The 104355-nt window shown below is 47.5% G+C and overlaps 1 protein-coding gene across 2 annotated transcripts; it reads right to left on the reverse strand.

Moving 5' to 3' along the window:
* Positions 1-7812: 7812 nt before the first annotated feature.
* On the reverse strand, positions 7813-103590 carry Prmt8 (protein arginine methyltransferase 8). 2 transcript variants are annotated; one of them, XM_046423356.2, is made up of 10 exons: positions 102830-103590; positions 60693-60878; positions 49464-49619; positions 45591-45654; positions 33404-33546; positions 32774-32861; positions 24495-24610; positions 19107-19257; positions 9450-9571; positions 7814-8720 (listed from the first exon to the last, which is right to left on the reverse strand). In XM_046423356.2, the coding sequence occupies exons 1-10, from the start codon at positions 102902-102904 to the stop codon at positions 8637-8639; spliced, it is 1185 nt and encodes a 394-aa protein (XP_046279312.1). In that variant the 5' UTR covers positions 102905-103590; the 3' UTR covers positions 7814-8636. The 2 variants fall into 2 exon arrangements, with proteins under 2 accessions (XP_058428336.1, XP_046279312.1); XM_058572353.1 differs by lacking the exons at positions 60693-60878; positions 102830-103590 and adding an exon at positions 56297-57234 and having other exon boundaries at positions 7813-8720.
* Between the last annotated feature and the right edge of the window lie 765 nt (positions 103591-104355).

Raw genomic sequence — 104355 nt, forward strand, 5'->3', positions numbered from 1 at the left:
TCACAGTCCTATGGGGTTGACAATATGATTGCCACCAGTTTACCAGAATGGAAGTGGAGGCAGAGATTATGACTTGCTCGAGGTTACACAGGCTCAAGTGGGGGAATCAGGCTTTGATTCCTCAGTCCTCCAGCTCTACACTCCTAACCACTGTCCTGTCCTTCCTTTTATCTCGGGGGCCTCTGGGTCCTTCATGGAAGATGCCATGGGAAACCTCCTGCCCTTTGGCCAGTTGGTACCTGGTACCCGATTCTGCACTAAACCTCTGGCCCTGAATTGCATGACCTCAGGTCTCCACAATTCCTGGCCCTGCTGTGAATTCCCACAGCATCTCTAATCCAGGCATCTCCAAGGCCACCTTCAAAATTGTTTCCAGGCAACAGAGGTCATGTGCCTTCTCTTTGGCCACATGAAACAAGCACTCTGCCCCACTGTGGGGAGAGTTTGGAGCTGTTTCTCCCTCTCTCCCAGGGCTTGCCCCAGAGCATCTGTGTGTTGTCATTTGGGGCTCTCATTCCAAGAACAGCGAGAGCCAACAGTTCTAAGCAGCCCCCATGTGCCACTCGCCATGCAGGGCACATCACTGTGCAACTTCATGTTATCTCATTTGACACTTGCAACAACCATAGGAGGAAAGTGTTATTATCATTCCCATTTTGTAAGGAAAGAATTCACAGGGGAGCAGGCAAGAGATTCAAGAATCTCACTGCAGGTCTCACAGTCATTCTCTGGAAGAGTCAGGCTCCACCTCAGGACTATGCTTTTCCAAGGCTGGCTGGGGTTCAAGGCATCATCCATGACCATGAAACCATGCCGCGAGTCTGTGAAGCCTGTGCCTTTGGCTTCGAGCACGATGCTCTATCCAACTAAGCCAACCAACCGTGGCCAGAAAGCAATTGTCATCATAACAGAAACCCATTATGACCCACAGAGCCCCCGAAAGGTGCTTCGAGAATACGTTCTGTGAGTTGAAAGCAAGCCAAGCATTATGCTTCCCTGGAAACAGCTGCCCAGGGCTTGAAGACAGCAGAACAATCCTGAAAGGCAGATCCAGTCTTACACAGACCCTACCAACCACCTTCTGCCTTCCAGACAATGACATCCTCTGAGCCCAGAAGAGCCTATCCTTGTAGGAAGAACAGGATGACATGGCACCAGAAAGGATAATGCAAATGATCTCAGAGTCGCACAAATCGGCAGGTGGCAGATTCCCTACTGGCGAACAAGGCAATCCTAAAACGAAGCGATCTGTATTCAAGCCATTTTCTAACAACAGCAACCCAGAGAAGCTTCGATCTAATATCCTCCACTCTTGGCCCCTAGAGCTTCTGCCGCCTTTCCATGTACATTTTCTGTGGTTAATTTTCTGAAGTAGACAATGGGTTAAGTCTATTACCAATTTCCAGGGGAAGCTACTGCCAAATTGAACTCATTAAATGGTGAGCATGTGTGGCATGCAAATCTTGTCCTGTCACTTCCCTGATTAAACTCCTTCAGCGTCTTCTCATTGCTAAGGAAAAAGTGTCCTTGACATGGTTTACAAGGCCCTTGACCGTGGAGTTCAGGCTGCCCTTCCCGGCTCTCTTCATGCTGCCCCCGGCCCCCGCCGCCCCCTACTCATGCCTCTTTTTCCATTGTGCCGACCCCTCTGAGCTGTTGTGAGCTGGGCCTTGGTGCATGCTGTTTCCACCGGATGCTCTGCATCTCCCGCCACCTTCCAGCTCTCCCCTCCTCTCCCAATAGTTCCAGTCTCTTGCTTCCTCAGCCTCTGTGCTTCTCTTTTCATGATTTTTATCCCTCGTGTTTTGCGCCTGGTTTTCCAGCAGCCTGGAAATCCCAGGAGGGCAGGATGGTGTCTGTTCTGTTCACTGGTTTATTCCCCGAGCTTAGCATAGAGTCCGCCATGCACGAGGAGAAATATTTACAAACTGGAGGATGTTGGGAGAGACCGCTCACTCAGCGCTCCTGGTTCCAACTGGGACCTTAACAGGAACCACCGTTCTGAATGAAACAGTACCCCGTGCTTATCTGAGAACCTTGCCCTGCATCCAGATGACAGGCAGCAAGTATATCTCTCCCTCCTTCTTCCAAATAGATCTTCCATGTTTCACGGTGACGCACTGTTCGCAGACCGTCTAACTTGTATGCAGCATGGCTGTGGTTTAGATCTTAAATGTCCCCCAAAGGCCCAAATGTTGTAGGCTTGGTCTCCCCAACCTGTCACTACTGGGAGGTTGTGGAACCTTTAGGAGGTGGGGCCTAGTGGGAGAAGGTTAGGTCTTTGGGGGTGTGCCCTCGAAGGAGCTTTTGGATTTTAGCCATTTCCTGTCTCGGTCTTTGCTTCCCAAGTGCCCTAAGGGGAACAGTTTCCTCTGCCCATGCTTCCTGCCATGATATATTTCCTCACCACAGACCCACTAGGCAATAGGGCAAAGTGACCCTCTGAAACTGTGAGCAAAAATATGTTTTCCTTATTAAGTTGCTTATCTCAGGTATCTTGTCACAGTGATGGAAAGCTGACTAACACAAGTACTATTTTCATATCTCTGGGCTTTGTTCTGCCTTTTCTGCACAAATGCTTTCAGGAAGCTCTACCCTTTTCTGGGCAAGAAGAAGGAGCTCCATAGTTCTATTCTTCTAGTGTCTCTGACTCACAAAGCCATATGGGCACATGCCTCCGTCATATTAGTATCACTTTATGACAGTGGAGAATTGGCTGGCTATTTGCTATTAAATGCAGCCAAACAACTCTCAAGTCTTGATGTACAGACCCAGTTTTTAGCCTGGTTCCCACTCTGTTCCCCTTTCCAGTTCTTAGAATCTGTCTCTGAACCACTAACTCTGGCCATCAAAGGGAATAAGTACTTCAAGTATACAAACTCAATATGTTATTAACGAAAACTAAGTGTGACTAGAGGAGTAAGTCTCCTGGGAAAAGCAGCATATATTGAATCCCCAAGTAAAACAAATGCTTGGGTTGTCTCCCCTTCTTCTCCAGGTAGCACAAAGCAGGCACTAAATCAAAGGCCCTTGGCTCTGCCTCAAGGTCACCAGGAAGTTCCAGTGATTGGAAATGGGTGTGGGGACAGCCAGAAGGTGAGCCCCTGCCCAGCATACTAGGTGGGACTGTGGCAGAACTGTAATTGATGACTTTTCATACTAAGGACACATATCTACTGATGCCAGCTAGTAGTCACTCCCTGCCAGAGGGATTTTAAGACCTCCTCAGGACTTTTAAAGCCTCTAAAGAGCTAATGAAGCAGAACCATAAAGCAGGGCCACCACTGTCCAGGGCTTCAGGCAAATTTCATGTGCTTGTCACTGCAGTGCTGTTCCTAAACTCTGGGCCAGTGCCTGCGGCCCTGGGGCCTGGCCTGGGGCTGCTCTGGTCTCTGACTACAGCATCTGCTGCCTCTTGGGATCTGCTGAGCCCATGGGACCCAGGCCCTGGCACCCAGCAGTGCTTCGCAGTAACAGAACTGTAATTCAGGGCAGTATTATTATGACGACATGACTATGACTGGATGTTCCACAGTGCTGTGCAGTTTCCAAACCTGTTTTATGTCTATTTCATTTTGTTCTGAGTCATGTCCTTTTTGGCACATGAACATGTTGAGTCTCCTGGGTGGACAGTGACTTGCCCCAAAGTCGCACCATCCGTCATATGGCTCCAGATCTCATGTCCTGTGGCAGAGCTGTCCAGTGACTGCCGGTCACCTTTGGAATCGGCAGGAGGGGATTGGGCCAGGTTGAGCCAAAGACCCAGCCGGCCAGGAGTTTTCTCGGCCCAGTTTGCTCTGGCTGCCTTTGAGACTGAGATATTAGCTAACGGTCAATGAAGTCCCTTCGGCACTTCTGTTGTGAGAAATGACCTACTGTCAGCAAGAAAAAGGGTCCTAGGCTCCCTTGAGGACTAGCATTCACTTAAAATGGCAGGTTGGGCCTTCCTGTGGAATTTAGATAGCAGAGAAATTTTTAAGTGTTCCCTGTTTCCAGAGCCTAGATGAAGGAAGAAAGAGTCCTCACCACTTCTAGAGGACCTATGGATGGCCCACAGCTGGGAAGGGCCGAGCTGGAGCTGGTTAGGAGGATGGCTATGGGACCCTCTCTCTCAGGATTTAGGTAAGAGCTAGCCCAGCCCACTCAGAGGTTAACACAGTGAGTTCCGTGAAGATGGAGATGGTGTCTGCTGCCTCAGCTGTTTGCTGGTGCCCAGTTCTGTGCCTGGAACTTATGAATTACCCAGTGGAAGTTAGTTGCGGATCTCCTGATTCTGGGATGCGTTGTGTCTGAGCTTTTGCTGAATATGGGATGATTAATTCCATGAGACAGGGACCTTAGGGGCTCTAGACCCAGAGCTGAGTATACAGGTTGTAGCTGAGCAAGTCACGAGGAGACCACTCATTCTCAGGGAGTCAGACTTGTTCCTGGAAGTCATAAGATAACAGGTCAAGGATTGCATACAACACATGACAGTCCAAGTGTCTAAGGCAAGATAGGCTACCCACCCCCCCCCACCCCTGTAGAGCTACACACATAAACAAGGTATCCAGGGAGGTGCCATTCAAGATCCAAGGCAGGCAGATTATGGGGATCAGGAAACATGTTTGTTCACAAATAGAGCTCCAGGAATCAGGCTAGGGTCCCTCAGCAGGGAGGGGGATTTGCAAGAACAAGATGTTGCTTGCATTCTATGTGAGGATCTGGTTATGACAAGGAGTCAAGGTAGGGCAGGTACCCAGTGATCCCAATATAGAAATGCCATCTTAGTCCATTTTCTGTTGCTATAACAAAATACCTGAGTCTGGGTAATTTATAAGGAAAGAAGTTTATTTTCATTCATGGTTCTAGAGGTTGTGAAGTCCAGGAACAAGGTGACAGTGATGGCCTCAAACTACTCCAATTCACAGCAGAAAACAGAAAGGCAAGCAGGTGTGTAGAGAAGAGACAAAATACAATCGGCACCCTCACTCTACAACAACAGGCTCCCGCAATAACTAAACAAGAGCAGGAATGCACTCGTAAGAGAAAGGCATGAATCCCTTTACCCCCAGGACCCCAAACCTCCCATCAGGCTCCACCTCCCAACACTGCCACACTGGGAACCAAGCTCAATGTGGGTTTTATTGAAGAGAAACCCTATTCAAAGAACAGCAGATGGACTGAGCTATCTGGCTGCATCCCATGCTACTACTGAGATCTGGGGTCAGGCTGGGCTTCCACATGTGAAGCTGGGTGCAATTCCAAGAAGAGAGGGAGGCTGCAGAGATGGGGAGGAGTAGGGTCCTGTGAAGTCCTCTTTTCTGCTGATGGAGCTTATGGAGTCTCATGTCTCACTGGGGAGACAGCCTGCAAGTGGCGGCTTTTATGAAAGCAAAGAAAATTTCGGCATCTCCTGGGGAGCACAGACAGAGGGACTGGAGCCTGGTGGTCCGGCAGAAGCTATGGGCTCATTGCATGGGAGTCCAGCTAGTGCTGGGATATGCTGCTGCCCTGTCACCAGTTCCTGCAGCTCACCCTGTTTAGGCAGGTTCCATTCTTGGAGCTTGAGGTCTAGTTAGGCAGAGAGATCACCCCTGCAATGGACTAAGGAACATGGCCACAGCAGCCCAGGTATAAACCAACCCAATGCCATCACAATAGAGGCCCCCTGGCTGCAAGCTTGAGAGATGTGAGTGGACACTGGAAGGAAGTTCTCCAGAGGGGAGAGAGCCACTGATGAGTTGGTACAGTCTCAGAAAAAAAAAAAGGCAATGGATTGGGGACAAAAAAAACCAGACTTCACACGTGAAGTCATCTTTATAGCATCCCTATTGTCACCCTGGGAGCTCGTTTTATGCACTGACTTCCACTCAGAACAGGCTCCTAACAGATATTTTCCACTGAAACAGAGGGAAGTTACAATTCCCAGTGGAGCATCCCCAGGAGCAGGCGGGAGGAGGCAGCTGTGGACTTGCTCTTCCGTGGCTTCCTAGCAGGGACTAGTGCACCTCCAGAAGCTAAAGACCCTCACCTCTGAGGACCTGAGAGATGGAGTGGCACCAGGGATGTCTTCAGGCTCCAAATCCTGGAGGTCCTGAAATTGGTCATCCTGTCACCTCCCCTGGGCTCCGACAATGTGGGATTTGGCCCTGTTGGATGGAATCCTCCAGGAGGTGGGAGGAACTCCCTGTCGGAGGCTGGGCTTGTTGCAATAGGCAGAATGCAGAGGCCCCAGTTCCTACGACAATGGAGGCTCCTACAATGGAAACTCTAATGAGAGAGCCCCACCTTGATCTCCTTCTTCAAGGTCCTTTCTAATATATGTGCCTTTGTCCCCTTTTAAGTTTCTCTATTTTTCTCGTGTGATACAGATGAATAGAAAGGATCAGATAATTTTCACTGTAGGTACCATAAACATCTTACTCTCTGGTTCTGTGGCTCAGAAGAATCAACAAGGGGCAGCAAAGAGCATGTGAAACTGGGTTTGAGGTTCTGGCCCACCTCCACCACAGACTCTACTTTTCTCCCTGGGTCTTAATATGCCTCAGCTATAAAATGGGCCATAATGTCTCTGTGCCTAACTCCCAAGCTTTTGGCAGAAGTTGATAAAAATGCATTGGTATCAGAAGGTTCTGGAAGCATAAGGTCCTTTGCAATTGGATTCAGTTATTATTTTTTTTAAATATTTTTTAGTTGTAGATGACACTATATCCTTACTTTATTATTTTCATGTGGTGCTGAGGATGGAACCCAGTGCCTCACACATGCAAGGCAAACGCTCTACCACTGAGCTACAGCCCATGACCCAAGATTCAGTTATTATCATGGAAATGCCATAGAGTTTATGGAAGCTTGTGTCTATCTAGTGTGACAGCTTCCAAGAGGTGGCTTTATGAAAGTAAAGGGTGAATTCACACAACACTAACTTACAAAAAAAAATAGTAAATAGTAGAAAGATCAGCAGAGTTGAAGGAAAGGAACAGGGGGAGGATGAGGCGGGGAAAGGGGAAACACTGGGGACTGAGCTAGAGCAAATTCCATTCCATATCTTTATAATTATGTCCAAATAATCCTGATGTTATGTATAACTAAAAAGAACCAATAAAAGAAGAAGAAAAATAAGGAGAAAATGTTGGCATCTCCTGGGGAGTTCAGAGGGACTGCAGCCTTGGTGGTCCTGGAGAGGCTCCAGGGTATACGGCATGGGAGTCGAGCTAGTGCTAGGATGTGCTGCCTGTCACCAGCCCCTGTGCTCCACCCTGTCAGCAGATCATCCTGAACAGTTCCTTGACAAGACTTCCCAGCCCTCTCGGCTCCTCCCACCGTTTCTAAATGACCCTCTTTCCTCCCCAGCACCAGGAATGACTCTCCCAGGGGAAATGACATAGATGAGACCAATGGTCTAGGAAATTAATGAATAACCTAAAAAGAAACCAAATCCGAATATTCCACCACACCTGGCAAAGTATGGGATCCGTCCATCTCCTATGGAGATTCTGATTCCACACTCAGGCCAAGGCTGGCAGTTTTCCCAACAGGTCTTTAGGCCACACATAGCTCCCAGACTATCGGTAGCTTCCCATTGGGGAGCACTCTCAGTCAGCTCCTGTTCCCCCAACCCTGGCCTCCCAGCCCTCTTCTCCCCCGGGGCAGGACCTTGCAGTATGCAGGAAAGATGCTCTCAGACCTGGCTCTGACTTCTGGGCTGCTACTGCTGTGGCACTTTCCTTCGGAGGGTAAACACAGTCACTTGTGGAGGAGGCTGTCATCTTTAATTTTCCCCATCCACTGTGACTTCTGGCTCCCCACACCCAGCCCTCCCCACCCCTCCAGAGCACCAGGAACACAGACATCCCATCATTTCGTTCTCATGTGTGTTTATTGAGTGCCCACGGGGCCCGTGGTACTGTGCTCAGGGTTCGGAGCCACTGTCTAGTCCAAAGGAGACCAGAGCTAGTACAGAGAATTTTTCATAGCTGCATAACATCTGTTAAAGGGTGGGGAAGGGGAGAACTAATCACAAAACAAATTCCTATTCGAAAGCAACAGAATCTCCTCTGAGAGTAATATATATGGTACGCGCACGCACACACGCACGCACACACCCCTCTGGATGAACACGGAAGTATACCCACTTGGTTGTATATGCATGCATATACAACAGTGTTTGTGGGCAAATAAACTAATATATATGCTGTGCACACACACGCACGCGCACACACACACCACCGCACAGACAGATAATCTGGCTTATGCTATCAAAGACACTAGTCTCCAGGTTCTAGTGGAAGCAATCTGTCCTAGATGCCTGCAGCATGCAAAACTTGGAAGATCCAGAGTCACAGTTTAGGAGGACGATGGGGAGACACAGGGGCTTTTCCATCCTCAGGGCCCAGCCACAGCGCATGAGGTTGCTCTTTGTTGGCGACGACAAAGCCTTTGTGGCAGGCTCCCAGGGCAGAGCGGAGGAGCTGGAGGCCTTCCGTCCATGGCGGGGCCCACGGGAGCCCTGGTGAGTCCACCAATCTTCAAGGCAGAATTGAAAGCTCTGGTTTTAGAGTGTGTAGTCCTGCGAACAGTGTTCCTTGGGACAGCGCGGCAGATCGAGGTGAGAGTTCCTTTTCCCGCTCGTTCTCTGGGCTTTCCCACATGTGCTAACGCATTTTGTAGTCATTAGATACAGATGTTTCACACAGCTGTCCCTTAAAATCCAAGTCCACTGTGAAATCGAGGTCTCGCTGCAAAGAAAGAGCAAAGGGTTGCCGCGTTAGTTTGGGTAGGGAAGTTGAGCCCTCCTCCTGGTGCCAGGCGGGTGGGCAGTCTCGGGCTTCTTAAGGGTTTCTAGCTAGGGCCTCTCTATGAACCGTCCTCAGGATCTATTCTGGTGCCTCATTATTCTCACAGGAAGTTCTTTGATTTCTAACCTAAATCCTTTCTGTTCTAATGTAAAAATGTTCTCTCAGATTTCATCCTGGGAAAAAATGGGGCGGGGGGAGTGCTTGAATGTTCTATGCCATAACCCTCCAAGTATTCTGTACACTTGGGGTTACTCAAGAAGAACTGGTGTCCAATCTACCAAGCAAGGTGAAGAAATATAAACCAAATGTCTTTCAGGCACCAGAAACTGTTATTTTGTGGCCTAGCTCATCCTAACCGAGGTAGAACCCAGTCATTCGACAGAGTCCATCCTCAAAGCACCTCATGTGAAGGTTGGGAGCTGCCTCAAGGCTGAGAGTCCAGGGGGAACCTAGAGAAGGCTCCCAGTTGCCAGATTTTGAAGAGTGAAGGTGGGAGTCCTTCCATTATGCCTAATCACATGTCACCCCCAAATGTAGCCAGCTACTGCCTCCCTTGGGAACTTTTCCAGTTGTACACACGACGTTTGATCCTGGGAGAGTGAGTCCTGGGGGCTCCCTAGGACCTTTCTCCTTGGTGACCCTGGCCACACCAGGCTCCTCAGCACTCACCACGTTTTTGGCATTTGGCTTCATGGATATGGTTCCATAGATTTCCTCCCCCCTCCGGACAGTGAGGTAATCTTCCAAATAGAAGACGGTCTGCTTCCAGTGGGTGTAGGGAGCATCAGGGGCTGAGGGGTGAAGATCAGAGGAGGTGAGAAGGAGGAGTCAGAGGTTATGTCTGTAGAAGGGCGAGGCTTCCCATGGGACTCACTGACAATCTTGTGGAGTCAGATGCCCAGTCTGAGCCCCCACCAGAACTCCCCACTCAGCCCCAATGCCCTCTCTTCCCTTCAAGTCCCCACCCCTGCAGGGCTGTTATTCACAACCATGGATCAGCCGAGAAAGAAGCTGATATTACAAGTTCATACCAAGGGTGCATGATGAATGCCCTCTCACCAACGAACCTCATTAGTGCCAATGAACTCACCATGCTGCTGTTTCAACTAGTTCAACAGAGTTAAGACTTTCAAATAGTGTGGGGGGAAAATTTGTGTAGTAGGCCCCCCATCTCCCCTCAAATGGCATCATTTATGCAAACTCCATGGCTAAACCAGCTTCCTGATTCCTTTGACATCCCATGTACTTGATCCTCAGTCCTCAAAACTTTCCCTGCCTGTGACTCTGTGTCCTGGAACTGAGCCCAGCACCTTGGTCCAGGGCTACTATGGGGTCCCAGCTGTGCCTTCCTTACTGGACTAGAAAGAAACGAGGGATGATTCTCACTCCACAGCTGCCACCCTCTGGTGCATAGCTCATATATCCCACATGCTCCACAGCCACCATGATGCCCACAGCACCCCAATATTATCCACTGAACCCCCTAGCACATGGCATATTCTCCAGCTAAGCATGAGGGTCCTGCCTTTGGGGACATCATCATCTTTTTGCAGCAGCTGTCTCTGGAACATTCTTCTCCTCCTTTTCCCTCATTCCTTGTGGTCAGCCTTCTCTGGACACTCACCCCTGGATCAAGGGCTACAACAGCATCCTGAGCTGAAGTCATCACAGTCTAAAGGCCTCCCCCTCCACCACTCATTTGCCTCTTCCACAAGACTTAAGTCTCCATGAAGGTAGGGACATACCAGCCCTGCTGATGATCATATCCTCAGTGCCTGCCACGATATTCAGTCTGTAAGTTTTAAATAAATGGACGATGGCAGGAACCCAAAGAGCAGATCCCTGTGATGCTTCGACGTACCCTGAGATGGTCAATGATGCTGGGAGTCTATGGATTGTAGAAGAACTCGCTTTACAGCGAGGTCCTTGTCCAAGGCTATTGCTTTCCTCTGCCAGCTTCCTCTTTGTCATCTTGTGCCAGAGATGACAAGACTTGGGGAGACCCAATGAAGGCCTTTCAAACTTGTCGAAAGATGCCACATAGAGAGACTTATATGTGGCATTCTATATGGCCTTGGGGCAGAACAAAGGCTAGTCACCAGGAATTACTAGAAGGCAGATTTTCAGTTCACCAGGAAGAATCAGAGCTGTCTCACAATCACACCAGCTACCTGAGGCCCAGCCCGGGCAGGGCTCACAGGACCACCCCGAGTGAGTGTAGTCATCACATACCAGCTCAGACCAGGTGACCTCTATGATCTTTCCAAACCCGGAGATCTCTGTTAATGGTGGTGAAGAGTCTCTCTTTGCCCTCTGCAGTGAACTGGCTTGATCAAATGTCAGTGGTTTGGATAGACTCCCGCAGCCTTCAAAGTGCTCATTTGGAAATCAATGTAAACTCAAGGTCATGGGGAGAAAGCACAGTCTGTGCACTTGGAAGGAGAAGGAGTACCTTAAATGTGCAACCTGTGCGTCTCAGACCCTGGGTCCTCACACGCATCCAGCCTGCCCAGCCTCCCACATACTGCTGCCGTGGACAAGTCCACCTGCTCCCGGCACACTTCCCTGCCAACTACCTCTAAATAAATTGTCAAAAGATGGTTTCTGGTTGTCTGTGGAGCATGTCAGTGTATGACTGACAGCACTCTCGCCCCCACTCCCACCTACACCAGCTCAGACAGGTGTCTCTTTTTCCTAAAGACCTTCAGGCAAGGGGACTCAAGCAGCCTCTTTCTGTCACCCAATCAGATACTTTCTGAGAAACCAAGACGTCACTGCCTCAGAATTGCTGGCCAGTGAACCCAGAAGTCTGAATCGGAAGGTGGCCTAAAAAAAAACACACCAGCTCCAGATTGGAAGAAAATTATTTTTCTATCAACATCAACACCAAAAGGTTAGAAATTTCCCCAAATATCTATTTCCACGGTGGGTCCCTTAGCCATGGGCTAATTGTCTAAACCAGTTTTCTCAATCCTATTTCTCCATCAAAGTATTCAGTAAAATTTAGAATCTGGATGTTTGAATCTCTTCCAAGAGATGGCAATACAGTAACTCTAGGGAGGAGGGTGAGGGGACAGCTTGCCAAGACATGAAACCTCCCCCCTGGTAGTGTGGACACACAGCCAGGACTGAATCACTGTAGAAAAGACATTTAATTAGGCGACCATCAGCCCTGTTTCCAGTCTTTACTTTGCCACAGACCTGCCACAGACTGGGGCTCATGTTCTACATCTGTGGAATATGGGACATGATACTTGTTCCCTGAGGCAGTGTGAGGATAAGATGAGAGGAGAAGGGGGAAGCGTCATATGCTGAGGGTGACCCAGTCTCCTGCAGTGCCGAGGACAGTCCCAGTTTATGTCTGTTTTCCTGGCATAATTATTAATAGCTCTCCCTTTTATTTGCAGAGCGTCCTTAATTGAAAGATAAATTATAAAGTTAGCCTACCTATAACATATTAGGCTTGTATTTAGGGTATCACTAAGCCATTGCATCTGGTAATTATTTAATCACTACATAAAGTGGTATGTAATTTTGTTCGTCCATCAACTGTGGCTCTGGTCTGCAAAGGTAAGCTCCCTCATTCGAGCAGCCTAGAATATCCTGGGAAAGGATCTGGAATGCTGCTGCACAGCAAAAGGATAAGCACCCAGCACAGGGCTGTGAATAACATCTAGAGCTCTCCATGTGAGTGACAAACCTTCCCTCTCTCCCCTACCCCAACTGCAACTCTGGAGATGGTACTGGCTTTCAGCTTTCCCTAGCGTGGCAAAGCCTTCCTCTTGGAAATATTCTGGCCCCACCTGCCTGCCTCCACTTTTCTCCCTTTCTCGAGCCTCCTCCCCCTCAGTCTCTCTGGGTTCTAGATTCTGGACAATGTGTGTTCTATATTTTGAAGCAAATGTGATCAGTACTGTCCATAGCACCCCAAGTGCGAATGCACAGATTCGTTCACTCAGTAGATCTTTGTTTAGGAAACTTATGTGCCAGGTCCCCACCCCCTTGGACACATCCTCAGTGGGGCGGGGGAACAGCAACCAAAATGAACAGAGCTTTGCATGCCCCTCGCCCCTGCAGGCCCTACAGCCTGACAAGACAGTCAGGTGGACAGTGAGAGACACAGCATGAAGGACAGAGTTGGAAATAGAGGAAGCTGTGGCAGGGGGCTCTCATTAGATTTTTCCTGGTGCTTTTGGAAAGGGAAACTTGATTCCTAATGACAAAGTGGCTAAAACTTCTTTCTGAAATATAATAACTTTCCTAGTTGTAAATTTGGAATTATATTCCCTAGGGAATTCACCTAGTTTTAAAAGAATTACCATGTACCAAGAGGTTTCTTTGACCTGAGAAAATAACCCAGTGTCACAGGATGGCAAAGCTGGAGCAGGGCTGCCTAAGTCCAAGAGCCAGAAAGTAACTAATTGAAGGACATCTCCAATGAATGGCCACCCCATCTTGAAGATTTTTCCAGAAAAAGCAGGTCTTGAAACCAAGCCTGCTTTCACCTGGCCTACCGCCTTCCACCTACTACACAGTTTTCCTGGATTGAACAGAAGCCCCAAGGGTTCCCAGTGCCCATTTCCTACCCCCGCCCCACTGAAGATGTGTCCAAGTGGGTGGGGAGAGCTCTGCCTGCTGGCTGGCAGAGTCTGGAAGCCTGGGTGCCTGTGCCTATTTGTGACAGCTTCTGCCAGAGCTGCAGAGATGCCAGAGCCATTAACAGGGATCATTTTCAGGCTGCACAATATGTGATGTGCTTTGGAGTGGGCCCCCCAGAGTCAGCTGCGCGCCTGGGCTGGGATGAACAACTCAGTCAGCCGTTGTGGGGGAGGGGTCCCATCAGCAGGTTCTGATTTACATGAAATTCAAAAACAACGGAGACCCAAAAAATACTTTGTTTAGGCATATTCATACTTGTGATAAAACATTAAAAATAGCAAGGGAATAAGGAACACAAAATGTAGGATAATGTTCAACTGAAGGCCATATAAAGGAGAAGAGGATAGAAGTGAAGCATACCAGGTAGGTGCAGAGTTGTTGATACAGCATTTAAGTCACTGAGTTCTGTGGGCTCACAGGGAGTTAGATAACTATTATTATTATTAATATTATTATTACTATTATTATTATTAATAGTATTATATTATCATAACAAGATGGCTATTAATTAACACTGATTATAAATATGATCATATTTATTAACAATGTATTTCTATTTGATATTTATAGTTTAGTAATTATTTATTGTTTAATCACTAACAGAGTTACATTCTGATAGAAATAATAAATTTATTGCTAGTTACTGCTTACATTCTAGTTAACACTACTTTATTGACATCCTAGCTTTTTAGTTAGGCGGTGAATTCATGAGAGTTGGTGATATTAAAAAATAAATAAGCAAAAAGTGACCCAGGTGGGCTGGGATTGTGGCTCAGTGGTAGAGCGCTCGCCTAGCATGTGTGAAGCCCTGGGTTCCATCCTCAGCATCACATAAAAATAAAATAAGGATACTGTGTCCACCTACAACTAAAAAAATAATAATAAATATTTTTTAAAAAGTGACCCAGGCATGGTCCAATGATGGCTGTGTGTCATAAACCAAGAACAGGGTTAATCTAATTCTGTGCATCTGGGATCCTCAAAAACAAAAAGGAATTTCTTGGTCAGTGGTTAGAGCGCAGATGTCTGAGTAGAGCCCACTGTCCAACACAGATGATCCAGTACAGAATCCAGCTGCGTGCTGGATACAAACCCCACACTCTCACCCCAAGGTGGCTGAGAAAGCAGCCAAACAAATATTCCCCCTGACATCTACTTACTCCAGATTGCTGTAGGCAAAAGTAAACTGTGTCTATTCCAAAAGCACAAAGTCTCAATGAGCGCAGAGGAGACAGAATCGCCTTTCCAGAGGGGCTCCACATTGGTCTAATTCTCAACCACATTATTGAGGACAGTCTTTCACAATGACAGTGGTTCCCAAACTTGAGCAGACACTGCAACTAACTAGAAGTCTTGTTAAGAGCAAGATTGCTGGAGCCCACCCCCAGAGTTTCTGAGTGAGTGGGTCTGAAGTGAGGCCTTACACGCTCTCTGGTGATGATGAGGCTGCTGATCCATGGGCCACACTACACCAAGGCACAGGGAGCAGAGGACTTGCAGGGGTTCCAAATGTCTTACAGCCTAACTTTATGAAATTCTGTGCAAAGGGGATGGCATATGACCCTATTACCACCAAAAGACAGACACTGGAGCAGGCTTTCACCTGGATTTAGACCACAGTCCGTGAGATTGTGTGGGAGGGTGGTAGGGGTGTGGCTAACAAATAGGAAGGAAATGAGCCATGGGTTAGACACTCATCTTTGGGACAAATCCTCACTAGCAGGAAGCCCAGATTCTGAACTCCAGTTTCACCAAGCCTCCACCACATGGGCCACTAGGAATGTTATCCCTGCCACCCACAGAGCCAAGAGACTGCTTGGATTGGAGAAAAGATCATTTCAAAGGGAGACAAACCTTGCTGAGTGCTGCAGAGCTAGAGCCAGGCTTTAGAAACCCACACCTTTTTCCAGAGTGACCTCATCTACTGACTTTCTCATCACCCGCAGCAGGGCAGGCCCTGGGCAGATCGCAACACTGTGTCCCTGACCACAGCCATGGTCCTCAAGCACGCTCATCTTTAGCTCTCTCACTATCTCCACTCCCTCACCATCACTGGGACTGAGCTTTATGTATCCTTCAAGGTCAAGTAAAATCTTCCTTCTCTGTCCTGGCTCTCCACCGAGAAGGTGAACTCCCCTAGTCCCTCTCTAAGGAGGGTAGCAACTGATAGTCTCTTAGACCAGTGGGGGTTCTGGCTTTCCCCAGGGCAGGAGGGCACCAGCACAGACAAGCTGATACAGACAAGAATACCTTGACCATGGTTGTCAGGGGACACTGGTTCTGGGAAAAGCATTTCTAGGAAAGACCAGGGAAGCCTCTTGGCTTCTCTATCCACAGGTAAACAAAGAATCTTCATCATCCTGATTTCAGAAAGTTCAAATCATATCCTCCAATCAACTCCCCTTCCTCTTTCCCTGATGCACACACACCCACCCATCCTCTTAGGATGGGCTTCTAGTCCCAGGAAGACTTCCGTCCCCTTATGAACACAAAGGCAGAGGCATAGCATCCCAGACTCATGTAACAGAGATGCATTTACAACTGTGTTGTAGAAGCCAGAGATGAATGAAATGTGATTCCTACTCCGGGGAGACAGGTAGTTTCAAGAAGAATGGAAATGTTGAATTAAGAATGGCTTCCCCTATGGAATCCCATGTAGTTGCTTAAAGGGAAAGAAAGTAAACATTCCTGTGAGGCTATGGAAATATCTCCAAGATATGTTGTTGAATAACAAAAAGGTTCAAAGGGCAGGGTGGGTAGGATGACTCAACCAGTGATTTCTCAAGGATGTAGTTTTCATATTGTGTTACGGTTAAATAAAATGCCACAAGTGGGGAAAACTGGTGAAGAGCTCACAGAACTCTGTGGGCTATTTTTACAATTTCCTGTGAGTCTAATAACTATTTCAAAATAAAACACAAAAGCAGTATGTATAAATACTTACATGCTTGAGCACCCACTGAAGTATTTTGGAAGGACATGAAAGAAATCATTAATCACATATGCCTCTGAGGAGGGGCCCGGGACACATGGGGCAAAGAATTTGTTCCTTGATGTGTTATCTTGTTTTGAACCAATTTCTTAATGTTACTGTGCATATGTATCACTCTTAACAGAGGCATAACAGGCATTTACAGGGGACGTTAGGGGCCCTGAGAAGGACTCCTAAAGTTGACCTGAAGGAAAGGCGAGGACCAAGTAACACCTGAGCTGTCAAGAGGTGAAACCTGTGGTGGAGTTGACCAGGAAAGGAGGTGGGGACCAGGAAGGTACTGTGAGCTGAACTGTAGCCACTCATGTTCATATTGAAGTCCTAACACCCAGAACCTCAGACTGTGACTCTATTTAGAGATATGACCTTTAAGGAGGTGATTGAATTAAAACGGGCCCTTAGCATGGACCCTAACATAGTCTATTGTCCTTATAAGAAGAGATTAGGAACATAAAGAGAGAGCCTACAGAATGGGAGAAAATTTTTGTCACCTGCACCTCAGATAGAGCAATAACCTCCTGGATACATAAAGAACTCAAAAAACCTCACACCAGAAAAACAAATAATCCAATCAACAAACAGGCAGATACTTCACAGAAGAAATACAATCAGTCAACAAATATATGAAAAAATGTTCAACATCACTAGCAATTAGAGAAATGCAAATTAAAACTACACTGAGATTTCATCTCAGTCAGAATGGCCATTATCAAGAATAAAAGTAACAATAAATGTTGGTGAGGATGTTGGGGAAAAGGCACACTCATACATTGCTGGTGGGACTGCAAATTGGTGCAATCACTCTATAAAGCAGTATGGAGATTCCTCAGAAAACCTAGAATGGACTCACCATTTGACCTAGTTACCCAACTCCTGGGCATATACCCAAAGGACTTCAAATCAGCATACTATAGTGACACATCCACATCCGTGTTTATAGGAGCTCAAACCACAATAGCTAAGCTATGGAACCAACTAGGTGGACTTCAACAGATGAATGGGTAAAGAAAATGTGGTATATATACACAATGGAATATTACTCAGCCATAAAGAAAAATGAAATTATGGCATTTTTCAGTAAATGGATGGAACTGGAGACTATCATGCTAAGTGAAATAAGCCAGTCCCCCCAAACCAAAGTTCAAATGTTTTCTCCCATATGCAGATGCTGACATCTGTGGTGAAGGGGCAGAAGGGGAGGTTCACTGGATTGGACAGGGCAGAGTGCGGGGAAGGGAGAATGGTGGAAATGGGAAAGACAGTAGAATGAATCAGACATAACTTTCCTGTGTTCATATAGGAACTCACAACCTGTGAAAGCCCTCATCATGCACAACCACAAGAATGGGATGTTCTAGTCCATGTATGTATAGTATGCCAAAACACACTCTACTGTCATGTATAACTAAAGAGAACAAATAAAGATTTAAAAAAGCAAAACAAAACAAAGACAGAATAAGAAGAAGAGGAGAAGATTGGGATGCACAAACAAAACCCCAGGGTGCATGAGGAACCACCATGTGGGATACAGTCAGAAGACAGGCATCTGCAAGCCAAGGAGAGAGGGCTCAGGAGGAGCCAAACCTGCTAACACCTGGGTCTTGGAGTTCTAGTTTCCAGAATGTGAGAAAATAAACGTCTGCTGTCTAATCCCCACACCCCAGGGTCTATGGCACCTCATTTTGACAGCCCAACATGGGAGGAAAGGAGATCGCAAAGCCTTGGGATCTGGGACCCTCCCACCCCCGGGACACACGCTGGATGCACAAGGGAGTGGTGTCTGCAGAGGCAACAGCCCAGAGACACAAGAAGCCTCCTTGAATTTTTGTCCCCCAAAAGTTGTTGTGTTGGAAATGTAGTGTCCGATGCAGCACTGTTGGGGGGGGGCCTTGGGAAGTGATTGGGCCAGGAGGGTTCTACCCTCACAAATGGATTAATCCATGCATAGTTGGATGGATTCATGGGCTTTGGGGGGTAGCAGCTTGTCATAAAAGCAAGCTCCCCCGGCACACTGGCTCACTCACCACGTGCTGCCTCTACCATGTTGTGATGTAGCACAAGGCCCTCATCAGAGCCCAGCAGATGCCAGCACCGTATTGTTGAAATGCCCAGCAGCCTCCAGAATCAAATAAATTTCTAGTCTTTATAAATTGTCCAGTCTCAAGTATGTTGTGATAGCAACAGACCACAGACTAAGACAGTGCGGGTGATCTTTGGGGAACTTAACCAGGGACTCAATGAAGGATGGATTGGGGTAGATGTACGGAGAGAAGAAGAGATCCATTTGTAGTCTAGTGAGAGATTGGTAGAGTTCCGACAGAGGTATCGCAGGGGAGCTGGAGGAGTCTAATTCAACCCTGGGTCCTTACCTCTCATACAGAATATGCTCAGTAAATGCAAATGGAATAGATTGATTTGAAGAGTCTCTCAGGGTCCTCAGTAGTTTCCCCCTGCCTCCTCCTTACCCAGTACTTGCTCTCAGCTCTGGAAGCATCAACTACATTTGGTTTACCTTCTCCTTGGGGAGCCAATGTGTGGGACATGCCGTTTCTTCCCTGGCTGAACCCCAAGCACCTTCTCCATCAGTTGAGGCCAGACTTGGTCTCGCCCACAAAGCTTCAGGGAAGCCCCAAGGAGGAGAGGAGGATGGTCCAGAGAACCAAAAAACAGCTCACCTGTGGAAAACCCCATTTTCTTGTGGCACTTGGTAAATTCAATATTAAAATAGGTGACCAGGGCGTGGACGTAGTCATTGCGCTGTATCTGCAGGCAGAATGCAGATGTGAACGATAACTCCTCTGTCTTCACCGTGTAGATGTCCACTTCCTGTAGTCCAGACAGGAGAGAATGCTGGAAACGTGTGGCCTCCACCAGGTCCAGGGCCTCGTCAGTAGACTCACTCCAAGAGAGACTGTGGGCAGTGGCCTCTCTGGGGGTGTCATTATTCTTAGAGTGAATCCAGGCCCACCCTCCACCCTCCCGATTACCTCCTCCATCCATTCTGGGGTGGAGGGTGCTCAGGGAATGGTACAAATGGACTTGAATTAAAAACTGGAAACAGAATGAGGGAGGTAAATCTGCTGGGGATAGGCCCTGGAGGGGGCTGGCAGGGAAGAGAAGGGTCCATTAGACAATGAATCCCTGAACTGAGTCATGGTCCAGACACTACCTCCATCCAGTTATCCTCAAAGTGTGGACCCCAGATGGTCAGCATCCATATCACCTGGGAGCAAATTCTGAGTGGGGCAGGGAGGGGTCCCAGACCTATTTAATCAAAACAGCAGTCTGGGTTTGTCAGGCTCTCCCAGGGATTTGCATGAACCAGACCATTTATTTCCTGTTTTTTTTTTTTTCTTCCTTTCTTTCTTTTCTATTCAAGCTCCCAGTAATAGGAGACACTGAGCATTGTCTCAGGAATCAAAGCCTCAGCTCACAAAGTCACAGACTGAACTGAAGGAAGTTCTCTCAACCATTTATAACAAGGTTGGACAGTTTTTCAAAAATAAATAAAAGGGAGAAATAAGAGCGAGAATCTTCAGGTCTGGCCGGGGAATGTGGAACACAAAGAACTAATAATTCTCACAATTTCAGCCCGAAAGTGACTGTAAATCAATCTTGCGTGAGCAAGGGTAATAGAGAGACGGGTCTACAATGTGCTGTTCTTTTGAGTGTGAAGGACACAAACCTGTTGTTTGCTGGTTGCCATGAGACAGGGAGACCCCCACCAGGAGCCCAAGAAGCATTCAGAAGATTCCAAGGAGGCCCAAGGAAGAACTCCCCACAGGTCATGTTTGTGTAGCAAGAACCACTGTCCTGATAATTCTCTAAGAGCCAGAAAGACACCTGTGTGCTTCCTGGTTCTAGGGATGCTCCTGAGACCCAGAAGCAGGATGGATGAAGAAACAAAGTAGCATTGAGAAAATAGCTTTTATCTCTCTATATTTCTAGGATAAATAAAGAAAAAAAGAGATCCATAGTTGCCTGGGACCTGCAAAGAGAAGTCCTGGCTCCACAGAGATGGAGAGAGGAGGGAGAAGAGCAGTCATGGCTGATCATATGAGTCCTGCTGTGGCCTGGGTTGAGCAGCCGTGAAGGCCTCTGGGAAACTGAAGCTCTCTGACAGTTGTGAAGAGGGTGGGATTGCAGGGCTCAGGAAGGTGGTAGCCCCTCATTGAGTTGACTTTCCAGCGCAAGTTGCACTGTGTTTTCTGGGTTCTGATAAAACTATTGAAGGGTGAGCCCTGGCCAGGCATGCAAAAGTTGATGGGATTGTACGCCACGACCCCTGGAGTGGAGTCCTTTATTCAACGTAAGAATCCAAAATCCCTCTGCAGCATTCCCAGCCAGTGTCCCTCTAGTGTTTGCGGAACCCTTTAGGGTGCTGCACTCCCCACGGGGCAGCTCACACCACATCCAGACATCTCCAACCACTAGGTCCCTCTTCAGAACCAGACAGCCCACTCTGTCTCTGCAACTTCCACCCACAGAAAAGGCCAGTGGCTCTTCCCACTCACACAGGCCCCCTAAACCTTTTCTTCTGTAACATCGATTGTCCCTGGTTGGCCAATTTCTCCTAAGTCATGGTTTTGGACCCCTTGTCATCCTGGCCTTTCTACTCTGTTGAGTTCCACCACTTTCAAAGCTGACCATGATGCTGACCCACATCAGCCCTTCCTTTTCCAGTTGGAACATACTTCTAGATGCCCCCCCACCCACCCATGCCATCCTGTTGGTACAGGCCAGGGCCCAGTCTGGGAAACCCTCATAGACTCAGCACCCATGGGCCTTCATAGTGCTAACTGTTCCTCCAGCCACACGTGATCCACAAGTTCCCTCCAGCTCCTGAGCACTAGAGTGAGCCTGGGTGACCCTCATGGTTATTAATGCCATCATCATGGTCTACCTGGCTTGCAGTGTCCACATGCAGTGATTTTTCTATCTCCTTCTCAGCCAGGGACAGCCAGGCTCTAGGTCCTCTCCAGGGTCCTGGGCATCTTTTTGTTTAGGTCCCTCTGCTACCAGCCCAGCGTGGCTTTTGGCTCATCTCCGAAGCCTCATCACCTCTACCCTTATTCCTATACTTGAGATGCAGAAGCTGCCCCTCATTGTCCTGTGCATCCTTGTTGAGTGACACAGCACGCCAAACACAGTAATGTTTGTTGGACCCATCTTCTCAGAACAGATCTCCCTGTTGAAGTCTTTGCTTCCTTCCCCAGATCTCTCATAACCATGAACCGGCTAAACTCCTTAAGGTTCATTCAGAGGATGTTACTCCCTGGATCCACAATCTGCAATGACTCCCTGTGGCTTATCAGCTAGACTTAGTTACTTTCTCCTTCTAGACTCCCCTCACTTCTTAATTGCTTTTAGGACACACACACACACACACACACACACACATACACACTCTCACACACACCATATCACCCCATCCAGTAGGAACTCTACCTCTAGCCAGTCTTGCAGTCAAATGTCCATCAACCAAATGTCAGCTGTCAAAATCTTTAGCTGACTGTGTTCACTGAGTCCTGGAGACATTTGCATTTGAATAGCCCCCCTCCTCAGAACAAAAGCCTTCAAGGGGACAATAGTAGAGCTATACATTAAACTGGCAACTACAGAGGCAGCTGGTCCTCTGGAGTGAGGGTCCTGCTGCATGTAAAAGTGGGAACAGTCACAGCTGGGCTTTGCAGACAAAGGCCCCTGGTTCATGCCCATCCCCCTTCAGATCCAAAGGTTTCAGATCAGCCCCCTTATTCTGAACCCCAGAGCCCTTTGCTGGAAGGTTTCTTTCTTTCCACAGATGCAGCAGTCTCTTGGAGACCCCAGGGAGACCCACTGCCTTGGCCTCAGGCAACCCCAGCAAGCAGAGCGTTTCTCTGGAGTAAATTACTCAGAAGAGCCCCTGGCTGGCTGTCCTGCCTCTAAATCATGTTACAAATGGATGTCTCCAAGCAGAAGTCTGGTCAAAACAGAGTCTTAATTATAATAAAGTGTCACACTAGGCAATGTTAATAACGATGAAAATAGCAATTAAGTGTGTGAAGAAGGGCAAGCGTCTTCCCAAAAGGTGGGGCCAGCTGCTTAGCACATTAGCAAGAGAGCTGATGGAAGGGCTCCCCTGGCCGCAGGAGCAGACACAGCCAGCCAGTCCCTCTCAGAAAACAGGAAGGGAGGCTGGGGCGGGGGGGAGGGGCAGGATGGCATCACAGATGTCCCCTCCTGAGACACCATCAGTGCCCCTTAGTTTCATGAAGAGTGTGTGAGAGACACCACCCTCCCTCCTGTCCCTCCTTGATCAGTCTGGCTGCTTTGTCCCTGGATGCATGCAGGGGCAACCACAAGAGACGCCCTTGCTGGTACTGGGCTGAGAGATGGGAGGAGGGAAGAAGGACACAGGCCCCTGTGGGAAGAAGCAGGCCAGTCCATGAGGAAACCAACAGGACCCAAAAGCATAGGGGCCACGCCTGCAATGGGCCTGGAGTCAAGTGTAGAAATCCATCAGATGTCCAAGAACATCAAAGGAGTTTCATCCTCAAGCTGAAACCATTGCCTGCAGATGCCTAAAGGTGGCTCTAGTTGCCATGTGTCATTTTGACCAATTTGATGGCGTGGGTGGACTTCCACCTGTTCTACAATATTGACAGAAATGTTTTACACTGTGGGTGAGCTTCTTTTTGTATGTGTGTGTGTTGGGGGGTGCCTTCCTTTTCTTGTTTGGGTACCAAGTGAAGAGGCTTCAGGGTAGATGGGCTGGTCGGAAGAAATGGCTCACAGTTAATCCTGCCTGCCACAGGAAGAGGCTGCTTCAGAAAGTAGTGGGAACCCTAAAAGCAGAGTCCCAGGCTTAGACTCGAAGCCAAACCTCTGAAGCAGGATGTCACCAATGGAGGGCATCTGATGAGGTCTGCATGAGGCTCTGCTATTTTATTTGCCCCTGAGATTCCAAGGGATAGTCCAGATCATGGACTATAGTTCTGCAAAGGCCCATGCTCAGCAGGAGAGAACACTTCTCAAAGGGACAAAGCAGCAGTTTGCATCAATCTTTCAGAAACTTCAACTCACCCTTCTCGGCCCTGGACCCACCCTCCACCCCCATCTCACTGTGAATGCTCCAGTCCCTCCTTTCACTTTCAGGAAAAAAAAAAAAGTCATCAGAGCAGGCAAGTATGTTTTAGCAAGACAAGAGTCAGGTGTCTGATGAATACTTACAGAAGGAACCCATATGTTTAAATTAAAGATTAATTTCAGCCATGTGAAATTGATGTCTTCTACATAAAAAATTCAGATATCGGTAGTTTTATACAGTTCAACATAATATATCAGCACGTATAAATGCAAACACATAGAATGAGAACTGGAAGAGTCAATCCAGCCTCGAAGAGCTGTCACCCCGGGAGGAGTGTGGGATTGGAAGGGAGGGGAGGCAAAGAGAGCTTTTATCTGTGCTCTAATTGGGTGTGTTTGAGTAGCTAATAATAAGCATGCATTGAGGACGGCTATGGAGAGGATACTGACCAGCTAGTTGTTCATCTGCACTACGAAAGAAGGCCTTGGAAGAAAAGATATTAAAAGCAGAAATGAGTAAGCAGGACTAGGAAGGGTCCAGAAGCTCTGGCTGGGTCAGATGAGAGCTATTGGAAGTGGAGACAACTGCATGGTAGACTGAGCCGGGGGGAGCTCTTTCCTAAGATGCACAGCCAGCTCTGAATGGACTCGCTTTCTCAAGCCTGCACATACCCTCCTGGCTCCACAGCATCCTATCCTTTGATGGCTGTCCCCCATCTATCCCTCCTCACACCACCATGGCCCTGATCTGGACCCTCTTCCTTCAGCTGTGCCACCATGGAGTCCCCTCAGGGGATCTGCTCAGTGAGAACCCCAGCTTTTGACTTGTCACCGCAGAGCACCCTGAGCTCTGGCCAAGGTGGCCTTGCATCACTAGGATGGGGCAGCACAGGAGCTGGTTCTGCCCACACTCCAGGCCCACCCCATGCCTGGCTTTCCAAGGTGGCTCAGCTGGGTTCCCAGCATGCCCAGGCCCAACCAGGATGTCTCCAGACCTTTATTAAACAGGCATTGGTCACCACTTGCTTTGGATCCACGATGTCCACCAGGGGCTCCTTCATGGCAACGTCCCGGATACAGGTCATGTCAAAGCCATAGACGTTCTCCCACCCTGTGGGAACAGAGTGAGATGTCAAGGCAGGCTTCAGGACCCCCGAAGCTCACGTGGTCTCCTCAGTGCTAGAGCACAGCATGCTTTAGAAGGTGGGGGCAGCCCACGTCCCCAGCATCAAATGGAGTGAGCACTGCTTACCTGCATGGGGAGCTTACCAATGTACCAATTTTCTCATTTTTATCTCTAGAAAAGGCAGGGCCCACTTTATAATTCAGTAAACTAGAGTTCAGAGAGGCTGGGAAACTAATTTCTCTAAGTTCACACAGGTAGAATAGAGCTAGGATAAAACCAAAACCCAAATTCCTCTTCCTGGTGTCTACTTTTGTGTCCCCTTGCTAAGCCAGCGAGTGTCCTATGAACTCCCTCATATGCCAGCTGCTTTCCTATTTCTGTGCTCAAGCTGTTGTCTTCCCCAAAAGACCCCTCTCTCGTCTTTCTCCCAGCCCCACCCAGTGACCCTTTAATGCAACCTAAGGAAGCATGGGCTCTTCAAGTGAAAGAGACTAGATGTAAATCCCAGCACCGTCACTGACAAGTCAGGCCCCGTGCAGACTCCCCAACCCTCTGAACCTCAATTTTCTCCACTAAGTGAGTCCAAGAGAGCCTTTCTGTCTCCACAGGCCATGAAGCACTAAGGATCCATCCGATAAGGAATGGCCCGCAGGTGGGGTACAAGCCATCCCAGCCTTGTTCGTTGGCCTTGTTCTTCAGACTACTCATAAGATGCTTCTTTCAGAGGGAGAAAGATTTGAGGTCTCAGAGTTGGTGAGTAAATGGAATTAAATCACATGGCTCAAGGTCATCAATGATGGTCATAACTGTTACCACTGATTAACCACCTTCATTGAATGTACCCAGCAACTCCTTGAGAATATCTCTGCACTAGAGATAAGAAATTTGTGGCTGGGAGAATTTGGCATCTGGCTCATACAAAAAATCTGGCCCCTGTCACTCGTTGGGGAAATCATGAAGGTAGGCATGGAGCCAAACTTGTCCCCCTAATCCTTGAGCAGCAGAGACCCAACTGAGGCCGCAACAGCTGTGTCACGTTCTCACCCCACAGTGCAGAGAGGCTGATTCCTGGGCAGCTGAATCTCATTTATCTGTTTATTCAACCGGGTTTATAAATGCCTTGAAGTAGAAGTGTTTTTCTCTAAAATCTTATGAAGTTTAATTTTTTTAGAGCATTCATTAGGAAAAAATAAAAAGTACCTTGGGGAACCCATGGCCCTGTGTACATGGAGCAGAGTGGGGGGGGGGTGAGGAGGGGGGGTGAGAGTGGTCAATGAAAGACTTGCTCCTTTGATTCAGATTCTTTTCTAAGGTACATAAAGACCTTTCTCAGGGGGGAAAGAAAGCAGGAAAAGTTATCGTCTCCCAAAGGGTAAGCACTTGTGAAATTTCAGCTTGAGGATAAGATGCCAAATCCCATTCAATCACCCAAGGTTTGTGCCAAACTCCCACTTGAAACCTACATTATGGAGAGGAAGCTGCCCGGTTGGCAATAGGACAGGCTACAGAGAAGTCCCCCTCCCAGAACCTGGAAATAGCCATTCATCCACTCCCCAGATGAAAACGCATACTAAAACACACTGCTTTCAGTTTAAACCCTCCCCTAAGAGACCAGCAGCCACACCCCTGCTCTGTCTCTCCTGGATCCCACCATGACGTTAGAGTTCAATGGAAGTGTTGGGCAAATCCTGAGGGTTGCTGAAGGTTGTTGGGCTTTGGAGTTCAAATCTGAGCTCTGCCATTTATTTGCTATGTCATCTTGAGCAAGAATGAATCCTCTCCAAGCCTGTGGAAGTTTCTTTCTCTTTAAAATAGAGGTGAGGAACCCATTTCCAGAAAAAAAAAAATCTCCAGAATGATCTCCTGGGTTGTGCCTTATGCCAGCAGTTCCAACTAAAGAGTATTCCTAAGAAAGTCTTCAAATACTCCCAGGGACAGGGATACTTTAAGCAAATCCATTTCCAGCTCTTCCATTTCCATATGTACTCTTTCCTGAAATTGATTTGTCTAAGGTGTCTACTGCTGAGATGTGAATCAGTTCTTGTTTCTCATATTTCTTTTCCTTGTCCATGTCACCCACCCATATCTTACTACGTCCATCCCTCATGATGCTTAAAAAAAGACTCCAAATAAAAGTACAATTTGAAAAATAAATAAATAAAATAAAGATGATGATGATGATGATGATGGTGATGGCAGCTGCCATCAGGATCATTATGAGGATTAAATGTGATAGCAGTTGTAAAGTGCATAAGATAGTGCTCGGCACATAGAACTTGATACACAGCAGACATTATCATCTTTTGGTTTGTGCTCTGGCTTTGCTGCCTTCTGAGCTGTATGACACTGAGTTTATTTGTAAAATGAGAAATTTGATTTAGAGGTTCTGTGAGTTCATCTGGAACACAGTCTCAAATGCAGACTCCTGGGCCCATACAGATCTGCTGTATCAATAGAAAATTAAAAGACATGTAGAAAAGGGGGAAAAAAGACTTAATATCAAAAGAAAAAAGAGTCATGGGACCAGATTCAGACATGACTCACATGTTGGAATTACCCACAGAGACTTTAAAGTAATTATAATAAGTATGTTCAAATACCCAGTGAAAAGGTTGACAACATGCATGGACAGATGGAGAATTTTACCAGTGAGATGGAAACAACTTTTGAAGTCAATGAAAATGCAGATTATGCTTAGTGAAGCTAGCCAATCCCTAAAAAACAAATACCAAATGTCTTCTTTGATATAATGAGAGCAACTAAGAACAGAGCAGGGAGGAAGAGCAGGAAGAAAAGATTAACATTAAACAGATACATGAGGTGGGAGGGAAAGGGAGAGAAAAGGGAAATTGCATGGTAATGGAGGGAGACCCTCATTGTTATACAAAATTACATATAAGAGGTTGTGAGGGGAATGGGAAAATAAACAAGGAGAGAAATGAATTACAGTGGATGGGGTAGAGAGAGAAGATGGGAGGGGAGGGAGGGGGGATAGTAGAGGATAGGAAAGGTAGCAGAATACAACAGTTACTAATAGGGCATTATGTAAAAATGTGGATGTGTAACCGATGTGATTCTGCAATCTGTATTTGGGGAAAAATTGGGAGTTCATAACCAAGTTGAATCTAATGTATGAAATATGATATGTCAATAGCTTTATAATGTTTTGAACAACCAATAAAAAAATAAATAAAAAAAAGAAAAATAAATAAACAGTGAATATTGCTATCCAAAAAAAAAAAAGAAAATGCTAGAAAGCAAAAATTACAGGAAGCTGGATTTTTAAAATAAAATCTATATAGGCAATTCCAACCAGAGTTTGGAAATCTTTGGAGTATATGATCTTTAAAGTCTTTTTTCAAGTCCTGAAGTGATGAACCTCGTGACACTTTCTCCAGCTACTCCTGACCATGGGCCTCTTCTTCTGCATCCTTAGCACCTAGTCAGAGCCCTTGGCATGGTACAGGTCCGCAGGTAACATAGTACTTTTCATGTTGCAATCCATTCCCCAACATTTAATGCTATACCCCTTTGCAATGCCTGGTGTTTTCATTACCTTTCTAGGGCTTAACTGATGTCTTATCTCCCAGCTAGACTGCCCCACCTTCAGCTAGTCAGGAAACAGATTAGCCAGAGTAGACATTTTTTCTCCTTTCTGTTGACTGTTCACTCCCACTAGGCTCTTTTACCAGAAGTGGATCAGGGATGGGTTATGTTTCAAATCAAATGCATTAACTTTTTTATTGCAATTATGTATTATCTGTTGAATGAAGGAACGTGAAGTAATGGCTACTGGACACCAAGAAATATTGTTAACTATCTAGTTATTAAAAAGTAACATCAAAGGAACCTGTGAATCTTTTGTTTATGGATTAAAATTAGCTCCTGAAAAGAACTGCACTGTGGTGTAATGAATGTAACTACAGCGAACAACAAAGTCCTCAACTACAGATTATACTAACTCAAACCCCCATTCTAATAGCCTGACAGAGGAAAAGCCTCTTTTCTGAGCAAAAATATTATCCATCTGTCTCTACTATTCTTTTACCCACAATGTCTAGCATGAATGGAAAATTATAAGACACATGAAAAAGTAACTATGCTAATTATGATAAAAGATCTAGAAAAAAGGTAGACAACATACAGGAACGTACATAGATTTTCATCACTGAGATGGAAAGAATTTTCTTAAAGCCTATGGAAATGCTAGAAATCAAATTCACAATATCAGAGAGGAAGAATTATTTTAATGAGCTCATTAGCAGAATGGATACATCAGAGGCAATAATCAACAAACTAGAAATCAGGTCAAAAAAAGGACAAACTTAAATAAAATGAGAAAAAAAATTAAAAAATAAACAAAGCATCCAAGAGCTATGGTACAACAACAAACAATACATAACATATCTTTAATGGGAGTTTCTGATCAAAAAGAGAAAGAGATCAGACAGGAAAACACACATACACACACAGAAACACACACACACATATATGTTTACACACCCAAGTATTGTGTAAGACTGCAATTAGGATAATACGAAGAAAAATACCCAGGTAAATCTATGTGAAACTGCTTAAAATCAAAATATAGAGAGAAATAATTTTTTAAAAAGCCAGAGAAACAGAAATATGGAACAAATTTGACTTCTTATTGGAGTGAGACCTAGCTATATCCTCTCTCCAATTGTTGGCTCCAGAGATCTGAGTTTCTCTGCTGGGGCTAATGGCACTGCCTGAGAATGATGTCAGAGAAAACCAGCAGGGCCTTCTAGGTACTAATGCAATTTCTCCTGTATGCACAAGGGAAGATGTTCAGAATATTGGTTCGCATCTTAGGCTCTCACCATCAACTCCTTGCATAAAAGCGGGTGGACCCAAGAATAGCACTCTAAGTGCTAGGAGTAGAAATAAAGGAGAAACCCAGGGATAGCCACTAGCCCTCCAAGAGAAGCTGCCTTTCCGCCCTTCAACTGAGGGTGAGCTGCTTCTGCACAAAGTCTCCCTCTCAGTCTTCTCATCATTGAGAAAGCTGGTGCCCATCTCTCCAAATCTCAGTGGCTGTAGAGAGTCATGTGTTGGGAATAAAATTGAATAGATAACCCACCACATTGCCTTCCAACTTGGAGATTCTATAAATGTGTTCTATAGTAGGATTTTTTTTCCATTGCTCCTCTCTCAGAGATAAGCACTACACCGTGCACATCCCTCTGCTGCCTTACTTTTTTTTTTTATTCCTTTATCCAACAAACTATGTATATGCCAATCACTCGTCTCTGTCTTTCTATGGGTTCTCTATGGGTGGTGAACGAATCAAGGGCAGATTCTGCATTTCACTCGTTCTTGTGTTCCCCCTGTTGCATGTGGTTGAGAAAGGAAAGGGGAGGGATCGAGGGGAGGGGAGAGAAAGGAAGGAAAAGGCGAGAAGAGGAAAAGAAAGCACGTCTTTCCCCTAACAGTTTACTTTCTGAAGGGGCTGGGCACATCTCATCCTCCTGCCCCACTTTAAGACTTTTCCTTGACAGCTGGTTCTTGAGCCAATTGAAATTTGCTTATAATTGTTCCCTTAGCAACCAGCAGCCTTTATGCTATTCTTTTGATTTAGAACTCAGAGTAACTAAACCTCCTTTTATCTGAAAGACATTTCTAATGTGTTTGCTTCCATTACAAAATAAAAAAGATATTTTAAAAATTTCAATAGAAAAACTTAACAATGTTTTAAATAAATTTTAAGTGGCATGTGTGTGTGTGTGTGTGTGTGTGTGTGTGTACGTGCATGCATGTTTGTTATTCCGGTTTTTGTTGTTTTGTTTTCTTGGCAAAGACTTCAGAGCAAACACTCCATAAGAATAAAATGGGGGCTCTTTTCCAAAAGTTAGGAACAATGCATTGGAAATCAAAGGAATAAATCACACAATGCTCAGTCCCAGGCTAGCACCTGAGTAGCAGCTCCTGTCCCCTCAGCTCCTCTCTGGACCCCCAATCCTTTTCTGCCCATGGCTGGCTCATTGCTGTCTATATCCTCCAGACTCCAAGCACAACCCAGTGGAAGGGAAGAAGGGATGAGATATGTTTGTTTTGGAAACCACGAGGAAACTTCTTTAAAAGGTGTTCCCAGGGCTGGAGCTCACTAAAGATTTAAGGGGAGATGAGAACAGAGAACGCACCTGAACGTTCCCCTCAAAACACCACTCAGTACAATTACGCTACGAGAGCTCCGAAACGCAGCTCCAGGGCAATGCATGTCCTATTTATACACACATTTGATCAATGTTCACTGTTGAGTTGTTTCTGTAATCTTCCCTGGGAAGACATCTGCCCTAGATTCCAAGCCACGAGGGGCCAGCGGGCTTGGCAGAGCCCTGAGTGGAAAGGGGCGTAGTCTTAGCTTCAGAGACGAGACCTGGTCTAGTCCTCCTGTACAGCACCAGGAACGGCTGCGCCCTTAACACATGTCACCTCATTGACTCCCTGTGACAAGTCACTGGCTTTGATGATACTATCTTCAACTGAGGCTCAAAGGTGTTAGGTCATTTTCTCAAGATTACCCAGTCAGGAAACGGCAAAGTCCAGAGCTGAAATTCAGGGCTGGCAGACTTCAAAGCATTTAACCTAAGGTACCCAACCCCTTGCTGCTCTCATTTGGAGATTTATCTCCTTCCTTCTTTAGGTCAAATATTAGAAATCTTACTAGATCAGCAAGAAACAGAACTCTGAGTGGGTTTCCAGGGCCTGGAGACTCAAACAACTGTCCCAGTCCCATCTTCTCCTGAAGTTGGCTCTGAACATCATGCTTTGATTTTGCAATTCCAGAAAAGTGTGCAAATACACACACACACACACACACACACACTCCCTAGCACAGTCCAGTGGAGGCCTCACTGGTGGCACTAAAGATTAGATGACAATTGTTGGAATAAAGGGGGCAACAATTTGGTGACTCTTGGCCTCTGGGGGCAGGAGGCCTGGGTTCACCTAATCAGCATGCGAAGTCCTCTGCGGTAATCTTGTCAAGCGGGGCCTGTCCACGCCATCACGGCAGCATCGACTGATTCTCCTGGACAGTTCAGAATTTCTGTCCCTTGCTCCAATTAGTTGTTTGTGTGCTTGCTTGTTTGATTCTTTGCTCTTTCGTTATGTCTGGATCTGGTTGAGGAGATGCAGCTGTGTCTAACCTCACAAACACACAGTAAGATTTCTCCCCATACTAGGCCTGCATTGCTGAGAAATGTTTTCTTTCAAAGGTAATAGAATAAAATAGTTCTTTTCCTTTCCAGACCAGATAAAATATTAGAGAGTGTTTTTTGTTTCATTTGTTTGTTTTACTTAAATTTTTTTAAGAGAACCTTTGTGTGTGTGTGTGTGTGTGTGTAAGAGAGAGAGAGAGAGAGAGAGAGACTGAGAATCGAACCCAGGGGTGTTCTACCACTAAGCTACATCCCCAGCCCTTTTATTTTGAGCCTGGTTCTTGCTAAATTGCCCAGGCTGCCGTCCTCCTGCCTGGGCTCCCAATTTCCTGGACGTACAGGAATGATCCACTGTGCCCAGCAGCGTCGCTCCTTTTCAGCTGGTGAGGCATTATGAATACACCTTTAATATGAGCCTCCTGCTCCCCCTGAACATGCACACGCAGAGACCTACACATACACGCACACATAAACACACCATTTGTTCAACTGTTCAAAGCGAAGTCTCCCCTCCTGCCCACCCTACTGCTATCCAATCTCTGAAAGAACCTCAGGGAAGAATACCTCTTTACCTAATGTGAAGAGGAATCTAAATTATTTTGACACATTTGAGTGGCCTGAAGGCAGATTCACAGTGATTGGCCAGGCTGGAGACCTGCCCCCGCTGACCCCTGTGATGGCCTTTAGGATGACTAAGCCTGCTCTCTGCAATTCTTTTCTTATTCGCTTTGCATTCCTTCTCTCACATCAGGACATTTCTCTTTTACCAGCCATATCGTTTATTTTCTTTCGTAAACCTCCCTTTCTTGGGATTGGAGAGAAACACAGAGAAGAATCCAGAAAGGGTCACAGACAAACTCTACCACAGGGATAGTGGCAGTGACCGGTCGACTCAGGCCCACTGAAGTGGCTCCCACCCCCAGTGTGCAACAGAAGTTCCAGGCAGAATGAAAAGGTGACTTACAGTGAATTTTGAAGTCCTTGTACTGTCTGTCTTCAATCGCTACCACGTACAAAGCTGCCCGGTCTGGAAACATAAGCCCTCCAGGTTTCTGTTGATGAATGGTGGGGAAATGGGTCTCGTAATCTATTCACCTGACAAAGACATCACATTTTGAACTGCACATAGAGTCACCAGACAAGCATCCCCTCGCCAGCATTTCTCATTCAAGGGACTGTCGCCTCGTCCAGGGTCAGGGCTGGGACAGCAATGCTCAATGTTTATTTTGGAGCAAGGAGAAGTCGGGGGACAAATGCAGAGTCGAGGGCACTTCAAAGCCAAGGTAAGCAACACGTTTGCTCGCTGGCAGTTATGTGAGTCCCAGGGGCTGTGGCCCAGGACAGACTTTTCTCTTGAGGGCAGCGAATGGGTGTCTACTATCGAGAGGCCTCGGTTAGACCTCAAGACATGCATTCTGACGGTTGCCTGTGGGACCAGGGTGAGCCTCCCATCCCTTAAAGCAGATATGCTTTACAGAGAGCGGCCTGGGAGAGCTCTCTCTGAAGTCCTCATATTCTCCCTAGGCTGTAGGCCATGGGGACAGCAGCGAGACAGCCAGCAGAACAATGTGGGGACAGCATGTGAGACACTTACCAGCCACTTGTCCCTGGCAAAGATCACTGTGTTGAGCATTGACTCATAGAATAGACAATAGCCCATCCACTCGCTGATGATGATGTCCACCTTCTCCACGGGCAGCTCCACCTCTTCCACTTTACCCTTAAATATGGTGATGACTGGAAAATAAAAACCCCAAGGCCACGCTTTTCGGGGACCCCACCGGGGAACCATGAGCTGCTCACTTCAGAGCACATCTCCAACTCTACCTTTAGGAAGGGATGTGCCTTGCTCTCGGCCAAGCCGATTTGTGCTAAGATCATTGAACACTACTTGCACATTTGCCCCCTAAAAGGCTTTCAGCAGTTACAAGGGCTGGCGTGCCTTGCCATCAGCTAGCTCTCCCGGCAGCCCTATGAAGTAAGCACGTCATTATTCTTCTCGTTTTTACAACAAAGGAAACTGAGGATTGTAGGTCAAACGGTGGCAGCGGAAACAGAGCCCAGGTCTGATATGATAGGACTGTAATCCTCCCATCAGTATCCCTGCCCATGACATTCAAATGCAAAGAAGCAAGGGATGCCTCCTCCATGCCCCTGCAAATATTTAGTCAGCACCCAACACCCCTGGGTGCCCTCGGTGTCTGAGAGGGAGGCAAATTGGTGTTTTGACAAGATCTGGATTCCACAGTCACAGAAACCTGGGGGTGAGTGCTGGGTCTTCTAATGGTTAGCTGACTGGCTTTACCCGTGTTATTTGACCTAACTTAATGCCAATTCCCCAGAGAACAACAGGGGAAAGTAAGGTCTACATAGAGGGACGTTGTACTGATTAAAGAAATGACACACGGGAAGTGCCAGGCCCACTGTTGAGGTCAGCAGAAGGTAAAAATGATCTGCCAGATTCCTTCTTGTTGATGGATGGATGGAGAGGGGACAGGAACCAAGCCCTGTTCTGAGTGGCCTCTACTTATGAGTTACTTCCAAGACCTCAGGTCCCACTGTGATTGGTAAAACTTCTTAATTGGGTTTTTGATCAACTGACACAGACATATACATGATTTTGGAGTCTTCTCTCTCTCTCTCTCTCTAATTTGTTGCCACAAAGATCAGAGCAAAATCTACCTTGGATGCTGCTACTAAATTGACAGAGTGATGTCCTGGTTGGCTACTTCCTTCTGAAATTCTCGCTCAGCACCCACCTCCCCACCGCCCCAAAGGCCACGCGGGGCCTGAGCTCTGAGGACAGGAACCAATGATGGCCTGGACCAAATCAACCACAGGTGTCATCAATCTGAGTTTCATGAAAATTAATTTGGACACAAGGCTGTTCCTTGGTGAAGGGCACAGAGTCCAGTGGCTTAACTTGGTGTCCTCACTGGGGACAATGCAGGTGATGACGGAGGGCCCATTAGCAACCTCTAGTGCTGGTTCACTCTACGCCTTCTGGTGTTTGATCTGGGGTCATCAGGAAGACCCTCCTCTACAAGGAGCCAGAGACTGTACATGAGAGCCGGCCCTGACCCAGGCCTCTGTGACCTTTCTGGTTACTACTCATGAGTCCCTGCCAAAATCTCCTTCTCCAGGGCCCTGAGACCCCAGGGCAGGGACTCAACCAAGAGCAGGGCCCAAGATACACCAAGAGAATTCACAAGGGCACAAAATCAAGGATTTTTGAAAATGCAAACAGTGCCTAATTTATTTCTTATTCTTATACACCTGACCTACCTACCTAATTACTGGCTTCTCTAAGTTTTTGGTAAACAGTTTTACAGTGTTTTAATGGCCATTCTCCTTCTCCTCCTTCTTCTCACGACTCCTGAAGGCTCTTCCCTGATGTCCACAGGTGTCTAGGCTGCTGTGGGTCAGGCCCTCCTCCTGTGTTATATCATGGCCTCCCTATGACCAGGTACATGTCTCTTCTGTCCTCTGGAGTCCCATGGCCTCCAACTGGGGTGTTTAACACAAGGCTCCACCCATGAGGATTCAGTGGACTGGGCTCCATTAGGAGCTGTGGGAAACAAATGGACAAGCACTTATAGGCTAGTTCAGCAAAGAGGTGTATGTGGAATATTCTTGGGTGCTCCCCTCGCCGCCAGTGAGTGAATACTGACCATATTCTCTGTGCTAGCCCTCTAATCCATCAGCTGCTATATCCTGATCAGTACAGCTTATGACAGATAAATAGATAAGATGGCTTGATAAGCAGACAGGTGCTTTGCAACAGGAAGAAGAAACACCTCCCTTGGGTTCAGATGTGAACTGGAACACAGACCCTACTCCTACCCTTGTCCAGGTGCTTCTGTGCAGTGCTCAACCCGTACAACTTTATGCTGTCATCTTGGAGGCAACAACTTATGCTCTTATTTCAACTGACAATGAACCCTGGGGAATCACCGCCTCTCCTTTGGGACCTCAGTTTCCTCAATAGTAAAAAGAAAAGAGGGGAAACAAAGGAAGTAAGTTGTATCAGAAATCCTTTGCAGTTCCAAAACACTAGGGTCCTTCAAATACGTACTGAGCACTCACATTCTGTAAGGCACTCGGTGAGGTGTCCTGGTAAGGGCAGCTGACATTTATATAAAGTGCCACTACAATATCCAGTTTAGTTCTAAGTTGCAACAATTCTTGGAGCCTGATTTTTTTTCTCAGAGGCCACATATTTCCTATGGACACAAACACAACTGCCAAGATGAATCGAAGATATTTATGAGGACTGTAGTCATCACTGTAACCACTTCAATCCCCAAATTCAATTTCCAATCTGCAAAATGATACCTCTTGTGGTAGAATTTGTGCCAATCTGTTAGAGGCTGTGGACCAACATATGGCATGAGGCTGGCTTGAAGAATTTGTGGGGACTCACAGCTCCGGTTTTCCCTTCTCCACATCACGGTTTTTCAAGGGGGTCTAAGGTTCTGGGTAGCTTCAGGCTGCAGACACCCCGGCCCAATCTGGACCCCACATCAGCAAAACTGCACCAGCTCAAGGTTGCATTGAGGCCACTAACAGGGCTGTGTTCTTATTCCATAAGGATGGTGGAAAGTTTGTTCAACTACCTGTGACAGGACCCTGGCTCGTCAACTGCAGGATGATTAATCATAACTAAATGCACAACAGGGAGTGATAAACTCTAAACTGGGAACTTTCCCCCGTAGCAAATTAGACATCCAGAAATGTTATATTAGTGTTCTTTTTCTTTTTCTTTCAATTTGAGCAGTTATTTCAGAAATGTAACCATTCTGGTTAAAGGTAATTTTTATTACCTTTAATATTAAAAAATTATATTAAAAATATTTTAAAAGGTATTAAAAAATTGGAGCTGGGCACAGTAGCACATGTGTATAATCCCAGTGGCTTGGGAGGCTGAGGCAGGAGGATCGTGAGTTCAAAGCCAGCCTCAACAAAAGCAAGGCACTAAGCACTCAGTGTGACTCTGTCTCTAAATAAAATACAAAATAGGGCTGAGGATGTGGCTCAGTGGTCGAATACCCCTGAGTTTAATGCCTGGTACCAAAAAAAAAAAAAAAAAAGCAAAAATTTAAAAACCTCATTGGGCCAGCACAACATTTGAGCCTCCATTGCATCCACCAAAGTCAGATGACCCTGTGGAGTCTGAAGTTAGTGATGTTCCCGTTTCAAATTCCTCACATCTGGGAGCAAATACTGTCCCACAGAAAAGTGGGCATTAGGGTCATGTGCCTGAGGACAAGAAGGACATATGAGCCAGTGACACTGGCAATGACACCCTACTGCAGCAAGGCCCCTGGCCATTCCCTCTCCACTCCCTCAGAACTTCACTTGCTTGTCTATTTTGGGGACACCCACGCTGACTGCCATGCACCTTCTGAGGGCCTGACTCGCCTCCAGCCTAGGAGCTCCAGCTCCCGGCTGTCTATTCTAGGTTCCTATTTCCAGGATCTAACAGAGCACTTGACTCCCCACAAGCATTCAAAACTCGTTACTGCATGAATGGATGAATGAATGAGCAATTTCAGAAGAGAGAAAGAGAGAAAGCGCATGCATTGGGTTAAGAAACAAAAGATCTTCCAACTCATCCTAATTATGATAGTAAAAAATTGCTATTATTTGAAAAGCAACATGCAGAGTTAGGGTTAGGGTATATATTATCTCAATCATCCTCCCAGGACTTGCGTGGCTGATTTTACTCATCCCTTTGCCTGATGAGAGAAGTGGAACTCATCAGAGTCAAACTTTGGACCCAAAACCAACCTGGCTGTGTGGTCTTGTGCAAGGCACGCAGCCCCCCCTGAGGTTCCTTCCCTTTGCCTGGTGGGTGGATGCAATAATGTCTGGCCTGTCTGCTACCTTGGGTTGCTTAGAGAATAATGAAGAGATCATCCTCAAGCTTGGGAAGTTGAGAGAAAAGAAATCAGAGAAGGGAAAGGACTCAATGGTCCTTCTCCTGAAGGCTGGTCAGGTTGGTTGGCAGGTGGAGGAGAGAAAAGCATCACCAGCAGCCAGGGCGGGGACAGAACCCATCAATCTTCCCTGGCCTCAGCGCCTGCCCCAGCTCCCTGCCCTTGTTTTCTGCAGGGCCCAGATGTGTGCATAAACCTCTCTCAAGTAGGTCGGAACCAGCCCAATCTGGAGCCTGTGGTGACAGAAGAACATCAGTATCTTTATCTTCTACATCTAGTAGGACTTGGCTGTGTCCTGCAGCAAACAGACCCCATTACTAGAGTGGCATGGGTGGCCCCAGGTGCCACGGACCTTCAGTATAATTCGTACCACTATATGGTACCCAGATTCCTATTCATCCAAGAGCATAAAGCTTGAGGTTCCGCCTTGTCCCCAGTGCATGATCTGCCCCATTCTGTGTGCCAGCCTGCTCTGGCTCCCGGGAGGGAAGCTTAAGTCCTACTGGCTTCAGTCAGAGCCTTTTCCTGGCCAGAAGCCCCACCTGGCATCTCTCCTCCCTAAGCAGTGAATGTAAACCATACTAGAACTCTTCCCCACCCCAAAACACCTCTACCACTTAGAACCCCTTGCCTGGCCCAGCCTGCCAGAGGAGAGCGTAGGCCTGGCTGGTGGGGGCAGGGAGGGGTATGGGAGGATCGGGTGAAATCAGTTGGCGTGTAAAAGACAACCAAGCTTTCCCTGGATTCAGGTACTCAAAAACTCACTCCCCATTTCACTTTCACTCACTGGCTGTAGCAGAGGTTTACTAGGGACGGACAGAATTGTGCCCCACCTTAGGGAACTGACGAAGATGCTCTTCCACAGCTGTGGGTTCAGCATCTGCGGATTCAACCAAAATGAAATCAAAAATATTTTTTAAAAGTTGTTTCTTTACTGAACACAGACTTCCCCTTCTTGTCACCGTTGCCTAAGCAATATAGTAGAACAACTATTTACACACATTTGCATTGTATTCAGAGTGATGAGTAAGGCAGAGATAATTTCAGTACCCAGGAGGATGTGCCTGGGCTACGTGCTACTGTGCCACTTGAAACGAGGAACTCGAGCATCCTCAGATTCTGGTACCAGCAGGGCATGGTGACACACGCTTTTAATTCCAGCAACTCAGGAGGCTGAGGCAGGGGGGTCACAAGTTCAAAGCCAGCCTCAGCAATTTAGCAAGGTCCTAAGCAACTTAGCAAGACCCTGTCTCTAAATAAAATATATAAAGGATGTGGCCCAGTGATTGAACACTCCTCTTCAGGAGATTCTGAAACCCATTCCCTACTGACACAAGAGATTACTATACAGTTGTCCCTGTGTGTGAAACACTGTCCCCCCTCTTAGCACGGACCTCTTCATCTTTCAGGTCTCTGCTTCAGCACCCTCTTCTCTGAAAATTGTCCCCTGCTCGCCATCAGCCCCAGAAGGAAGAAAGGGAGGGAGCAGAGTGGCCGGCAGCCCCGAATCAGAGCACCTGCTGACCCCCATCATGCAAAGACTTTCAGGCTAAGGACACCCCGCCCGCGGCGTCACTCAGGCAGGGCTGAGGAGAGGGGCATGCACAGAACTGGCCCTTAAAGAAAGCAGTCCCCTGGTTTTCTCCACCACCACAACGTGTTTCTAAGAACTTTCCCATTTTGTAATCACGTGGTGATTTTGTCTGCTCTCTCACCTTCACAGCTATCTTCTCTGTGACTTTGGAAGCTTTGTGACAGCAAAAAATTTACTGTCCTTGTCACACTCCCTTGTGCCTGGCTCAGAGTCTGGCATGAGGGACAATAATATCTAAAGGGATGAATCAGTGAAACTCACTTCTGAGATTATTAATGGGTTATTTTACCAGCGGTTAGGAAAAGAAGTACCAATGGCCGGTAGGCACTAGGACAAGTTCATTAAAAACACTTGTATGTGATTACTCCCATTTCTTCTTTTGACAGGGTCATTAGTCAAGTTAATAAATGAAATAATAATAGCAACAGTAGCTAACGTGTATTGGCTGCTTGCTGCCCACCAGACGCTGCTGTGGTGTGCTACAGGGTCTCAGCAACTGGCTCTCCAGAGGATAGAAGCCTGATTTGTAGAATCTTCCGATTTCTTGATAGCAAAGAATACTTAGAAATATTCACATTTCCACCATGATCAATTTCAAGCCCTTAAACTTCACCGTTCCACAAATTTACTGAAAATTTAGCAGTCAGATGCCCTAGATTGCCACCCTTTTACTGAAGCAAATATATAATTCTCACAGCAACCTTGTGAAATAGGAGTCACAATTATTCCCACTTCACAGATGAGGAAACCAAGGCAGAAAAATCACAAGCTGAGTGTTCAGGAAGTCCTGTTCTAGGGCCAGCGCTTACAGGACACCAGGTGGAGACGGGAGCAGGACTTTGACGAGGCCTCTCCTCCACTGCATCCCACTGGAGAAGGTGGCAGATTGTCAAGGGGCTTCACATCTGGGGCTTCATGACTGCATTCCAAGGAGCTGGTGAAGAGCAGAATGTCAAGAAGCCCACAGGAGCCCCCACACTCACCACAGGGCATCAACAAATGTGTAGATTTGAGGAGGGAGGGGTGTGGGAGTCTTAGTAGTTTGTAACAAGGGACCAACTGTCTCAATGGGAAGTTTAGTATGAGTAAGAAACACGACTCCCAGTTTGGATGCAAAACACGCGGCATCCAGAGGTAGGCTGGTTGATGGAGCCCAGCAGTAGCGTGTGAACCGGCCACGGGCTGTAGCTGGTCCCCAGCTAGAACAGGGTGGCGCGGTGTTTTCCACACTGCTGACGGGAACTGGAGCTGCGCTATCAGAGGTACAGTGTGTGGCTCCCCCAGGCCCCTGGCTGAGCATCACCCTCAGAGGGTGCGGGGCATGCTGAAGCACACTTGGCCCGAGGAGAAGGGAGCCCAATCAAACTCTCCCAAGCAAAGGGGGCAGAAAGTGGGCTGTGTAGCCTGCATCTGTGGGAGAAAGGAGGCTCCTCACTCTGTGTGGCCCCAAAGGAAAGAAATAGAACATTGGCAAGGTTAGCAGGAAGCAAAGTCCACCTCTGTGGAAAAAAAGTGCTTTCTGACAACCCCAGCTCCCCAGATGGCTGGTAGTGGGATCCCCATCAAGAGGATCACGAGGGTCATCCCAGAATGACACACCTGCGTAGCATGGAAGAAAACTGTAGGGAGACAGAATCGGGCATCGTCTAGGTAAGGTTCGAAGTGCATGGCCAAGAATTACCAAGGTGGAGAACATCAGGCCTGAAATGATCTACAGCTGCTTTATTGAGCACCTGTTATGGGGGAGGGCTTGTATTAAGCACTTTGCCTATATTATCTATAACTCCCAGTGATCCCGCAAGCTGTGCAATGGTGTATCTCCTCTCTGGGGAGCTCTTTAAAGGCTTCAGAGGCCCCTATCTCCATTGTCACTGGGCTGCATCCTGCTACCCACTGATCTCTTCCACCCGTGACACTTATGCTTAGAACATGCACAAAGGGAAGAGAAAGGAGGGGTGTTTTGTTTTCCTTTAGATTTCTGAGAAGCAAATGGGTGAGAGTGTTTGCATATGGAATTATGAAAATCCTCTCAGTCTGCTCTCCAGTGTCAACTCTCACGAGCGACCCAGGCTTCCCAAGCACCTGGACAGTACAGAGGCTTCCTCGTCACAGAGGAAATGATGGTTGTCAGATGCTCCAGTCAAAGAGGAGTCACTGACGTGCGTGAGGGCCACGTGGGGAGTGAGGTGCGTGAAGGCTGTGTGTCTGCTGCAGGTGGCTTCCCGTAGGTGTGTCTCCATGTGAATCAATCAATCCCAAGTTGCTGTGTGGGGAGGATAGGGAGAGAGACGGATCGCTTCTGGGAGGCAGGTATTTTGTGCCCCATGTTGTTATTTACGTCTCCACACCCACACTCCTGAGATCTGCACAATTAGACATGGCGATGTTTCAAAGCATTTCCATGGAAGCATCCGGGCACTCGAGCTGTCCTCTTTGAGTCCACATGCCAAGGCTGAGTGAGCTCGTGCAGCTGACCAGGCCTCGGGTGGCTCTGTCAACTCCACCCGCCTGTTGCAACCTCTAAGAAATAGACAATTTGGCATTACGGAGTCCCCTTTGCCAGGAGTCCCCTCCTTGGGACAGTGTGTGTGAGGGGAAGGAATAGGGACAAGGCATGGGGAGGCTCTTCTCTTAGGGACAATGCCTTCTTGGGTCTTTGCCTCAGTGACACAGAATCAAGTCTGAGCTACCAAATCAGAGCATCAAACGATTCCACCCTAGAGATACTCAGTGGAGCTCAAGGGCTGGATGTCCAGCTGCCCTGGGAAAGGTGGGGTGTGGATGCCACAGCTCGGGACGGTGAAGCTTGAGTGGGGAGAGGGGGCCCAGCTGGGCACATCAGAGCCCAAGAGGGTTGAGAAGGAGCCCTGGGGAGGACAGGTCCATTGCAGAAGAGTAGAGGCCCAGGGCGAGGAGGCCTCTGTGCAGGCGGAGGCCCACATGAGAAGGCTTCACAGGGAACTGGCAGGAGGTGGCGGCAGCTACAGGAGATTGGTCATACACAGCAGATCCTGGTTGGGTAAGTGAGCATGCAAATAATGGAGGTTGGGAAAAAACTAGAGTAAGTCCTGTGGCCCTGGGTGAAAAGCGGAGGTGTCCCAGGAGCTCAGGCTTGACAATAGATATAGACAAATAAGCGCTGTACAGAGGTGCGCACACACTCCCTGGGCTTTCCACGGTCAACCAGCCTGGGAACATCAGGACCCTAAAGCCAATGGGCGAACCTAGCCCCAGATCCTCATTTCTAAACGCAGTCCCTGGGATCAAGGGGAAACAGCGGATCTGAAAACAGAAGCCACAACCTGAACAAGCCTGGACGATCTGCTGCCAGAGAGCGAGAAAACCTGCAAAAAGGGAATGAAGTGTGTGGAAAAGACAGAAGCCAGCTTGAAGGGTGCCCAGAGACCCAACTGGGAGCAGCCCGAGTATCCAAGTAAGAAGTGATAACAAGCATAACCCATTAAATTCAACTAGGAGTCCATGGGGAGATGAATTAACACATAATGAAAAAAAAAGGTAGCTGGATGGGCGGATGCATATTGCACACAAGGTGAATATTTGGCCAAATGTGGGGGCACACGCCTGTACTCCCAGAGGCTTGGGAGGCTGAGGCAGGAGGATCATGAGTTCAAAGTCAGCCTCAGCAACAAGTGAGGCGCTTAGCAACTCAGTGAGACCCTGTCTCTAAATAAGATGCAAAATAGGGCTGGGGATGTGGCTCAGCGGTCGGGTGCCCCTGAGTTCAATCCCCAGTATCAATAAATAAATAAATAAATAGATAGATAGATAAGTAAGTAAATAAATACATATTTAAATAAAAGATGAATATTTGATGAGGAATGACATTGTTCCTAGCTGGGATCTGTGATGTCCCCCAAAGTTCCATGGGTTGAAGGCTTGGTCCCAGCTGCTGGTGCTATTGAGAGGTGGTGAAGAATTTAGGAGGAGGGGCCTGCATGGAAAAAATAGGTCCTATGGGTGTGTCCCTGAAGGGTAGGTCTTGTTCTGGCTCCTTCCTCTCTCTCTCTGCTTCCTGGCCCTCAGCAGGTTCACAGCTTTGGCCGACCACACTCCCCGCCATGACATACCTCACCACTAGGGCCAAAACAATGACCATGGGCTGAAATCTCTGAAACTGTGAAGCAAAATAGATCTTTCCTCCTTTTGAGTTGCTTATGTCAGGTATTTTGTCACAGTGATGTAAAGCTGAGTAGCACAGAGATGTTAATATGATTTCAAAGCACCTTCCCCAGGAAATCTTACTAATCTCGAAGGGGAACAGGGCAACTCTGCCACAGAGAAGCCTGGTAGACATGGCATTACCAAGTGGTCAAAGCAGACGCTCTCAGTAACAGGAGAAGCCAAAGTGTCATGTAATGAGAACGCGGCATCTTATCTGGGATGCGTCTGCCCGAGATGCATCACCTGAACCCCTTCATGGGGACAGGCCACGCTCGATCCTGCCCAGAGTCCTGTAACTTCTGCTGGGTTCTTTTCCTCTGAACTTGGTGCTTTGGTCTGAGTGTGTCCCTGAAAAGTTCATGTGTTGGAACCTTAATTCCTCTGTGTGGCAGTGTTGAGAGGTGGGGCCTAGAGGGAGGTGTCTGGGTCATGGCCCTGGAGCCCCAGTGAATGGATTCATGTCTTTTCGAGGGAGGGGTTAGTTAGTACCAGAGCAGGTTGTTGTGTCCCTTGGCTTTCTCTGGTTTTCTCTCTCACCATGTGACCTTGCTTCTGTACACACCTGCTTTCTCTTCCACTTTCCACAATGAGCTGAAGAACCAAGAAGCCCACACCAGATACAACTGCCCAATCTTGAACTTCCATGCCTCCAGAATTATGAATGAAAGTCAACCTTTTTCCTTTGTAAAATTTCCAGTCTCAGGTCTTGTATTGTAGCAATAGAAAACAGACTAAGGCACTTGGTCAGCCTGGTGCCTTCCTGTTAGTCAAATTTGAGTTTAAATGTGATCCCGTCAGAAAGCATCTAACCTAAAGTAATCACCTGGTCCCTTTCTATCATATCACTCTACTTCAGTGCACAGAGGAGCACTTATCGCCCTCTGGTATTTTTCTTTGTCTTCTGATTTGTTTAGCATCTGTCATTCCACATTCCACTGGAACACAGAATCCATGAGTTCTGTGTTCTGTCCACAGAGCCTGGCTCACAGTGATACACACATGGTTGAGTGAACCATGCTACTGCCCCTTCAGGAGTCTCCAGCAAGTGGGTTAAACAGCAAACAAGTGGTAGGGCTGAGGCCACATGGAAATAGGTCAGTCTATAACTGTGTGTGGAGGCAAGAGAACCACTGGACCTGGCCTCTCTGGTCAGACACCCCACAGGGGAGCAGGAGGTTTGGTGCCCAGCGGGGAGCCTGGCCCTGGAGCTGGGCTGCCTCAGCACAGAGCTGGAAGGCAGGCTTTTTAGGGACTCAGCAAGACTTCAAGGCCTGGGCTCCCTCCCGCCGTGGCCTCCCGTTCCAGCCTCTTCCCCAGGCCTACGGACCGGCCCTCAACCTTGCCCTCGCTCAGGAGTGCCCTTCCCTCCCAGCCTCATGCTCTCCACCCCTGGAATTCCACGTGGGCTCTTTCTTGTGCACGTGTCCCTCCCAGGCCTGCTGCTCCCAGTGGATTTGGGCCCACTGACCAGAAACGGCAGCTCGCCCTGCTCAGGGAGGTCCTCTGATCAGGGGCCCCGACAGGTCTAAGGTGGGCATCGAGACAGGGGCCGGGGATGTCGCAGTCCATGGGCGAGGAGCGAGAGGAGGAAGGGGAGGGAGGGGATGCACTTTTCTTTATGATCAGACTCCAGCGTGGAGAAGGTCCCAGGAGCAGCACGGTTGCCTGGGCAGTCCACTGGCAACAGGGGTCTGCCAGGATGGCCGGGGGCAGGTGATGGGCAGAGGTAGGCCCGGGGAACGTGAAGACAGGAGGAGGGAGAGGAAGACTGCCATTGTGCAGAGCTCAGCAAGGTGCCTCCAGGTCAGTGAAGCAGAGGCAAGATAATCAGGGATTCAGCCATGGGTGGGGCCTGCTGAGAGCTGACCTCTGGCTGGCATGGTAAGGCGAAAACCTGAGACCCCAGGGTCACCGTCCTGTTCTCGGGGGCCTCGGCGAGGTGCTCCGCTACCTCAGGCCAGGAGCTCTGGACTCTCCCCTAGGATGTCAGTCTGTGACCCCCAAACAAGAAAGCGCAAGCCCCCTCCCCGCTCCATCCATGGGAAAGTACTCGGAGGTGGCCTTACTGTTGTCCAGGTGGTTGGCCTTAATGATCTTCTCCGAGTAGTCAGAAATACTGGAGCACTCGATCTAGACAGGGCACAGAACAAAGGAGCAGCATGTCAAGAAGAGTCACAGCATGTCTGCTGCAGCCTGGGTCTGGGAAGCCCCCAAAGCCCTGTGTGAAAGGCTGTCCCCAGCCTGTGGCACTATGGGGAGGGGGGTGTCACCTTTAGGAGGCAGGGCCTAGTGGGAGGAAGTTAGGTGACTGAGTGCATGGTCTGGAAGGGGATACTGGGACCCCAACCCTTTTTTCTCTTTCTCTCTTTGGTTCTAGGTTTCCATGAGGTGAACAACTTTGCTCTACCATCTACTCCAACCACAATGCTCTGCCTCACCACAGGCCCAAAGCAATGGAGCCAGACAGCCAGAGGCTGAAATATCTGAAAACATAAGTCAATAAACCTTTCCTCCTTAACAGTTGTTTATGTCAGGTATTTTGTCACAGTGACAGAAAACTGACTCATACAACATCCAATACCAGCTTAATGAACGGAGAAGTTTCAGGTCTAGAGAGGTGTGGTGACTTGCCCACAGCTGCACAATAAATAATGGCAGAATAAATTAGGGACGGAATTTGTGCCCTCTCAAGTCCAGTGTCCTTCCACTAAATTGGATTGTCTTCATAAGGGGCTAACACCTGGCTGCAGTCCATGATGAAGGACCTGATCTTTGTTCTGGAGATTTAAGAACTAGTGATCCTCACCTCCTGGCTAGAGGATAATGGGAAGAGGTAACACAGCCACTGACCTCCCAGGGAGGTGTTGGCCAGAGTTGCCACAATCCTTCCTCTACATTCCCCACATTAAACCCTCCCAAGGTGAACCATGCACATTTCTGACCACATGGGAAATGCCAGGTCAGGACTTTAGGGCTGGTCTTAAGATGCTCCCCTACCTCACTACACACATTAGCTTCAACCCTCGCTATAGTTGGGATAGTTACTAAAAGGCTTTTTTGCCTGTCTGTGGAAGGTAGTAGAACCTTTAGGAGGTGGGGCCTAGAGGGAGGAAGTGAGGTCAATGGGGACATGCCCTTGAAGGAGATATTAGGACCCAGGTCTTTGTTCATTTCACTTCTGACCATGAGGTAAGGCCTTTCTCTTGCCATATGATGCGCTGCCTCATCACAAGTCCAAAAGCAATGGAGCCAACTAACAATGGGCTAAAAACCTAAAAAACTGTAAAACCAAAACAAACCTTTCCTCTTTTTAAGTTGATTATTGGGAGTATTTTGTGACAGTAATGAAAGCTGACTCATGCAACCCTTCTGCAGACTCCACTCTTGAAAGGATTTATTTCTTTTAATCTGGAAGTCCTTTCTAGGATCCCTAAGCCTCCTAAGTGAAGGGCCAACATATTTGAGAGATGTATGAATCATTAGCTCACAGCAGGACCTTGTGGGAATAGTTGGAGATCAAGCCCCAGCCCTAGGATGTGCTATCAGAGATTTCTGGGAAACAGATGGGCACCTGTCAAGCGCTGCCCCGACCTCCCTAGCTGGCTCTCCCACAGGGCTAGCCTGTGCCAAGGCCCTGGGCTGGACTCACCTCCACACTGAGGCCCCATCTCAGACTGCCCTAGGGCCTCACGAAGGGACCATTCCCTTCAGAAGTCATTGCAGAGGGCCACCATGGAGTTTCTGACAATCAGTGTCTGCCTTTGGGGCTGGAAATGGGTCTGGCCACTGTTAGAGGAACAGCTGAGCAGGCAGACCCTGGCCCAAGCTCAGGTCCAGGAGGCCCTCGCACTCCTGGGCGGCCAGCTCTTGGCCCTCGGGTCTCACGGTCTTCAGAACCAGGCCTCTGTCCTCCTCTCCTCCCGGCTTGCCACCGTCCCACCATCCCCGAGAGGTTACTGAGGTGAATGGTGAAAACACAGGCTCCTGGCCAAGGAGCTGGTCTCCCATCAGGCCTCCACCTCCTTCTACCGGGGCCTCTGGGGCCTGGAGACAAGGTGCAGCCCGTCTCAGGTGGTCCTGTGAGGACAAGGTGGGCTCAAGTGTGAAACTCCAGCACCACCAGCTGCCCACGGCTTCCCGGACACGCCAGGCCACTCCGTCCCCGTCCCTGTCATCTTCCTCCGCCTCTTAATGGCCCTGCCTTCTCATCCTTCTCTCACACTTTCTCCTTCTTTTTCTTCCTCCTTATTTTCTGATCCTGCTGTTCCTCTGGCTCCTCGCGTCTCTCTGGTCCTCTCTGCTCTTCATTTCTCTCCGTGTCTCTTTCTCTGCCTCTGTCTCCACTTCCTCACAGTGGTCTCTCCTCCCTTCTCCCTGCTCCACCCTGGCCACCATCTCCCTCCCTGGGGAGGGGCCGTGGGCAGAGGGGGGAGCCTGGGAGAGAAGAGCCTGTGAGCCATCCATCTGTGGCGGGCTGCCTATGAGAGCCGCTGAGGCTGTGCCAAGTCCCCACAGCTGGGAGCTCTTGACAGCTCCTTGGCTGGAGCCCCCGTGACTCAGGAGCCAGGGACGGCGCTGCCTTTCCCAGCCCTGTCCCGTCCCCTACCTAGGCCTGTGCTGACCACCGGGCCTGGGCCCTGGGAGAGAAAGCAGGCAGGGATCACCAGATGACCCCAAGGGCACCTCGAAGGCACGTGACCTCACGTGACCTCTCTGTGGGTTGAAACTGTGCCCTGCCAGGGGCCACTGTCCTGGTGAGGGGACCTAGAGAAGGAAGCCTGATGGGGAGGGGCCACAGCTGTGATGATGACCGTGACGATGACGATGACGATGATGATGACAGCAGGTGACAATGTGCCTCGTGGGCATCACGTAGGCCCCTCCTCTCAGCACAGGCCTCAGCTGAGCTTTTACAGCTGTTCCTGTTCAAGGCTGCACCCCAGGTACCCCGAGGAAAGCCTGGGCTCCCAGAAGACCCTACAGCCACTGTCCAGGGGCATGAGAGAGGAAGGAGCACTGTCCTGTTGGAGGCTCAGGGGCCAGCCCCGGGGACCGGGGTGCCCAAGGGGACTTAGGGGCTCTGGTGGACCCAGGAGCCTGGAGCTCCTGAGGACAGGCTCCAGAGGCCCAGCACAGCTAGAAAGACACTCCCGCGCACTATTCCAGGCCCCAGGGCCTGGCCATGGGCCGGCTGGAGTCCACTGGGTGTCGGCCTCTGTTTTCCAGCCCTGGACCCTCAGCCATATTCCATCAAGGGCTGGCAGCTCAGAGCTCTTTCCAGTTCTTTCCAGCTCCGACTCTTCCTGCCCTTCCCTGTCCTGGCTGCGTGGCCACATCCTGGGAGCCAGGGGAGGCTTCCCAGAGCAGCTTCCCTCTCCAGCCGGAGGCCTGCAGTGCCAAAGCAGATTTAAAGGGACCAACTTGCTCCTTAAAGATAGAGGAAGGAGATTGCCTGCCCTCTGCTAGGGCCCCTATCCTCCAGCCGTGACAACAAGCCCTGAGCTCTGGCCATCTGCCCGGCACCCTCTGAGCACTTCCACATTTGAGGCACACCACAGCCTATGGGCAAGGTTCTGTGACCTCCCCATTCTACAGACGCAGAATGTCCAGGGTCACACACTTGATGGGTGGAAGTGCAGAGGGTCAGACCAGAGCTCACGACTAACCAGCGAGGGCAGAACTCAGTTCTGTAAGTTAAGGATGACCTCAGGAAGGCCCGAAAATCAGGAGAGCCAAAGCCCTTCATAAATGTCACCAGTTGCCAGGGCAAGAGGTTGGGGCCATGCCTGGTGACAGGGAGCCTGCCCACCCCGAGAGCCACGCTTGGTTTTCTCTACTCCTCCGGAGCAAGCGTGTCCCTCCAGGAGGGGCCGGGGGAGACGCACGGGCAGGGCCAGCTCCGGGAAGCCGAAGCAGTGGGGAGGGCAGGGCACGCTCACCCCAAACACCTTCCTGGCCCCGGCCTTGGCGGCGAACATGGAGAGGATCCCAGTCCCACTGCCCACGTCCAGCACCACCTTGTCCTTGAACACGTGCTTGTTGTGGTACATGGAGTTCCGGTAAGTGAGCGTCCGCACCTCGTCCTTCAGCATCTCCTGTGGTGGAAGGGAAGGGAAGGCAAGGTCAAGGCAATCAAGGTACCAGGGGGACAGCAGGGCCATGCACCCCTGGACCACCCCAGAAAATGCTTCCAGAATCTCAATATCACGGGGCACAGCCACAGAAAACTAGGGTGGGGCAGCTGGGCCAGAGACTCCCTGTATGGTTCCAAACTACCCAGAAAAATAACTTGGTGCCATCAGAAGAGAAGCTCAGGTCCGAGCTTTAGAAAGTTCTATTTTACCAAAGAACACAGGGAGCAATTATTCCAACTCAATGTGAGAGATTTAAGTTAGATCTGAAGCAGAATTTTCTGCTATGATAAAAGAATTGTCATTTAACAGGGTTTTTTTTTTCCTTAATATTTTTAAAATTGTACATGGACAGAATATCTTTACTTTGTTTATTTATTTCTATGTGATGCCGAGGATCAAACCCAGTGCCTCACATATGCGAGGCAAGTGCTCTGCCACTGAGCCACAGCCCCAACTCCTGAACAGGTTATTAAAGACAGTTTTTTTATGTGTATGTACTTTCATTTTATTGGCTTGTTTGTTTTTGAGAATGGAAGACATGCTTCTCTCTCCAGAAGTAGGTGCTTGGTAAAAACTGGAACCTGATAAACTGTGAAAACTGTCTGTTGCCCAGTGAGAACATGATGGATCTATGTATGTGGTAAGGCAGGGACCCCTGGCCATTCAAATTACGGACAGATGCTTTCAGCTAACTCATCACCAACAGTGTTGGGTTATCTTTTTTTCCCTACAGAAATTAATGTTATTGAAGTATAATTTGGATACAATAAAAAGCTCAGGTTTTAAGAGTGGCCATGCATCACTTCATGCTTTCTGAGGAGTGCGTCGCCAGGTGACTTCCTCGCTGTGTGAACATCATACAAACTTGGATGTCACCAGGCTGCGATCTCATGGTCCACAGCCCTCCATGGGGTCCCAGGTGCCCGCAACACCCTAGTGTGGCACATGACTGAAGTGGCCAGTGTGAGGATTTTGACATGTACGCATCGGCACCACGGCCATAGGCAAGATCCGCAATATTTCCTTTACCCTGGAAGGTGCCTCGCTCCCCGGTGACACCCGATCCCGCCCCCAGTCCACATGACCAGTATTCTGATTTCCGTCCCCAAGCTTCCTCCTGCCTGTTCCAGACCTTCATGCAGATCGAACCGGCTAGCATGCGCCTTTTTGTGTCTGGCTTCTTTGCTCTACATAAAGCTTCGAGATTCATTCGTTCGCGTGGCTCCGCGTATCCAGGTTTGTTTTCTGTTGTAGTTTTTGTTGTTGACTAGCACGTCATGGCACGAGCATACCACCAATGGTTTTGTCTGCTCCCTTGTTCATGCGTGTCTGGATTGTTCCCAGTATTGTTTGATTGTTTGTTTGTTAATCATAAATAAAGCTGCCATAAACATCCTTGTGTAAGGATCTTGGAGGATGCACATTCCTATTTCCTTTGGGTAAATACCTAGAACTGAATTTTCTGCATCTTAAGGTGGGTACATGTTTAATTTCATAAGAAATTGCCAAATCTTTTCCCAAAAGAGTTGTACCGTTTTATGCCACCATCAGCAACGTCTGAGAGTCCAAGTCGTTTCTCATCTCAGCAATATAATTTAGTTGTAGCCATTTTTAATTCTAGCCCCTGAATGGGTGTCTCACTGTAGTTTCAGCTGCGATTCCTCCACAGCTGTTGATGTAGGTCATGTGCTCGGTGGCTATTTGTTTTAGTCAGCTTTCTTCACTACTGTGAAGAAAAACCCAACCAAAACAACTGTAGAGAAGGAAAAGTTTATTTGGAGGCCTACAGAGGTCGCTCAATCCATAGACAGTAGGCTCCATTCCTCAGGGCTCCAGGTGAGTCAGGAACAGCATGGTGAAGAGTGTGGCAGAGGGAAACAGCTCACATGATGATCAGAGAGCAGAGAGACTCCACTCTCCAGATACAAATATACACCCCATAGCCACACCCCAATTCCCACCACCTCCAGCCACCACTCAGCTAATCCCATTGAGGACTAATACACGGATTAGCTTAGGTTATAACCCAGTCATTTCTCCTCCAAACTTTTTTGCATTGTCTCACCCTTTGGGGGGACACCACATCGAAGCTACAACACTTCATATTTACCTTTGTGTGTGTGTGTGTGTGTGACATGTCTGTTCAAGCCCTTTGACATTTTTTCCCCTTGTGCTGTTTGTTTGTCTTGTTTTTACTGAATTATAGGAGTGGACATACTCTAGAAATAAGTTATTTTTTAAATTTATCCTTTTTACCTATACTTGACAGTAGAGTGTATTTTGACGTATTATTACATACATGGAGTATAATTTCCCATTCTTGTGGTTGAACATGATGTGGAGTTTCACTGGTCGTGTAGTCATATATGAACAGAGGAAAGTTAAGTCTGATTCATTCTACTGTCTTTCCTATACTCATCTCCCCTCCCTTCCCTGCATTCTCCTTTGTCTAATCCAATAAACTTCTGTTCTTCTTTCCCCACTCCTTATTGTGTGTTAGCGTCCACATATCAGACAGAACATTCAGCCTTTGATTTTTAGGGATTGGCTTATTTCACTTAGCATGATAGTCTCTAGTTCCAACCATTTACTGGCAAATGCCATAATTTCATTCTTTATGGTTGAGTAATATTCCATTGTGTATATATGCCATATTTTGTTTATCCATTCATCTGTTGAAGGGCACCTAGGTTGGTTCCATAGCTTAGCTATTGTGAATTGAGCTGCTATAAATATTGATATGGCTATATCGCTATAGTATGATGATTTTAAATCCTTTGGGTCTATGCTGAGGAGTTGGGTAACTAGGTCAAATAGGGGGTCCATTCCAAGTTTTCTGAGGAGTGTCCACACTGTTTTCAAGAGTGTTGCACCAATTTGCAGTCCCACCAGCCATGTATGAGCGTGCCTTTTTCTCCACATCCTACCCAACACTTATTGTTGCTTGTATTCTTGATAATTGCCATTCTGACTGGCGTGAGATGGAATCTCAGTGTGGTTTCAATTTGCATTTCTCCCATTGCAGGAGAGGTTGAACTTTTTTTCATATATTAATAGAAACAAGTTCTTTTTGCCAGCTATATAAAATATTTTGAATATCTTCTCCCAATCTGTGGTTGGCCTTTCTCTTCTCAACGATATCTGATGAGCCAGTCTTAAATGTTGATAAAGGCTGATTTCTCAGTGCTTTTTCTTTCTTTCATTATCAGTGCTTTTTCTTTCCTATTGAATTTATCCCAAGGTCACAAAGATAGTCTATAATTTCTTCCAGAAGTTTTGTGGTTACATTCAGGTCTTTGATTCATGTCAGGTTTACTTCTGTTAGTGGGTAAGGTGGGGTGTGAGTCCATGTTTTGTCTTATAAATAAATGTTCCAAGTGCCACCGACTGCATAGGCTGTCATCCCCCCACGCCTTGAATGACCTTGCCACCTCTGTCAAGATCATCTGCCTTTACACAGCTGGCTTTCAGATATTTAGTCTACTCCACTGATACACCAATTCCACACCAACTTGACACGCTGATATTAATTTTGAAATAAAGTAGTGGAAGTCTTCCAATTTAGCTCTTGAATTTTCAAGATCATTTTGTTTTTTTCTAGGTCCTTTGCATTTCTGTATGAATTTTAGAATCTGCTTATTAACTCATACAGAGCAATCTCCTGGGGTTGATTGAGTTACAGTGACTCTGTAGGTAAATCTGGGGAGAATTGGTATCTTAGCACAACTGAGTTTTACAAGCCAAGAGCATGACACAGTTCTCCATTCATTTAGGTCTTCTTTAATTTCTCTCTAAAATGATTTATAGATTTCAGTGCAGAGATCTTGCATTTATTTCCTCCATTCATGACTATTTGAAAGTCATGCCTAAGGCCTCTCAAAAGTACCCGATTCCAGGGGCTAGTGTATATGTGACCTTGTATCTCGCAGCCTCACCCACACCATGTGGTAGGATTTTTATTTGTTTTCTAGATTTCTTTATTTTTTTATGTAGAAATTTTTTGTTGCTTATAAATAAAACTAATTTTCCTCCTATCTGTTTGCCCTTTGTTTTTTGTTCTTTCCTCTTGCCTCATTATTGCACTCACAAGAAAACACTGACCAGAATTGCCAAGGATAGACATCCTTCCTTCATTCCAATATGTAACATGTCACCAGCATGTAAAATTTTAGCTGTAGGCTTTCCGTGATTTGTTTTTAATCAGACTGAAGATGTTCCCATCTCTCTTTAACTGGTTGAAAGCTTTGATCATGAATCGGTGTTTAATTCTGTCATATGCCTTTTCTACATTTTTTGAGATAGTGCATGACTTTCCTCCTTTGTTCTGTTAATGTGTAACTCCACAGACTGGTTTTGAATGTCATGCTGCATCAGCCTTTTTAAATATTACTAGGTTTTCTTTACCAACATTTTGCCACAAATATTTGTATCTATGTTTATGAGAGATGTTGATCTGAAATTTCTTTCTACCCTCCCTGCTAAGCTCTGCTGGGTGCACCTCGTATGTTAGAAAGGATCCTCTTATCAACCTTTTTCACAAACGTTTGTGTAAGATGCATATTCTTTTTTCCTTTAACTATTTTATATTACTCACTAGTAAAACCATAGGGGTCAGGAGTCTAAGGCAGGAGGATTGCAAGTTTAAGGCCAGCCTTAGCAACTTAGTAAGGCCCTAAGCAATTCAGTGAGACTCTGTCTCCAAATAAAAAGTAAATAAAAAGGGCTGGGGACGTGGCTTAGTGGTTAAACATCTCTGGGCTCAATCCCTGGTAATAAATAAATAAATGGCCTGGGTATTTTGGGGGGGGGAAGTTTTCAATTATGAACTTCATTTGTTTCATTAGTGAAAGGTTATTTTAGCTTTCTATATACTTTGTATCAGTTTTGACAATGTTATTTTTCCAATGAACTTATCCATTTCATTCAAAGTATCAAATATATGGGCAGAACAATAATTCTCTTATTTCCTGCTGAGTGTCAGCACAACTACAAAGATGTCTATTTATGATTCTATAACTTGTGTTTTCTCTGGGATTTTTTTCTTGATCACTCGAGGTGGGTGTTATCAATTTTTTAGTCTGTTCAAAAACTAGCTTTTGGTTTTGTTGGTTTTCTCTCTGGGTTGATTTCTATTCCATTGACTTCAGCTCCCATACTTATAATTTCCTTTCCTAAACTTATTTAGGTTTTACTTGTTCTTCTTTCTCTAGTTTTATAAGGCAGAAGCTTTGATCATTGATTTTACACCTTGATTCTTGTTTTCTAACATAAACATTCAAAGCTATGATTTACCCTCTAAATGTTCCTTTATCCGCATCCCACAACTTTGGATATGCTGTGTTTTCACTATTATTTAGTTTGGAATATTTTCTCATTTCTCTTGTGTTTTCTTCTCTTAACCATGAGTTGTTAAGAAGAGTGCTGCTTAATTTCCAATTATTTGGAGATTCTCTGCATGAATATTACTTTTGGTTTCTAATATATTTTTAACAAAAACAAACTCTGCTTTATTTTATTTTATTTTTGAAATTTGTAGATCTCTCTCTTTGTAACCATTTTTGGAATTTGAATGTCCCCCAAATGCCCGTATGTTAAAGGCTCACTCCCTGCCATGGTGCCATTGGAAGTAATGGAACCTTTAGGAGGTGTGGCCTAGTAGAAGGAAGTTAGGTCACTAGAGAAATGTCCTTGAAGGGGATATTGTGTCCCTGTCCCTTCCTGATTCTCCCTTTGCTCCCCAGCTAACATGAGGTGAGCAGTTTTGGTCTGCCATGGGCACACTGCTATGACGTTCTCCCTTGCCATAGGCCCAAAAGCAATGGGCCCCCCAACCACAGACTGAACTCTCCAAAACTGTAAACTAAATCAAAACTTTTCTCTTTTTAAGTTGATTGTCTCAGGTATTTTGTCACAGTGCTAGAAAGCTGACGAACACATCAGCACATGATCTATCTTAGTGAATGTTTCCATGTATGTGAAAAGTATGTGTCTTTCATAGTTTGGGATGTAATGCTCTATAAATTACAATTAGTTCAAGCTGTTTGTAACATTCAAATTTTCTGCATCTTATTGATTTGTGTGTGTCTGTGTGTGTGTGTATTTTTGTTATCAACTACAATGAGAAATGTCTTAAAAGTATTTGACTGATTGATTGGAGATTTGCCTTTTTCTCTCTTTAGTTCTGCATGTCTTGCTCCATTTGTGTTTTTTGGATCTCTGTACTCACATGTTGTGATGATTACACACATGTCACCTTGGCTAGGCTGAACCGCATTTCCCAGAATCTCTTTCTCTTATGTTTCCAGTTAGGATGGATTGCAAGGGAGATTCTTGTGAGATATGGAAAGTGAAAAGAAGGCATGAAGACTAGTCACTGCTTCTCTGCTACCTGGGATTGATCTCTGTGATATTAGAAGAAGTAGAACAAGTTTAGTTAGATTGAGTTTTCTTCTGTTTTAAAAGACTTTAAACCTCTCTGTCTCAGAGATCTCTGAGATCCAGTACCATCAAACAACTGGACAATATCTCCAGGACTAGGCACGGAGCATGGTGCACAGTAGATGCTCAGTAAACACAAAGACAGTCTGTACGGCATATGGTAAAATGCCAGAACCAGAATCCCTGCATTTCCATCATACCTCCACTGCTACTGAGCTCTTCTGACCCAGTCCATGGCTTAGCCTTAATTTTCTCATCTGGAAAATCGGATCATCGGGGCTGGAGTTGCGGCTCAGTGGCAGAGTGCCTGCCTCACACACGTGAGGCACTGGGTTCGATCCTCACCACCACATAAAAATAAATAAATATAATAAAGACATTTTTAAAAAATTCAAATAATAAAAGAATCAATACAATAAAAAAAGAAAATTGGATCATAATAGCACTCACTCTAAAGGGCTATTGGGTTGATTGAATAAATACAGTAAGTTTCACCAAAGTGAAGCCCAAACAGTTCTGGATCTTTCTAATAACTACGCACCTTTTCTTCTTCCATGCAAGGAAGCAGTTGAGGGTGAGCAGAGAGTGGAGGAAAATAATGACAAAGGTGTCAGAAATCCTCAGTCCTTGCCTAACTGCCTCTCCTGGGTTGGCTGAGCACCTCTGGAGACCCCATGTTTGCTGGAGGAGTTTCCCAGATGTCCTGTTTGGATTCACAACTCTGTCACTTCTTTGGCCGCTTCCTCATTTCCTTAAGGCCCTAAACCACAGGAGCAAGGTCCAAATGCTGGGAAGACGAAAGCTGTGCCTGCCAAGAGCAAACGCTCCCTCTCCACCTCCTCCTCCCCGCTTCAGTGGCTCCTGGGAGGATGCCCCAAAGATGCCTTCAGACGGGAACATGCCACGCTCTCTGTTGAAAGCAGTTCCCAGCCCCCGGCTGAGGATGGCTTTGTCTCCCGCTTCCTTGCCTATTAAGCACACCACAGCACATGGACTGATTGCTAGGAAATGAGGCCCCAAAGAATGTATTTCAACAGGACCTGCAAGATGGTTCAAAGAAGGGAGCTGGCCAGGAGTGGGATCTGTGCCCAGGGCTTGGGGTGCAGGACACAGCTACATTGTCCAGGACTCTTCCTGAGGCAGAGGCACCAAGCCCAGCACTGACTTCCAGAGACGCTGAGAAGTCAGAGCCCGGGTCTCAGGGTCACAGAGCCCACTCCCTCCTCTCTGGGCGGAAGGTTCAGGAAGCACACGTCTGTCACTCCAGCTCCTGTTCTGGAGTCCGTCCTTCTCAGAGAGGCTTTGGATTGGAAGGCCCTCCAGTCTTCCCCTCCTGGCCCCTGTTCTAAGGAGGCTGGGTACCAAGTCATCTCTGAATGGAGCTGTGGGAAGGGAGGAGCACAAGCGTCCAGAATCACCTCCTGCTAATGCTCTTCAGAAACCCAACAGTCCCCTGCACCCTGCCCACCACTGGGAGCTTCCTGTTACTATTTACAGGGAATCAAACCCAACCTGAGTGTGCTATGCTTCAAACATCCACTGATGGCTGTTCATCAGCAGGCTGCTGCACCCCACCCCTGTCCTGCTCTGCACGGTGAGACAGAGGACTTGCCCAGACCCAGGAGGCAGAGCGTCGCTGCAAGCTGCCTGGCAACAACTGAGTAGAGACCCCTACTGCTCGACAACAAGAAACCAGAGGCCCTTGCCTGCAAGCACAGTGTAAGAGTCATCCTTGTGTCCTTGCCCCCAGATGATCCCGAGACTGAACCCAGTGGAAGGAGACCTCAGGGGGGAAGGAAGCTGCCCTGCTTTAAAGGACTGTGCACTTCTCTCGCAGCCAGGCTCTAGAATGGCCTAGAACAGCAGAGGAGGGATGCGAAATAATTGTGCAGAAGTACTTCTGATGAGACGGTTGCTAAGGACTCTTCTAGGACTCAGTGTTTTCTGGAACTTGTAGGTCCTTTAAGTCCCCTGCTCAGTCTGCACTAGGTTTACACATGTTCATCAAGGCGGGTTTTCTATCAGTTCACCCAATTGAGGGAACCTGGCCTGGTATTTTAATTGGTGGCCCTAGGTGACCCTTCCCAAGTGGAAGTCATATTCCTCTGGTGTCGGGTCACCGTGCTGACCAGGCATCCCCCGAGTGACTAGATGAGCAGCCATGTCAACAGATCTTAGCAAATCGGACAGTGGGCCAAGCTCTGGGTCCCAAGCTGGGGACATAAAGTCCCAAAGGAATTATAGAGATCAAAAATAGCCCAGAAGAGTGTGTTCCAAGTGCCAGAGGTGGCCCAGCAATTCAGAGCTGGGGACAGGCCAATCCAGAGGAAAGTGCAGCAGACAGTTAGAGGTGGGGGCAGAAGAAAGGAGAAGGCTGGCTGGGGTACAGGTCGTGGTTGGCTGGTTTCTAGCAGGGAGACTTCCGGCTGGCCCAAGGGCAGGTGTTTGGGGCACTTGTCTTTCTTCACAGGAATGTGCCCTGAAATGGGTACCCAGAGCCACAGGCTCATTAGCATTTGTCACAAGTCATGCCCTTTAATTAGAGACAGGATCTTGAGGCGGGGTGGGGGAGATTTTGAGGTTCTCAGAGCTTCTCACAGGCCTAGAACAAGGCCCTGGGCACATCCCCAGGCCCCACACCGATGGTGAGCAGTACAGTCCACCCACCTGTCCTGAGACGGCACTCAATCCCCTCCTGGGCAAGGACCCTCAGAAGTGAGCTCCAGGCCCAATTCCCTGGCCCACAGGCTCAGGCCTCATGGTCTTATGTAGAGGGCAGCTCTAACAAGCCGAAGCCTGAGCCTCCCTGGAGTAAATGAGGCTGAGCCCTGAGTCCAGAAGTAACTAAGGGGCCCCACCTGCACCCTCTACCTCCATGTGGGGCTGCCAAGGAACCAGCAGAAACAGATGAGTCCAGGAGAAACAAATGAGCGGTTTCCAGAGAGAGAGAAAGAATGAGGCCTGGCAGGGTGGTACACGTCTGTCATCCCAGTGGCCTGGGAGGCTGAGGCAGGAGGATTGAGGGTTCAAAGCCAGCCTCAGCAACTTAGCAAGGCCCTAAGCAACTGAGTGAAACTTAGTGAGACCCTGTCTCAAAAATTTTAAAAAATGTATAAAAAGGGTTGGGATGTGGTTCAGTGGTTAAGCACCCCTAGGCTCAATCCCTACTACCAAAGAAAGGGAATGAAGACAGAAGGAGACAGAGGCCGTAGGGCACAGTGGTCAGGAATGAAGTCCCTGGAGCCAAGTGCGGAAGTTTAATTTCTATCTCTGTATCACTAGCTCGTGACCTTGTAATCAGATAATGAGAGCGGATTTGATTCTTAGGGTCCTCGGCCATCTGTAGAATGGGGGCAAACAATAATACCAGCCTCTCAGAGGCAACTGGAGAAATGAAGGAGCCAATCATACAAAATGCTTGGAACAACACCCAGCAGGCAGTAAGCGCTGGAATGTTTTTAAATGTTGGCTCTTCTTATTAAACACCTTCCTGCAATGGCTACAGGCAGAGCTTACAGCAGCCTCTAATTTGAAAATGCATTTGCATAGCAAGCCAACTTTTGTTTCTTTTCCAATGTTTTCTTCATACCATAAGAGGATCATGAAAATATTTCCTTCATAGGTTTTTATTGGGATTAAATGAAATGATACATTTAATGTACTTAGAACCATGACTGTGGCTTAGTAAGCACTCAATATATGCTAGCTGTTTACTGCCAGTAGCTTAAGAGTGTTAGGGATTATGACGGGCGGTGTAGAGTAGGGGCACCATCATGCCCACCCTGTGGCCAAGAAGCCTCTTGTTTGGAGGCTCTGTTCTGTTCCATGGCTAACAAGTTGACCCTGCTATGGTGGAAGATAGGCATTTAGATCTAAGAAATTCCAGAGCATCATCAGGTATCAGACCTGGGTCAGACGGTCGAGGACACTTCCCACATCTCTCCCCCTGGAGATGTTCATCGCTCTAAAGAAGGGACACCAGAGCCCAGAGCAATGATGCACACCTGTAATCCCAGCAGTTCAGGAGGCTGAGATAGGAGGATTGCAAGTTCAAAGCCAGCCTCAGCAAAAACGAGGCACTAAGCAACTCAGTGAGACCCTGTCTCTAAATAAAAATACAAAATAGGGCTAGGGATGTGGCTCAGTGGTTGAAGGCCCCTGAGTTTAATCCCCAGTACCAAAATAAAAAATAAAGAATGGACATCAGGACCTCCAGAAGGCCCTTTCAGCCTCAGCACTCTGGATGCAAGCACTTGAGCTCCTTGTAAGGACCAACACCATCCAGTCCATCCTGGGTGTCCAGGGATCGTGGCTGGGGAGAAACACGGGCACAGAATTTCAATCAAACAAGCCCTGAACGCCCCTCGCACTCTGCCGGGCTGTGGAGCACACACTGGCTCGCACAGCTGGCCTGCTGCCGGCCTGACCCTGACCCCCGAGAAGGGCCCATGGGACCGAGAGGGTCAGGACCTGGAGACACTGTGAGGATTCACTTCGTGTTGGTTCAGAGTCATGCTGCCCCTGAACAATGACAAGAAGGAAGGGCCAAGCTTGTCCCACCTGCCCTCTACCCCACCCCTGGCTTAGGACGTTTACCTCGTGGATCCCAAAGTGGGCGTAGGAGTCAAAATAATAATCTCGCGATGTCATCTCCTCTGGGTTCAGCAGCTTGGACATCTTGCCCCGTCCCGGGCAGCTGGGTTGAGTGGACACATGATGGACACATTGTACAGGCTTGGGTGGGACGACGGGCTGTGGGGGCTGGGAGGGGGGACTGCTCACCTGAGGAGGAGAGAAGGAGAGCCGGTGTTAGCAGGTCCTGCCCTTGCATCTTTCACTCCTCTTCCTGTCCCCTCCCCGAGCCCTCTCCAATCCTCCTCAGCAGGCATTCTGAAGGGCTGATGACCTCTTCCAGCTCCCTGGCAGTCAGATTGATGGCTGTGACTCACAGAGAGGTGGCAGGCTATTGATAAGTCAGATGACCTGGACTGAACCCAGGTCCAGCTCTTGCTAGCTAGGTGACCTGAGCTGATCTAGGCCTTAGTTTCCATATCTGTGAAATGGGGAGAACAAAATCTCCTTTAGATGTGAGTAGGAAACTCTCAATAAAGGGAAAGACAGCCACAGAGCACAGAGTGGTGCCTGAGAATGTGGTACCCAAGCCGAGGCTGTCTTGACCCCAGCTCTGTTATTCGCTAGCTGCTCTGGTTTGGGTGTGGTTTGTCCCTTGAGGGTCCCTGTGTCTGGAGGCTTAATCTCCAGTGTGGCAATGTGAGAGAAAATGGAATCTGAAAGAGGCGGAGCCTCATGAGAGGTGATTGGATCATTGGGAGATGTCCTTGGAGGGAACAGACCTAGCTCTCTAGTGGGACCCTGCTTCATTCTCAAGAGGATCCTTATAAAAGAACAAGAATGGCCCTTCTCTGTTTTTCTGCTTCCTGTCTCATTAGGTGATCTCTCCCTCTTGCTCACACTCCCACCATTGTGATGCCACCCGCCATGAGGCCCCCACTAGAGCCCAGTAGAAGCTAGTGCCGCACTCTTGAGCCTCCAGAATTGTAAACCAAATAAACCTCTTTTCTTTACAAAACACCCAGCCTCAGGTATTTTGTTACAACACTACAAAACTGACTGCTATTTGTTGGCCTTGTGGTCCTGAAAGTCATTTGTTACCATTATGACTCCATTTGTTCCTCAGTAAAATACAAATCATAATAAAGCCTGCCTGTAAGAACTGTCAAGGCCATTTGGATGAGTTTGTAGACATAAAGACTTTGTACACTTCCTGGAATGTAGGGAGTGTTTATTTATTTTGACTATTACTATTATTCTGATCACATAAATCATGTCCCCACTTATGTCTCAGTTTTCTCTTCCATAAACTGGGTCAGCTCAGACTTATTCTTAAGGGAAACAGAGGGATCCTAGAACACAGCAGATTAAAAAAATAAAAAATCCAAGGGATTCCATCCCTTCTCCTTGATGTGGTGCACTTGGCTCCAAGAATGTCCCATGTCCAGGGCTGGAGGAGTGAGCTGGGGGGGGGGGGTGATGGTCCCATTTCCTGGTATATCTAGGCTACCACCTCTGGGAAATAAGCAGGCTTCCCAGTTTAGCAACATTGGATTTCAGGTCGACAAGATCCTGGGCGGGCTGGCCGAGAGGCAAGCGGGGCTGCCTCGTTAGAATGCAGCAGGTGTGCCCACTCTCGGCTTGGGATGCTGGTCACGGTCCCCGGGAGGCTAAAAATAGACTGTGTCAATTGTACACTCCTGTGCAGGCTGCAGAGTCACCTCTAAAGCCGAAGAAGTCTCAATGCATGTAGCTGACCCCAATATTGACTCCATTTAAATATATTAAGGAGAGAAAAACTCCTAACCCGTCCAGGATTGTCCACAGCAATGGTCATAGGGCCCAGCACCCTTAGCTGTCATTCACCTAATTCCTAGCTTCCCTTTTCCATGAGATCCCTGAGTCTCCTTCCCCAACAGCCACCTTATGAAGTATCTACCACACGCCACACATTGCATAATGCAAAGAGACAAACGAATTCGGGGGCCTTCAACTTCAATAGGTCTTGGGGACAAAGAGATGACTATCAGCCAATCACTGGTTCCAAAGGCTGCCATCCCATCTTGGCCTTCTGCAGAGAAAACTTGTCTTCTTCTAACTATGAGCTAATACATGAACTGTCTCCCAGAAGGCTGCGAGTCAGCAGGAAATAGTAATGACTTTCAATCTTAGGGCATTCAGCTATGTGGAGTGTGGCTTTTAATTCCACAAATACCTATTGCACTTCTGCTGTAGCAGGACACTAGGTGGATCCTGTGAAAGAAACAGACATATGGGAGCTGTAACCTCTAAAGACTCTTTTTTTTTCTAGACCCTAAAACACGCAACAACTCCATAGAAGCTAGAATAAGGTGTAGTCTGAAAAAGAAGTTCAAGGAAATTGTTCAGAGGGTGCAAAAAGAGAAAGAATTTACTTTAACTCGGAGAGTCAGGAAATCCCGGGACAGCTGGCCACAGGGTAACCTGGGGACCTTGGGTAGGTGGTGAGGGTGTGGGGGAATTCTGGGAGGAGAGGATGCTTAGGCAAATGGTGAAGGGGTGGGAAGGCAGTGAGCTTGTTGGGAGCAGCTTGGCTGCGATAGTGGGGGATTCATTCAGTTGAAAGAAAAATAAGGCCAGGTTAAGAGGTTGTAATGAAATACAGAAGGCCTCTTCACCCAGGGAGTTCTCTGTTTGAGCCCTACTTCAGGAAGATGGATACCAGAGCAGCATGCAGGAGGGGACAGGAGGAGAAAGGAGGAGAGGGACTCGGGTAAGGGAGACCAGGGATGCATTTAGGAGGCTATTTTCAAAGTCCAGTCAAGACCTAATGAGAATCTGAACTGCTGGGTGGTAGAGGGGCTGCCCGCCAGGGAAGTGCAGAAAGAGAATCTACAGGAGTTGGCAACTGATGGAACGTGGGGGAGAGAGGGGAGCTGGAATCAGAGACGACTTCCACATTTCAAGCCTGGGTGAGTAGGGAAATGGTGACATTAACAGAATAAGCAGGTCAGCGGGAAGAGCAGGTGGGGGTGGGGGAGACGATGAGTTTCAATTTGGATGTGTGGAGTCTGAAATGTCATCGAGTCCTATAAGACAAGATGTCTAGCAAGCAGATATTAACACAGTGCCAGTCGATAAACACCAGGAACAAAATCGAAAGGCAAATGACAAACTGGGAAGTACACCCTCACGTGTGACAAAGGTTAATACCCTCTATATGGAGAGAGCTCCTAACACCCCCGTAAAGAAGAGAGGAATACCGCCAATTTAATGTGGACAAAGAGTCTTGTGCTGTATTCATGCAAGAATAAATATAAATGGCAAATTAACATGCAGGAAATAAAACACCTCACCAGCAGTCAGGTAAATTCAAAACAACAACAACAACAAAATGCAAGTGGTCCCCATAAAAACTGTGAGATTTGTTTAAAAAAAAAAAAGCAGTTGCCCTCATCCACTTCCTGTGGGAATGTAAATAGGTCAAGACTTTTTGGAAGTCACTAAAAATTTTTTTTTAAACACAGATCCTTTAACCCATAATTGCATTTTTAAAATTTATCTTAGAGTACTGTAATAATCATATATATGTAGTTACAAAAATTTCATGATGGTGTTGTCCATAATGGCAAAAAGTAGTTAACTTTGATGCTCCACAAAACAAAACTAATTAAATCGACTAATTAAATCGAGGGTGTTATTCCACAGTAGAATGTTATGCAGCCATTAAAAATGTCATGGGTAGAGTGTCTAATAACACAAAGATAGAGTGCAGTAAATTGTTGGTTGAAGATGACAAGCACAATAAGGAAAGACTGTGTGACTGCGTTTTAGCCACTAAAACCTGTTCCTGCCTGTGTGCGAAGAGGGCAGATTCAGAGAAGGCACCAGAACTGGCAGTGACTATTGCAGAGAGTTGGGCTAAGAACAATTAATTCTTTGTTCTTGTGCTTGCTTAATATTTTCTGAAACAGATGCCATTAATATGGTACCACTCTTTGTAAATAGCAAAGAATAATAATATTGAAAAAGAAAAGGCAAAAGTTATCCTAGATCTTTGGAGAGAAACTGAGGCTGGGACTCTGGTTTGGAAACTATTTCTGGGGATGGGGTCCTGAAAGTGTGCATGTGGAAGAGGCTCCAAGGGGAGGTGGGGAGTGGGAGTGAGGATGGGCCTAGGAGAGAAGCCAGAGTTACTGTCCTATGAGGACCTTGGAGTCACCTGGAGACCCAGGGAGAGAGGCGGGGGGACAGGGAGACAAACAACAAAGTGGGAAGGAGGTGTCCTCATTCCTCCAGCCCCGTGACTGATCCTCCCCTGAGAGCATGCAATCCAAGCCCTGTCCAGGAAAGGGCTCCAGGACCAAGTCGACCTTCATTCAGGACCCTCTGAGCCTCATCTACCCAGGGTGACAGTGAGCTCAGAAGGCAGTGCAGAGCCACCTTGAATGGTGTACATGAAGCTGGCCCCAATACTGACTCCATTTAAATACATTAAAAGAGAAAAACTCCTAGCTAGTCCAAGCATTGTGTGTGGTCAGGGTCACCAGGCCTCCTGCAACCCTTAGGGATCATTCAACTCTGATTCCATGAGCCCCTTTTCCATAGTCTCCTTCCCCAACAGCCAAATTACAAAGTATCTATTATGTGTCACACATTGTATTTTTCAGGCAAAGGGATGAATGGATTGGGGGAGATGGACTTCAATAGCCACAGGCCACAGAGACAAAGAGGTGACTGTCCCAGGCCAGTCTCTGTTCCCAAAGGCTGCCAGCCCAGCTCAGTCTCCTAGAGGAGACCTGTCCCTCTGTGCATGGGCTATTAGGTATGTCCTCTCCCAGAAGTCTTCTCCAGAGTAAGAAGGGGAAGTGGCCCAAGCATTCAGCTACAAATGTCTACTGAACACCTACCACAGAAAGGCAGTGTGCAGTTCCTGTGGAAGAAACAAGAGATGCTCAGGACCCCTATAGGTCACCATATAGACAAATAGGAACCAGTGTAGTAATCCAGACATCTACTATAAAAGATGGTTCCACTGCAGATGAAGGTCCTTGGAGGGGATCTGAAAACTTGGCTTTTGGCTTATCTGTCTGTCTACCCAGGGCCCTGGGAAGACTCGAAGAGCACAGGCAATGGTTTGGGCAATGCCCAAGGTCTCATCTGCAATATCAGAAGGCCCAGTTCCTCCCTGGGCCGCACTGGACAACCAGAGACTCACAGCCAAGGAAGTCTTCAAACTTCAGACTATCTCGTGTATGTTGAGAAGTCAGCAAAAGGTTTGGGAATCACACCGGGATGTGCAGTCCGACTCGCTCCCACGCTCAGCACCTCTGTCTCCCTACAGTGGCACACACCCCAACACACCCCCAGGGCCCAAGCCCCTTCTCTCTGGACATTTTGCCACCCTGGAGTCCTGGTCCTGCCTGCTTCGCCTGCTGTCCAGTTTTGGTAGTTGTTTCTGCACGGTCACCTCTACCCTGGTCTTGCCCAAGCCACCCAGGACCCAGTGCGAGGAAAGGGCCCTGCCCTGCTCTCTCCCCACCTCCTCTGAGGGCCCAGCCTCGGGGGCTGCCATTTGCCGAAGGTCTGTGATCGTGATTGGCTGAGAATTACATCCCACTGGACGGCTTTGTGTCTTGCTGACCAGGACTGTCCCAACACTTGTCCTGCCTTCGGGGTGGATTTTCCAGGGGCCTCTTCAGCTAGGTGTTCTCCTAGTCTACACATTCCATTTTGGTGAACAGGCCTGGGCACCACAAAACACGGAGATAAAGGACATCGGAGCACAAAAGTTGGAGACCACAAAGATCATTTCCTGAGGAGGTGGCACTTGAAGGATGGGCGAGATTTCCCACACATGGGCGGGGACCCAGGAGAGCATTTTTGACCTAACCCACCTCCACTCGAAAAGGACAGCAGATGATGAAGGACGATGTTGAAGATGCCTATTGCTGACCGGGGCCCACTGTGCCAAGCACTTTCCAAGTGTCATTTCACGAAATCTTCATAATAATTCGATGAGGTGCTGAAATTTACAGACAAGAAAACTAAAGTTCCATGATATTTGAGTCATTTTCCAGAGCCCAGAGCTAGCAAGGAACAGAGCCAGAATGTAAACCAATGTCTGTTTGACACTGAAGCCCGCGCCCTTAACACTGGTGCTATGGCAAGCTCGGTTCAGCCCAGCTGAGCTCAACTGAGTTACTGCGGGAGGCCAGGCCTTGTGCTGGGAAACGAGTGGCAAAGCTGGCCCAGGAAAGCAGCGACTGCCCAGAGCAAAGTGCTTCCATGAAACTAAGCTCCTACAGGCACTTCTCCAAGGTGGCTGAGTTTAAAAGGGAGCGGACCGTCGGCTCCAGGTTGCAGATGGGGAAACCGAGACCTGCGTAAGAAAAGCCAGAGGTAGATCTAGAAATGGAAATTTCAAGAAAGTAGGAAAGTGGTGGGGGCCCGGTGAGAAGAAAGAGGAGAGTGGAGAGGAGGGGCTTCTTTTAAAGGGGGAAGGTGAGATGCAGAGAGCAGAGAGGCCAGTACTTTCTGCGCCAGGCAGCTGAAGCTAACCCAAGCCCTTTGGGCTATAAATGGCTCCTACTGGCACCAGCCCAAGCTGTAAAACATTTTTTTTCCTGAGAACAAGAGGCTCCACTAGAGGAGCCAAATCCTGCTCTGTTCTCCAAATGTCAAGAGAGCTTTTTCTAACCCAAGCCATTCATCCGCAGCAGTGGCCTGCCTGCCTGGAGACCCCGAGGTGGGAAGAGAGAGGACAGGATGGCAGGAGCTGGGACACTGCAGAGGAGCAGAGGAGGGGTGGGCCTCACCTGCCCGCCCCCCAACTGCCTTCGCTCTCTCCTCCCACCCTGTCCTTGCAGCCAGCCCTTCCACCAGCATTGCCCTGGACACTCACTGCACCCTGTCACTCCCCGACGTGTACGCACGAGGCTGTGATCTGAACTTGGCCCTTGTCGTTGGCACTCACATAAAGAGTTACCTCGACGAGCACCATCTGTCTGTCTGTAGAGACCAGAATTTTACACAAAGAACATTGTAATGGTGTGACGCCAGGCAGGGTTCTATAGGGCCGTTGGACCTCTCCTACTACCCAAGATCACATGACAAATAAGTAGTTTTCACCTCTTCCTTTGGCCAAAGAGGACTCGAGTTCCACCTTCCTATCTGCTCTCCTTCACCCGTGTTTCTTGTCATCTGGGTACAGAAAGGGGCCCCACAACGTCATCTTGAAGTCCCCCATGCCCCGCCTCCACTGGTGGAAGCAGCATGTTTTATCAAGTATCTCTAGCCCACTGCCTCTTACCCGGGGTGCAGAACCCCAAGAGTCTAGGGTAAGTCCGGTGCAGCTGGTCCTGCATATCTCTGCTGCCCTCTTGCACTTGGCCAGCAGGGGCTCTCCATCTTGCTCCAGCTCATTTACCAAGAGTCATCCTCAGGACTCCTAATGCCTCTAGAGTGGGATTCTTAGGCACAGACCCTCTCCAGATGTCCCTACCATAAATACAGGGGCTAAGGCAGCTACTGCTGCCTGCCACTGAGTGTCAGCTACTGTCATCCATTTGTCTTTCCTGTTAACAGTGTCTCTGTCTGTAATTCTGGTATCTTGACAGAGCCCATCGTCATGTACTGTTTTGTGACCTTGGAGTCAAGACCCCTCAAGGCTGCACTTCCTGGAAGCCCCTTCTCTCAGGTGCTCTCACCCACCACTCTCAGTCCCCACCTTCCCGCTCTCCTGAGTACACTGCTTGGGAAGTGCTGAGCCAGGATTCATGAAGGGGCCTGGGGCTGTGGTTCTCAAAGTGTGATCCAGGGACCATCAGCATCAACATACTTGGGGGTTTGTAAGAAATTCAAATGTCAGGGCTGGAGTTGTAGCTCAGTGGTAGAGCGCTTCCTCCTCATGCATGAGGCACTGGGTTCCATCCTCAGCACATAAAAATAAATAAATAAAATAAAGATATTGTGTCCATCTACAACTAAAAGAAAGAAAGAAAGAAAGAAAGAAAGAAAGAAAGAAAGAAAGAAAGAAAGAAAGAAAGAAAGAAAGAAAGAAAGAAAGAAAGAAAGAAAGATTGCAAATGTCTAGGCTTTATCAGAAACCTGCAAGTCAGAAACTCTGGAGTGGGGCCCAGCAATCTGTGCTCAGCAAGCCCCCTAGGGGACTTCCATACACTACTCAGTTTGAGAATCACTGGTCTAAACTGGCGCTGCCCACACTGTACTACTCCACAGAATAGTCCCTCCAAGAAAGTGTTCCATGGACAGGTACATTGGTGCAGATAAGCTGAAGAGATTTCTTCTTTGTGATACTTCTAAGCCTTTCATTTGCTAAAATAAATTGGAAATCTCCAAGCAGGAATGAGGGTGTCTGGTGCCACCAAATTTATGGCTGTGGCACTCTTTTTTACTAAGAAATCTATCAACATTGCTAGAAACTAATGTTCCGAGGGAAACAATCTGGGCTCTGACTGAGAACAGTTTCTGTAATCCAATCTCTATCAAACATTGTGGGGTGGCTTTCAGGCCCACTCCAGATGAATGGGATCAGAACCAGTGGGGTGAACCCTACAATGTGCAGGTTCACCAAGGTCCCTGGGTGATGCCTATGAACTCTGGTCCTGACAGTGCTGAGGAAGGCCCCAGCCTTTTCCATTCCCTTGCAACCCCCTGAGCTCAGATGCAGCCCTCGGATGCCCACCTGGCACTGTCTGGGTACTGCTAAGATTCCCACACTGCATCAGGGCCAGCCAAGGTCCCCTGGAAGAGAGACAGCCAAAGATTCCAGAAAGCACTTTAGCTCTAATGGAAGAAGATCAGGGATCAGTCTGGGTTCCGCCATTCTCAGGCTTTGTGACCTTGGCCAGTTCCTAACTCACAGTCACTACCAGAGTTCAGTTTGAAGGCAGCCCCAGCGGGCTTCCGTGTGCTGTGCCCCGGTACTTCCTGTCAGCCCCTGGCTGTCTCTTTGAGGTACAACAGCAATGCCTACCTCATATCAAAATGGCTCAGCTCCCACACAACACTCCTCTGTCTCCTGGATCAGTAACTGCTGGGAAGGCGTCTCTTGGATTTGTTGGACCTGACCTATTTTTTAAATAAACTGGGGCTGTTTTCCACTATTAGTCACTTTTCTCCCAAGCCTCCATGTATTAAATTTTCTTTCTATATCCTCAGATATTTGGGTTGCAAAGAGATGTCAGGTTAATTGGATGTTTGGCTCCTGGCTCTTCCTCTTTAACGGGCTTTAAGAGCAGGCTTCCCTGTGTGTCCCCCTCCCCTTTGTCCCTCTTCCTGCCCCAAGGTAGCAGGATCCTCTCTCTCCTTGGACTGGAAGAAGGTTGCTGAGCACTTGGCTTCCCTCTCTGGTCGCCTTTACAGGCAGACATGCAGAGAGACAGTTTCCTCTCACCCCTCACCTCACTGGCATTAGGCTACTCTTTTAGTTACAGATTCAAGTCACATGATCCCTGGGGGATCTGGGCTGGACTCTCATTTCCCCAGCCTGAGGACATCAGCAGAGATGTCTGTCCTGTACCCTCTTCCTCAATATGTAGACAGAACACCTGTGCATTCTGCTCCTGGTTCTCTTGTCTCCGTTCATATCCCTATGCAAAAGCCACTGAAACTCTCTGACCCTCAGCTTCCTCTTCTGTCAGATGGCAAAAAACTATATGTTCCATCTCTTGCATGGGCTATTGTGAGGACTGAAAGATTCTGAGCAAACATTCAGAGGAAATGCTAAAATGTGATACAGGGACATGAGAAGTCCAATTCTCACCATGTGATCCATGTCATGGTGCTAATTTTGGAGACTCTCTGGGCCCTTTGCTGGAACAGGGCACAGTGGCTTTGGCTGCCCTTAGAGTTGCTTGACCCCGCTCCTCACCCTCCATAGTGTCCACTCTAGGCTTTAGCTCTGCCCCACCTCCCTCTGAAGCTGCCTGAGTGTGATGGGATTGATTTCCGCAGGACGGGGCCAAACTTGGAAAGGAAATACTTTCTCAAACCAGACACCTGGGTCTGTCCTGCTCCTATTCCGAATCCGGTGGCACCTGCTGGTCTAACACTACTGATTATTATCTGTTTTGTTTTACAGAAAAATTCTCACACAAATTATCTCACAACTCTAGGTGTTACCTGCACAAAAAGAAGTAAATTCTTTCAGACTTGTAACCAGGTCTTCTGTGTCTCTGCTTCCCCTCAATACTTGGCATAGGTCTGAGAACTCAATAAAGATGTGTTGATCACAGGCTCACCATTGCTCTTCAGAGATATATTGTGAAAGTAGAGTTGGGCATGGTGGTGCACACCTGCAATCCCAGCAGCTCGGGTGGCTGAGGCAGGAAGAGCGAGAGTTGGAAGCCAGCTTTAGCGACTTAGTGAGGCACTAAGCAACTCGGTGATATTCTGTCTCAAAAAAAATAATAAATAAAATAAAATAGAAAAGGCTGGGGATGTGTCTTAGTTATTAAATGTCCCTGGGTTCAATCCCCAGTGCCAAAAAAGGAAAAGAAAAGATAAAAAGAAAGAGAAAAGGCAGCTCCTGGCCACCATGCAACCAGAGAACTTTCAGTGAGAGGGTAATGAGGTGGCAGGAAGATAGAAAAAACTGAGAAGAATAATCATCAGAATGCCAGTAATGCTCCAAACCCTTTGAAGTGTTCGACAGTACTCCAATTGTCTTTATGGAGAAGTGTCTCATCTCCTAGGATTTCAAGAAGAAGGAAATACTTTGCAAATATAGATTCCATTTATGAAGACTCCGCCGTGTAGATGACAAGAGGCTTCGAGTACAGACTTAGTGTATTTGTTAGGCATTTTTTTCAAGCAATCTCTTCACACTCAAGTAGTGCAAGACTTCCCTTCAGGTAACGATGGTGCCATGACTCAAAGAAGCTGGCTGCCCAGGTCAGCCCACACAGCATGGCTGGCCAGCAGCCAGGAGGTCACCCCTCACCGCTGTCAGGCACCATCGCCAGGCCATTAAGCTTGTGGCTGGAGGAAAAATGAGCTCCAAAGTCGTGTGGTAAGACAGAAGGAGAACCACAAGTTGCTGACCGACTCATCTAGATCCTCACCTGGTTTCCATGGATTCCTCCAGCAAACCTATGTACTCCAAATATATTTCCACCATGATTCTAAGAAGAAATGAATGACTCCTTTAATCAGAAATTCTGATGCAAATACTCACTGAAAACACTGACATTTCAGCTAAAAGGGAATCATGTCAGCTATTGGGTAATATGCAGGTCTATTCCAGAGGTGGTCTCAAGTTAACCATATAGATTCCAGGATTATGGATATTTTAAGTGCTCCCAGGTGATTCCAGCAATCAGTTAAAAAGAAAGAAAAAAAAATGTCAGAACTAGCAGTTCTCAAGACAGTGAATACTGGACAGTGAAAGATAGTGATCCTTGAAAGTGGCCAGCAAGGTGAATCCTATGATTGCCCCAGCTGCCAGCCTGGAAAGAGTGCCCAAGCTACAGCATCAGATCCAGGTGGAACCCAGTGATCCCTGCTGGTAGAAGAGATGGAGATGGAATCTGAGGACAGCACAGCAGCTAATGTTTGCAAAGCAGAGTCCTGGAGAGCAGAACGCCATTCTTCACAGCGCAGTCTGAAGCGTTCTGTAGCGTGCCCCTCAAAGTCTTCAGCTAAGACTAGCTCAATAGAGACAGTCACTGGGAGGATGCAAATCAAATTGAACCCCACACCTGAATAATCTACCTAAGGTCAGGAAAGGAGCTCCTGAAAGGATAGAACGGCTAATTCAGAGCACCCACAGGGTGCTGCAGAGATTCCCACACAATGTCAGAACAAGCCCAGGACCCCTGGGAGAGAGACGGAGGTTCCAGAAAGCACTTTAGCTCTAACAGCAGAAGGTCAGGCATCAGTTTGGGCTCCACCACCTTCAGACTATGTGATCTTGGCCAGTCTCTGACCAGCAGTTACTATCAGGGTCCTGGCGTCGCTCTACTTGAAGAGGGTCCCTGGTGGGCTTTGATGCACTGTGTCCCTCAGGAGATGTGGTTTTGTGTTTTGTTTTTTTTTTTGGCGGGGGGGGGGGCGCGGTTATTTTCTCCTCGATAGTAAAAAATAATCCCTAGACTAAAACAATATTTAAAAGCAAAACCTGAAAAAGATTAAATGGTCCAAGTAGTTCAACTGCTTCCCAGAAAAAATCTTAAAGACATATAAAACATCTAAAAACATCTAGCACCCAACAAAGTAAAATCCACAATGTCTAGCATCCAGTCAAAAATTACCAGGCTTGCAAAGAGACATGAAAATAATATCTAAAATATCTACAATAAGGAGAAAACCAATAACTTACAAGTGCTTTAATATTACTGAAGGCAGATTATAATAATAATAATATATACACACATATATCACCTTGCTTGCTGTGTGTGTGTGTGTGTGTGTGTGTGTAGTCACTTTATAAAAACAAAAATATGGATTTTCCTCAAAAAAGGCAGAAAAAGAATAAGGGCAGTGATATAAAAACAAATAGCAAGACAGTAGGTTTAAACCCAACTGCACAAATAATTACATTAAATGTAGTGGTAAAAACATCTCAATTAAAAGGCAGAAGCTGTCATATTAGATTTAAAAAGCTACCATATGCCTCCCGATTTGAAACTTACTTTACATATTTAAAAAGTTCCAAAGTAAAAGGATAAAAAGATACATGGTGTTAATTCTAATTAAAGGAAAGATAGAATATCTATGTTAATATCAACTTCAGAGCAAATAATATTGTCAGGAAAAAAAAGGAGGTCATTTCATAATGATCACTCACCAAAAGGACTTAATAATCCCAAATATCTATTGCATAATGAAAGAGCTAGAAAACATATGAAGCAAGAATCAATAGAGCGAGTCACTGGGAGGATGCAAATCAAAACTACATTGAGGGCTGGTAAAGTAGCTAAATGGGAGAGGGCTTCCCTGGCATGGGCACAGTCCTGGGTTTGATCCGCAGCATGGAAAAAAACCTATAGTAAGATACAATCTCCCATCCAAAACATGACTAATACATATTTACATATTTTTTAAAAAAACAGAAAACAACAAGTGCTGGCAAGGATGTAGGGAAATTGGAAACCTTGCATGTTGTTGGTGTGAATATGAAATGGTACAGCTGCTGTAGGAAACAGCATAGTCGTTCCTCAAAAAAAATGAAAAATTGAACTAACTTATGATGCTGTGATTCCATTTCTAGGTTTTAAACTCAAAATAATTGAAAGCAGATTCTCAAAGAGATATACGTACACTCTTGTTCACATCAGCTTTCTTCACAAAACTTGGAAATAAACCAAGGATCCGTTGAGGAGTAGGTAAAACCTGACAGGTGCACACAGTGGAGTATTATCCAACCTTAGGAGCAAGGAAATCCTGGCAGGTGCTACAGCGTGGATGAAACCTGGGAAAATTATGCTAAGTGCAATAAGCCATTCACGAAAGTCGAATATGGTGGGATTCCACCTGAGGGACACTTGGAATTGTCCAGACCATAATTGTCCATAAAGAAGACAGAAAATTGAACAGTGGTTGCTAAAGGCCAGGGGGAGGAGGACAGGAGAATTAGTGTTCCAGGAGTACGCAGCATTTAGGTTTTGCAAGATAAAGAAAGTCCTGGAGGTGGATGGTAGTGATGGTTGCACACACTCTGAATATACCTAATGCCACTAAAATGTACACCTGAAAATGGTTAAGATGGTAAATTTTAGGTCGTATGCCTTTTTGCCAAAATTTCTTAAAATGGAGAGAAATATGTGATCAAATCACAAAGAAAAATAGCCAAATCTGATGATTTTGATGGTCTAAAGCTAAAATAGGCAATCCTTGGACTTCAAGCCTTCAAAATGAAGAACTGTTGGTTCCCATCCCATCACTTCCCAAACTCCCCAATTAAGAATTTGAAGCACCCCTCTGTTAAATAAACACCTCACTGTGAGCCCACTCTTCAGGTCCTTTCACTCCTAAAAGGAAAGTACATTTTAATCATTGCTGGAAAAGAGAGAGAATTAAGACAAACCCAAAAGACCATTTCCCCAGGACTATCTGTGGGTGCTGAACCTGGGAACGGAAGTATAGGTAAGCAAAGGGAAGCCCTGTGCTAAAAGGAGGAGCAGGAAAGTCCAGAGCCAAGGGCCATCTCCTCGAAACTCTGGGGTTCTACACTTACATCCAACCTCCTGCCACCTCTGCACCTGCTCCCGCACTTTGGCCCCTGTCCCCCTGGCCTTCTCTCTGCTCCCTGAACACACCCAGGCTCACCTCCACTGAAGGCCTTTGCCCCACGTGTTGGAAGGCTTCACTTTTCTCCTCATTTGGTTTCTATTCCATTGTCACCTCTCCCCACTGCCCTCTCTGCAAACATCCCCGCCTCCGTCACATTCTGCTTCCTTACCTGCCTTATTTTTTCCGGCATTTCAGTTCCTGACACTGTTTTATATATTTGTTTATTGTCTGTCTCTCCCATCAAATGAAAGCTCTTACCAGTGCTGGCAGGATCAGGCTCTCCGCTACCATAATACCAGTTGACAGAGCTGAGCCTGGATTGAGTGGGTGTTCAGTAGATGTGTGTTGGACACATGAATGGATGAGCAGATGAATGGACGGATGGATCCCTTAACTAAGGGGCTTGGGGGGCTGATGCAAGGATAAGAAGCACAGTGAAACTGGAACGGAGAGTCATCCTTGGAGACACACTCTCAGCCTGGGCCAGGAGCTCCACAAGAGAGCCCACAGGGCACCTAAGGACAGAAGGTGCATCATCCGTGCCCCAGTTAGACTGTGGACCCACAGCATGGAAGAAGGCTGGGTGCTCCAGAGCCCAGGAACACAAGATCAGCCCTTGGCAGCCATTTGACCCAAGAGGCTAGCTGGAGCTACCAGAGCCCCCACTGAAAAGTTCATGTTCATCAGCAAAGTTTTCAAGCCTCTCCCCACCAACTCCTCAAGCTCCTTTTCAGGCTTCTCCCCTCCTCCAATGCTGCTCCATCCTACCGCCCTTTGCTGCGCCCCCTCAATCCCTTAAAAGTCTCCTGGCCTTTGTTCCTGCTGCTTCCCTGCCTCAAGCCTTACTTCCCACCCACCTGCCAAAGCCCTCTCCTGGACAGCTTCACCAAGTCTTCCAGGAGGCCCAGCTGACCTTCCCTGTGGCAACTCTACTTTGATCACCTTTCGTTCATGAAGAAATCAATCACAGGACACACGGGCTGCCTTTGAGAGGAAGGCAGCAAGAGTCTGTGGTGTCGTACCAGGCTCCTTTGTAAGATCAGCCTTTTGTTGATCCGAGGTCCTGATCCCTTATTAAGTTATACAATCCCCCCCTTTGGTGTGTGTCATAGTCCCTTCCCCGCTGAAGAGTCATGAAATTCCCTCTCCCAGCTGACTACGTACAATTCTCAGAGGAAGCCTGAAACTCCAGTTCTGTCTCTGTATAAAAGAAAGCCTGTGGTTTGGAGGTGCCATAAAATGTTAGGGGACGGAGGGAATCGAAGCTTGCAGCCTTCAGGGGCTATGCCCTTGCTTCTCTTGTTCCCGCATTGCAGTTCTTAGCAAATGGTGCAGTCTTGTGTTAAATTCCAAGTCTTGTCTCACCCACAGCAGCTCCCTCCCCCAGCGCCCCCCTTGTAGTCTTCACAGTACCCCTGCAACTCTTGGTGTCCCTGTCTGAACCCCTGCCAAAGCATGTGTTCCTCAAAAACAAGGACCATTTCTTACCATTGATTCATCTCTAGGATTTATCTTCGTACTGGCATGGAGCTGGCACATAGGACATGCTAAGGGAATATTTGTCAAAGGAACAACTGGTTGAATGGACAGAGGGAAGGATGGACAATTAGATCTATAGAAGGGACGACACTTCAGAGAGTTTAAGTGGCTTCCCCCTCCAGTCCCTGGTGTCAGTAAGTGACCCAACTCATGGCTTCTTGCCTCCAGAGTTGGCCCTAAGCAGGACTGCTGAAAATGTGTCTTCAGGATTTGACTTCCCTTCCATTCTCCGGGCAACTTGCCAGATGAGCAGGGCCCAAATGTTACTCTTTGCTCTCTTTGGGCCTGACTTTCACTTGCGAACCAGATTGGCCTTTCTGGTTTCATCCAAAAGAGGTAAGCATTTAGCAACCTGATTCGACAGTCACCAAGGTCAAGATCCTGAGGCATGGATGGCCTAGAACATCTCCTAGAACATGGGACAGTGCTGTGAACTCTCTCTTACGTCAAGGAGTTCACTCACCAACTGCATACAAAAATATGACCCTGTGCATGAATCATCCCACCCGAGAGACCATCTCCAACAACCCCAAGGGCGCCTTCCTTTGGCCAGGCTCATAAAATGATCGAAAACTTCTTCTCGGGCAGTTGTGAAGGCTCAGAAGTGCACAAGGATCCTCGGCCTCAGCCAAAGGACCCCACGATGAGAAAAATCCCACTTCTGGATTAGGACCTCTTTCTTATCTCCAGTCCCAGTTTTGCCACAATTCACGGCATGGCCTGGAGTCAGGCACCATCCTCTCTGTCCTGGGATCCCTGTCTACAAAAAGAGAAGGGACAGCATGAGACACTATTGAGCCCAAGAATCAAACAAGCATCCAGGGGGATCAAGCAGGTGATGTAAGTCGGTGCCAGGAGCAGGTGTAGGTGATGTCACCCACCCTGAGGGAGCAACATGAATGGCAGGTGCAGACTGGGCCCCTCCTCCAAGAGGTAGCCTAGACCCTGTGCTGTTGTCTTCTCGCCAGACACTTCTTTATTTTTAAATGTTGGCCTCTGAGTATAAATGGAACCTATCCTTGGGCAGGTTTGGCTTATTCTATTCCACTATTTATTACCCTGTGTTCATAACTACAGAGTAGAGGCAGAGAAAGAAGCAGATCGGTGAGAGACAGGGCAAGGGCAAAAAGGCCACAGCCTTGAGAAACCAACTGTGAGGCCACGATCACCACAAAACAGAAAACAGAAACTTCAAGGCCTGGGGCAACGATGGATGCCTAAGGTGCCTGTTTCCCAGAGCAGGCTAGACAGCGGAGTCAGCCCCGATCAGTGGGGCCAGACCAGCAAGTTCCCAGGAAGGTAAGAAGGTGCTGATCTTCACCTGGTCCACTTGCAGGCCCAGTGTCCTGTGATCAGAATCACCTGGAGGACAGAGAGTTTCTTGTTCAACAGGTATGGGATGAGGGAGAATTTGCATTTCTAATAAGCCCCCAGATGCTAATGTGACAGGTGCAGAGACCACACTGGTGACCAGGGGGCATTTGGGTTCTCAGATAGGCCTGCTTCTGTTTGAAAACAACTATGTGACCTTGGGAAGTTCACTGACACTATCTGTGTCTGTTCCCTCTTTATTCATAAATCCAGGATACTCTGAGCATCTTCTCAGAGGACTGCTGAAGAATTAAATGAAGGAGAAGGAAGATGGCGGCGAGGGGAGTGCATTGCCCCCGTGTGCTGCTTCACTGTGTGGGAGTATGACAAGTCAGGACGGCTAAAGGATATCTTGTTAGGAATTTCCAGCAATAGTGGGGTGCTCCGGAACCTGGAGGAAGGATTTCCATCACACGAGGATCGGCTACGGGGACTCAAACGCGAGAGATTTGTCGCAAGGAGGGTAACACTGCTTATTCAGCAAATCGCCCCGCGGCTAGAGTCTGCAGCGCGCGCTGGGAAACGAGGAGATAGCCACGCAGGAATACAGCGCTGCAGTTTCTGCCAGCCGTGCAAGCACCGTACTCAGGGCTGAATTCTGGGTTCGAGACGGGGGAAGGAAGCGGTCCATCTCGGTTCTCCACACCGGTCAGACCACAGAGGAGGCCAGCAGCCACCATGTTGGAAAGCTGACGTCACCATCCCTGTTTTCGACTGACCGCAGCTCATTCAGCCATAGAACAGGTAATTTCAGGCTGCCATTCGCCTGCGGCTTGCAGACAGATTGCTAGGGTTCAGTGCCTGGGTGCTTCTTAGAACCTGATCTTATCGGAGCGAACACCGAGCTCGGGGCGGCCGAGTTCCGGCTCCCGGAACCGTGCCGGAACCGCCCTGGCCCAGGGCTGTGGAGCCTGCGGAGGCTGCTTCTTGGACCCTGCTCCTATCAGAGCATACACCAAGCACTAAGCGGCCGAATTCCGGCTCCCGGAACTGAGCCCGCGGGGACTGCTTCTTGGAGCCTACACTTATAGGAGCTTAGACCGAGCACGGAGCGGCCGAGTTCTGGCTCCCGGATCTTCCCTGGCCCAGGGCTAGGAGCCCGCAGAAGCTGCTTCTCGGTCCGGGTCCTGCTGAGGGCCGGTCAGGACTCACCCGTTGCTTTGGTTGCCCGGCAAGGGGAACGAAATGCTGCCATTCGCATAGGATACCAACATGGCAGAGATCTGATGTCATCAGAAAGCGGCGGAGGAGAGAACTTCATCAATCCCAGTGGCAACATAAACAGTTGGTCTCCTGGTGGGGGGGTGAGGCACAGACACCCGAGTCTCCTCAATTTGTCGTTGAGCCAGAGGGGAGGAGACGGGCCGCCGCCAGCACCCGGAGCAGGCCCAGCTGCTTGCCAGCGTGGTGACCGCGTGACCACAATTGGAGAGGGGGCAGAGCGGAGCTGCCACCCGCACCCACAAGGTGGGCAGACCCGCGACCCAGTGGTACATGGGCGTGGTAGGAGGGGCAGGGCAGAGCCGCCGTTCGCGCTTGCAAGGTAAACAGACCTGTGACAGCTTGGCGGGTCAGGCCCAGTGGCCTGCCAGGGTGGTACACACGTCACACCAACTTGAGTAGGGGCAGAGCAGATCCTTCTCCCACGCCCGGATCAGGCCCTGCCGGTGTGGTGGTCACGTGACCCCAATTGGAGTGGGGGCGGAGCGGAACCGCCACCCGTGCCCGCAGGGTGAGCAGACCTGTGACCAACCTGCAGATCAGGCCCAGGGGTCCGCAGGCGTGGTAGGAGGGGCAGGGCAGATCCGCCGCCGACGCCTCCAAGGTAGGCAGACCTGCAACAGACCGGCGGATCAGGCCCAGGAGCCTGCCGGCGTGGTACACACACCACCCTAATTGGAGTAGGGGCAGAGCAGAGTCGCCGCCCGTGCCAGGAACAGGCCCAGCGTCCTGCAGGCGGGGTAGTCACGACACCCCAATTGGAGTAGGGGCAGAGCAGAGCCTCCACCTGTGCCCGAAAGGTGGGCAGATCTGCGACTGACCAGCGGGACAGGTCCAGTGGCCTGCCGGTACGACAGACACGTCACCCCATTTGGAGTAGGGGCAGAGTAGAGCCGCCGCCCGCGCCTGCAGGGTAAGCAAACCTGCAACCGACCGGCGGATCAGGCCCGGTGGCCTGCCGGCGTGGTACACTTGTCACCCCAATTGGAGTAGCGGCAGAACAGAGCCGCCGCCAGCGCCCAGAACAGGCCCAGTGACCTGCCAGCGTGGTAGCCACGACACCCCAATTGGAATAAGGAGAGAGCAGAGCCGCCGCCCACGCCTGCAGGAAAGATACGCAAGCAGTATGAAAAGACAAGGAAAGAAAGGACCACAAGCAATGCAGGTCAACGCAACTTTAGAAGAGGTAACAGCTGCAGCAGATGGAATGTCAGATAAAGAATTCAGGATATACATGCTTCAGATGATATGGAGTATCAAGGAAGACATTAAACAGCAAAATCAGACAATGAAAGATCACTTCGACAATGAATTACGCAAACAAATCCAGGAAGCAAAGGATCAACTATACAGGGAGATAGAGGTTATAAAAAACAAACAAACAGAAATCCTAGAAATGCAGGAAGCAATAAACCAACTTAAAAACTCAATGGAGAATACTACCAGCAGAGTAGAACACTTAGAAGATAGAACATCAGACAATGAAGACAAAGTATTTCAACTGGAAAAGAACATAGACAGCTCAGCAAGACTGTTAAGAAACCATGAGCAGAACATCCAAGAAATATGGGATAACATTAAGAGACCAAACTTAAGAGTCATTGGGATACAGGAAGGTACAGAGCTCCAAACCAAAGGAATGAGCAGTCTATTCAATGAAATAATATGAGAAAACTTCCCAGACTTGAAGAATGAGACAGAATCCCAAATTCTAGAAGCCTACAGGATGCCGAATGTGCAAAATCATAAGAGATCCACACCTAGACACATTATAATGAAGATGCCCAACATACAGAATAAGGAGAGAATTTTAAAAGCTACAAGAGAAAGGAAGCAGATTACATTTAGGGGTAAGCCAATCAGGATAACAGCTGATCTTTCAACACAGACTCTGAAAGCTAGAAGATCCTGGAATAACATATTTCAAACACTGAAAGAAAATGGGTTCCAACCAAGAATTGTGTATCCAGCGAAATTAAGCTTCAGGATGGAAGATGAAATTAAAACCTTCCACGATAAACAAAAGTTTAAAGAATTCACAGCTAGAAAACCATCTCTTCAAAACATCCTCGCCAAAGCATTACAGGAAGAGGAAATGGAAAATAACAATGAAAACCAACAGTGGGAGGTAGGACAGTAAAGGGGGGGAAAATAATCAAAGAGGAAAACAAACCATGTTTTGTAACAGAAATAAACAAATATGGCTGGAAGAACAACCCATATCTCAATAATAACCCTAAATGTTAATGGCTTAAACTCACCAATTAAGAGACACAGGCTAGTAGAATGGATCACAAAACAAGACCCAACAATATGCTGCCTACAGGAGACACATTTGATAGGAAAAGACATACATAGGCTGAAGGTGAAAGGTTGGGAAAAATCATATCACTCATATGGACTTCGGAAACAAGCAGGAGTGTCCATACTCATATCAAATAAAATAGATTTCAAGCCAAAGTTAATCAAAAGGGATAAAGAGGGACACTACATACTGCTTAAGGGAACCATACACCAACAAGACATAACAATCATAAATATTTATGCCCCAAACAATGGTGCAGCTATGTTCGTCAAACAAACTCTTCTCAAGTTCAAGAGTCTAATAGAGCACCATACCATTATCATGGGAGACTTCAACACACCTCTCTCGCCACTGGACAGATCTTCCAAACAAAAGGTGAATAAGGAAACTATAGAACTCAATAACACTATTAATAACCTAGACCTAATTGACATATATAGAGTATACCACCCAACATCAAGCAGTTACACTTTTTTCTCAGCAGCACATGGATCCTTCTCAAAAATAGATCATATATTATGTCACAGGGCAATTCTTAGACAATATAAAGGAGTAGAGATAATACCATGCATCTTATCTGATCATAATGGAATGAAACTGAAAATCAACGATAAAAGAAGGAAGGAAAAAGCATACATCACTTGGAGAATGAACAATAGGTTACTGAATGATCAATGGGTTATAGAAGACATCAAGGAGGAAATGAAAAAATTCTTAGAGATAAATGAAAACACAGACACAACATATCGGAATCTATGGGACACATTGAAAGCAGTTCTAAGAGGAAAATTCATTGCTTGGAGTTCATTCCTTAAAAAAAGAAAAAACCAACAAATAAATGATCTCATACTTCATCTCAAAATCCTTGAAAAAGAAGAGCAAAACAACAGCAAAAGAAGTAGAAGGCAAGAAATAATTAAAATCAGAGCTGAAATTAATGAAATCGAAACAAAAGAAACAATTGAAAAAATTGACAAACTAAAAGTTGGTTCTTTGAAAAAATAAACAAAATCGACAGACCCTTAACCATGCTAGCGAAGAGAAGAAGAGAGAGAACTCAAATTACTAGCATACGGGATGAAAAAGGCAATATCACAACAGACACTTCAGAAATATAGAAGATAATCAAAAACTATTTTGAATCCTTATACTCCAATAAATTAGAAGATAGTGAAGGCATAGATAAATTTCTTAAGTCATATGATCTGCCCAGATTGAGTCAGGAGGATATAGAAAACCTAAACAGACCAATATCAATTGAAGAAACAGAAGAAACCATAAAAAGACTACCAACTAAGAAAATCCCAGGACCGGATGGGTATACAGCAGAATTTTACAAAACCTTTAAAGAAGAACTAATACCAATACTTTTCAAGCTACTTCAGGAAATAGAAAAGGAGGGAGAACTTCCAAACTCATTCTATGAGGCCAACATCACCCTGATACCTAAACCAGACAAAGACACTTCAAAGAAAGAAAACTACAGACCAATATCTCTAATGAACCTAGATGCAAAAATCCTCAATAAAATTCTGGCGAATCGGATACAAAAACATATCAAAAAAATTGTACACCATGATCAAGTAGGATTCATCCCTGGGATGCAAGGCTGGTTCAATATACGGAAATCAATAAATGTTATTCACCACATCAATAGACTTAAAAATAAGAACCATATGATCATCTCGATAGATGCGGAAAAAGCATTCGACAAAGTACAGCATCCCTTTATGTTCAAAACTCTAGAAAAACTAGGGATAACAGGAACATACCTCAATATTGTAAAAGCAATCTATGCTAAGCCTCAGGCTAGCATCATTCTGAATGGAGAAAAACTGAAGGCATTCCCTCTAAAATCTGGAACAAGACAGGGATGCCCTCTCTCTCCACTTCTGTTCAACATAGTTCTCGAAACACTGGCCAGAGCAATTAGACAGACGAAAGAAATTAAAGGCATAAAAATAGGAAAAGAAGAACTTAAATTATCACTATTTGCAGGTGACATGATTCTATACCTAGCAGACCCAAAAGGGTCTACAAAGAAACTATTAGAGCTAATAAATGAATTCAGCAAAGTGGCAGGATATAAAATCAACACGCATAAATCAAAGGCATTCCTGTATATCAGCGACAAATCCTCTGAAATGGAAGTGAGGACAATGACTCCATTCAAAATATCCTCAAAAAAAATAAAATACTTGGGAATCAACCTAACAAAAGAGGTGAAAGACTTATACAATGAAAACTACAGAACCCTAAAGAGAGAAATAGAAGAAGATCTTAGAAGATGGAAAAATATACCCTGTTCATGGATAGGCAGAACTAACATCATCAAAATGGCGATATTACCAAAAGTTCTCTATAGGTTTAATGCAATGCCAATCAAAATCCCAAAGGCATTTCTTGTAGAAATAGAGAAAGCAATCATGAAATTCATATGGAAAAATAAAAGACCCAGAATAGCAAAAACAATGCTAAGCAGGAAGTGTGAATCAGGCGGTATAGCGATACCAGACTTCAAACTATACTACAGAGCAATAGTAACAAAAACAGCATGGTACTGGTACCAAAACAGGCGGGTGGACCAATGGTACAGAATAGAGGACACAGAAACCAATCCACAAAACTACAACTATCTTATATTTGATAAAGGGGCTAAAAGCATGCAATGGAGGAAGGATAGCATCTTCAACAAATGGTGCTGGGAAAACTGGAAATCCATATGCAACAAAATGAAACTGAATCCCTTTCTCTCGCCATGTACAAAAGTGAATTCAAAATGGATCAAGTAGCTTGATATCAAATCAGAGATGCACCGTCTGATAGAAGAAAAAGTTGGCTACGATCTACAGTCGGTGGGGTCGGGCTCCAAATTCCTCAATAGGACACCCATAGCACAAAAGTTAATAACTAGAATCAACAAATGGGACTTACTCAAACTAAAAAGTTTTTTCTCAGCAAAAGAAACAATAAGAGAGGTAAATAGGGAGCCTACACCCTGGGAACAAATCTTTACTCCTCACACTTCAGATAGAGCCCTAATATCCAGAGTATACAAAGAACTCAAAAAATTAGACAATAAGAGAACAAACAACCCAATCAATAAATGGGCCAAGGACCTGAACAGACACTTCTCAGAGGAGGACATACAGTCAATCAACAAGTACATGAAAAAATGCTCACCATCTCTAGCTGTCAGAGAAATGCAAATCAAAACCACCCTAAGATACCATCTCACTCCAGTAAGATTGGCAGCCATTATGAAGTCAAACAACAACAAGTGCTGGCGAGGATGTGAGGAAAAGGGTACACTTGTTCATTGCTGGTGGGACTGCAAATTGGTGCAGCCAATTTGGAAAGCAGTATGGAGATTTCTTGGAAAGCTGGGAATGGAGCCACCATTTGACCCAGCTATTCCCCTTCTTGGTCTATTCCCTAAAGACCTAAAAAGAGCATGCTACAGGGACACTGCTACATCGATGTTCATAGCAGCACAGTTCACAATAGCAAGACTGTGGAACCAACCTAGATGCCCTTCAATAGACGAATGGATAAAAAAAAATGTGGCATTTATACACAATGGAGTATTACTCTGCATTAAAAAATGACAAAATCATAGAATTTACAGGGAAATGGATGGCATTAGAGCAGATTATGCTAAGTGAAGCTAGCCAATCCCTAAAAAACAAATGCCAAATGTATTCTTTGATATAAGGAGAGTAACTAAGATCAGAGTAGGGACGAAGAGCAGGAGAAGAAGATTAACATTTAACAGGGATGAGAGGTGGGAGGGAAAGGGAGAGAGAAGGGAAATTGCATGGTAATGAAAGGAGACCCTCAGGGTTATACAGTGGAGGGGGTAGAGAGAGAGGAGGGGAGGGGAGGGGAGAGGTGGGGAGGGGGGAGGGTGGAGGATGGGAAAGGCAGTGGAGCACAACAGACACTAGTATGGCAATATGTAAATCAATGGATGTGTAACTGATGTGGTTCTGCAATCTGTGTATGGGGTGAAGGTGGGAGTTCATAACCCACTTGAATCAAAGTGTGGAATATGATATGTCAAGAAATTTGTAATGTTTTGAACAACCCACAATAAAAAATTAAAAAAATAGAATTAAATGAGATAATCCATGTCAAGAGCTTTGAAAGGTGCTTGAAGTACAGCTAGCGCCCAGTGAGTGACATGAATAATTTCTGTTTGTGCAAGGAGCTTAGTGGAAGTGGTGGTTGCAGTAACCTGGCATTGGGAACAAAGACGCTCCACGATGACCCCCTAGGTCTACGAGAAGTGGCTGGGACCCAGAGCTAGCAAGGGCTCCGCGGAGAGGATTACGGGGAAGCTCCACTTCAGGGAAAGAGCCATAGACAGTAATCCCACAGTGGACGAACAGGGGACAAATGCCCTGACCACACACTCCTCCCTTCTCTGCCCTCCTGCTAATGTCCCCACAGGGGAACTCAGTCAGCCACAGACTGGGAGGAGCTAGGAAGTGAATCTGATAAGAACTGTGCATGGAAAGTTCCACAGAACAGGATGGAGAAGGATTGGGAGTAAATTGGAGGGGCGGACAGAAGATGCCAGGACACTTAGGAAAGAGTCCACATAGGTCATTTGGTCTATGCCATCGTCTTGAGGTAGGATGATTCCCTATCTCAACTGACACAGGTGATTTCCAGCAAGAGAGTGGTTTCTGAAAGGCTCCATGAGCCAGGGTGAGCAACCCCTCTGCTAACCACTTGATGCAGCCTGAAAGGCCAACCATACTCCAGCACCAGCCTGGTCCCCAGTGTCACCAGGAAGGTGAGCCAGATGACCTTGACACCAAACCCAGCCAGCTCTGACACTGAGCCAACCAGACATCACCCTCAGAGGACATGGAACTCCTTAGCATTTGGTAGGGGACGAGAGACCACCTTCCAAGGGACAGGAAAGACAGGATGAATTTAGCAGACACTGCAAAATGAACTTGGCAAGCTGACACATGGCCTTGAAGCCAGTTCTCTGACCCAAACAAAGTAATGTCTCCTCAGAATATCCTCATCAAGCCAGGTGCTGTGGTGCATGCTTGGGAGCTGAGGCAGGAGGATCACAAAATCAGGGTCAGCCTCAGTAACTTGGCAAATCCCTAAGCAACTTAATCAGACCCTGTTTTAAATTTTTTAAATAATAATAAAAAGGACTTGGGATGTAGTTCAATGGTGAAGCATCCTGGATTCCATCCTCAGTGACCCCACCCCCCGCAAAAAAAAAAAAAATAGAATATCTTCATCAAAGGACAGTCACACCATCCTGCCCCTTCCTCTACTTCCTCTACCTGAATTCTCCTTATACTGCAGGATTTGGGGACTGGAAAAGGCTTCCAAGATGTACTAAGTCACCTTAGCCCCCTAGGTGGAAATCACTAGAACATTCTCACTCTCCTCTCTAGAGACTTAAAAAGGACTGATGGCAGAAAAATTCCACTAATGGTAGGATTCTGGGAGTCTCTTTGCACCTGGACCAAATATTGAATGTACCTGTTGAAAAGAACTCCAACTTAAGTTTCCCCTTTATTTTGGCTGGAATAGGAAGCTGGCTAGGTGACCCTCCGTGAGTCCTTTAGGCTTTTGGAGCCTGTTTAGTGATATCCTACCTGACCACAGGGGACAAAAACACACATTTTATTGAAGTCTTTTGGGCCTCCATCTGTTAATTCTGGGGAAAGTGATGTGGAAGAGGCACTTAACTGATTTTCTAAAAAGATCCAGCTACAATGGAGTAGAGAAGATACAACATGGTGCTCACCCTGCAGAGAAATGGCTGCACTGTCCAGGTGCAGCTGTATTCACTAAAAGCTGCAGTTGCAAGAACAGAATTAACAGAGACCCCAAAAGACCCTAGAGAATCGTGTGGTGTCCCCCACACCCCCACCATCATCACACAAAATGTTATTAAGCAGGCTCCAAAAGTCCTGAAGGACTTGCAGATGGTCACCCGTCAGTTCACTACTCAGGGCAAAATAGGAGGGAAACTTAAAGCAGAGTTTTCTGTTCAACACTTACATGCTACATTTGGCCCAGGTGTCAGATCTCTGCAAAGAGGCTTCCAGAATCCCCAAGACAAAGCCCATCTTGTTATGAGGGGAAGAGGAACACATTAGAACTTTCTAGGATCGGGTGATGCTGGAGGGATTAAAAATGTTTCCCTTAAGAAGCTCCCACACTAGGTCCCCGTGGGTTCAGCACTTCTTCAGCTTCACTCACGGTCATAACCTTTGTTCTTTTTCCTCCCCGGGTGGAAAAACTGATCTAAGACCATGTGGGTAAAGAGAAGAAGATAGAAATAAACCATGTTAAGAAAGTAGAATTATGCTTACCTAGCATGTACAAGGCCCTAGGTTTGATCCCCAGCACAGGAAAAAAAAAATAGGTAGAATCAGCAGAATTTTACTATGAATCATCTGGGATTGGGTGAGTGGAAGTGTCAATTAGACTAGGGAGGCCTCTAGTCTAATTCCTGATTCCTGGTGGGATAAAGGGAGGAATGACAGTGTCCTTCATGGAGATAGGCATCCAATAAGAAAAGCAGATGAGGAAATTGGGAAGCATCTTGAATTGTAAGTGCCTGAAGAACACAGAAGAAGACAAATCCATCCATAAGTGCAGGTCTAAATGTCCCAAGTTGTGAGAGAGGATGAGATCATCCAGGGACAGTAAGCTAGAGGCACCACTATCAAGTAAGAAAGAAGAATTCACATAAGCAACCAAGAAAGAACAGTAATGGGCATTGTAAAGTGTATTCGTCAGTTTGCTATTGCTATGACAAAATATCTGAGATAAAGAACTTATAGTGGGAAAAAGTTCATTTTGGTTCACAGTTTCGGCGTTTTCAGTGGCCCTGTTGCCTCTATGCCTGTGGCAAGGCAAAGCATCATGGCAGCAAGCATGTGGTGTAGGAGGTCCGTTTACCTCCTGGTGACTGGGAAGCAAAAAGAGGTAGAGAAAGAAAAAGGGGTTAGAACCCAATATCCCCACTGAGAGCACACCCCCAATGATCTAATTTTCTCCTACTAGGCTCCACCCCCACATGAAGCTTTGAGGAACATTTAAGATCAAACCATAAGAGAGAGGCAGGTGAAAGCAGGGCTTAGAAGCCCAAAGAACAGAAGGTATCAGGTAAAATGCATCAACCAACAGCGCCTAATGCCCTGGATGGGTCAGGTTGAGATGAGACCAAGGAGAACCCATTGCAGCAAATCACAAAGGAGTTCTCCAGTGCAGGTGGAAAGAGCCCTCTCTGAGGAGGGTATCTGCAGGGATGGCCATACCCTCACCGTCCCAAGGCCCCAGCGTGGAACTCAGCTGCTGGTACCAGCCATGTGCCCAAAGGAATAGGAACGACATCCTAGCTCAGGCCTGGGAGATGAGCCAGGCTTCAGCATTTTGGAAACAATTGTCCAGTCCTACATACGAGGATGGCAATGAAGAATTGTTTTAACAAATTTGGAACTCAAATATTCCCTCTCACTCCCTCCTTCACCCACCCTTTTCACAGTTAGAACAGACTAAGTCCTTGACATCTGGGTAAGGTTATGCGGCAATTGCCCGATCGAGTGGGTATGAAAGGAACGGCTGCCTGGGATTGGATGCTTTCCAACATCCAGGCCCACGGAGTGCAGAGTGGAGAAGCTGGGGCTGCCACCTGGAGCGCGAGCCCTTCTTCATCTCTCCTGCCTGAAAAAAAAAAATAGAGCGGGTGCTCTTAGAATCATAGAAGCTAATGCTTGAGAATGTGAGAGAGAGAGAGAGAGAGAGAGGAGAAGGCTGAGCCAGCAGGTGGAGGGCAGAAAGGAAGGAGGAGGTTTCAGGAGAAAAGTTCATTCTTTCCCAGACAAATAACTGCCTCAGGCTGCCTACCCTGTGTCCTTAGGTCTGAGTCAGGGCCCCAGAGGAGTTCTGCTCCCTGCAAAGTCAAACCACAGATTGACAGCACCTTCTCGCTTTCCCCCTACCTCTACTTTCTATGCCATTTGCCACCCAGGGGGAAAACATCACTCCATTTTCAACATCACGAATTTAGCACACGTGGGCATGTCTGGAAGGGGAAGCCACGTGGAGGGTGGCAATGAGCTCGTCCCCAGCTCCACTGACAACTCAATAAAGGGAGACAGGCACAAGGCTGCACTGGAGATGGCAAGGTAATAACAAGTTCAAGATTGGCACAGCACTCTCTACTTCTTCAAAATGCCCTGATGACTGTTGTGGCCATTTATTTAAGGAGCAGGGCCAACCAGTGGGATCAATGTGAATCATCCCATGCACTTCTCAGATAGGTTTGAGTCAGGGCCTAGTTGAGTCAAGATCATGGCTACTTTTGCTATGCTACCTGGTATCAGCTGAGGGCAAGAGGAACTGGAGGGAAGGACCTAGAAAAGTTGAAGCAACTAAGCTGGGTGTGGTGGCGCACGCATGTAATCCCAGCAGCTTGGGAGGCTGAAGCAGGAGAATCACAAGTTCAAACCCAGCCTCAGCAACTTAGTGAGGCCCGAAGCAACTTAGTGAGACCCTGTCTTAAAATTTTAAAAAAGGAGTGTGGTGGAGGGGTGGAGACAGCGCGCAGTGGCACATGCTTATAATCCCAGCGGCTCAGGAGGCTCAAGCAGGATGATCACGAGTTCAAAGCCAGCCTCAGAAATATAAAATAGGGCTGAAGAAGTAGTTCATTGGTTAAGCATCCTTGGGTTCAATTCCTGGTACCAAAAAGAAGAAAAATTGAGGCAACTAGTTCCTCCTCAGGGTTCACGATCTATTCCACCGTCCTCATGAGATCACAGGGCACGCATTCTGGAGGTGGAGGGATAGACCTGAAGTACTGCAAGACTCTGGATCCCTGAGGCTGACACAAAGCTGGAAAAAGAACCGGGGTAGGGTGCAGGCTTGGTAAAGCCTCAAAGAAAAGCCACCAGCCTTATGGACAAAGTCCCAGGGCTCTGCAGTACTGGCAGCCTGTGTCATTGGTTTGGTTTTCTTTACATCCGGAAGTAGGGGGACACCTTATTTTTAAATTTATACCTAGGAGAGTGAAAGGCAGTACTGGACCAAGAGCAAGCAGGAATAAAAGAGGCCTGGGCCAAGTTAAGACAGAAGAAACATCTGCTCCGCAGAGCTGGAGCCTGGTAGGGGCCACAGCCTCGGGGCAGTTCGAAGCCCTTGTCCAGGGACATCTCCCTGCATGACCTACTCAGTGCAGCCCCAGATGATGGATCAAGTCAAGTAGGAAAAGGATACTGATTGAGCCAAGCCCTAAACCTTTCTGTCCCAAGCCAGGTTTTCAGAGGAGCCTCCAGGGTATCTCCGCTGCCTCTTCCTACTACCAAAGTGCAGGAAATTCCCAGGCAAAGCCTGACTTAACTCATTCTGAGACTGACATCTGTGCAGTTCCCCTTGTCTGACTGAAAATCTCCTCGTGCCAGTTGGCGTGGACTCCACACCTTCTCTCGGAGTACTGACTTTGTTCTTCAACAGTGAACATCTAAATGGCACAGCTTAACTCCCACCTTGCTTTGGGTCAGGGGGAATGACAGCTGTGACCTCTGAGCTTCACTCCATATTGGGGTCCTGCGTGACTGATAAAAGCCTCAACCAGTGTATTAGGAAGGGTAGCAATACGTAGAGATTTCATTTAATTGATATATCTGTAGGGCCTTTCCTATAAGAAAGGCACCTGTAGCCATGACCATCCATTGGACAAATGGTTTTCTGCCTGCAGTAGGCCGTGGGCCCTGTGACAGGTGCTGGGGACTGAATGGCGAATCACACAGAGTGCCCACTCGTAAAAAGTGCACCATTGACTCTTAGACAAGGGAGTCAGGGAATGGAGTCCAGTGTCATGTGTGTTGTGACAAGAGTCCTGGGCACTGTGGAAGAACACAGAAGGGAGAACCAAACCAGACTTGGGTAAAGGGACGGTGGCGGACAAGGCTTTCCTGGAAAAGGTGACTTCTAAACTGAGACCTTAAGGAAGAGTAGAACCTGTCCAGGCGACAAGGAGAAGGAAGTCGCTGCCTGTGCCTGCAGCCAAAGGGGAAGGACTAGAAATGAAGGTGGAGTAGTCTTCAGGGACAGGAGTATGCAAAGCTTCATAGGCCACGGCAAGAGAGGGCCATTATCCTAAGAATAATGGAAGAGCCACCAAGTGGTTTAAGGAGGAGAGAAGCATAATCAGATTTCCATTTTAGAATCTGCATCCAGGCCATTATCAGAGTAGAACCAAGCAAAGAAAGCAAGTGTGTGTGGATACTATCAAGAGGGCACCGGAGAGATCCAGACATGAGAGGAAGAGACAAAAACCAGGAGGATCTCGGTGGGCCTGGACCATGGAGGACAGACTCAGACAAAGAGGAGAAATAAATACCGAAGATGTAGAGTCACCAAGCCTTATGGAGAATGGAGAGAAAAGAGTATAGGTTTGTGGCTTTGGAAACTTAATACAGAGAAAGATGATGATGATGGAGGAGGGGTGGGTTGGAAGGAAAAGAGCAGGACTTAGGAGGGGACCCTGAGTAGTCTGAGGCCCCTGTAAAATTTCTAAGTGGCAGTCAGACATGAGGGGACAACTCCAAGGACAGATTTGGGCTACAGCTCTGAGTCTGAGAATCTCTAGCAAATAAACAAGGAAGAAAGCTGTATTAGTCAGCTTTTCATTACTATAACAAAATATCTGAGATAGGTATTTATGAAGAAAAGAGGCTATTTAACTCAGAGTTTTGGAAATTCCAAGTTCAAGATTGGGCTACCCCATTGGTTCGTCGTCTGGTAAGGGAGGCCGATTGTAGCACAGAGTGGCAGAAGCACATGGAGGAGCAGTCATATCTTAAATCAGGAATGCCTTTTCCCATTATTAAATCCTTTCAATCTCTTCAATCTCTAGTGGACCCAAGGACATGCCATTCAGCCCTCCTTTTAAAGTTCTACACCATCTTCCAATACTACCACCCTGGGGACCAAGTTCCCAACAGGTGAAACGAATTTCAAAGCACAGCAGAAGCCAAGGGAGCAATGAGATGACCTGGAGAGAGTATGTGGGGTAAGAGACAGACACAGCCCTGAGGAAGACCAGCACACCTGAGCTACATAACAAATGGTGCCCATCACACCGTGAAATCAGGACTGCATATCCTTTCTGACATTGAATCTCAGATCTAGAACCACCAGACTCTCCCTCAACTATTTTTACAACTGGACTCATCCTAACGTGTGTCCAATGTACAACACACTCCCCCATGCTGAGACATCAGACTCTGACTAACTCAGAGGCTCCAGGCAAATAATTAAACTTTCACCTTACATATTGCATGTCATAAATTGAAAACCACATTTGATATGTATGTAAATATATGTACTTCTGCTTAAAGTACCTCCTGACGCAGATGCATATCCATAGCCCTGCACAGAAACAGCCCCACGGGCCCTACAGCCTGCCTGCATTAGCTTATTTATATCTACTCTCACTGAACATTAGAAGTGACTGTTCCCACTTTGAACTATAAATTTTCCCTTAAAAGCAAAACAGACACTGGGCAAATAAACTTAAAGTTATAACAGGAAGAAAAAGAACAAAACATTCAAAACATTTGTCAAGTTTCTTTATGACTTGTCCTGTTATTAAATTTAATCCTCATGGCCGTCCTCTACAATTATGGTCCCACAGGGATGAAAATGAAATTCAAACTAAGATTGGACTCCAAAACTTGCCCCTGTATCACCCTGGGCCCATAGCTTCAATGTGGGGAGAGAAGTAAGATTCTAACGAAAGGAAGTTAGTACGTTACATGTGATACACACTTTTTTTAAATTCATTCATTAAATAATCATCAATTTCCTACTATGTACCTGGAGGCAAAAGTTAAACTAATGCATGTTAATAGAGAATGAGAACGTTGCTTAATTAGGATCCTATCTACGCTTCTGATGGGCTATAATCTTTTGCGGGATTCTCTGATTGAGCCTCTTCAGAGAATTGCTGTCATAACTGCTTGTCAGGGAGAGATGAAGTCCTCGAATTTAACTCGTCTGTGGGAATTACAGTCTTTCATTTTCTGGGAGGCCCAATCTTGAAAGGCCACCACTTTACTGCAGCTAACATGAGATCATCTTTCACAATAGAGAGACAAATTGGGCCCCAGCTGATGAATTTGCTAATAGCCACTCCCTTTCTAGTGGCATTAGCTCAATGTGGTCTTAGCTGGACCAACTCTTGGATCCGGCCACACACACACTATGGGATTTATGGCCAATAGGACAGGGGGTTTAACCTGGTATTTAAAAACCCAATTGTCTGGTAAAACCCTCCTCCCCTCCCCTCCCCCCCTTCACCCCTCCCCTCCCCCCTTCACCCTCCCCTCCCCCTCTCTCTTATCCTCCCTCCCTCCCTCCCTCCCTCCCTCATTCCCCTAGCCTCAGTTTCTGTCAATAGGAACATGGAGAAAAATCACCCATTAATGCAGGAGTGAACAAATAGGAACTGTGCTCTTTCTAGGAGCAGGTCTGGGAGGGGCATGTTGAGAGCCACACAGGAAGTCTGCAATTTGACAGGCAGATACTCCCAGCTTCCCCATATTCCTCACATTTTTAGGGACATGGAGAAGTTTCTCTTTCATTCTGAAGATGTGGATAAACACCTGGGTTCCAGGTCCCTGTTATGGTTAGGATATAGAATGTCCCTCAAAGGCTCATTTGTTGAAGCCTTGGTCCCCAAGGCAGCCACGTTCAGAGATGGGGCTCTTGGGAAGTGATTGGATCTTTAGGGCTCTGAACTCACTACTGGTTTTATCCATTGGTGAGTTAATGGTTCTTGGCATTAGAGGGAGAAGGTGGAAACGTTAGTAGGTAGATCCTCACCGGAGGACGTGGATTCCTGGAGGTGTGCCCTGGAAGGGTATTTCTTGTCTCCAACCCTGTCCTCTCCCCCTCCTTCTCTCTCTCTCTCTTCCCTGGCTTCTGTGACCTGAGAGCTTTCCTCCACTAGAACATTCTGCCAAGAGGTTTGTCTCACCTCAGGAACTTTTGAAGCCATCAACTAAAATTGATCCTTTAATTTCCTCCTTTACTTTGTTTCTCTCAGGCATTTTGGTCCCAGCAATGTTAGGCTGACTAACAAGTGGGGTACGCCAGCCTCTGGGTCACAGAGAGTCCCTCATCCTCCTGTAACTGGACTCTTCTCATGAGGACTGGTGGACCCCTGGGCAAGGGTGCTACGGAGTCCTGCTTCCAGCTGTCTTCCTGGTTCTTGTGGACTGAGCTGAGAATGAATTGGCCTTTCCTCAACTTCTTGACTTCCATTTCTGTGAGTAATGATTCCACAGTGTCACCAGTAAATGCCCTTTATGCATCTGCACCCCCTTTGGGACGCCACCAGGTAAGTCCAGATGACTAATAATAGCTAATCTTCCTTGAGCATTCACCAGGTGCCAGACATGTGCTTGACATGAAATAAGTTATTTAATGTTCATAATGACACTATCATAGATGATGAAATTCAGGCACAGGTAAGTGGAGTGACCTTCCCAAGCTAGGAAGCAGCAGAGCTCCTGTGTGAACCCAGACAGAGGAGTCCAGAGCCTGCACTCACCCTCCACATGAGACAAAGAAGTCAGCTGCCTAGGGGTTTAATTTTTAGAAGGTGCCAAGGGGTTTCATTGTTCCTCCTGCTCTCCAGAAAATCCTTCAGATAAACTATGAATAGGCTCACAATTCTACCAATAAAATAATCCCTCTGGCAACTATAAAGCAAATCCCCTGGGAGGATGATGGATATAAACCCTATTAGAGGTTCTTGGGTTCCAACAGTCATGAGCCCTTTCTCATATCTGGAAGTTTATCAGTTCCTTCCTGAATCTCCAGATGGGTAGGAGCTGTTGTGGGGCGAAGGGGAAGAAGTCAAGGTTGTGCGTGTAGGTCAAAGAGAGGAGAGAGGTCCACACCACCAGCAGAGTACGTTCCAACTCTGAGAGCACTCCAGATGGGCTACTCATTGGCTGAATCACCTTGATCAACATAATTAACCACAACAGGTGTAAGTTTCCTAAACTGCAAAATGCAATTAGTAAGAGTTGCTCTGCATTATATAAATTCAATAAGACAATGCTTACTAAGTGCATAACATGGTACCCAATACATAATATGGACATTAAAATGGTAGCTCTTGTTATAATCACTGCTACTGATCAAGGAAAAGGCCAGGATAGAGACTCTGAGAAGCCAGTGGACAAGATGGATAGTTGAGTGAGGAGCAGGAAAGAGATCAAGGGAGAGAATGTCACACTGACTAGTCAACTGTTCAGGCCTTCAGAAGTCATGTCCTGCTGACTAGGCACTGTGTTGGGTAATGTTGTGAGCTGATCTGTGCCCCCCCACAAAAGATGTTTTAGATTCCTAATCACTGGTACCTGTGAATATGACCTCATTTGGAAATCAGGTCTGTGCAGATATAATCAAGTTAAGATGAGGTCATACTGGATTTGGGATGAGGGCCCTAATCCAATATGACTGGTGTCCTCATAAGAAGAGGAGAAACACACACACACACACACACACAGCAGAATGGTATGTGCAGATGTAGACAGAGACTGCAGTGATTAAGTCTAGAAGCCAAGGAATGCCCAGCGTCATTGGCACACACCAGAAGCTTGGAGAAAAGCAAGGAACAGATTTTTCATTGGAATCTCCAGAAGGAACTAACCCTGCTGACATCTGGATTTCAGACTTCTGGCTTTCAGAACTGTGAAAAGAATAAATTTCTTCTGTCTAAAGCCACCCAGTTTGTGGTGCTTTGTTACAACAACCCTAGGAAATGAACACAGGAGATAAAACTACAAAGATAAATTTGAAAAACAAAGTTCCCGGGCTGCACTGTTTAGGGTTCACTTCCTCCTGCTAAAGTAGCTGGATGAGGATGCAGACTCAGGACTGATGGCCTGTGTCGAGCTTCCAAAATGGTTTAATTTGTTAAGGGAGAGTCTTTCTCCTGGTCCGTCAATGAGGACTCTAAGCATCGATCTATCTCAGGTGCATACAGGGAATGGGGTGATGGTTGTCCTTGTCACAAGTTATGCCAGGTCCCTGTCACCGACAGGACATAGTACTGAGGACTCTGGGGGTGCGGGTGGCGGATGGTGGTGGAGGCCAGGAAAGAAGTCTTGGAAATAAAAAAAAGTGAGCTTGCGGTCCTTCCCGGGGTTTCTCCTAAACCCACTGTTCCATATTTCACCTGTTCATTTCTCTATACTATCTTCATATTTCTTTTTTTAATATTTTTTAAGTTGTAGATGGACACAGTATTTTTATTTTATTTATTTATTGTTATGTGGTGCTGAGGATTGAACCCAGTGCCTCAAGCATGCAAGGCAAGTGCTCTATCCCTGAGCCACAACCCCAGCCCCCTATCTTCATATTTTGAGTCTCTGCTCTGGTCCGTCTCATGTCTCACCAATCTCATGCCTTACTCCCTTTAGGATAGTATAAACAAAGGTGACTCAGATTATAAGATTCAGTCTTGTGGACTGAAAAAAGCATGGGAAGCCAGAGGTGAGTCCTGGCTTCTTCACTTACTAGCTTGGAATCCTGGGAAGTAACTCTAATTTTCTATGCCTCAGCTTCTCAATCTGTACGATGGGGATCATATGTACTTCACAGTGTTCCATGTAATGAAATCATAACATAAGCATTTTAGGGCTATATGAAGAGGAGAGAGCTCTCACTGTGCACAATTCCTAGGTCTTGTGTAGAGAAATATGAGTTTTGGATAGTACAGATCAGGATACACCAAAAAACTAGCACAAAAAAATAAAAACATCAGACCAGAGTAAAGGAGATCTCTCCACCAATGCTGAGGAACTCTGACATCAGACAAGTGTTCTCATCTCTTCATTTAAATGATTTGAGTTTCCTTCAGCTCTAAGATTCTATGACATTATGAAAATGTGCATATCAAGCTTTTTGCTCTTATAAAATTGCACTTGAAAAAGAGATCTTTACTTATGGGTCACCTATTACGAATCCTGGAAAAGCTTTGATGATTGAGGGAATTCTAATTACAAGTGAAGTAAGAAAAGACATTTTATGTGTGAAATATCCTATGGGCTCCATAATATTAGAAGGAAAAATCTTCTCAAACACTCCTCTCTCTACTATTCCTATGAAAAGGTGAATACCAGACTATCAGAGGAAGAAACTAGAATCATTTGGAACGAAAACTAGTAAAGAAGGTGAAATCACCTAATACAATTCATAGTGGGATGTAACCAGACAGTTCTCATCTCCTTTTAGGATAGTATAAACAAAGGGGACTCAGATTACAGTAAAAGAGATTGGGGTCAGACTCTAGGAAGAACTTCCTGATTACTGAAAAACTCCAACAGATGGGAAATTGCCTTCTCTAAAGCTTTCTAACAAGAAACCAAGTCGCCAGGTACCCATCCTAAATTAGAGTACTCAGAGGCAGAAGCATGGACAGAATGACCTTCCTGGAGGTTCTCTGCCTGTTTGCTCCATCTATTCCTTGACCAAGTTAGTTCACAGGGTACTTTTCGCACACCCAGTGACTGCTTGCAGTCACCTTGGCAAGTTTGCATGTTACCATGCTGCCCGTTTTTCCCTGCTGGCACCGTAGGCTGCAAGGTGTAAGTAATGTTTTTACAGATTTTTGCATGTTCCACAGCGGCACGTGAGAATCGCTTCACATTGCAGTTAGCAAAGAGGAGGAAATGAAACCCACTCCTGAATTGGAGACGGGAGTGTTGTGTTTCACCCTCTTTGACAGCCAAAAGCCAATTTAGGACTCTACAAAGCCAAATTTGCCAGGGCGGTGGTGGGGGGACTGTGGCTATCTTCTTAATTCTCCTGAGCTCACTTAAGGCCTGAAATCAGTGTTGGCTGAGGGAGGAAAAATTGATGTGGATGATGGTTTATGGATCATTTCAGCTGGAGGAGGGAGGGACTGAGAGAGTCCATCCAGCTTGCACTTTTCGGGCAAGACTCCTAAATGCTAGCACGGTAATAATCATAAACACGTATTCAGGGCTCACCATGAATGCAGCAGGGCCCTAATCCCTGTGCATGAATGAGCCCATTTAACCATCTTAACTACCTTATAAGACCCATCAAGGGTAAGCAACTGGTCCAACATAGTAATACAGCTGCCAAGTTCACAGCTGGATTTAAAACCAGGCAGCCTGGCTCCATAACCTCACTGTTAGTCAGTGCTCACCCTTTTCAGAAAGACATAGACAGAGGCCATCCTTAGGGATGGAGATCTATGTCTTGCCTCCTCTTGCTCCTCTTCTTCTTTTCCCAGGTCTTTGTATAAGGGACAATGCTTCAGTTAAAAGTGAAGGATCCATTAGCCAAAACCACCAAGGTGCACCATAATGGAAGTCAGCTCAGTTATCCCCCACAACTCAGGCAGCTCCTTGGTACCCTCAGCCCTGCTGTTACAGCATAGGATTTTTCCCAGCCCATGGTTATTCTCTCTCCCTGGGCCAGCAGTTCAACAGAACATTCAAGAAACAAAATGACTCTTTGCTAAAACTGCTTTCCCACCCTGGGTGCTCTCCTCTGAGGTGATGAAATCCCAATCAGGGAGTCATCACCATAAATAATGCATCGGGCTTTCACCCAGAATCAGAAAAGCAAGCAACAGCTAAGAAGGGTCCATTATCCCCCCATGGTTCACAAGCGGGTATTGTGATTAATCCATTTATCTGCTATTCAGATGAACACCCCATAGGAAGAGTCAGTAATTGCTGAATATTGAATAGGTACATGAATAATCAAAATGTACCCAGGCTCTGAGTGGCAGCAACACCTCTGTTCCCAGAATCTTTCTTCATTTTGAGTTTTAAAGATCCACAATAACTTAAGTACAGCACAGAGGTGGGAGATAGGAGCCCCAATTCTCCAGAAAGTCAGAAGTTTCAAAGAACTTGTTCATAATCACATGAATCAATTCAATCAATACTTATTATTTACTTGCCTCAGTCACGGTGCTAAGAACAGGGTACAAACAAAAAATCATGTTATTTAACTGGAGTAATAGATATATAAAAGGCCAATTATCCTGCAATAGGAAAAGTGAGAGGTAGGTGTTAGGAACACAGAAGGAAGAAAGCTCACTCTCCCTGGGGGGAGAGGCTAAGTGGCAGATCTGGGAAGGCTGTGTAAAGGAGTCGGCATTGGAGTTGGATCTCATAGGTTGAGGAAGATTTTCTCCAGAGAGAAGGGGGAAAGAACAGCACAGGTAGAGGGACAATTGTCCACAAAAGCATTCAGGTATAAAGTCAGTGATCTTTTCCAAGGGTCGAATGGGACAGGTATTAAAGGGCCTTGTCCAGTATGTTAAGGAAATTGGCTTTCAGCTAGTTCAAAACTGTTAAAGGGGTAGCAGAGGCCATCCAGGGCCAGCTGTGCCCACCAAGCCTGTGCCCTAGAAGCTCCCAAGCCCTAGCTCATCACTTCACTAAGCCCAGGGGACTGTGGTCACAACATGCACAGCTTCATTCCTGGCTTTCTCCCTCCTGGAATCCTTCCCTGTCTTTACCTTGTGAAAGAACTCCTCCCATCCTCCTTGCCTCCCCCCTCAGCACATCTCTTCCTTCCAAAACGTTCCTCTCCTCCCACTCCTCATCCACTCCCATTCACACATGGCATCTTGCTAGAAATAGCAAGGGTAAGGCTAAGAGCAATGAATCAGAAGAGGGGGCAATCTGTGTTCCAAGGCTGATTTACCCCACCCAGTGCCTGACCTCAGCCTCAATGTCCTCAAATAAAATTTGGATAAGAAATGCATACGACCCTTGGCTTCGCAGGCAGGGTTATTTGAGGGTGAAATAAGATAAAGCCTTGAAAATAACATTAACAAAAAGCAGAAAGGGATGCTATTATGTCATCCAGCATAATTGTCTACCAGACTGTGAGTTCCTTGAGGGTAGGGACCAGGTGGTTTGGAACTTGGGTGTCCAGTTATTCCTGGTACAGTGCGAGTGCTTGATACGCCTTGAATTAAGACCAAGAACCATTACCGCCACCCACCCACCACCACCACACACACGATACACAGAGACTTTTCTTGCAGGTCCGCATACATACACGCAAACCCACAGTACCCCACTTTGGGAAGTACTGCTCTCCTTCTGGCTTATTCCAAAAACAGCTAGTTCCTGGAGGAGAACCAAGTGATAGTCACGCTGCTTGGATGCCTCGCTGGGCACGTTTGACCAAGTCTAGGTTCCACCCCTTCTCCAAGGAAGTTGCTAAGAGCTGAACCTCCTCCTCCCCTACTCACTCCCCTCCTAGGAGCCCCAGCTGAGGCTGTTCCTGCCCCCGCCGCCTCTGTGCCCCGTGAGCGGTGTGGATTTTTTTTTTTTTTCCTCGCAAGAGCTCGGCCGCCTCTACTGCTGTTTTCATTGATGCCTTGAGCAGAGCTGGCATGTGCGACTGCTGAGAAGGGGGAGCGCCGAGCGGCGGGGGAAGCAAGTAAAAATAGCCTGGCGCGCGTCGCTCTGCCTGCTCCGGACGCCTTTAACCCTAGCCGAGTAGGGAGCGCTGCAGCCGCCACTGCATACTGCGGAACCCGCAAGGGTCTGCATCCAGACCCCGCGCAACGGCGGGTTACAGGGGATAGGGACCCGCGAAAACTTTTTTTTTCTTTTTCTTTTCTATTTTTTTAGAAAACAAGCAAGGAATGGGGTGGGATGAGGAGGCAGAGAGAAGCGCCTTTTCGCTTCCAGCGCTCCAGCCACCTGGCTGCAGGGACTGCTACGTGCAGGCTGCCCCAACACGTTGCAGAAGCGAGGCCCTGAGACTGAGCTATTTTTAGAAACCTTTTCCGCCGGTGGGCGATCTCAGGGCGTAGGGGGAGGGGAATGATACAGCTGGGTCCACTGTGAGGCTAGGCGCCTTGCCCTACACAGGGTTCTGAATGTCTGCTCTCAGGTGGGAGGGTGGGGAGGAGGAGGCGGCGAGGGGACCGCACGCCTGCTAGCTTTGCCCGAACTCAAGGAGACGGCGTTAGCTACTAAATGCCCTGCTGTTTTGAAGCCCCAGAGCGTGTTTGTTTCGAAATCGACAGTTGCCAGATGCATGCTGCTTCAGGTCTCTCTGGGAATGGGGATTTTTAAAGCTTTGCTGCCTAAGCTGTGGGCTAGGGGTTAGCGACAGAGTTCTGACCTCCAGGAAAGAAGATCGGAAAGGGTCTCTCTGCACCTTTTTGCATTCCGGCAAGACAGAGGGACAATCCCCGCGCCACACCCCCCTCGCCGCCCCACGCTGCATATGGTTAACCATATGTGAAATGTATGGCAGCCCCACCAGACACCCGGCTATTAATAGAGCCCGGGAGTTTGCTCTCTGTGTCTTTTTCCTGCCACCGAGTAAGGGATGATCACACATACCCCACTCCGCCCCCACCTCGGCGCACCATTTCTTCGGGAAGGTAAGGGGGCTACCCACGCCGAACCCCTTCGTGACTACAGGTGCCCAGAGCCTACGGAATAGTCCAGTTGTTGTAATGACAACGGGGTCAGAGCGAGGCGAAGGAACACAGCCTCGAGTGTTGGGACGCAAAGCCCGGCGGGATCTCTGCGGCTCGGGGCCAACTCGAGAGTAGAAAGGGCAGCTATTGGATTGCCTCCGGCGGGGGGGCAAGAGTATTATTTGCGGAGCTAAAGCGACCTCCTCAACAGCTGCTGCGGGACAAGTGGCTGCAGACCCGTTTCTCGCCGCAGCTGTCGGCTCGCAGCCCCCACCGCCCGCGCAGGCTCGGCTGCGGCAGGAGCGGGCGCTGTCCCTGGTTCTGAAGGTGGCCTCGGCCAGTGCGCCCTCCCCGGACTGAGCGCCCCAGAGGCTGCTCTAACATCGAAGGATTGCAGACTTCTCCCGGGCCCGAATCTGGGCCCGAGGATCTGTGGAAGGTGCCTAAGTACTACCACTGGCTTGCCCCCACCCCCGCGGCCGGGAGCTCTCCGTGATTATTGCGGGGAACTAGAGCTCTGGGACCGACTCGAGCTTGAAGGGTAAAGCAGAAGAATGGGTAGGAGATAGTCAAGGAGCTGCAGGGAACAGACCTGGCCCCAGGATCACCCACCCTGGCTCTGCATAAAGCAGGGGCCCAGAGCAGAGGGCAGGGGAGCGCGACTGCCCAGGGTTTGGGACTTGGGGGAAGGGGAAGGGAGCAGCGGGTGGCAGGAGTGGGTGATGGGGTGAAAGCGACTCTTTTGCATTTTCTAGAGGGAGGGGACCTGAGACGACATGCACTGTCTCCCCCCCCCCCCCAACACGTACACACACACACGGACGGTAGAAGCAAGCGGGATGGAGCTGGGGAAAGTTTGGCACTAGGTGCTGAGCAGCGGCGGCGGTGGCGGCGGTGGCGGCGGCGGCGGCGACAGCGGCGGCGGCGCGGTGGTCCGGGTGGGCGGCGGGGTCGCCGAGAGCCCGGGCTCTGTAGCCTCCTTACCTCAGTGTTCTCGGCAGCGTTCTCCGCCATTTTCCTCCTTAGGAGCAGGCAGCGGGAGGAGTGTTTCATGCCCATAAGAGCCAGCAAGGGTTTGGTGATACAGAGATAGTAGAGAAAGAGAGAGAGCTGGTGTAGCTTTAAAAGAGAGAGCCAGAGAATGGGAGGAAAAAAAAAAAAAGAAACAGCCCCTCTGCTGGAGCGTCAGCCTATACAATCAACCACGGTGGAGTCTTTTCTGCAGTCTCCACTTTGTTTTATTTTCCTCCCTTCTCATCTGCTTCGGATTCCTTCACACAGTTTCAAGTTCTTCTCGCGCACCCGACCCCCTCCCCACCCCTCTCCACCCGCGCTGCGGGCTCGGCAGGAGGGAGGCAGCCCCGAAGGCTCCGCGGCGGCGGCGGCGGCTCCTCTCCCAGCTGCTGGCAAAGTCCGGCCGGCCGGAGGCAGCCACCAACTCCTCTCAACTTCTGTCGATCGGCTGGGCGAAGCAACACGCTTCCTGCGCGTCTCTCCCAGGGGCTGAGCGGGGTGAGTGGGGGCGGGGGAGGAGGTTCGGTGGAGCAGGCGGCGGCTGGGCGCAGATCGAGGGCCCCCAGCGCCCCCGGGCCCGCCCCCTCCCCAGGCTCCCAGGGTCTCTCCGCTGCCTCCACTCCTGGGCGCTGCGCACAACTTGCGCGGGGGCAAGGGCAGCGTCCGCGCGCGAGGCTCAGAGAAAGCAGGCTCCCCGGAGCAGGGCTCTTGCAGGTTCTCAGACTCGGCTCGCTTCCTCCCAATGAGGGCAAGCTCCGGGCAAGACTGGGCCACAGTTACCTCGCCCGCACCCCACCCCACCCCACCCCCATCACTCGTGCTCCTCTGCCAATTCCTGGATGCTTCCTTAGCTAATTACGGTTTGGGGAACGAAGGAGTGGGTGTCTGGATGGGGGAGGGTCCTTAACTCCTTCAACACTGGGGCTCAGCTTGGTGTCATTACCTAGTCTTTTCTCCCACTCTCCCTGTCGAAGGCACTTGGGGCTCCTAGACCCTCTAGGGCAGGCAGGGTTGAATGAAGGTGGCAATTATAAGTGGTTTGGGAAAGAGGGTAGCTCTCATGCTCCCCCTACCCCAGTCTTTCCTGGCAGCCCCCTGCCCACACATTTCTCTTCTTTCTCCTCACCCATCCCCCACCATCACCAGATTTTGAAGTCCCTTTTATGGGAGAGAGGGAGGATGTCACGTACCCATTAGGATTCTCTTGATCCTTTTTTAAGGGAGTTTGGGCGGCAGCAGGGGGTGTGAATTTTTATACAATGCATTCCTGTCTTCACTTTGAGAGCTTCTTTTTCTCTTGTCTTACTGGCCATCTGTCAGGCGGTTGGAAACAGAACAATGGGGGAGGGGGACCCATTCTTCCCCTCAGTTGCAACAGGACACTCAGGCTGACTCCTTGAAAGACAGCTGCACTTTAAAGCTTTCAGCCCACAAGCCAAGGGCAGGGAGCTCAAAGACCACCGTGAGCATCCTGGCTCTCTTCTCTTCATGGGTGT

Source organism: Marmota monax, unplaced genomic scaffold (assembly GCF_021218885.2).
Source record: "Marmota monax isolate L192 unplaced genomic scaffold, Marmota_monax_Labrador192_F-V1.1 WCK01_AAM20220418_F8-fsc00356, whole genome shotgun sequence".
Lineage (NCBI taxonomy): Eukaryota > Metazoa > Chordata > Mammalia > Rodentia > Sciuridae > Marmota > Marmota monax.

Excerpts from the sequence above, each read along its gene's own strand:
- Prmt8 (XM_046423356.2), bottom strand. The coding sequence starts at position 102,904 with ATGGGCATGAAACACTCCTCCCGCTGCCTGCTCCTAAGGAGGAAAATG. Across the intron at positions 32,862-33,403 it reads TTGCCAGGGACAAGTGGCTG|AAACCTGGAGGGCTTATGTT; the intron begins GTAAGTGTCTCA and ends ATTCATCAACAG. Across the intron at positions 19,258-24,494 it reads CCAATGCCTGTTTAATAAAG|GAAGTGGACATCTACACGGT; the intron begins GTCTGGAGACAT and ends TCTGGACTACAG.